We start from the raw sequence: 106901 nt of genomic DNA, 5'->3' as shown, positions 1-106901 counted from the left end.
GTGTGTGTTTGAGAGAGAGAGAGAGAGAGTTTGTGTAACAGCCCAGGAGCATTCTGCTCCTAAGTTACATCCTCAGCCCTTTTTGTTATTTTGAAGCAGAGTCTTGCTAAGTTGTCTAGAATGTGAGATCCTTCTACCTCAGCCTCCTGAGTTGCTGGGATGACAGGTATGTACCACCATACCTGGCAAAGGATTTGCATTCTTATGTGCAATAACTTTTGTTCTCTTATGAGGTCTATATTTAGCACAATTATCTCCCAGATATTGCTACTGAACTCAATTAGAAAAAAAATAATCAAGGTTTTTGTTTGTTTCCTAAGACTACCTTGAGAAAGTCCCACAAACTGGATGGCTTAGAACAGAAAGATATATTCTTTCACAGTTCTGGAAACTGTAAGTCCAAAATCAAGGTGTTAGTGAGGCCATGCTCTCCCTGAGACTCTAGGTAGGATCTTCCTGTCTCTTCCTGCCTTCTGGGAGTGGCTGGCAGTTCTTGATGATCCTTGGCTGGCAGCTACATCCCTCCAATCTCTGCCCATCCTGAGATGGCATTCTTCCTGTGTGTCTGCTTTGGATTCTCACCAGGCTGTCTGCCATATTGGAGGAGGACCCATCCTCATAACCTCATCTTAACTTGATTGTATCTTTACAGACCCTGAATAAGGTGAAGGACTCCAACATGTTTAGGGGTGACAATTCAAGTCATATATCTAATGGGGGTATCTTTCAAACTCATGAGGATTGTTTACTCAAAGGCCTGAGGGCTGAGCAATGTTAAAACTGAATTTCAAGGGTTACCATGACCTTTCTAAAAAATCGTGATTTTGCATTTCTGCTCAGTTCTTCCACTCCTCTGCATGGCATGATCTGGCCAAGCCTGCCCACCCTTCCCTTCCACTTTGCCCTCTCACAGGTAGGTTAACTTATGGTGGTTTCTGGAACATGCCAAGATCTGCAACATCTGTTGACTTTGCACACTGGCTGGTCTTCCTGAAATGCACCCAACCTTTTCACCTGATAAATTAATACTCATTCTTCAGGTCCCAGCTCAAGAACTTCTCTGAGAAAACATCCTTGAGTTTCCTGGGCAGCCTTTGGAGTCCACCTGCTGGTAGATGTGGCTTGGTACAGGGACGGGTAGCTTAAAAACCACTAACCTGGGTTTGAATCCTGGCTCCACTGTTTGGCAGCTGTGACTTGGGCTAGTTACTGAACCTCTCCATCTGCTCCCTCATTCATAACACAGGGAGATAGAAATATCACTCATAGAGTTAATGTATAATTTCAGTGATTTAAAACATGTCCAGCACTCAACAGTGATGGGCATCAGTTTTCAGTCTATTGTTGATCAAGTGCAATTTCTGGCATGTTTCTGCACTAGATTTTAAGTTACTTGAAGGCAGGGACCACATTTTTCCTTGGTGGAGTCCCAGACTAGAACAGGGTGCTTGGCATTCAAATACTTCAGTCATAAAATTCAGAGGCCTCAAGCCAAAGAAAGAGTTGGGAACTTGTTCCCCTTTCTCCCACAAAACTTGTAAGCATCTAGTAGAGTTATCAGAGGGATTAAGGAAAGGAGGTGATAGAGAAACAAGAAATGCAATCACCAGGATAAATCACAAATTTCTTGTGCAGAATTGTATCCCCAGTGTCTGGACATCCAGCTCACCATTGTTTTTTGTTTTTGGTACTAGGGACTGAACCCAGGTGTGCTTAACCACCGAGCCACATCCCCAGCCCTTTTTATTTTGTATTTTGAAACAGGGTCTCACTGAGTTGCTTAGGATCTTGCTAAGTTGCTGAGGCTGGTTTTGAAATTGCCATACTCCTGCCTCAGCCTCCCAAGATGCTGGAATTATGGTTGTATGCCATCGCATCTGGCTCCCCATTGGTATTCAACAAATATGATGGAGGTTAGAAAATCAGAAATTAATAGAAATCAAAAAAATAATTTCTTTCTTTTTAACATCCAAACATAAAAGTTAAATAAGTGATATCATATGTCACTTATGAATAAAAATTACTCAAATTTAAAGTTAAACTTATCAACCAAGGAGTCCAAAAAATCTCTTCTTGATGTGACAAAAAATTCTCTGTTAAAGAGAATATCAAGAATATTAAGGTGTGCTCTTCTTAGTATCAGTCTTTTTTTTTAAAATATTTATTTATTTATTAGTTATTGGCGGACACAACATCCTTGTTTGTATGTGGTGCTGGAGGATCGAACCCGGGCCGCACGCATACCAGGCGAGCGCGCTACCGCTTGAGCCACATCCCCAGCCCTTAGTATCAGTCTTGTATCATCTGCTGCTTTTTAGAGCTAGGAGATAGTTTATTGATGGAATATACAGATATAATGCAAAGCACAAAATATCTATTTTTTGTATCTGAAACAGTTACTTAGATTTTTACCAAATTCCACATTTCTTGAACTTTTACTCTGATACCCTGTATCAGAATCCTTTCATGTTTGAAATAACTCAGAATACCAATCATGTACGTACTGAAAATGTCACTTTCTAAAACAAAAAATGATAAAAATCAGGCTTTGTGATAGCTTAGGATGCAAAGTCAATATAACATTATGGAAGATGTTCATGTCTTGTTAATTAACATGTCCACTTAAAAATATATCTAGGAAAATAAGTTCTCAGATTTGTAAAGCTTGTTCCTCATTTATTTTTTTGTTGTGATTCAGAAATACAAGATATGAAAATTAGGTTACAATTTTGCCACAAAAGCTTCTAAAGTAGCCAACACAGTTCTAAAATGTATCAAAATAGCCATGTGCTCTTTTTCAATTTAAAAACGACTATAGAGTTGTCACATCAAGCATGTGTAAAATATAAAAGCAACTATTCTCCTCTTTGAAATATCAAATCCACAGCTACCCTGAACTATAACATGAACAGTGAATCCGTCCACAACTGGAAGGTTATGGTCAGCAAGTACTTTTTAAAGCTGAGTTACTAAGAACTAAAGGAAATGAGAACGATACAAAGCATTTACATCAAAAGTATGAATATTTAAAAGCGTCCTCAAGTGAGTAATACACGTTTAAATTAGAACATGATGTAATAAAATTAAATCTGATGACATAATTCAGAAAAAATTATGTACTGACCTCTTCTAGAAAGACAAAAAAATACAATTCTTTGAATTGAAGCAACTGTTACCAAAAGGCTCCCATCATCTAAGTATTAGAAAGTCTCTTAAAGTTTCACTTGCAAGAATCAATAACATATGGCTTGAAAGATCCAGATAAATAAAACCAAATATATGTACTAATTAATGTAAAGAGACATCATAACCAAATTGAAATTTTCTTTTCACTGTGTGAATTATTATTAAATTTTTTAAAAAATATAGAAAATAACTTTTTTTTTTGTGGTGGTGGGGATCAAACTCAGAGCCCCAAGCACGCCAGGCTCTACCACTGAGTCACATCCCCAGGCCATGATTTTTATTTTTGTAAAAAGAAATGAGAATTGTTTGCTATACATTTTTTAATTATGAAGGGTCCTTGAACATATTTTAGAATTTGTATGGCTGCATGTTAATTCTTAATAAATATACTCACAAGTAAATGAAAATAAAATAGAACAACCAAACCCAGAAGAGCAGGCACTTCAGAACTGAAATTCACAGAAGTTGTTGATGGTCACACAGAGTCAACATTTCAACAGAATCATTATTGAACTTCTAACGCTGGGGGTGTAGCTCAGTGGTAGAGATGGTGCGAAGCTCTGGGTTCAATCGCCAGCACCAAAGGGAAAAAAAATTAAAACTTCTGCTGCCGTAAGGAAGATCTACCCACTTTGGGCTATAGCAGATATTGAATCAATGTGAGTTTTTCTCTTGTTTTGTTGCTGGGGATGGAATCCAGGTTCTCACATGTGCTAGGTAAACACTCTACCACTGAACTACGTCCACAGCCCCTGAATCAATATGATCTTTAAAAAGGGGAAAAAATTCATAGTTTCCCTAACAATTAGACTGAGGTTTTCTTTCCCTTTTTCGTTTTTTTCCTCTTCTTCCCCTGCGCAGAAAAGCAAGTTGTACAAGAATCAAGCCAAAACAGATTAAGAAGTAGAATTTTCTTTTTAACATTATTGTGCCTGGGATGAAGTCACAGCCCTGGGGGATGCTGCTTGAATGTCTATAGTCCCTTATCCAAAACTTTTTGGGCCAGATATGTTTCAGAATTCAAAATTTGTGGGATCTTTGAAAGGTACTGTGGGCATGTATTGTCTATTATAGAACTTCCGAAGTCTTGGCAATACCTGGAATCGTACCTATTGCTATTTTTTGGGGCAATACAAAGTGGCATAAACTACATTAATCTCCCATTAGTTCAAGTCAAATTTTGCTAACAAATATAACAGTGGGATAAAATTTAGAAAAAAGAGAAACAAACTTGGTTTCAAAGATTTTGGGATAAGGGAGTGTAGGCCTTAACCATCTCTGACAAAGGTTCATTGCATGGCTTTACAATCTCTGCAAATCTGCTCTCATGCCTAGCCTTACACTGGTTTAAGGACAATATCTCACCACAGAATATGGGCTTTTAAATGTGTTAAGGCAGCAGACTCCCTGGAGTAACAGTATTCTCTCTAAGGATAATTTGAAAAAAAAAAAAAAGTATGCTGAAATAACTACTGTTAAATAGTTAATTTTATTTAATCAGACACCACCTTGGACTCCATTTTAATACAGACCAGCAGTAGGAGGTGTCAACATTCAAGGAACATTTATATGAGAAGAATAAATTTAAGGACCATCTAGATATTAATGTAATTGTTTTCTGTGAATTAGAAAAATACAGGCATTATTCCATTTTTGCAGCTGTACAACGTGACTCAACATCGTCTGCAAACTTTGGCTATATAAGACTGAAATATCTATGAGACCGTTTTGGCATCAACCCACTCCTGTAAACTGTAATGAAGTTATTCCAAGTAACTCATATATTAAATAATAACTTCTCCTGTTTATCAGTGTTTAAAATATGCCATATGCAGATCTTGATTAAAAAAAAAAAGACATCATGGAGCCATTAAACATCTTACTGTTTAAAAAACTTAAGTCACTTTAAAGTCAAGAGCTTCAAAAAAATCAAAGAAAAAAAAAAAAAAAAGCCTGGCTACATTTCTATGGTTTTGATCATTTTTGTTTTGTTTTAACAATGAAGAAGTTTCTTCTTCAAGCTGGGTGGAGGTGCATACCTGTAATCCCAGCAACTCAGGAGGCTGAGGCAGGAGAATCGCAAGTTCAAGGCCAGCCTCAGCAACTTGGCGAGATCCTGTCTCAAAAAATAAATTAAAAAAAAAGGGGGGGGGAGGGGGACTGGAGATGTAGCTTAGTGGTAGAACACCACTGGGTTCAATTCCCAGTACCACACACACACACATCAAAAAAAAAAAAAAAAAGCGAATATAAAAAAGTTTCTTCTTCAAAAGTAGAGGTCTTTTCCCAGTGAAGTGAACTGGAATGCGCTACTGTACTTGCAAGGGGGAAGGGATGGACATAACGTCAAGAGGAAGGACACTGTCCTGAAGTCAGAGGAGCACGTACAACCAACAAGGGGCAACGGGGAACAGTGGCTGAGACTCCTCAGAGGCACTTGCTGTGGGAATCCACTCCGCAGACGAAAGATCCTACAACCCAACCCCCCATTCATGGGTGGGGAAGACTTCCAGGGCTCGGTAGCTAGAGGTTTGAGTGGGCTTCCTCAACTAAAGGTGGCCTGAAGATCCCGTTCTCGGGGTCAGTGGTGGAGACCGAGAGAACAGGTGCTCGTTTTATTTCAAAAATGAGAATCTTCAAAATTAGCCATCTTTTTTTCTGAATGAGTACGATCTAAATCAACAATCATCAGCCTTTCCTAAAAGCTACATCTATGCTACAAGGATAAGAAGGTCACACTTTTTAATTGTTTGTTTTAATGAATTCACAAATTAATTTGAAAAGTCAATAAATCTTAGCTGGTCTTTTTTTTTTTTTTTTAAGCAAAAATATTACAGTAGTATAAGCAAAACTGGAAAGGGAGAGACGGGAAGAGCAGCCACTCAAATGCACTGGGAGAGGGGAACCCGGGTCACCATGGCTATTGAAGAAACTGTGAACTTTTAAGCTTCTAAGATTTTATTCATCTTCAGAAAACATTTAAGGACGCTGTTTTCCCCATGAATAAAATATGGAAAGTTGCTAAGCATTAGGGTCTAAAGAAGATTGGAAAAGTCTGATCTCCTTACCTCTCGCTCCACTGCCCTCTCCCATCCCCCGTAGCTTCACGGGATCAGAGGGAGAGAGCGCCCACCAGCAGCAGACCCCCGAGCACGGCACAGAGGTGTCCACGACACTCAGACTCAGTAATTCAGACTCACCGGCAATGAGTAAAACTCATCTCGAGTAAAATACACCAAGTTAAAAAGGAAGCAGAAAAAAAAAAAAACAAAAAAAGCCCCAGAAATCCATAAACTGCCTTTCATGGAAAGTTTTAAAAAGCCCTCAAGACCTATTCTTATGTGCCATAAAGTACATTTCTGGACTTGATCTCTATGGGGGAAAAAAGAGAATAAATAGAAACAATTTAAGTCATCACTCGCATTCTGTTCTTTACCCTGTTTACGTGCTATCAGTTCTCACACCACCACCGTGCCACCTCAGAGGCCAGAAACCAAACGCTCCTGGTCCATGTTTGCATAGTGTAACGACATTGTCCGGAATGAACTTCTATCCTCTTGCTTCTGAAGAGCACTGGTCCAACCACATATTCGAAGACAAGACATAGTGTCTGTAGGCCAAAAGGTGGGTCCCGTGTAGCAGCAAGCTGTTCAAATCATTTTTGGAAACAGTCTTTTTCCACAAATCAGTCAGTTTTTTCTGCGATTGCAGATTTTGCTCTTTGCATCATGCAGCGGCGAATTATGCTATCGAAACTTCCCAGGTAAAACAGAGCAATTGTGCGGAAAAGGCCCATGGTGACCACCTGCAAGGTAGAGAGACCTTTCAGCTCATCCAACAGCATAACACTGCAGTTCATTTCAAGGTATTTAGGTCTCTTGTACGTAGTTTCTAGGACACATTTTTCTAATCTGCTCCAAGGATAAGTATGATGAAAATATATAAATGTCAGTAAATCCTGAGGAACAGAATATGTGGGCTCAGTACCACTGTTCAGCACTGAGACTACCAGAGATGACATTTGTTCAATTAAAAAATTTCAACCATAAAATTTAGGATTAAAATAAGTACTCTTGGGGCTGGGGATGTGGCTCAGCGGTAGCGCGCTGGCCTGGCATGCGTGCGGCCCGGGTTCGATCCTCAGCACCATATACCAACAAAGATGTTGTGTCCGCCGAGAACTAAGAAAAAATAAATGTTAAAATTCTCTCTCTCTCTCTCTCTCTCCCCCTCTCTCTCTAAAAAAAAAAAAAAAAAAAAAAAAAAAAAAAAAAAAAAAAAAAAAAAAAAAAAATAAGTACTCTTAGTAGAACAGAGCTACAATAGCAAGGGAAGTTCCACTTGGCATCCCAAACCGAGATATGTAATTAAGATTTCTTTGGTTTAAGATCTATCTTCTGAGCACAAGGGAAAGCCCCTGTGCTAGGTGCTGACAAGACTGTGATGAGCAAGATATATCCCTGCCCTCTCTGAGCTTTCCTTTTTGAGATAGGGTCTCACTATGTCTTCCAGACTGGTCTTGAACTCTTGGGCTCAAGTGATCCTCCTGCCTCAGCCTTCTGGAGCGTGCTCTGCTGGAGCTTATTTGTTAACTAGAAAGATGATCAAGTGAAAAGGTCATTTCTGTTTCAGGGTCGAGGCAGCAACTGCCTGTATCTATTGACCCTCACTCTCTCCACTAGCAGACCCTCACTACAGCCACTCTAAATGGGATCTTGAAAAGACATTAAACTACAAAGAGAAAGAGATGCTTTTGTCTATACAAGGGTTCAACATATTGGCTTTCCAGGTACCCTATTTTTCCAGAATGCTATGGCCAGAGGCAAATGAAGTGAAAGTTCAACAAAGAAAGATGCTGTCATATGATACAGGAAGAGGGGACCCAACACAAGAGGCAGAGGGAGGAGCGGGCAGCCAGGCATCAGCTCTGCACCAGGCAAGGGGCAACTGGTCTGGTCTGCAAGGTCCGGGCTAGCAGGAGGAATTCCTTCCTGATCCAATATCGGGTATTTCTAAACATCTCAAGAGAAGATGAAGATGAGGTGAGAGGAGAATGGAACAGTGAGTTAACAAGTGTTCAGAAATACATTTAAAAAGCAAAAAAACAGTTTTAGGGAAAACAAGAAGTTGTGCTTTTTTTTTTTTTAAACAAGTAATCATTAAACATGACACACACATTCAGCTGTAAAAGGCATCTAAACAGTCACCAAAATGATCTTCCCAAATAGGGATCTACCCAAGGTGACAATAAAACAAAAGGTCAGTATAAGTAATATCACAAAATGAGGGTGGGGAGAGGATGGCGTGGGGGAGAGCCAAGTGCTCGCCTTTCGTCCTGGGAGGCAATAACATGACATGAAAGAGTGGCACACAGGGGGGGCTCCCATTTCCAGGGGAACAGGAGAGCTTCTGGTGAAGGAACAGGGTGTGTGGGGGGTGCTGTGGAGGTCCTGGGTAGGAGTGCAAGGGAAGGTCCCTGATCTCCTTAGCAGCCCTTGGAAATCACTCGATTCTCTGAACTCGAGCAAGGATAACTTGCAAAAGCACAAGAACCAAAGGAAAGCTGGCAGAGGCCAAACCAGGAAAGCAGTAAAATGATCACTCGTGGACAGGGACTCTGGGGAGGATGAAAACTGCAGACCAGGGCAGTTTTAGGGCAGTTCATTATTCTGCATGAGCCTGTGTTGTTAGATAGACGACATTATGCATTTGTCAAAACCCACAGAAGTGCACATCACTGAGAATAAACCCTAGCCTCAACTGTAGACTTGAGTTGAGAATAATGTGTCAGTGTTGGCTCAAGGCACCAGGCTAATGCAAGATGTTAGGGAAACTCTGGAGAAGAGGTGGGGTGGGGTGGGGGTATATGGGAACTCTACTTTAGGCTCAAGTTTTCTATAACCCTAAAACTGTTCTAAAAAATAGTTACACTTTATACACACACACACACACACACACACACACATTATATATATGTAAATATACATATTTACACATTTTTAAATCTCAAGAAAAAGCTATTATGAGACAGTCTAACAAAGAGTTGAAGATGTGACCTGAAGGAAGATTGAACACTGGCTAGACAAAGGAAAGCCGGGGATGAGGGACATAAAGAAAGTTCCAGAAAGAGAAAGAAGGGTAGGAGAAGGAAGAGAAAGAGCCAGAAAGGTCAGCAGGTCAGAGGACTTGCTACATGTGCTAGAATTTAAGCTACATCTGGGTGGTAATGGGGAGCCACGGAAGGTTTTATACAAGATTCATCTGCCACTTAGAAAAGCAGTTGGTGCTGGGAACAGTGGCGCACACCTATAATCCCAGCAACTCAGAGGCTAAGGCAGGGTCTCATTCAACGCCAGGCTCAGCAACTCAGTGAGACTGTCTCACAATAAAAAATTTAGAAAGGGCTGTGGATGTGGCACAGTGGTAGAGCACCCCCGGGTTCATCTCTAGTACTACCAAAGAGAAAGGAAAAGAAAAGAAGACTGAATGCAGGCACCCTGAGGTTAGAGAGGCTGCCTTACATCTGATTCTCCAAAGCAAACAGCACCAGCATGCACATCAATAAGTAACTTCTGTGTGTCTTGGACAATACCATAAATGCCGTAACGGTAGGAAGTTCTTTTAACCCTCCACTCACATCTCCTTCAAAAGCTTGGATACGGGTAACCTGACTTAGCTGGAAAAGGTAACATAGTCTAATAGCTCATTATGTTGTAGGTAAGGCCACTGGTAAACTAGATAAAGAATTCCATTTTTCCAAACTCTTTGAAGCAAGACTTTTCTTAGGTGAAAACCCATATTAACACCCCAATAGTAGAGACAGTGCTTCATCTGTTTGCAGGGCTCAGCACCAAAAATTTCTTCCCAGTCTACATTCCTTAGGTTATATCCTTAACCTACTCCCTATCTACTTATTGCTAGCAGAGGAAGGGGGAAAATTCGACAGCTCAATAAAAATTTTTCACATTCCCAAATACAGTTACTAGACCACTCTTAGCCTTTTCCCATGGAGGTCTGACACAGGGCAGTTTCTGCCTTGTCCTTCTGTCCGTCTGTTTGTCTGATCAAGGCAGAGCTTACCTGTTGGAGTCCTTCAGTGATAGAAGTTACTGGAGCCATCCCACAGGTCAGGGCTGAGAGCATGTACCCATCTGAGCCGATGGAACTATTAAAATTTCCTTGCTGAAAAAGAGAAGGAAGAGGACAGAGAGAGAGGGATCCATTGTAAGCTGAAAGCAATCAATTCAACATATCAGCAGCAATGAGGTATGTTTTTCACTTTAGGTGGGATAGAATGGTAACAAGGCAAACATTAGAACTTGGACATTTGTCCTGGCTGATGGGCAGCTCTCGAAATGTGAGTCCACAGAGCCCTGGGAGCCCTAAGCTCAAGGAAAAAAATGACCGTCGTAATACTAAGGGATTCACTGCCTTGTCAAACCACAGTGACATGTGCACTAATAGGCAAGCCTACTGGGCCATTAACTCCATCAGTGTTCTCACCAAACTAGACTAAAAATCTCTGTCACTACCTTTGCCACATGCATTTGCAATAATAAATATAAGAGAAAACACAACTTTAAAAAAATCTTTAAACATTTTTTAAATGTCCATTTTACTTAAAAAGGCCCTTGGTAACGAAGAAAAGTCAATCATTTTATAAAATCACAACCCTTGAAGACATGTCTCCTCAATACAGTAGCCCCCTTTATCCCCAGCTTCAGTCAACCAAGGACTGAAAAGATTACACAGAAAATTCCAGAAATAAACAATTCATGAGTTTCAAGTTGCACACGGCTCTGAGTAGCACAATGGAATCTCATGTCGTTCCTCTCTGTACTACCCTGGCCGTGAATTATCTCTTTATCCAGCATATCTGAAACCAAATTCATAAATTACCTTATTTTATAGTTTAACTGTGTAGTTCATTGATGCAGTTTTCAATATCACATTGTAGCTAACCTTTAAGAAGTGACCATTTGTTGAGTTTGGGTTTAATTCCAAAGGAATAAAAATACATCCATAATTACCTACACAAAGACAACTTACATAAGTTTGCCTACATACATGTGGAGAAAAAAACAGTACGTAGAGGGTTTGAGATTCAGGCATCCCTGAGATCCCTCTGGATGAGGGGGGTGCTACATTACTCTGTTGACAAGTGAGAAACTGGCACCAAGTGCTTCTGCTGCACTTGAATGCAAAGCCCCTGCAACTGCTTGGAGCTGAACTTGCTGCCCTCCCAGGAACACTGTTTCCATATGAAAGCATCCAGCACCATGACAGGCAGGGAGAGTGATCTGCCTGGCTACAGCAGATGAGCAGAACGACCGTGTGAGCCTGTCACTTGGAGGAAAACAACCTGGTGTATTCGTGGGTAACGTTAAAATCTGAGCTTTCAAGGAAAAGTTCAGATATGCAAAAACTTGGTCTGCCATCTTGAGACTGTCAGCTTCTCAACACATTCTTTTATGGTAAGATCAGCAGTGATATTGAGGAATGTGATTTTTTTGATAACTCAGTGAACCCATATTTTCCAAATGACTAATTCCTGATACCAAATCATGAATGAGTAAAAGATCCATTCAAAGTGCAAAAGAGACCAACAGATTTTAATGTCACAGAGAACAAAAAGTTCATTGATGTGGTTTCCAATTTCACATTGTAGCTAACCTTTAAGGAATGACCACTTGCTCAGTTTGGATTTTAATATCAGAAGAAGAAAATGATATCCAAAATTATCTAAAAAGTCCTACAAGATACATCTTCCTCTTCAGACTACATAGCCGTATGTGGTCTGATTTTCTTCATCTGCTTCAACCAAAACAAAATACTACAATAGACCGACGACAGAAATGGACAAGAGAATCCAGCTGACCTCTATTATGCAGACCTTAAAGAGACTGGGTGAAATACAAAACAATGCCACTCTTCTTGTATTTTTGTTTTGAAAATTATTATTTTTGTAAAATATGTCACACTAAAATACAATGGATTATTTTTAATGAATTCATAACTAATTTTTTAACACTATGGCTTCAATTTCTAATATGGCAACTACTGATAAGTATAACCCAGGTAACTAAAAGTTCTCTAGGGTTGTCAATAACTATCAAGAATGTAAGGTAGTTGAGAGAAGGAAAAATTTGAAAAACCATCTCATGAAATGAATCCTGCCCAAACAGGAAGAACGCTTCAGGATTATTAAGAATTTAGGGTCTGTTTGCTTTGACTTGAGATGAGCTGCGGGAAAAAATCCCATCTGAGCCACTTGTACCCTCTCCTGTGCTTTTTAAGGCAACCTAGGCAAAGCTGCTCACCCCTGTAGATATTTTAACAGAGGTCGGTATTTCTTTCATTCCCGTCAGCTCAGCCCCGTGCAGCAGTACTGTGCTATTTTGAGGCTGCACCACACTGTGCTGACACCTTCACTCCAATGGTCCTAAAGATGTTTCAAAGCCACTGTGGGCCTGCGGATCACAGGCCGACCTCAGAAAGGTACATTTTTCTGCATGTGGGTCAATAGGAATGTTGCTAAAAGGCATGTGGCACAGGGGTTGTTGTTCCACAAAACGGCACATGATTTCCGATGATACCATTTTTGATTATCCGCAAACTCAGTAGCTGAGAAAGCACATGGGCTGGGATACCTGGAGGAGGGGTCCAGCAGGCTGGCTGCACTTTCATATGAGTTATCTTTTGGGGAAATGATATTCGGAAACAGCAAGGGAAAAGAATCAATCACCTGTCAATGAAGTCCCCAAATTAATCTAAAAACTGAAAATTCTGTGGGAAAGAAGAAGAAAGAAGAGAACAGGCTGCACGTTGGGTTTAAACCATATGGATGAGTCTCATTTGAAGAACAGAGTTCCAGACACTATTCCTAAGGTTAAGGTATTTTGAGGTATAATAACGTGTCTAGGGAAGAGAAGTAGAGTCTGATATTAGACACGATGAATCTGACCACAGAGTTAAAATAATATTTCTTTTGAAATAAGTCCTTGAGTAAATATCTTCAGAAATATAGTATAACTACAAATAGTACAGAAAACAAACGAGGATTTTACTTACTATGGCATCTTTAACAATTTGTTTGGCCACCTGTTCTGGCTTGCAAACAGATGTGGTCTCTGAAATCAGTCGAGTCTCCAAAGGCTAAAAGTGAAAAATATGTTTGTATCAATGCCACTATTGACCATTGCATTAAAAATAAGGCAGTCTTATAGCACCCCAATTTGTAAGTAATTGTGATTATGTACCTTCAAACAGAGTCCTAATTTTAGAATAAAGTCTATCTGGATTCTAACTCAGTTTCTACTTGGTCACTGTGGAACATTCAGCCCAGCTGCTAAGGTAGACAAGAAGACCATGGATTGTCCATAGGATGTATGTGGTCTCGGCTTCAATGAGGACTTCTGACTCCTCACTGCTGGCTGGATACCTGACCCTATGTCCTGGGAAAATCTGCACCCGTTTCTAACCATACTCCCAGGCCAGCAGATGACTGACACCAGGGGACAGAACTGAGGCCCTGGATAGGGACAGTCCCAACCCAGCCCCTGGTAAAGAATTGCAGGTGTTTCTTAAAGGACCTGCATTAGCAGCAAAGAGACAGGATGCTGAAAGAGGACCCATTCATGAGACAACACTCAGTGGCCCAGAGTTTGGTGAAGTGCTATTCCAAGGCTGGGGTTTCAATCCCAAATCCTGGCCTCTGGTTCTTCAAAAGGTGGCTCAAGGCCCTCTTAAATCTTATTTCAAAATGCCTTTCCTGAATCCTCAACTGGCAGTAATCTTGTCTTTGAACATTCCTGCCTTCACATATATTATACTGACTTCTGAACTTACATTTGATCTCCTAAGCAGCTTATGATAAGAAGAATCTTTTTTCCCCACATTTATCTTGGGCTCTTCTTGCGGCACTTCACACACACGTGTTAAAAATTCTTTAGAAGGGCGTTTCAAACTAAAGCCTTAATCTTTAGGAGGCTGCCTAGTTTATTTACCATGTAGACTTAGGAAAATAAAATAAACATATTTTCTTAAAATAGAAAGCAAAGCAGTTCATAAAAATCAGGATGAACCTGACAGGTTCTTGATGAACCTGAATGAAGAGAAAGGCCCCTTTGAGGGGCCACCACGCCTTCTTCCAACCACCAGATTGACACAACCAAGACAGACGCACATGAGATTTAAAGGTGCTATGTCGCCCCCTAAAGGATCCACAGATCAATGCAGAATTGGATTTACCTGAACTCAGCCCAGTATTTTATAGGAGGAAAACCCCCGACTTAACACAAAATCAAATCTTAGGGAAGTCACCACGCTGTGTCGGCTCTGACTTCAGACTAAGAGACTGTAGACCAAATGCTGAAGATCTGCTTAGCAGGTCTCTGCTTATTCCAAGGCAGGACATTTGGCTTAAATTTATTTAAAAATGCAGAGCCAAAGAGAAAAGAACAGGGGGGAAAAAAGCTTCTAAATCATAAACATCTTTTTTTAAAAAAGAGAGAGAGAGAGAGAAAATTTTTTAATATTTATTTTTCAGTTTTCGGCGGACACAACATCTTTGTTTGTATGTGGTGCTGAGCATCGAAACCCGGGCTGCACGCATGCCAGGCGAGCGTGCTACCGCTTGAGCCACATCCCCAGCCCCATAAACATCTTTTTTTGCAAATATACAGAATATGAAATATAAGTACCAATTTTTATGCTGTAGAGATTCCTATTTACTGAAAATTATTACAAAGAGGAAAACAAAAATCTAAAAAAATAAAATGAAAAAAATCTAAAGATAAGATCACCTTCGATTTGAGGGGGTAAATCCTTTCCTACCACCTTATTTATTTATTCTGGTATGGGGGATTGCCTGGCGTGCTTAACCACTGAGTCACATCCAAAGCCCTTTCTATTTTTTTATTTTGAGACAGGGTCTCACTAAGTTGCTTAGGGCTGAGGTTGGCCTTGAACTTGTGATCCTCCTGCCTCAGCCTCTGGAGTCACAGGGATTTTGGACTCAGAGAATGACTACCACATATCACCACTCAGGGAAGCTATGAGGCACCTTGCTGGAAACAAAAAATCAAGCAAAGGCTGGCACTGATGGTTTGTGCCCAGACCTCCTGCCCTGCTTGGGTCTCACAGTGCAGAGAGCTGGTTTTGTGATTCCTCACTGGGGAAACTGATCCAGCCATGGGAAAGGACAGCAATGAGGACATACAGGGATCCTCAAAAAGAGCCAGTTCCCCCTCCTGGCCCTGCAGGGAAGTGGGAAGACAGAAGCCAGAGCCCTACAGCTGGCTTAAATGTGGATGACCACGGATGGCCAGGCCTCTTGAGTCTGAGGAATGCCTAAAACAGCAGCAGCAACGATGACCAGAGAAACTTGGAGGAAACAGATAAGTGATACAGACGGCAGTTAAAATTTAAAAAAGAAGGAAAAAAAAAAACCACCTACTGGGCGCTATGGCACACCCCTGTTAATCTCAGTCAGCAGAGAGGCTGAAGCAAAGGATCACAAGTCTGAGCAACTTAGCAAGATCCTGTCTCAAAATTAACACAGAGAAGGGCTGGGGACACAGAGCACCTCAGGGCTCAATCCCCAGTACCATGCACAAACACCCACATGAAAACAAAACAGAACGCCAAACAATCACAAAAATAAAACAAGACCAAAACCCCGGAAAGAATATCCTCAGAAATAAAATATGAAATCCAGGAAGGAGGACAAGCTATACCTGCTTTTATTAGTTCATTATAGTCATACATGAGAGTGGGGTTCATTTTGACATGTAAAATATTCAAAGAAAAGAGCTGGAAAAATTTTTACATATGACAGCATAAATAAAAATTTCAACAGAAAAGTTGGAAAAGAAAAAAAAAATGAGAGAAACAAAGAAAAATAGGGGACGAGTCCAGAAAGTTCAACATCTGAGTAACAGAAGCTCCAGAAAGAACACTCAACATACTTTGGATGGAAAGAAATTATCAAAAAAGTAATATTAAGAAAATGTTCCAGAACCGAAGTGCATGAGTTATCAGAATAAAAGGGCTCATTTGAGTGTCTAGCATATAAAATGAGAACATTCTGCATCAAAATACATTAAGTGAAGATAAAAAGGGACAAAAAGCTTCCAAAAATAACCCCTATGCAAAGGGTTGGGCTATCGTGATGCCAGCCCAAAGTCAGTGGAGAAATGCCCCCCAAATCAGAAGGGGCTTCATTTCCAACCTAGAATTCTGTGCCCCACAGGACAACCTCAGGACAAACAGGGAAGAGAGAAGCATTTTCAGACACACAGGTTCTAAGCATGGGTGACAGGCGACATCTGATGTGCCCTTCCTCAGGAAATTACAGAAGCTCATCTAAATCAGGCAGGTCAACTACAGCAGCAACAAAATGGAAAGCCTGAGACCCAACAAAGGAAGGGACAGGAACCTGCAGGAAAACGGTGAGCAGAGGAGTAGAGACCTGCAGGTCTGGATCAGGCCAGAGGTGGAGACCAGGAGGAACGTCTTCGTGGAAAACAGAATGAAAAGGAACAGAAAACCCAGTTTGGGATCAAAAGGAGACTTTTAGTTTTGTCTGAGACTGTGAATCACTTCACACACACACACACACACACACACACACACACACACACACAGTCAAGAGAGGAAAAGGCCAGAAAGGAAATGTCATTTTAGAAATGCTCAGGTGTGAATGATATTTATAAAGTCACATGAATATAGACACTGATCTGATTTAACCGAATTACCCAGGGAGAACACAGGAGGGGGGAATAGACCGGGGTCTTAGATCATATCTTCCACAGCAGAAAACCCATACATAATCTCTAAATCTTAAAAATAAATAAATAAATAAGAGGATGCCGCATTGACGGGTTGAGTGAAGCCCGAGGAGAGGGCATCGGGAGTGGGCGACAGAAGGCAGAGACTCCTGTGGAGTGACGGGTGTCATAGGACGGGCCACCCTGACCCACGTTAGGAAGGAGGTGGCCGTGAGAACAAGCCAAGAGGAAGCTTGCTCTGGAGAACCCGGCAGGACCTCAGGCCCTGGATCAGCACTCTACCCCCAGGACACCCCACGGACACTGGTGGCTGACCACGAGCTGGAGCAAAAGAATACAAAATCAGAATAAAAAGGCTTATGATGCCGAAGACGGGGCCGCCACAGGCAGGCGCACTGACCTTGGTTTTGTTCTCCTCGGCGAAGCCCGGGGTGTCGGTGTCGGGTGGGTAGGCCACCGTGACGTACACGTTGTAGGGCTTCACCTGCGGCAGAGAAGCAAGGTCACACCTCGGTCAAGGGCACTCCATCTTGCATCCTGCCCCACTGACCCGCCCTGGGTGCCCCGATGTTCAGGAGGGGGTCAGAGCAACAGGGTGACTCTGTAAGGGAAGCCACCTGCCCTCTCACCTGGCCCTGGGAACCAGCAGCTCTCGGAGCAAGGGTTTGTACCATCAGAATCTCTTTGCTAGGATGCTGTTTGCTACTGGCTCACTTTCTGGTCACCTCTTGGTTTTGGAAGCAGAGGTAGCCTAGACTGCAAATCCTAAGGACAGCGAAATTGCCAACACTGCCGCCTACTGCAGACCCCAGGAGTCCGCCAGGGTCCCCCTCTTATCACGCTGCCCATTTCTCCCAGGTTCTCTCAGTGAAGCACAGTTCTGAAGTCAAACGTGGGGATCTACAAGGGTCAGGAGAAGCAGAGGTCCTTGGCCAGCCATTCCAGAATGTGCGACAGGGAAAAGATGCCTCTGTGGGTTCCGTTCCAGCGCCACCAGGAGGGCGTGAGAGAGCTCATCCTCCCAGCCCAGCTATGCTCAGAAATGGCTCTGGATGGGGGCCAGGCCACGAGGTTGATGAGCAAGCAATTTCTCTTCCACTTGTTTTTGAGACAGTGACTTAAAAAACTTGTCTCCCACGGCCTTGCCCTCTGCTGGGCATGGACCAAGGAAAAACAGCCCAAAAAAGCCAATAAGAGGAAATTAGAGAGGCCTTATAAAGACTGACCCTGGATGCTTAGGCTGGTCACTTCTGTGCATCTTTCTGCCCCTGCCCCACAATAAGTAAGGACCAGAAACTAACACAAGACAGTATTTCAAAGCAGAGTCTCAGACTCAAGGCTATGGTTGCAGTGGTTAAACAGAGCTTTTTGGAACATTTTCTCATGGGGTGGGACCATAGATTGTTGGGGTTGAGAGAAACCAAGCCAATCCCCTTTTGGGATGGTATCCTCTCTATAATTATCAAGCCAAATGACTCTCCCAGTCAAAGGCTGGATATTTCCAGGGCTAGTAACTTAACCGTTTATGCAGGCTTTATTTAATTATCTAACAAATACCTATTGAATTCCTACTCTGGTCCAATATTGTTCCTAGAATGCAGCATACAGCCTTGAACAAGCTAACTGATCCCTGTCCTTGTGGAGCTTCTGGTCTCCTGAAACTCTTGGTCACCTGATTTACTAAGAGCAGGGAGCCGAATATACCCTCCTGAACTACTGACCTCACAGCAATCAGCAAAGGCAATGAGGGTGGTCTGGGCTCACTTGTTCTTGGTTAGACAAGTCCGACCCCTGAGATCACCACTTTCTAAGAACGTAGGAGCCACTCATAAGGTCCTGCTTAGGTAGCCACTGCCTGCTTCTCCTGGTCCCTCTGTCCCGACTCCCAGGGTCCTCTTTTCTTCCTTCCACCTGGGATCAACCTCAAACAGAAAGACCAACCGACCTGATTTACCATCAAAATGATCCCACATAAGACCTGTTGTTCCTCATTCCACGACAACAAAGGCACAGGGGATGGAGAGAAGATTATTTACATGAAACTTCAGAATTCAAGCTTCAACTTACTTTCTGACAGCTGTGGGCAGAGATGGAGGGAGGAGGGACGGGGCCTGATCAGTTTTTTTTTCCCTAGGTCTCTGATGGCACAATGTTGGCTCCTACCTTAAGTCTACTTTCCAAAAAGATTAAAATTTAAAATCTTTAAGTGATATATTTGTAACCAACATATTAAGAAAAATATGTATGCTTTCAGGATTATCCAGTGTGTCTACAGCATTTCCCAGGCCCTACTTTAATCTGGGGACAAAGCCAGGGGGAAGGAAGACTTGAAAGTTTATTAAAGCAAAAGGATTACTGCAAGTATTCCATCTGAGCAGTTATATTGGTTTCATTCACAGGAACTGACTGAGTTATCCAGATTTCAAAAACAGCTCTCGGTTTTGTAGGGAAACAATTGGTTTGGTGGAAGTTCTACTATGAACAAACTAGATTTTGAAGACAGGATTTATTTCTTCCCAAATAAGAGGCTATTTTTCAGGGTACATGTTTTTTTTGTTGTTGTTGTTGTTTAAGTAAGGATATTTTCAATGGAGTCCAAATACGGATGGAAGTCAAGCCAACTTGGGAACCCAGGATCTGCCATGTGCAAAACACACTTGTCACCGAGGCTGAGGGAACTCTGTACTGGCAACTAGCTCTCTTTTCTCTCTTCTGAATTAGCATCTCTGTCCTACCAGAAGTGAAACCAGACCACCCAGATTACACACCTTGCCCTCAACTAGTGATCTAGACTTGTCTCGGCAAGACCAGATTCAGAGGAAACACCCCAGTGAGCCACGTTTTTATCTCCAAACACCCGCCGCACCCACATGGACTCTACAACCACAGTGAAGGGCTGGAGACAAGCAGCCAGGTGAATGAGAGCACTTCTGACCTGAAACCCAGACACATCCTCCACTGTGGAAGACCCAGACACGTGGAGGTGGACACTCAGGCCTTCTTATTATTTCTCTCACCAAGTAACTCTAGGACTTTGAGAAACTCACTGAAATCACAGAAAATTCAGTTTTCTTTCCATAAGGTGGTTTAGCAACATCTGCCTCATGTATTTAAAAAAATTTTGACAAAAAAATAAAATAAAATGGTTATTCACAAAGGGAGTTTTCTAAGTAAAAACTGCAAAACAAAAAACAAGATTCTTATCTGAAATTTCACAGTCGTGCGTCCCCTATTGGTTAAGTGTAATATAATGATCTATTCTGATGAAGATATTAATCTTAATCAGATTAGATCTATTTCTGGTAACAAGGAAACGTGTGGCCGGTTCCTTTGGTAGGAAAACAACACAGTTTATCAGTCTCTAAGTGGCCCATCAGGACTCAGTCACTAGCCCAATAACTTGTCCAATATTTAGGCCATGTGCTTCTCTGTCACACACCATCCAGGTTTCTTCTGGTACATTCTCAACATGGGTTAACAACTATAGCCTGTGTGTACTTTTATAAATAAAGTTTTATTGGACCCAGTCACACCTGTTCATTTATGTGGCTGCTTTCCTGCTACCACAGCTGACATCAGCAGGTGTGACAAGCACTATCTGGCCCTCAAAAGCCTATAATTTACTATCTGGTCCTTCACAGGAAAAAAAAAATCACTCACCACTGATCTAAACGATTAACCAGTACTTCCAAAAGCACACTTATTACAAGGGAGCTGGCCATGCGAGGTCTCTTCTGGGCTTTTAACGTCGTGAGGTAGTGTTACATTCCAGTGTAGACTGTGGGCAAAAGAAATTCTGCCTTATGTGGTCCTGGATAGACCCCAAGTGACACTCTCTGAGCCTCCCTGTGTGACCATAATTTATGAGTCCACCCACACCTGAGAGGTACACGCACCAAGACACTTTCTTACTCTCTTTGACATTTTTGTAAGATGTGAAAAACATAAGTATTAGGAGAGCCAAACTGATTTTTTTTATTCTACCCCTCCCATTTTATAGATGAAGAAACTGACACCAAGTTAAATGTCTTGCCTAAAAGCCAAGAGTCACTGCCTGATTCCAGGGCTTCCCCTCAAGGTTTGCTAATTCTGTTACTCATCAGGATAGATCTTTTTGTTAAAGGAAGATCTCTATGGAAAAAAAATATCTGGTTAACCTTACATATACACAGTACTAGGCCAAAAACACCATGACAATATCACTAGCACTTTGTGTATTCAGTAGGCAAAAAACATAACCATTTTTGCTTCTGTATAATCTCTATGCAAAGAGAAAGGTGAACTGCAAAACTCAGGGTGGAGTCAATTTTCTTTCATTAATGTCAAATCTACAAATCTCAAATTTAATGCCCTCTCTAATTAAATTTAATGTCGCATCTACGAATCTCAGATTTAATGTCACATCTGTGAATCTCAGTGCTGAACTGAGAGGAATAAATTCAGAATTTAACTTTTACCTCCATCTGCAGAGCTTCCGCCAATCCCCTTATGGCAAACTTGGAGGAAGAGTAGGCCGTGAAACCAAACAATCCCAACTGTCCCGCCTGAGAAGACACAAACACGATCCTGCCCACCCGGCGCTCCTTCATGGTGGTGATCACTGCTCGGCTGGGATACACGCTGCCCAGGTAATTGACGCTCATTAATTTCTGTAGGGAACAGAGAAGCCACATGAGGAGAGAACAAGGTAAAGAGTCCTTCAGTGGGAGTCCATAAATGAATGAACATCTACAGGAGGCTGCAAAGGAGATGCTCAGCACCTTCCGTTTGAGGCCCACTTCAATCCTGTCTTGCCTTCTCACAATGACAACAATTAGATCTTCGCTGAAAATTGGTCAAAATTAGTTTTCCTCTTATGAAGTATACGACACGTTGCAGGTAATCCTTTTTGAAAGATAGTTTTAGGAAACAGCCTCCAAATGTTTCTAGTCCTACTGGGTCTGTGCTACAGAAGGACCATAAACAGAGCAGGACAGTGGTTACCAGTTCAGATTTGGGGGTTCAATCTTTGGCTCTACCATTTGGTACCGATTTGACAATGAATCAGAAAGTCAGATGCTCAGCTCATTTTCTCAGCTGAAAAGAAGGTTAATCTTGGAATTACCACAGGGATTAAAAGAGAAAATACAAGTTAAATGCTAGTGCAGTTCCTGGCCCACGGCAAGCCAATACGCATTGGCTCTTACACTGCCATGGGCAAGGGCTTAAGTGGGCACTTAGAGTTCGTTACCCTCTTCCTAAAACTCTCGAAACCTCAAACTTTAACTCGACAATCTAAGAATGCTTGCATTTAAATGTTTCTCTATTAAGAGTCTTATAGAAATATTAGCTTTACCATAATGTAAAGCTAATCAATCTTAATATGTTTAAGATGGCCCCAAACAGCAGGAGTGACATGGAGAAACACTTAAGCCATTGGTTTTTAAGAAACAGAGGTCAGGTGTCTTTAGACCAGGGCTATAACTATTTTAAATAATGAATAAAAGAATACATGTACAAGCATAGAATCACGGAAATACATTAAATCATAAGTGATCATGGCAGGATGGTGGTCTTCCCATTTCCCCCAAAAATATGTTTTAGTATCATTATATTGTTTTGATAATAAAAATATCCTTAAAAAAAAATCTGAAAAAAGGCGGTCCACAGTGTTCACTTTGGCACCTTTAGAGATCCCACTTCCTGGACAAACACATAAGAAAAAGAAAATAGACATGGGAATAACAGCAAGAGCATTTTGCAAGTTGAAGAACAGGAGGACCAGTGAGGAGTAACTTAGCAGAACGTGGACAACTTAATTCTTAGCAGGAGTGGAGAAACTAAGAATAGACTGGGGCTGGGGACATGGCTCAGTTGATAGAGTGCTTGCCCCATGCCCAAGGCCCTGGGTTCGATCCCCAGTACCACAAAACAAAACAGGACTGGACCCTAAAAATGGCTCAAGAAGCACTGAGCACCTGTGGGATGGGGAGGGCTAGATGGGTGCAGGGCTGAGAGACAGGAGGTCAGGTACAGGCAGTTGGGTAGAAACAGCCCAGATGTCCATCAACGACAACTGGATAAACATAAAGCACACCTCATTCGGTGGAGTGTACCAGCCCATGCAAAGGAGGAGGTAATTTAATACATGCTACAAGAAACCATGCTGAATGAAAGGAGCCAGACACAAGGGCACTGATCACAAGGCTCCACTCATAAAAAACATCCAAAGCCAGGTGTGGTGGCACATGCCTGTCATTCCAGCAGCTCAGGGAGGTTGAGCCAGGATGATCACGACTTCAAAGCCAGCCTCAGCAAAAGCGAGGTGCTAAACAACTCAGTGAGATGCTGTCTCTAAATAAAATACAGAATATGGCGGGGGATGTGGCTCAGTGGTTGAACGCCTCTGAGTTCAATCCCTGGTACCCATAGGGGGTTCCCTTTTGTGGTGATGAAAATGTCTTGCAATTAGAGGTGGCAGTCACACAATACTGTGAAAGTTTGAATGCAGTAAATGCCTCTAACTGTTCACTTTAAAGAGGCTTATTTTATATGAATCTCACCTTACTTTTAAAAAATTGATGTAGGACAAGGACAAAAGCAAAAAAAAAAAGACAGTCCGATCTTAGAGACCTCCCTCTCCCCAGAGCAGATATGGCCCCTCTTCCAGCATGGCCAGGACAGAGGTGTAGCTCCTAGTGAGGATGAGTCCAGGTTTAATATAGTCTGCTGAACATGGAGACCGCCACTCTCCACCACGGTTGCCCTCAGGACACTGCAGATAGGTGCATGTCTCCCAGGCAGGAGGCCAGGATTCTTTGTTACAGCTTCTGTTCAACCCAATAAATAAGACCTATGGAACCTGGTCCCACCCAAGATCTGGCCCTATCACAGAGGGCCAGATGAGACAGCTCTACCCAGAGCACAGGACTCCCCTTTAGCCCTTTCGAGTCCTGATCTCAATGTACACACATGGCCAGGCATCAGCAGCCACCCCAGCAAAGCCCCTAACACAAGACAGACACCCTGGTGCCTTAGAAGAAATAAACAAGGAAGCAGACAGAATGGAAGGACAAAAAGGAAACTGACGAAGACTTCTCAGTATCCAGGGCTCAGGATGAGGAAGACACAGCATGGAGAAACCATGGAAAAGGGAAATCAAGAGACGTGTACTGCCTGGGGCTCCCCAGGACCTCGCCAGGCTGGGTGACTCCCTAGAAAGCCTCACAATCCTCAGCTTATAGTCACTGTCACAATGAAGATTTATTACAGGGAAAAGATACAAACAAAATCAGTGGAAGAAAAGACACTGGGAACAAAGTCCAAAAGAAACCAGGTGCAGGTTTCCCACAGTCCCCTCCTGGGGGGGTCACATGAGACCTGCTCGATTCTTACACAATGAGTTGAAACAACACAAGCTTCACCTCTTCTGCTTGTCACTGATACCTGCACACTTTCACCTGGCGTGAGCGCTTAGTTTCCTGTTCACAGTCACACCCCCTATGCACCAGCCACTGAGTGCCTTTGTTCCACCACCAGACACACACAGGTCAACAATGCCTACTCCTGCTGTCCAGGCGCACACCACCCCTTCTTGGGGCCCCAGCGATGCGTTTATCACAACCATGCAACTACATATGCCTCCATCCACCCTTTGTCCCCATGTTTAGTCAAACTGAGTCTGTGGGTTCTCACCCCATCTCACACACACACACACACACACTCACTCACTCACTCACACGCCGACTCCTTTTCTGGCTACCCCCCAAATCCTTTGTCTCATCACTTCATGCCTAGACTATTAAGAACTGTTTTTCCCAAATTAATTCTTTACACAGCTGCTGATATAATCTTCAAATCTCCCTTCCATTCCTTCCACATGAAGGTATACAAGTCTAGACAACTCTTTTAACGCCAAACTGATAAAGGAGCCCGAAGACACATCCCACCACTGTGCTTCTATCTACACCCTGACTCTCCTGCTTGCTGTAAGTAAATCCAGAGTTGGTGGTGCTTTCCCACGGCCGCCAGAAGCAAGACAGTTACAAAATTGCCTCAGCAGTCTCCTTCTCTATAAAAGTTTAACTTCAGAGTCAAGCAAAATTCAAAACCATCAGCACATTGAAGGCTGAGCAGAAAAACGTGGCAGATATACGCTAACTGCAAAATTCTGTGCCCTTAAAAAAGATTTCAAATCTAATGCCCATTTCTTTGATACTGAAAGAAATTATTAAAAGGGTTCCTTGGAAAACCTGCTTAATACAATATAAATAGGATGCATCACTTTCTGATCTTGAGTTGAGAACTCCAGTGAGACTGTTGTTCAACTTTTTTGGTCTCTGATTGTTCATAATACAGGTACTTGACATGAAGACCCAACATCTTATGTGATCGCAGCAAACGCTGCAGTAATCTATCACAGGAAATGTTGCATTTTTCATTTTAGAGCTGAGAAAAACTGAGGTTCAGAGACCAGTCCATGTTCTTAAGAATCAGCGGTCACAGCCCTGGGACCAAGACCTTGTCAGCCCTCTTCAGTCTTCTCAAGCATCTATGAACGCCTGAATACACTCATCTACTTTATTCTTAAAGCCCTTACCCAAGCCTTGTTCTGCTTTTTTGTAGCTGGGCTGCCCAAGGAAGCAAACATTTGTACTTACTTCAAAAGTGCTAACTTCGAGATCTTCGAATTTTCCTGACAGTGATAGTCCTGCGCAGTTCACAAGCATGTCCACTGGGCCCAGTTTCTCCTGAGCCTAAAAAAAAAAAAAAAAAAAATGTAACAAAGCGAAAGTAAGAGAGAGAAGAAAAGAATCACTTAGCAGCAAATCAAGGCCAGTAAATGAAACCTACAAAACTGTTAAACATACAGGGAAGATTTACCAATTCCAAGTCACAGAGCAAAATGGTAAGAACCAATCAAAAGTCAAGCGTTCTAATTCCAGTCAACCCCACCTCTTACTTGTTTTATGACATTCTCTACTTGGTTGTAGTCTTGAGATACATCAACTGAGATACAGAGCACCACCTGTTAAGGAAAATAAATAAATGTCAGAGATATGCAAGTGCTGAAACCAATTTTAAAGTTATTTTTAATTAAAAGTAATCCTTTATGATAAAGGTGGATGATTCTGAATGTACAGATCAGTGACTGAAACCGGTTAGTGATGCAGTTAAGACAGTTGTACCTAGGAATTATGGAATGGGGAAGAACATTGGCACCCATCTGGAATGCCTGGTGCTCCACTTTGGCTGAGTGTCCCCACAAAGGCTGATGTGTTGAAGGCTTGATCCCCAGCCTGTGGTGCCACTAGAAAGTAGAAAACCTTTAGAAGAGGGAGCCTGGTGGGAGGAAGACAGGCCACCAGGAGCAGGCCCTTGAAGAGGACACTGGGACCCAGCCTCTTCCCCTGTCTTCACTTCCTGAGTGCCAGGAGGTGAGGGCTGTGTGCTGGTGTGTGTCTGCAGTCTCAGCTACTTGGGAGGCTAAGGCAGAAGGATCTCTTGAGCCCAGAATTTCAGGGCCAGCCTGGGCAATATAACAAGACTCCCTGTCAAATAAACAACAACAAAAAAAAGAGACCCATTTTCTTTAGGATTTGACACAGCAGGGTGGAAATTTTTATTTAATGGAAGAAGGAACTGGAGCCAAAAGATTTAAATTCCTAAGAAAAGGAAACAGTCCCGATCATAAACACAACCTGGAATATTCTAGACAAGAGGGCTTTGCCCTTGGTTGTAATACACCCCAAGTAGATTTTATTTCCAAGTCATCATATAGAAAACATTTTTTAAAAAGAGGATAGGCATCATAGGATTAATTTTAAAATGTGTCTTTTAATACATTTCACAAAGTATCAGACCATCTGTGGCATAAAACCTATGCTACAGACAAGTGAAATTTCAAAGAAAAATATTAACGAATTACCAGGACAAAAACACCCCCCTGCAGGGCCTCCTCACTGGGAAAAACAAGCCAGTCCAGGCAGAAGGATCAAGCTCTCACCCGCCCAGCCCTGATGACTCCCCCTCCACAGGATGGAGACAAGTTATCTTCCACCTGACCTAAAGCCCAGAGCGGAGATGGTGCTGGCAGCAGGCAGCACGGCCTTCAGCTACCACCTTCCAGCTTACACCACACTCCTGTCCATCACGAGTCCCGTGAACACAGGGGAAGCGGAGGGGGCTACATCCACCTTCTGATGTCTCAGAGAATGGGGTACAGTCAGGGGCCACAGGCCTCGAGAAAAACTCTGTGGACAAGGAATTTTATCTGTAGCTTAGGCTGCAGCACTGACCCCCCAAACACACACCAAAAAAAAAAAAAAAAAAGAAAGAAAGTGGAAACAGCTCAACAATAGGGAACTGATTAAACAAACTCTGGGGTCCCCCATATTGTGTGCCATAGCAGTCTGAAAACATGAGGGAGATTTATTTTTACTGAGATGGAAAGATCTGTATTAAATTCATGAATGGGGGAAAAGCAATTAAAACCACAGTGAAATACTACTTAAAACCCATCTGAAAGGCAAAGCTTAAAAGTCTGCTAATACCAAGTGTCGACAAGGATTCGGAACATCCTAAACCACACTGACTGCTGGGAGTAAAACCAATTTGGAGAGGGTGAAGACACATGGCTCCGCGTACATGGCTCAGCAATTCCATTTCTAAGTATGTACCATTGCTGCCCACGTGTACAACGAGACAGTGCTCTTACAATAGCAAAAACCAAAACAAACTACCACAAAAAAACTAGGAACAACCTAAAAATCTACCCAACAATAGAACCAGTGAACAAAAGGTAGTTTATAATTGAACACCATATAGGAGTAGAAAAATTAAGTGAACTCCTATGTAATGCAACAATATAAAAAGCTTTTTAAAAATAAAATTGAGATCTGGGGATTGTGGCTTAGTGGTGGAGCGCTTGCCTAGCATGTGTGATGCACGGGGTTTGATTCTCAGCATCGCATATAAACAAATAAATAAAATAAAGGTCCAGCAACAACTAAAATAAATATATTTTAAAAAACTAAAAAAAATAATATTGAATGAAGAAAGAAAGTTGTGCAAAAATGCATAAAGAATGATGACATGTCAATCTATGGAGACCGAAAGTACATTAGTGATTGCCCAGGACGGAGAGTGGGTGGAGCGGGAGAGTTGAGATTGCCAGCGGGTATGGAGATTCTTTATGGGGTAAAGGGAGTGTTCTAGAATTGACTGTGGTGGTGGTTGCTCAACTGTGATTTATATTCAAAAGCAAAGATTGCACACTTCAAATGGGGCGATTTTGTGTGGTGTGCGAATATATCTCAAGAAAGCAGTTTAAAAAAAAAAAAGAAGATGCCAGAGAGTTAAAAAAAAAGAAACAGAACTTTAAAAAAACCAAAACCAAAACAAAACAAAACAAACAAAAAAAAAACGTTATCAGATCATACATATTTTACTAAAAAAAAGCAAAGAAGAATCAACACAAAACTCAGGTGGGGGTGTCCTCCAGGGATGAGAGGCTGGTGTGGGGGATACTCTGTTAAACTCCATTTCTTTAACTTGAGTGACAGGTGTCTAGTAACTAATTTGTCATTATGCTTCATCCTCAAATATATATCAGTTGCCCCATTTTATTCTCCAAAAAAGTCCACAACCAAAAGTGTTTCAAATACTCTATCCTCTTAAGCATTTGTATGAATTTTATTTAAATGAATGAGTCGGCAATGACTCATTCATTTAAATAAAGGCCTATAATTCCAGTGACTCGGGCTGAAGCAGGGGAATCTCAAGTTCAGGGCCAGCCTGGAGAACTTGGCTAGACCGTGCCTCAAAATTAAAAAAAAATATGAGGCTGGGGGTGTAGGTCAGTGATAAAGCACAGATGGATTCAATCTTTAGCACCAAAAAAAATTATATATATATATATATATATATATATATATATATATATATATATATAAAATAACTGAAAAATATATATATTTATATATATATATAAAATAATTAAAATGACCATCTGTCAGGTGTGCAAGAGAGAGTCTATAATTTTTTTTTTTTTTGGTAATAACCTGAGTTCCTAGCCAATTGAAACAATTTCACCTTTTCAAAAACAGTCTGATTTAGTGTAGCTGAGCCAGGAAAATCATAGTTGCTTTCAGTGATCCAGCTGAAGTAAGCCTGGTTTTCCTTTCTCCAACTGTGTTGATGCTATAGAAAATGTCTCCTGAAGACGGTGCTTTACCTGTTTGTCATTAATAGAGTGCTTTTCGATTTCCTTCTTGGCCTGCAGCAGCCTGTCCTGAAAGCAACACAGAACAATTAGAGCTGGTGACTACATGCCTGACTGCTGGTTTGCTGAAAAGGATAGGAAAAGCAATTGTTTGTATAAATATTTCTTAAATTCTATAAACTACACAGGACAGCACCTTCATTAAGTAGCTAGCTACAGGCCCCAGTCCATGAGAGAAAGAATTAAAATATTTCAAGCTATGAATACATTTTCAAATTTATTGCAGAGAAATAGAAAAATAAATAAATTCAAATCGTGAATATGCGGCATGGATTGCTGATGGTGGCTCTAACAAATGTTTTGATCTGGAAACATTTAGTAGTGCTGGAAAACGCGAGCGGCTTCACACAGCTGCAGGTGTGCGGGTGCTGGTAAGCCATCATCCAAAGGCCCCAACGAGAGAAGGGAAAGCTATGCCCAGCCCATTTCAAAAAACCACTCCTCGATAAGCCAATGAGTAATTTTCCCAAGGTTTCAATTTTGTTTGTTTTGCTTATTTTTGAGAAAAAAAAAGATATAGTTTACAGAATCTTAATCTGCCACAGAAGTAACTTAAATATATCCTGAGAAAATAGAAAAGAACAAAAAGGGAGTGGGGTGATTCCCCAGGACACGCAAGGTTTCCAATCATGCGTGTGTCTATAATAAAACGACACTGTTCTTTTCATAAAGATACACACAGGACAGCCAAGATCAGTATGAAAAATTACATTAGAAGATAAAGAATTTCTCAAAGCCCAGAAGGCTCCCACGGGCATTCAGTTCCAGCAAGGAGAGGACCCCTGCAGCACGGGCCTCCCCTACTACTCTTTCATTCATCTTGCCACGAGGACCAGCCTTGTGAAAAAGCTCGCAAAATGCATCTTATTGAATCTGTGCTTCCATTCATGTAAGGTGACTTCCCGGCCAAAGCAAATTAATTATTGATTATCAGAGAGTCAAAGTATAAATAAAAGGTAGCTAATTCTGCCTTTCCCAGTTTTTGAAAAACAAAAAGTTATGGATGACAAGCCTGATTCTGGGTCATAATTTGAACACTGTCCCCCGAGGTCCACCCTGGCCTGCCTTTCCCAGGGGCCCTGTTCAGCCGACCACCCCTACTGAAGCGGTTCATCCCAAAGCCAGGAGGCCACGCTTGCACTACCATCCTCTCTGTCCTTCCCTCATTTCTTCATTCAACAAATTTGTCTTGAGTGCCTGCTGAGCACCAAGCATTACGCCCTATGCTCTGTGCCCAAGGGCAGTGGACACAGTCACAGCCACTTCCTCGGCCCCACGTGAGGTCAAGAGGACAGTGTGACTGCTCTGTCCTCTAAAACAACTCTGGTGAGACTAACAGACCCTGAGAAAAAGAGAAAACAGACCCTGCATCAACCTAAAGTAGAAAATACGTTTGGCCCTAAGTGTCAGGAGGGAGGAGAGTCCCGTGGTGCGTGGATTTCACTAGAGATGTATATACATCACATCGTCAGCAGTCATAGACAAACACTCCACACCTTTGGGCTTCAGCTTCAGAATGTGAAACACCTTCACACCTTTGGGTATCAGCTTCAGAATCACTGCTGCCAGTACTTTCGGCCTCCTATGCCCAGTGCGCTGCTTAACCACACCTCAGCCTATCTCCAGATCCACAATGTCTACAATAATGATGTCTGATATGCTACTGCCACTAACTAAATACTTGGTGAGCTGATCTGACTTCAACAGAGAAGTCCTAGGCCTAAACACAGAAAAGAACCAGTAGTTTAAGTATCACAGTCACATCAGGGAGGGGAGCACTTCCCAGCACAGCTGTGAGTACTAGAACTCTTGGCACAGCCTCGCTGCTTAATTTAAAGCACAATAAGTAAGTCAGCAATAATGAACCAAGAACACCTACCTCATTTCGTGCAACCAGAGTTATAAATGCTCCTTGTTTATAGCACTCAATTGCAATGCACTTTCCAATGCCACTGGAACCTCCTGTAACCTATGAACAAAATAATGACATCTTAGCACTTCCAAACTTTCCTCCATAGGAAGTTCATTAAAATCATTAGGATGGGATGGGGGGGGGGTGTAACTCAGTGGTAGAACACTTGCCTACACACATGAAGCCCAGGGCTCTACCCGCAGCAGAACAGAGCAGAATAGAATAGAACAGAGTAATTATTAGGGGTTCTACAAGAACTGCCCAGCTCTTGCGGCTTCTTCCCACCAGGCTGAGTGTGTGGAGTTAGTGCAAGCATGAAGAACTATACTGTCAGCAGAGCCAACTGCTTCGTTTTCAGTGCTGAACTGTAAAGCACACACCTATAATTTTCTGAGTTCACTAGAGGGAAAGCTAATAAATAATGTATTAGTCTGCCTTGAATTCAAAATCCACATGAATTTTCCTGCCTCACTGCACATCTATATAATACTACATCTACAACAGATTGAAAGAGCGGTCACCTGTGTATATCTTGTATTTTAAATGAGTCCTTATTATATAATATATGATCAGAATATCCTGAAATACCATACTTTTCTTCCTACAGTGTTCTATTCCTCAGTTCCATTTACCCTTCCATCACAGGGCCTTTGCACGTTCTATTTTTCTTGCTACCAATGCTTTCCTCCTGCTCTTTTTATGTGGCTGCAAATCTCAGCTCAAACACTACTTCCTCAGGTAAGCATTCACTGTATCCTGATATACCCCCCAGCCCACTTTTTAGAAGTGCATTCTTTTTTCTTTACTTTATGGGACTCACACAACCCAACAGTCATACATCTGTGTGACTGTTTGATTCACAATCATTTCTCCCATCACCATCCCACAAACTCCACAGAAATCCCAATGCTATTCCATTCTCCACTATATTCCTAGCACTTGGCACAGGGGAGACTCTATACATATTTCACTTAATCAGACAAATGCAGAGCTGTCTTTCTGGTCATTGTCCTGTTATGCCAGGTAACTATTAATGCGTACAGAGGTGGGGCTTTCCCTGGGAGAAGCATTTCTTACATGATATGGTGTCTCGGGGTAAAATGGAGTCTGTTTGGTCATTGCCCATATAGCCTGCCCCATAACAGTTCCTATGTCAATTATATATCTCAAGATACTACATCCTGCTTTTTAAAAGATTATGTACAGGGCTGGGCTTAGAGGTACATGTGTGAGATGCTAGATTCCATCCCCAGGTCTGGCAAAAAAAAAAAAAAATTCATAAAGTCTATGACAAAATTAAAGACTTTATAATATTACGTTAAAGAGCAGTTTCAAAATATAGCTATTTCCCTACAGTCAGCCCTTCAGGTTATTTTGAATATTTTACTGTTAGATATAAATCATGCTTTAGGGAACGTCTCCCATCCCGTGACTTCAACACCGTGAAACCCCTCCCACACCAAGGCTTATCTCCTTGGGACTTGCAGGCACCCTTCATTTCTCCTAACCTCAACTGGCCGCCAGTGGAGAGATTTCTCTGGTGGATAATTAACCAAGTATCTATAGAAGGTCATTATAAAAATGAGCCCCTGGCCTGGGCTGAAAGCAGGCTCTGGGGAAGTCTTTACTATCTGGATGTTTCACGGTTGTTTTGGTTTATTAGATTTCACCAGATAGCAACTAGAAGGGGCCCTAAAAATGTCCCTGTTTTAAGATTCTGTCCTTGCTGCTAAACTGTCCCTCCACCCTATGTCACCACATACCTCTACCTCCAAACCCTTCTGATCCTGCAGAGCTCAGTTCAAATGTCCCCTCCTTCATGAAGCTTCTCCTGACTCTGTCACAAAGTCCTGCCCTTACCTGTTGATGTCTGCCTGTGAAGTGACTTTACTAACATCCTGGCTCCCTCCAGACTCCACTCAGTTCCTTAAGGACAAATGCCAAGTGCACTTGATCTCTCTCATTCCTAGCACAGAGCCTTGCAACAAGCAGTCACTAAATAAACATTTGCCTACATTATTTTGCAAAATGGAATGTGATGCCATTTCCCGAGAAAACAGGATGCTGAAAGAACTTGTAAACTTATTATTATAAAGTCAATTAATGCAAGAGGAAGTTATGAGTTATTGAGAAAATTTATATGTTGTGTGGATATTAGCTATAGTTATGGCTGTCCTTTTTCTAGGCTGTATGTAGGGAAGTTAGCTATGTAAATTTGCTGTAGGGCAAAAAACAAGGCTTAAGCCCTGTAATTTTTAAGATTTTTGTATAACAGGAGTAGGACTTCCACTTCCAGGTCAAGGCTCTTGGGAAACTACCTTCTAGTCAAGCCAGCTAATTCTTAGAAGGTATCCCAAAACACACTAAGGCCAACTCTGGGCTGTGTTACTCTGAATGTTGCAAGTTCATATAGGGGACTTTCACAATGGCTGTAAAAAAAAAAAAAAAAAAGGCAAATGTATATTGTCTGACAAGTAGTAACCCAAGTGGGGGACACTAAAGTCACCAGTTTAATTTCCTTTCTGAATCACTCCTCTTACTGCCCATTGCAAATACTGTTTCAATGTTACTCTCTCTTTAATTACACCTTATAATCCTTACTGGGAGCAACAGGAGCTGGCTTACTGCCACCAAAGCTGCTCCCCATCATCCAAAAAAAGGGAGGACTGAAACACGCACCAGTGTGTGACATGTGCTGCCTGGGGTCACTATCCACGGACAGATAGCACCAGCACAGAGGAATCGTCCTGTAATCGGGAAATAGCTCCAAATCCTTCATGAAGATTAGCTCCTGTGCTGCTCTATGCCTAACAAATCTCAAGTAAATTACACTTTACTCTTTTGAGGACATTAAAAAAGACAGATGGTGAGATCATGTGAATTATTCATGTCAAGCTCACATCCTCTTTAGTGGTTGTATATGTACGTTATTTTTAGTATTAAAGTGGGACAAGAAATTCCTTGTCTGTCCCAACAGACAGGACACTTGTTATTTTACCTGTGACCTGGAACTTGATGGGAAAGAAGGTCTAGCATCAAGGTTGAATAAACTTTCTTATAAAAACTGAATTAAAATTTTCATTCCAATTTTGGTTTTGCATTTTCCCCCTAAGTTCTTCTCTGCAAGCACACGTTCTGAAAGAATCCAACTTTTAAAGCCAGGTTTTGAGGCACAAGTTCTCTTGTGGATGTGAACCATTCAGAACCTGGTGTGATTATTAGATTTTACTCCCTCTCTCTAGTCAATCTACATCCAACTCCTCATCTTCCACATCAGGAACAGCAGGAGCTGAAAATAATCTCATAGTTTTCAAAAAGAAAAGAAAAGAAACAGAAAGAAAATACATTTTATCATTCACAAACCCTAGTTCAGACTTAAAGCACACGAAAATAAATAACCACCCTATTTTGACTTTGTAACAGTCCAGTGGAGAGGTGAGATGGCAGCAACAGGTATATGTCACCTCAGGCACTAAGATGATGTACACTGCCAACTTAGTGACTAGCTCTCCTTATTCATAACCCCAGGCCTCAGTGAGCCTCAGGCTGTGGGGTCCAAACAAGAAAACTAGCGAGAAAGCCAGTGCTGACTGACAGTGCAGCCCTGGGCACAGGGGACAGGCATCCTCTGGGTTTGAAAGGCGCCACACTTGCAGAATAGGGACAAGGGAGCTTCCGGTGAGAAACCAAACTATTCACATCTCCTTCAGTCCCGAAGCCCTAGCCACGTCATTTGGCTCATTCTTTCGACTCTGAAAGTGGCAAAGAATCTCACTGAAGCAGCAATCCCGGACACCGAGCTGCGCTCACAGAAGGCAGTGCAGACCCGACAGAGCCGCCCTAGCCCGCCAGACCACTGGGTTCCGCGAGCAGTTTCCCCCAGGTGAGTCACTTCCTGCACTCCTTTGGCAACTGTCCTTTCTGTCCCTGGCACGGGCCATCCTCCAGTCCCGAGCCTCCTCGGCGGGTCCTGATGGCTCGTGACCCCCTTCCCTGCGGTCCACCCTCTCGACCCCGCAGGCCGTGGCTGCTCTCCCCTGGGTCGGCGCGGCACCAAGCGCGCCGCCGACCGCTGCGTCCTTGGCAAAGTTTCTCAGCCACTCTGTTGACTCATCGGGAAAGCCGAGGACCAAAACATCCACATCCCAGGGATGCTCTGGGCACCAAGGAGCAGCTACAGAGGCCCTGGAGCCCGACAACCCCGTAGGCTGCAGTTGATCCGGTCCATCGCAATCTGGCCCCGGGGAGAGCCAGATGCCACGGAGGGCGGGTCCTCGAGGCCGGGCGCCCGGCCCGGAGGGGCAGTGCCAGGGTGGACGGCGGCAGGTGACTCCCCTTTGGCCGTCCATTCCCGGGGACCACGGCCTGGAGGAAGGCTCGTCGGCCTCGGTCGCGGGTGGGCGGAACGGACCGGGAGGTCTGGGCGCAGCAACAGGAGGCCACTCACCACTACGTGCGCCCCTGGCAGGGCGAGAGGCTTGGGGCTGATGAGCGGAGACACCATGTAGAGCAGCAGCACGAAGGCCACGAGGAAGGCGGCGGCCAGCAGCAGCATCGCTCGGCCGAACGGCGGGCCGCGGCGGGCGGAGCGGCACAGGCTCGGGCGCCCAGGCGCGCGGCAGCAGCGGCAGCACTGGCGGCGGCGGAGGCTGAGGCTCGGGGATCACGCGCGGCCGGCGCAGCAGGAGCCGAAGTGTTTGGGTTTGCGGACGAGGGCGGGACGCAGGCCGAGGGGAAGAGGAGGAGCCGGAGAGGGGCGCACCGGGGCGGGGCGGCGCGGCGCGGCGCGGCGCAGCCAGGCGCGGCCCAGGGTGGGGAGGCCGTGAGACTCGCAGCCAGGGGTCTGGAGGTCTCCACCCCGTCAGGTGGGGACCCTGCCACCTCTCCTCGCAGGTGGGGCCTCCCCGCGCTAGGCGAGCGAGCGACCCCGGGCAGCGCCGCCTCGGAGCGCTGCTGGGAAGGGCCCGGGTGACTTGCTCCAGGAGTGCGCTGAGGTTGCGTCTTAGGACCCCGCAGAGTCGGTTTCCAGCCCTTCCTTCGCCCGGCGCGAGGCCGGGGGCCGCCACCGCTCCATCCTGGGAGTTCCGCCGCCTCCCGACCCGGCCCGCCCGGCCTAGGGGGTGCCCGAGAGCATTCTAAACAGTGGCTGTAGGATCTCGGATCGTGCTCGGTGTGCAGGCCACAGATCAAACGCTGAATCCTAGGTTCCAGTTCATGTTTCCTGGCGTACTTAGAAAATGGTCACAGCCCACTTTCGTTTTTTCAGAGGACCGGGAAAGCCTTCGCCAGGAGTTTTGAAAAATCACCAAGATGATTTGGTTTCGTTGAGCTCAGAGTTCAACTTTCCAAGGCAGGTTCAAAACTAAACAAGTCAGCTTTATGGGGATCTAATTCACGTACCATAAACATGCAGTTCACCAATTTAATGTGCATGATAACTGGCATTTAATAGTCACAGTTGTGCAACTGTCATCACAATTTCATACCATTTTGTTACACCCCCAAACGAGTGTAATCATTAGCACTCACTCCCCATTTTCTCCCAAACCCTGCCCAGCCCTACGCAATCACTAATCAGTCTACAGATTTGTCTATTCTGGATATTTCATATAAATGGAAACATAATAATATGTAACCCTGTGTCTGGATTCTTAGCACGTTTTCAAGGTTCATTCGTGGTAGACAATGTGAAATATTACTTTTTCATTGCCAAATAATATTCTATTTTATGGCAATATTGTGTTTTATTTTTCCATTCATTCACTGTCATTGAGGTGCTTTCCACTTTTTGGAATGTGGGATGTAGCTTGGGGTTAATGTGCTTGCTTTTGTCTAGCGTATTTGAAACCCTGGGATCAATCTCCAGTGTATCCTGCCCGGCTCACTACACCTGTGATACTATGAGCATTTATGTACACGTTATTGTGTGGACATACCTTTTAAATTCTCTTGGGTGTAGATCTAGGAGTGGAATTAACCAGATCTCTTGGGAACTCTGCTTAACCAATTGAGGGATTACAGACTTTGCCAAAGTAACTGTACCATTTTACACTCCCACCAATACTTTATGTGAGTTCTCTTTTCTCTACATTCTCACTAATGCTGGTTATCTGTGGTCATACTGTGGTTTTGATGTGCATAAGGCATATATTTTTGTTTGCTTACTTAAAAAAAAGGAAATGCTGTTATAGTACAAATACCAAAGAGCTAAAGAGTAAAAGGAATTGAGTTTTCTTCTTTCCTGACTTACTGTCCAGAATTAAACTGTGAGATTCGAGGGTATAGTCCTCAAGACTTCTAAACCTGTTGGAAGTTTGGGGAGGGGTCTCCAAACCACCTTCTGTGTGATAGTTTGTTGGAGGAATTCATAGAAGTCTCTGAAAGCTATTACACTCATTATTATAGTTTATTACAGGGAAAGGGCACAGATCAAAATCAGCCTAGGAAAGAAGTACATAGGACAAAGTCTAGAGGGTTCTAAATATAGACCTTCTGTTGTCATCTCCCATGGGATTAGGCTGTTTCCTTCCCAGTATTGATGCTTGAAGTACTGCCAACCAGGGAAGCTCACCTGAGCCTCTTGTGTGAAGAGTTTTTACTGGGGCCTCCCAGAAACCAAGGACAGAGACCAGACCCTCTCTCAAGACAATGCTGAATTCTTAACTACACAAGCCTGGCCAAAGTTCTCTTACAGCAAAACAAACACATGCCTAACACCTAGAAGAACCAGTTTGTAATCAGAGGCTTTTAACTCAATTTCCCAATACATTTGACCATCAGGGTATTATAATGTCACACAGGATGCCAGTGTGACACTGTATCACCATATAGTAGTAAACGTAACCTCAAATATAAGAGTCAAAAAGTAGTGGTTCAATAGAGTTCTGAGCATCCAGCAATAGTTGGTCCAGCTCATCATCATAGCATATAACCAAAGTGTCTCCCAGAACAATGCCACTCAGGCTGGCAAGTTTCCATTTGACCCTTTTGGGGCTCAGAGAATTATACCTCAAAGAATATGGCACTTTGGAGCACAGTAATAAGAGTTTGTCCAAAAGGAAAAGCTTATCTTGCTTCTGCCCACACAAGCTTAGGAAGAGACTCCCTGGAATACCCTTATCTGTATTCAGAGCAGACTGCAAAAAAACACAGCTGCCTTCCACCCCCACCCCAATCCCATCATCTATCTCAGGAAAGAAGACAGAAATGTAACCACACCTGGACCGACTCTCATATGACATCTCTCAGGCTCATTCAGATCCCAAAAAGAATATTTTTTACAAGCTATTTACTGTTTTATTATCCCCTAATAATCATCCATAACTCCTCAAAATTGTCTGCATTCTTCATTTCCCCTTCCCCTACAGAAAAAAAGGGGTATATATGGTTCTGAGTGATGCTTAGCTAGTGGGTAACTACCTCCTGTGATAAGCCCTATGCTCTGTTTCCCTTTTGCACATGAATAAAATGTTTTTGATTTCTCTCCTATTTAATATTTGTTTGTTTGTTCCAGTGAAACTTCAGAGGAAAGAGGACATTTCCCTGGCCCCTGCAATTCTATAAGTTTCCCCAAACAGGATAGGTTCCTCATCCTTCAGGAATCTGGTATAATTGAGCTAAGGAATAATATTGTATTTGATTCCTGAGTATGTTAAGGTGCTGGATCTCAGATCAGGTCCTGGAACAGAAAAAGGACATGCGAGGACAAGTTGTTGAAACTACAAGTTGTAGTTTGGCTATTGTTGTCATACTAAGGAAAATTTCTTGGTGTGAATCAGTGCATCAGCCTTATATGTTTCCTTTAGAGGATGTTCTTGGGCTACATAGGAACTCTCCATCTGTGATTACTTCTGCCCATTCAGGTGCTGATCTGTAATAAATATCCTCCTCTAAACTCCAGCTCTGGCTGTTTCTGGGGAACCAACCTGTGGACATACACCATACAAACCTTAACCAGACAACCTCCCTTCTGAGGTATTATGAAATCCAGATGTGAATTGCTTTTTTCAAATTTTTACATTTGAATTATATGAAAGGTAAAAGGAACCTGGTTAGAGTCTAGGATTCTAGATCCAACTGCAATAAAAAAGAAAAAAAGTGTACTTTTGGTATTATTCTAGAATAATTCATGAAACCCCAAGTGTTTGCTGGCCCTTTGTTGTTTTATGGACATTAAATGGTCTTGTTCTGCATACCATCCGGGGCTCTTCTCTAATCAGTTGTAGTGTAAAATACTATTAATTTGATAGGTTTAGCAAAGAAAAGCCCAAAGCGCAAGCCAACCAAATTTGATCTTATTCCAGGTTACCCAGTTGTGCTTCCAGGTCATCAGCAACTACAGGACCAGGCCAGGGTGAGGTGAATGAGGCACTCAGTCCACTCTGGCACAAAATCAAGGAGATGCAAACAAACATGCAGTAATCAAGATCAGTAATATTTTAAGACAATAGCCTTTATAAAAACAAAATTAATGAAAAAAATTTACAATGAAAAATATCAAAATTTTTAATAAAAAATTTTTAAACATGACTGAATGAAAAACAACTTTGTAATGGGTTTACTTACATTCTTACTGCCATCATCTCCTTCATGGTCCATATTAATTATTGATTACAGTGTTTTTCCTGATTTAGAAAATAATAAATGTACTCATTAGAATGGCTATTATAAAAGAAAGCCAAACTCCAGTGGACAAGGACAAGTGTTGACAAGGATGTAGCAACTGCATTGTTGGTAGGAATATAGAATGGCGTAGCCACTGTGGAAAAGTTTGATGGGTCCTCAGAAAGTTAAACATAGAATGACCATGTGACCCAGCAGTTCCATTGCTAGTTGTGTACCTAAAAGAATGGAAACCAGGAACTCCAATGGCTACTTGCATAACAATGTTAATAGCAATAGTATTCACAATAGCTAAAGGTGGAAAAACCCAAATGTGCACCTGCAGATAGATTCATAAACATAATATGGTACGTTCACACAATGGAATAGTATTCAGTCTTAAGAGGGAGTAAAATTCTGCCCCAAACTACAACATGACTGAAACATGAAGACATGATAGCAGTGAAACAAGCCAGACACTAAAGGCTGAATGTATAAGAGAAATCTTAGAATATTCAGCCTGCTGTGTCTGACTTACTTCACTTAGCACAATGTAGAAATAGAAAAATTCATAGAGTCAGAAAGTAGACTAGAGATTACCAAGGGCTGGAGAAGTGGGAAAGCAGGAGTCGGGGGGATATTGTTTAATAGGTACAGAGCTTCTGTTTGGGATGATGAGAAAGTTCTTGAAATGGTTAGTGCCGTTGGTTGAACAATGCTGTGAATGTACTTAATGCCACTAAACTGTACACTTAAAAACGGTTACAATGGTAAATTTTATGTTATGTATACATAATAAAAAAAACCCAAATGCCTAATTCATAACATTTAGAAAATAAAGAAAAAACTTAAATCCCTCTTAATTCAGTGTCAGAGAGGAGGGGTTGGGGGTAGAAGGCCATTTGCATTTGGCTCTGGACTTGCCTCAGGATACTTCTCCAGGTGACCTCATAATTCTTGGAAGGGTTTATTTAGATAATCATTTTTCCTCTGTATGTGAAAGTAGACAGGAATTTTTGTGCTCCCTTATAGCAGAATCACCTAAAAAAATACTTCCCTTTCTCATAGCTCTCCCTACCAACAAATCCTTGTCCCAAGTCACTGAAGAGATTAATGCTTTTGAGAGCAACAAGAGAGAAGGACATTCGAATGCAGGGAGGGGGACACAGGCCTCAACTCACCAGGGTGTTGATGATGGTCTAGGTCGAACCTATCAGTCCCCCTACCCTGGGGGCAGCAAGCTGGGCAGGTGGCTGAGCCCAGATAGGATGGCAGGCTTGGGCCTTGGCAGGCACTAAGCAGCTGCAGCCTTGACAGAGGTTCTTATGCTTCATTCCTGGTGAAAAAAGGGAATGCTGCGAGAGGCCTATGCACTTGCACAATAAAAACGTTGGTGACAGATTTGAGGGATCAGAAGTTTATCTCCCATTCTGGGGACCATAGAACACTCTTGGATTTTGGTACAATCCTTTGAGAAAGCAGAAGTCAAATAAAGATTAACAGACCTTTCCTGACAGCATGGCAGACCTGGATTTAGTGATAATGTAAAGGGATGATTTGAGGGAGCAGTCTACATCACTTTGAAGTTACTTGGGGAGTGCCCAAGACTTAAACATTCACTGTAAGCTGGAGACTCACCTAACAGTAAAACAAGAATTGTCAAAGTGTTTTATCTACTTTGTAGTCAAATCTAAAGTAGAAGGCATCTGGGAAAAGTAATGTTCTGTGTAAAAGAGGGGTGTGTGTGTATGTGTACTTTTTTTTTTTTTTTAAAGAGAGAGTGAGAGGAGGGAGAGAGAGAGAGAGAATTTTTTTTTAATATTTATTTTTTAGTTCTCGGCGGACACAACATCTTTGTTGGTATGTGGTGCTGAGGATTGAACCCGGGTCGCACGCATGCAAGGCGAGCGCGCTACCGCTTGAGCCACATCCCCAGCCCTGTATGTGTACTTTTAATAAGCTTCTAGAAATATTGCCCTGGAAAGAAATAGCTATTGACAGCTGTACCCACACTATACCTGTTAACCACTTGTAGCATCACCCTTCCCATTCCCATGTAGCTACTCTTCCATTTTAATATTTTCATTTAATAATCTCAAGCTTTTTTGCATGTCAATACTTTTTCATGTAATCACATTTTGTTTAATATGGTGTTTCAAAAGTTTTGTGATCTGAATTACAAAGTATGACATCTTAATTTTTTTTTTTTTTAGTTGTAGATGAACACAATGTCTTCTTTATTTATTTTTGTGGTGCTGAGGATTAAACTCTAGGCCTCATGTGCCAGACAAGCACTTTACCACTGAGCCACAACCCCAGCCCCACAAAGTATATTTTAGGCCTTTAAGAATGTGCTGATGATTTTATAAGTCTTTGGAAAACAGGACTGAAATATGCAAGTCTTACAGTTTTGGCAATCTTTCAAGACACAGCTATTCCAAAATCTAAAGTATCTACAGTGGAATATCTTATAGCCAAGAATGGTGTCTGATTGTAACAGAGGGAGCTCCATGACTTTGTTCACAGATTATTCACAGATCTGTGTTAAGTGTATGGGAAATGCAGAGATTCTATGTTTTCAAAACTGGCTCCATGCTTTGCCTCTTCCAAAATTGAAGTTCATTCTTCATTCCTTTTTTTAAATTTTTTTTTTTAGTTGTAGATGGACACAATATCTTTATTTTATCTATTTATTTTCTATGTGGTGCTGAGGATCAAACCCAGTGCCCCAGGCATACGAAGCAAGTTCACTACACTAAGCCACAACCCCAGACCATCCTTCATTCTTATTTAACCACATTTGCTTTGTGTGAGTATGTGTGTGCATACTTTTTGCTGAATAATTTCTAAGTAAGGTGAGAACAATCTTAGCATGGCAATTAATTCCTTAAGTGCATACTTCAGCATGGATCTCCTAAATTAAGGGCACAGCCCAACCAACACAATCAATGCTATTATCATGTCCAAGACAGTTCAGAACAATTCCATAATATTGTATCAGTCCATATTCATATTTTTTCACTTGCACCAAAATTCTTTTACCATTTTTTCCAAACTAGGATTTAATCAAGGTTCAAATATCCTGTTATCTTCAATTTCATTTAATCTAGGTGAGTAGAAGAGTACCTCAAGCTTTTCTTCTCCTAATGACATTGGCGTTTTCTATAAACCAGGCCAGTCATTTTCTAGAATGACCTGTTCTCTTTTGTCTGATTGCTTCCTTGTGGTGCTATAGATTTTTCTCTCCCCAGCATTTTCTGTAACTCAACAATTAGGACTACTGCTTGATTAGACACAGATTACACATTTTTGGTAAGAGAACTTCATGAAATGTATTTCATGTTGCATCTCACTGGGAAGCACATCCCTATCTTCCAACTCACATGCTCTTCCAATGTCATCTTGACATTCCTCCCAGGGTCCAGTGGGACCCTTGTCCTCTTCCCTTCAAATTGGGTGGGATTCTGTGATTATTTTAACCAACAGGCTTCAGCAGAAGTGACATTATGTGACTTTGTGAGGCTAGCTCACAGAGGGTGGTAACAGCTTGGCTTTGCTGCCTGGCACACTTGCTCCTGTACAATTGTCACAGCCACGAGACAGCAGCCTGACTGCCCTGAGGTCACCATGCTGTGTGGAAGCCCAAGCTCATCCATGGGGAGAAATCACTCCAAGAGGCCTTGAGCTGGGCTACCAGCTCCCAGAAGCTTGGCCCCTGCTATTCCAGCTCCTGCCAGTGTCTGAATGCAACTGGCAAGGGACTCCTAACTAGAACTGCCCAGCCCAGCCCTTCCTAAATCCCCAATCCACAGAAACTGACAGAAAATAATTGTTACTTTAAACCTAAAGTTTTGGGATGTCTTGTAATGCAGTGATATGAACCACAATAATTGGAGTTACCTGCATGTCTTCTTATACTCATCAGTTTTTTGCCAGACATTATTATTTCTGTTCCTTTCACCCGTCAAAAGCCTTGGTAAAGAGACTGGGTTGTGGTCTTCTCCAGGAACACTGTCACTTTGTGGGTGACTCTCCCATGATAAATCTGCTCCAGCATTTCTATTTCCTGAATATATCGAACACTTATATTGGTAGAGTGTCCACTGTCAGGTTCAGTTTCTTCAGCCAGTCAAGCCAACAATTAAAACCGCTCTTTCATTGATTGAGCCTATATTGGTATATTCAAATTTATCTGAAATTTGAAACTCAGATTCTGTGTGCCAACATAATCTGTTCTCACACATCTTCCAAAATCTCACAAACATATATTCCAGTACTAAAGTCTTGCTCTTTTCCTACTCATTTTTCCTGCTTTCACATAAAAACTTGGTAGATCTGTGAATTCAACTGATGTAATTTGGCAACCCTCAGGGCAAAATACTGTTTGGCTTTTGATGATTTTAGCACGGTGGCTGCAAGGAAGGTTTTTTAGCAGTTATATAAAATCCCTGGGGTTCCACTCCTGCACCTTGATCCCAACCAGCTGTCCTTGAAGTTCTCGTGCTTTTGCTTTGTCCTCACTGTACACTTGATTCCCTGACACTAGTGTTATTAGCTGTCTTGCAATTTACCAGATTACCACTAGCTGCTGCTGTTGGCTACAATCCTAGTTTGAATGGCTTGTCCTCTTTGTTATGTGTGCAAAATTGAAAAACCTGCGTGATAGCTCTGATATGCCAATGCTAGGTCAAGAGCCTATGCTTGCTGCCAAGTGATACAGAAAACAGGATCTCCGACTTAGGTTCCTGCAGTGCGTGGGAGGCCAGCGCATCACCAAACCAGGGAGGCAGTTTGGGTGAGCAGCACCTCTCTGAAGTATTTTCGTTTAAGAACTATCTTTGTGGTTCTGGTTTTCTGTCTTTTAAAAATATTTTGTCATTTTATAGGGTTCCAGAGGAGATTAATTCCTATGGTTAGCTGTCAATCTGTCCTTTTTTGGATCATGTTTTCTCCTATATAGAAGTTCCCCAAATAAAGATGCATACACAGAATATAGTCAATAGAGATTACATCAATTTACTTCACATAAGAACAGCGTATTTTGGGCCTATGATTTCTATTTAATATCAACAAAAACAATCTGTACAGAAAACCCAAAGGCATAATATGTAAAACCCATAGCATAATATGTAAAATGTGCAAAAATACTTTAAAACGCAAGTTACTATATAGCATTTGCAAGGTAGAATTTATAGTAACTAAGGAATCTACTTCATTCTAGCTAATTTAATAATCTTTTGCATGTATGATCAATGCAAATGTACAAGGCACAACTTAGTGTTGATGCTGAAATGTGTAACACATACCTTCAGAATATTTATTTGAAGATGATGGAAAAACATTATTATCATGTTTATATTTTATTATATGAACATCAGTTCATTTCTAAAGGTTCATAAGTGTTATACTGATAACATATATCTTTCCAGGAAAAACTGTTTCCTGAACTTAAAGGATGAAAGACAAGACCCCTGTTACTTTATATTTTTTAAAAAATTTATATATATATACATATATATGTACACACCCACATCACACACAGGAAACTTCCCATAATCCAAAGGGAGGCCACTTTCTTATTGGTAAAGATTCCCATTACAGTATTTCATGACAGTAATTTTAAAAATTCATACTTATTTGCCACCTGTTTTGGTCAATCTTGCTACAAAAAGATAATGGGATTGACAATTTTATTCTTCAAGGTAAAGACAATGCCTAATTTAGAAAGTCTTTCTCTTGAGAAAGCATAGTGAAAGGTATCATTTAGTTAAATACAAAAGCTTGCTTCCTTTAAAGAAATTACTTTAATCTATACAGAAAAAAAAATCAACCTATTAAAATCAATAAGAACACTGGCTATAACACAATTCAAAATCTTTCTAAACCAACCACAGTACTCTTTATTGTTTTATTGCCCATCCCTGAGAGTAAAGTTTCTATTATTTAAAATTTTTTAATGAAGTAAATTTTACATTGATAAGAATGTTCAACAATTTATTTTCAAAATATAAAGCCCTATTTCATTTTATTAAAAAAAAGTCAAACGTTCTTTGCTAAGTCCACCACTCATAAAAAATTCTAAATATTTGTGTCAATCAATGTTCAATATTCTTTTTAACGGGGAATTTCTAGTTTCATGCCAATTTACATTTTACTCATTTCCTTATAAATGCATTATTTTACAATTTTTGTTAGTTGGAGTATTTAATAAGTAATGGAGGAAAGTATAGTATAAAACTTAAAGGAATCTGAAGTGAGATGTATATTTCCCTGTAGTACAAGAGCTTAACTGGAAATAATCTGATGCCACCCAAGAAAGGCAAAAGTATCTATGAAAGAAAGAATACATATGGTAAACATCTTCCTTGTTGTCTTTGGTTTAGCCTTCTTGGCCGAAATCTTCTGTAAACTTCTTTAACTTCAACAAGTCATGTTCATTGACTGTAGGTTTTGTATTTGATAGCGACCGTAACATATCCGACTGTCAGGGAGAGGAATGAGAGGATGGTATTAATGACAGATCTAATAAACCAAACATCATGGAAGCATCATCATTATCGTTACCAACTTTAACCTAAGGTAAAATATGAATATACACAGTGCCATAAGCTACTGATGACAAGTTTCCCTATTCTTTCTGGAGAACATCTGAGATCATGTCATTCCTTGGTGTAGAAACTTTCAATTGCTTCCCTGGTCCTGATCTAACCCTCCAATGCTCCCAGATACCCATGAGAAGGACGACCCCATCAGCCTGGGTTTTAAGACTCTCTACACCTGGGTCAGGATGTAATTTCTGGCCTTAAGGTTTTCTTTAACAAGATATCAGTTCCCTCAGTATATACAAATTCAAAAGGAAGATAGTAGTTTACTACAGATCTCTCTTCAATCACTCTCTCTAAATATTCCTTATATCATCATATAACCTTATAAATTATTTTAAATCTTCCAATATAAACTATAGAAATGTTTTTTTGTAGTAAAATTATTACTACTTTTAAATTGCACTTACTGAATTTTACCACAAAAATACATTTCCGTAGGGCAGTCATTTGTACTTTAAGTGAAGCAGACTAATATTATTTCAAAATCAAGTAGCCAGAATTTTTAAAAATTACACTTAAGATCGAAATATAAGAAAATATGCTAATATCAGAGATACATTAAAAAACAAATTGTCTTGGCTGGGGATGTGGCTCAAGCGGTAATGCGCCTGGCATGCGCGGGGCACTGGGTTCGATCCTCAGTACCACATAAAATAAAAATAAAGATGTTGTGTCCTCCGAAAACTGAAAAATAAGTATTAAAAAAAATTCTCTCTCTCTTAAAAAAAAAAAAAAAAAAACCCCAAGCAAACAAAAAAAATTGTCTCTTATAAAACTGTGTAAGGAAAAGTGATGAAAAAGACCATTGTTAAGTTATTGTAAATTCTTCAAAGCTGTTGAACAGACTATAAAAACTTTTAATAGCAACACATCAAAGATTCAAACAAAAAAGGATTTCTGAACAACTTTGCAGATAAGCATAATTAACACATACATATATGTACACAAACATGTATGTGCATATGTCTACATTGTCTGTTATGTCTGTCTATATATCATGAAAGTTTCTTCTAAGTTACTGTTAAACCTATCATAATGCTCCTTTAGCTGAAGCAGAAAATTTTGAAAAATTCATCAATAAGAAAACAAACAATAATGAACATAACTTTTCAATAACCCTAAGTTCTCTAAAAATATACCTTATAAAAATCATTTTAATTCCTGCACCAAAAACTAAAGAAATATACTTTTTGTGGTTAAAACTGTTTAGGCAATTAAATTTTTTTAAAGAAAAAGAGTTAAAAATGTTCAGTTAAAATTTTTTTTTTTAGAATATTTATTTATTTATTTGTGTGTGAGAGAGAGAGAGAGAGAGAGGAGAAAGAATTTTAATATTTATTTTTTAGTTTTCGGCAGACACAACATCTTTGTTTGTATGTGGTGCTGAGGATCGAACCCGGGTGGCACGCATGCCAGGCGAGCGCGCTACCGCTTGAGCCACATCCCCAGCCCCCAGTTAAAATTTTTAAAATCTCTATTATTTATACTTCTCATGGAGCCTTGAGAAGTAAAACAGAAAAATACCCATTATAAATACTATAATTAACATTTCTGGTTATTTTGAAAAATGTGAGTCTTAAAAATAATTTATATACTATATATGAGCTTTTTGGGGGATGATCCAGCTTTAAGACCTATAAAATCAGAGAACTGTAGTTTTAAAAGTAGGCTTTTTGCCCACAGCATAACCCAAGTGACTATGATCCTAGAGACTAAGCAGGCTGAGGCAAGAGAATCTCAAGTTAGAGGCCTGCATGGGCATCTCAGCGAGACTCCCTTTCAAATTAAAAAACCAAAAGAGCTGGGGGCATTTAGCTCAGTGGTAAAGCATTCCTGAATTCAATCCTCAGTACCAAAACAAAACAAACAAAAAGCAGCTTTTTCAAAAAAAAAAAAAAAACAAAAAAAAAAAGCAGCTTTTTCACTTAAAGTTCATGTCCCAAGAAAATATTTTAAAGATAATCATTTTTATATTTTAAGTTTGATTAAGGTCGATTATTGCCGATCGTGGTGGCACAGGCCTGTAATCCGAGCAGCTCGGGAGGCTGAGGCAGGAGGATTTGAGTTCAAAGCCAGCCTCGGCAACTTAGCAAGGCCTGAGCAACTCAGTCAGACCCTATCTCAAAATAAAATATTTTTTAAAAAAGGGCTGGGGATGTGGCTCAGTGGTTAAGTGCCTCTGAGTTCAATATCCAGTACCAAAAAAACAAAACCAAAAAACGTAAATTATCTTTATAATTTTTATAATAGTATTAAGTAAACGAGCTTAAACATACTAACATTTCTAGCAAATTTTATACAATATAATGTTTTAAAATATTTCTTAAGAACAAATAAAATTTCAAACCATGGAAACAACTGGTTCCAGAAGTTTATCTCCAGGGACATCCATCCATGTCATTTCAATGGCACCGGGATCGCCTGGAGAGCACGGTGTCAGCAGATCATCTACAATGCTGTTAGGATCAGCTTGGGAAGGTCCACGAACCTGTAAGAAACCACCAATTGAAACATTTACTTGAACAAATTAAATAAAAATCAAGACTTAGGTCACTAACAGGAAAACTAAAAGTGTATTAATATTTTTTTATGTTGCATTAAAATTTTTACTTTAGGACAGATTTTGGCTGATTTAAATTTTTTTCTTGACTTCTTCAGTCTGAAATTACTGAATCTTTTGTCTCTTTTAACAAAACCTTTTCCAAATATAAGTACAAAATCAAATGCTAACAATTTCTGATACATAACTTGTTAAAATAAAATTTTAACAATATCCAGAAAATGAACCATTGTGACATAGAGTCACATGAAACTATTCAGATAGCAATAGATTTGCATCAAATTGGGGTTGCTTTCATGTATGTCTTATCATGATCAACTTTTAAGTATTATTTTAGGATTGGTGCAGGTGCGGAGAAATACGCATTCTCAGTTTACTTATGTATATTCGACTGTCTATCTTTCCTTTTCCAAATTTCAGCTGCATGAAGTCAGAAGTATTTTTCCTTTTCAGCTGCTGTACCTTCTTCTAACTCTGAGCCCAGATTTACACTTTAGACATATGATTAAGTAAATTAATAAAAGGGCAAACCAATTCTTGCTAATTGAAATAGTTAGCCTTAAAAACAGAGAAAATGATGGCCAAGAAATATATGAAAAAATCTTTAGCATCAGTAGCAGTTAGGTAAATGCAAATCAAAACTACACTGATCTCACTTCAGTCTGACTAGCAATTATCAAGAATACAAATAATAACAAGTGTTAGTGAGGATGTGGGGGAAAAAGTATACTCATATATTGTTGGTGGGACTGCAAATTAGTGCAACCACTCTGGAAAGCTTGTGGAAGATTCCTCAAAAAAGTAGGACTGGAACCACCATATGACCCAGCTGTCCTACTCCTTGATATATATATCCAAAAGATCTAAAGTCAGCATACTTCAGGGATACAGCCACATTAATGTTTATAGCAGCAAAATTTATAATAGCCAAGCTATGGAACTAACCTAGATGCCCTTCAACAGATGATTAGATAAAGAAAATGTGGTACATATACATATTGGAATATTACTCAGCTATAAAGAATAATGAAATTATGGAATTTGTTGGTAAATAAATAGAACTGGAGACTGTCATGCTAAGTAAAATAAGCCAGACCCAAAAAGTCAAAGGTTGAATGTTTTCTCTGCCACGTAGAAACTAGTTTAAAATAAGGTAGCGGTGGGGGGTGGGGAGAGGTTTGGGGGAGTTAAAAAAAAAATCAGTGGACTAGATTGCAGGCGGGCAGGGACCAAGTAAGTGGAATGAATCTAAATTAACTTTCTTATGTACATATATAAATATACCACAGTGAATCTCACCATCATGTATGTCCATAAGACACTAACTAAAAATACACAAACAATAAAAAAAAAAAAACCCCAACAACCCTTTAAGTACATAGCACAAAGATCAGTAGAGCAAAGGAAAGAGAACTAGGCAGTGGAGGGTGGGGGAGGCAAGGGAAAGGGGGAGTACTGGGGACTGAATTAGAGCAATTTATATTCCATGCCTTTATAATAATGTTAAAATGAATCCGAATGTTAAAAAAAGAACCAAGTGGGGGGAACCCAGTGGAAAATATGGAGCCACAGAGATATCTACTGTAGTTGGTGATCCAAAGCCCCAGTGTTAAAACCAATCTGGGTGCTTCACTTTTATGCTACCAACAAGGACCTTTCTTCATGGTTATATGTCCTGACCCTGGTAGTTAAGACATAAAATGGAGTGATAAATTCTGGATAAAAATTTATTGTTTCCAAATGTCAAAGAGAATTTAAAAGAAATATAATGGCTGTGGCATCAACTTAATCCTGAGCTTACTATATTTCTTGGTAAAGAAATGGCTGAAGAAGATAAATAGGTAGCACAAACAGTGTTTTATGAATATTATTTCATTTTATTCTCACAACAGCACTTCAATGTTTATCTCCATTTTAGATAAATGAGACTTAAATAGGTAAACCATGATTCCTGGCTTTAAGTTAAAATTTTAATTCAAGCTCTAACTTTAAAAAGAAAAACTTTAGTATGGTATATTGATCTTATATACTGTGTGATTACTTTTCTAATAGTTTATTTATACACACACACACACACACACACATACATATATAAACTGTCACATATACTACTATGAGTAACACTAGATATTACTACCCTCAAGCCTCAAGATGGCTGGACTGAGTTACCTAGTCCACTGTTACTTAAGTCAGGATCTCAAGACCAGGTCTTTTTACAACACTGTTTTCTTAGCCATCTATGCTCCAACTTCCTCAAGCAGGTAGAAAAGTGCATGGCAGGACAGCAAAATGGTTGTGATTTCAGTACACTTTATACTTAGAAACAGATCACACCTCTGCCCCATTTTGGTTGTAATACATTAGACAAACTGTGTTAGATCCAAGTAACAGATGAATGGCTATGTGCACCTCTTTGTTTTTGTGAGGACCAAATGAAATAATAAGAATAGAGTGCAGTGCCAGACAATGGGAATATCTAATAGACATGAGCTTGTATTATTGTTCTTCAGGTATAAATGTACCAATTCTGCTCAAGGTTTTTCTAGCTACATCAGCAGCAGCCTTACAACTATATAAATTTGTACACCTATGTCTAAATTATATGGAGAAATTTCAAGTTATTACTTAGAAAATCTTAAGTCACTTTAGGACTATCCATGGTTATTTTTTTTTAAATTTTAATATTTATTTTTTAGTTATCGGCGGACACAACATCTTTGTTTGTATGTGGTGCTGAGGATCGAACCTGGGCCACATGCATGCCAGGCGAGCGCGCTACCGCTTGAGCCACATCCCCAGCCCTATCCATGGTTATTAATAAACTTTATTGGAGAACTTATTTTCAACACAACAAAAAAAGTCTATTCTATAAACCCAATTATTATATTATTATACAACACTGAACTCTAACTCCTCTGAAGACAAACTAATGATGGTCTTGAAACTTCACTTATAAAATACATGAAAAGTTATTTACCTTTTTGAAATGCGTAGCTGACTGCACTTTTCTAACAGGTTGCATAAGTGCATCACGTACAATGACGCTTATATCTGCTCCTGAGTAGCCTTCGGTTTTCTTCCCAAGATCTCGGAAGTCAGCTTCCGAAAGGCTATTTTGAGTGGTGCCCAAGTGTAGTTTAAACATTGCTGCTCGGGCATGGGCTTCCGGCAAAGGAATATAAATTCGTTTCTCAAATCTTAAAAAAAATAATATCAAGGATATTAAAACATATACTAATTTTAACTGAAAATTAGGGTTTTTTCAAGAAGAAACAGATATTTAACATTCTCAGTTATACTAACTGGAACAATGTGCCAGACTTAAACATGCATTTAGGTTAAATAAAGGACACATTTAAAAAAACAAAGTAAAAGTAAAATAGCTAGGAAACCAGTTTGGAATCTTTCTCATACAATTTTTGGGTAATTTTGGCCATAATGTTTACATGCCTGGAATTCACTGATTTTGTATACTGGGGATTGAACACAGGGGCTCTTTACCACTGAAGTATATTGCCAGTACTTTTTATTTTTGGGACAGGCTAAGTTTCTGAGGCTGGCGTTTAACTTGCAATCCTCCTGACTCAGCCTCTGGAACTGCTGGGATTACAGGTGTGTGCCACTGCACCAGGCTTATTATATGCCTGGAATTCATGACCTAAAAAGATATATCCTACAGAATAATATTTCTAAAAAAATTGTTATTTGATCTCTTGATCAAAGAATTAATGCATAATAAAACAGAGATAACAATTTTCTAAATTTAAAATAGTAAAATTAGTCAAACTCTTACAGAATAAACATTATATAACATGTCTGCTTTATTATAATGAGTATATTCAAAAATCTTATATCATAAATAACAAATACTATGCTTTTATTAATAGTCATTTTGCATACTTAGAATTTCAGTATTTGGAGATAGGGAGAAAGTGATGAAGGACAACTTAATTGGTCTTTGTAGACTTTTCTCCTTTAGGTAACTCTCCATGGCTATGAGATTTTAAAAGTTACTTTTAAAAGTTACTTTTAGAGATGGGTTTGGAATCAGGCTATTTTTCAAAAGTACCTAACATATTTCCTTTCTTGGTACTGACTGGTAATCTAGCATATTGGCAAATCAAACCATGAATGGGATAAATGTGGCAAGGACTGAAGTGCTCTTTTTTTTTTTTACCATGCACAATTAAATTCAAGGGAGTTATGAAGCAGTGAAAAGTGAAGTCTTCCTACCTTCCCTATAACTGAATTTTCATATTCAACTTAACAATTACTGACTTAATTTTTCTTTTACTAAAAAATCTACTTATGTTATTTGTACTTGTATAATAATCATTATATAAAGATTTTATATGAAGGATTTTCACTGAATGTCATACCTTCGTCGAATGGCAGAATCCAGAACCCAGGGTATATTTGTAGCTCCCAGAACCAAAATTCCATCATTGTCCACACCAACCCCTGTATTAAAATAGGTAATATTTTAACTAATTGGGTCATTATGGTGTTTTTAAAAAACTGTCTGTATGTTCTGTTAAGAAATGTAGTGATTCAGCATTGAAGTGCCACATCTTGAGTCTCTCTGAAAAACCATCTATGCTCAATCAAATGTCATATTAGTATAATATAATGCAAATATTCCCAAAAATCAAACCTCCTAGATTACAGATGAATACTTTTCCTTTTTTGTTTTGTTAATTTCTCCCACTTTTTAAAAATTTATGTATGACAGCGAATGCATTAAAATTCTTTTTTTTTTTTTTAAATATTTATTGTTTAGTTCTCGGCGGACACAACATCTTTGTTGGTATGTGGTGCTGAGGATCGAACCCGGGCCGCACACATACCAGGCGAGCGCGCTACCGCTTGAGCCACATCCCCAGCCCACATTAAAATTCTTATTACACATATACAGCACAATTTTTCATATCTCTGGTTGTATACAAAATATATTCAAACCAAATCGTGTCTTCAATCATGTAATTTGAATAATAATGATCATCACATTCCATCATCATTTATAATCCCGTGCCCCCTCCCTTCCCCTCCAACCCCTCTGCCCTATCTAGAGTTCATCTATTCCTCCCATGATCCCTCTCCCTATCCCACTATGAATCAGCCTCCTTATATCAAGGAAAACATTCGGCCTTTGGTTTTTTGGGATTGGCTAACTTCACTTAGCATTATCTTCTCTAACTCCATCCACCTACCTGCAAATGCCATGATTTTATTCTCTTTTATTGCTGAGTAATATTCCATTGTGTATATATGCCACATTTTTTTTTATCCATTCCTCTATTGAAGGGCCTCTAGGTTGGTTCCACAGTTTAGCTATTGTGAACTGTGCTGCTATAAACATTGATGTGGCTGTGTCCCTGTAGTTTGCTGTTTTTATGTGCTTTGGGTATAGACTGAGGAGAGGGATATCTGGGTCAAATGGTGGTTCCATTCCCAATTTTCCAAGAAATCTCCATACTGCTTTCCATATTGGTTGCACCAATTTGCAGTCCCTCCAGCAGTGTGTGAGTGTACCTTTTCCCCCATATCCTTGCCAATACTTATTGTTGTCTATATTCATAATAGCTGCCATTCTAACTGGAGTGACATGAAATCTTAGAGTGGTTTTGATTTGCATTTCTCTAAACGCTAGTGATGATGAACATTTTTTCATATATTTGTTGACTGATTGTATATCATCTTCTGAGAAGTGTCTGTTCAGGTCTTTGGCCCATTTATTGTTGGGTTATTCATTTTTTGGTGTTTAACTTTTTGAGTTCTTTATATACCCTAGAGATTAGTTCTCTATCTGATGTGTGAGGGGTAAAGATTTGCTCCCAAGATACAGGCTCTCTATTCACCTCACAGATTCTTCTTTTTTTTTTTTTAAAGAGAGAGACACACACACAGAGAGGGGGGGGAGGGAGGGAGGGGGAGGATGAGAATTTTTTAAAAATATTTATTTTTAGTTTTTGGCAGACACAACATCTTTGTTTCTATGTGGTGCTGAGAATCGAACCCGGGCTGCACGCATGCCAGGCGAGCACACTACCACTTGAGCCACATCCCCAGCCCCAGATTGTTTCTTCTGCTGAGAAGAAACTTTTTAGTTTGAGTCCATCTCATTTACTGATTCTTGATTTTAATTCTTATGCCAAAGGAGTCTTATTAGGAAGTTGGGCCTAATCCCACATGATGGAGATTAGGGCCTACTTTTTCTTCTATTAGATACAGGGTCTCTGCCAGATCTTATACTATACTATAGAGTAATAGTAACAAAAACAGCATGATATTGGCACCAAAACAGACTGGTAGACCAATGGTACTGAATAGAAGATAGAGAGACTAACCCACAAAATTACAATTATCTTATATTAGACAAAGATGCCAAAAACATGCATTGGAGAAAAGATAGCCTCTTCAACAAATGGTGCTGGGAAAACTGGAAATCCATATATAACAAAATAAAATTAAACCCCTATCTCTCACCATGCACAAAACTCAAGGGCTGGGATTGTGGCTCAGTGGTAGAGCACTTGCCTAGCACATGCGAGGCCCTGGGTTCAATCCTCAGCACCACATAAATGGAACAAAGACTTAGGCATTTATATTCTTTCCAAAATATTTCCTTGACTGATATTGTTCCTGGTATAAGTGTATACATTATTATCTGCTATTTCAATTAATTGAGTCCTATAAGATAATTACAACTGGTTAAAAATTATGTATGCATATGAAAACAATCAGAATGAAAAATGGCATAATGAAAGAATGTTAGAAAGAAGAAATTCTACTTAAATTTATTGCCCACTGTTGTTCTAATAATGGTTATATAATAGACAGAAGCTATTTTGAAAATCAGCATTACTACCTTGCATTTGAACCAGGAACTCAGTCTTAATTCTTCGTGCAGCTTCACTTTCATTTTCACTTCTTGAACCGCAGAGAGAGTCAATTTCATCAATGAAAATAATAGAAGGCTTGTTCTCTCTGGCAAGCTGGAATAAGTTCTTAACTAGTCTAAAAACAAAAATTTTCAGAATCTAAAAAACTAATATGAGACTAAAGCAAAGCAATATACCAAAGCTACAAGAATGCAATAGCTAGATAATTCATTTTACAATTTTTACTAATCACTTTTTCTGATAATTCTTAATTATGGAATGATGCATTATGAGACTAACTCTTTTTCTGTTGGAGGGGGCACTGGGGATCGAACTCAGGGATATTCAACCATTAAGCCACATCCCCAACCCTATTTTGTATTTTATTTAGAGATGGGGTCTCACTGAGTTGCTTAGTGCCTCGTTTTTGCTGTGGCTGACACTGAACTTGCAATCCTCCTGACTCAGCCTCCCCAGTGGCTGGGATTACAGGCATGTGCCACCGTGCCCAGCTGACCACTACATTATGTTGCTTCTCTGAATATCTACTAATGATATAATTTTACAGATTGATATAGTAACTAAGAGGCAAAGAAAAAACTAAAAAAACTTGATTTACTACTTACTTTTCACTTTCACCTAGCCACTTAGAAACAAGGTCAGAGGAAGATATTGAAAAAAATGTTGAGTTGTTTGCTTCTGTTGCTACAGCTTTGGCTAAATAGGATTTTCCTGTTCCAGGTGGGCCAAATAATAGGATTCCTCTCCAAGGGGTCCTTTTGCCTAAAATTTGATTAGAAAAATAATGTGAGAATTCCAAGACCGTTACTCAGTTACTATAGACAATACTTATACTGAAGATGATGTGAAAAGGTTTTCACTCTAAACTTGTAAGCATAAAAAGGTATTTTAAAATAAATCAATCTGACGTAAGTGTGTCCTAAATGCATTTGCTTTTTCTAGAGACTACTTTGTCAAAAGTGTATTTACACTAATATAAACCTAGTAAGAATGTCATTTGATTGCTCATTCATTTGACCAATATGTACTGAAAATCAGCATGTGCAAGACAGAAGGATCTCTACCTATGCAGGCTTCAAGTCTAGTGGGGAAGAGAGTCCGGCTAGAGGTCATTTTCTGACTATCTGCTGTGTGCACTGCTCAGCACCTAGATATTGCAGGAAACTGCATCCATAAAGGAAGGGCAGCTGGAAAGAATTTTTTAAAAATATGTATGACCTTTGGAGTAATGAACCTAACAGTTTAGATGATTTCAAAGTTTTGCTGAATTTTTGAATCCATAGGGAAGGTAAGATAGGTATTATAACTGGTGGTTGGAGAATGATATGGGAGCTCTAATTTTAAACCTAGTTTCGTTACAATGTAACAAGGGAACAAATCAATCTTTGTGCTTCAATTTTGCTAATACGAAATTACAATGCTGCCTAAAGTAAACCAAGCTGTTATAGCTGGCAATAAAATATCAAATACACATTAAAATACTACTAGGTATACAAACGTGGATGGACACACAGTGTCTACCAGAATGATGTGTAGATCACTAACAAAATGTAAACATTATTTGGGAGGATGAGGTGGAAGAATAACAAGTTCAAGACCAGCCTTGACAACTTAGTGACACCCTTTCTCTAAATAAAAAAAAAAAACCAATAGGACTAGGGATATAGCACAGCAGTAAGATACCCCTGGGCTCAATCTCAGCATTAAAAACAAAACCCCCTAAATATTATTATCTTTGTTATAAAAAACTTAGTTTTTACTTGAATTCTATTTTCCTTTTTTTTTTTTTTTTTTTGGTGGTTCTGGGAATAAACCCAGGGGTGCTTTATCATTGAGCTACATCCTCAGCCCTTTTTATTTATTTTGAGACAGGGTCTCACTAAATTATGGAGGCTGGTCTCAAACTTGTGATCTTCCTGCCTCAGACTCCTGAGTTGCTGGAGTTATAGACATGCGCCACCATGCCAGGTTTCCTCTTTTCAATATACGAAAATTAGTCAAGTGTTCCCTGACCAGAGCACAAATACCACTGATATCAGATGAAATACTGCACAGTGGTATACAAATACTTTTTAAATATAATTATCTTTTTAATGTGTTAGATACTTTTTTTCATTTATAGTAGACAGAAACGTCTTTAATGTCACTCAGCAAAAGTAAGTAAGGTGATTTAAAGTTCAAATACAGACAAAGTAGTCTATACTATTAAAAGTCAAGAGAGACTGCTGACCTCTGGAGAGGACAGAAGCAGAGGGCAAACACTGAGCTACTGACAATATAACATTTCTCATGCTGGGAATGAGTACATAGGCATACTAACTTTGTGATAATTAAAGAAGCTGAACACTTACGGGTTCCTTCATGTCTCTCTGTATTTATGTCATACTTTAATAAAAAGCTTGTTCTAAAAAGTGAGCAATTTAAAAAAAATATTTTTAAAATAATAATGATACACATACATGGAAAAATTCATGAAGATGATACACAAATGACTCACGTTTGGGCAACACTGGCAAAGTAACATAACAGAAAATGACTTCAACCACAATTTTGTACCTTTATAGCACTATGTTGCCAACTTATACTGTGTGTCTCGTGTTCCTGAAGTTAGGCTGTAAGGTGCACCCCGAAGCTAGGTGGACAACGCGAGGCCCACAGGTGCTTTGCTTTCTTCATCACTGCTCTATGCGACTTCACTGTCTGGACCTGTTCAGTTTGAGGCCAACATCACAGATTTGCTTTCTATATAAACCAGCTTGTTTTCAAAAGGAAACACCTCTGCTAGACGTTGGACTGTGGGTGTAGCCATATCATAGACACAGGTCATCAGTCACAAAAGGGATGATCTGAAGGCAAGGTTAGCACAGACAGGACACTGACTACCTGAGCCAGAGCTTGAGTTTTCTCCAGATGGTGGCTAAGCAACACTCTGATAATGAACTGTCCCTTTGTCCCTAGAGGATATGTACTTCACCTGAAGCTGTGAAGTTAATTCTTCACTTTTTAAGAAATGGAAATACTCTTTAAAAACTAAAGCATGACTATTGCAAAAAATTCAGATGAAAGACAAAACAAAATGTAAAAATCATCTATAATTTTACCTCATTAGCAAACATAAAGTCAACCACTTCTTAGCATACCCATTTATTTAATAAACAAGGAACCATACTATATGCATTTTATAACTTGTTTTTTGATCTTATAGATGTAGACATCCTTCAATTAATTATAGTACAGATTTAAATTTATTAACAGATATACACTATATTTTAGTGAATTGTATTCCACTGAATGTTAGTAATTTGCCTTTTGCCCTATTGATTGATATATAGATTGTTCTCCTTAAGCATAGTTACATATAAGAAATAAAACATCTTTGTGTATACATGTATCACTGCCGTATAACTATCAGAATTTAAGATAAAAATTCATGATATGGTGACAAGAATTCACAATGTTTTTTATACCTTAGTCACTAATGCCTTCTTTTAAAAAAAAATCGCCAGATAAAATTTAATTAAAAGTCATCTCACCTGTAAAAAGATGAGGAAATTTAATCGGCAATATCACAGCCTCTTTAAGTGCTTCTTTTGCTCCTTCAAGACCAGCAACATCACTCCAGTTCACATTTGGTCGCTCTATAACAATGGCACCTACAAAATTATGTCATCTTTAAATTAATCTTATCAAAGCTGGAAAATAGCATGAAATAATGTTAAAAGAAATGCATTATATATCTGTCTGAAAAAGTTCTGTGTACTAAAAACTATAAAATCATATACTCAATGTCATAAACTAAAAAGAAAAAGATTTAAAATATTATTTCAGGAAAAAAGAAGAAAAAAGATTCAAAAAAATATTATACTATGAAATTTATCAGCAAACCATTAAATTAAAAGATGGGAAAAAACCTTCATCTATGAAAGAATGTCATGACTCTTTAAAAATGGAATGAAAAAGTAGTAACTGTTGGGAGTAGTCAGCAGGAGTAAGAAACCTGGGTAAGTGGCTAGATAACCTAGGGTAGGACACTTATCTACTTCTGCTTCCTTATTTGTTGAAATAATACTACCTGCCCAACTTAGGTTAGTGTAACCTAAAATTCTTAGGTTAGTGTAAGAATCAAGTGACAATGAATATTAAGAGTGTTTGGAAAAGCACCAAACACCACATAAAGTGGTTATAATATTTGACTACATTATTTCTGGAGCATCAAGTGTACTTGGTTCAATGGGGGTTGATTTACTATTTCTCATGAACCAAAAGAGAAGTGATCTAATGTTCTCTTCAACCACAGAGAGAAAAATACACTTAATAACTTTAACTGAAGACTAACAGAAGGGAGAAGGAAAGGAGGACAGAAAGGGATGGAATGGAAGCAGAAGTGGATGATGGAAAAGAGAATGTGTATCTTAATAGATCCACAGTACTTTTCTGAGATTTCACATGTGGCTTCTAAATAGACCTAGTTATAATTTTTGTAAATTAACAAAGTTACTTGAATAATTTTATTTGCTGAATGCAATATATTCAAAAGCCATAGCAACTGTTGCAGGAAGACTCCAAGAAGACCTTTTAATACAGTTTACTGGCAAAATTTTCTAGTTATCTTTCATCAAAAGCTTTTCCAATTTTCTAGTTTATAGAAATTGCTCAACTCTACACTTTTTACTAAGCAGCCTGTTCTAAGATGACATTTAGTTGTTTTAAGTATAAGAAAACACTATCACTTACACAATTTACTGGTTAGGGAATTAGTTTCATAAGTCATTTCTGCTTGTTAGAAAATATTAACTATTATTCTAAGACCATTTGGCAACTTTCCTAATTATGAAAATCTTTGTCAGACTAAAATTAAATGAAATCATAAACACTTCTGCATATAAAGCTTCACTTTTTCTTTCATGCTCCACTAAGATTAGTAATTCCACAGAAGAAAATACCTACATCATATAATAAGATTTTATGTTATACAAAAGCAAATTTACTTTATATATGTGAATCATCTAGCTAACTAAGATTTTGTGCAATTTTAAAAATACGAAAAACTTACTTTCACATTTAATTAATACCTTTGTCCTCAAAATTTAAAGGTGACTTTAGAATGTTTACTGATGAAAACATATATATCAAGAGTTAATGGTTTGTAAAACTAAAAAGGGGGGGGACTGGGGTTGTAGCTCAGCGGTAGAGTGCTTGCCTTGCATGTGTGAGACTCTGGATTCAATCCTCAGTACCACATAAAAATAAATAAGCAAAATAAAGGTATTGTGTCCATCTGCAACTAAAAAAAAAAAAAAAAAAAAAACCTAAAAAGGGGAGGTGGGATTAATTGAAGAATATAAATAATTGAATATACCTTATTACATAAATTTATCCAATCTTTGATTATATTATGCATACATCAAAACATTATTCAACCTCAAAAGTCACTAAAGTTAGGTAACAAAAATCATAAGCCTGTTTTTAATTCTGACAACCATATATTACACATAATGTCATAATTTAAAGCAGAAATACAAGATTTATTTCAGGAAAAAGATGATTTAGAAAAAGGATATTATACTATAAAATCCCTTACCAAATCATTAAATTAAAATGTGGCAAAAACTTTATACATTATAAATGAAAGGCTGAGGCTCCTTTCTTATTTTATTTCATCCTGACATTCCAAATAAATCTCCTCATTCACATGTTTTAACCATTTGTATTTTTTTTCACATCTCTCATGCTTATAACTGTCAGAGAATTTACAGAAATATCTATTAAAAAGTGGTTACATCTTTTTAAGTATTTTTTTAGTTGTAGATGGACACAATATCTTTATTTATTTTTTCGTAGTGCTGAGGATCAAACCCAGTGCCTCACATGTGTGAGGCAGGCGCTCTACCACTGAGCTACAGCCCCAGCCAAAGGTTACATCTTTTTTAGATTTTCTCTTGTGAGGAGCAGGGGGCCAGGGAGTAGAGGGGAAACTAAACCAAAACCAATAAAGCAGACAGAAAAAACTGTCTTGCTTTACAACTGAAATAAGGTCACATGTCACAGAACACTGGACAACCTAATAAATGCTAACATGCAGTGTACACAGCACAGCTTCAGGCAGTGGGATGCACAGTGGATTCTCTCTCCATAAAGCTGTCCTCATCAACTGTTCTGCTTTCAAGGTACTATCCTAAGTGTTCTCCAACACATCTTGCTGGAATGTGTAAGACAGAAACATGGGCCAAATGGAGATTAGTGCAGCAAGGCTAAAAGTCTGGTTAAGCTAGGTATATTCACTATTCAATAACCAAGGCTGAGCCGGCATCATGAAAGTTATTCCCTGTCATTTATTCTATTTCAAAAGATTCAAACAAACAAATACATACTACCAACAATTGGGCTTAAAATTAAATTTGAAAAAAACATTAACTAACATATCAAAGAACAATCACATTTTAGCAGTTTAGAAGGCCAACAATTAAATAGATGCCTTTTTACATACACAGTGCTACCATTTATCAAGTCCCTGAATTTTGTCATATAAAATATTATGATGTATTTACGGTCATTTATTTTCCTTCCATGAAAAGAAAATATTATAAATTTCCATTTTAGAGATGGGGACCCTGACTCAGAGGTTAAGAAACTTTCCCACAATTAGAGAGCTTTTAAGTGATCAAGTTTGAGGTGGAATTCAGATCTGAACCCAATCTCTTTCCATTATGCCACTGTACTTCACTACAGAATGGAATGAAATGGGCTTATGTAGGTGTGGCATGTAAAACAGTTAAAAGAGAAATATACAGAGATACATGTAAATAGGATCAATGAAAAGCAGATGAGGAAGAGCAAGTAGGAAACACAAAATAAACCATCTTCAAATCAAAGAAATGGCAATAAAAACCAATTGTAATTCCTAATTCTTTCTTTTTCTCAGACAATAGCAAAATTTTAATGCCTTCAAATTTTGCAGTGTGCTAATATTATAAATACTATCTTCTCTACAAGGGGGCAAATGAAAAAGAATAAATTGATTGATAGCCTTTTAAAGGCAGATATAAAACAAGCAATATTTTTACTCCATGGGGGGAAAAAAAAAACTATATCAAACCACTGAGGGCAAACCATATAAAAAACACTTTAAACAAAGCCAACATGTGATAACTGGGAACACCGTTATCACATGTTAAAGACAGTTATTCAATTCTTTATACCTCATAAATGACAGTTTAACCTCATTTAAATATAGAGGGAAAGGAAAAAAAAACAATTCAAATGCACAATTCACCATGAGTCTTTTCAAGAAGACAGTAAGTTTAATAATAAAATCTAAAGCAACCTTGAAGTTGATTCTGTAGTTTCTTTTTTTCAGGATCATCAGATTCTCCTTCCCCATCACTGTCATTCCTAATAAAAAGAATTTAATACATTCAAATGACCACTCACTTCCATCAAATAATGCAAAAATGAAGGAATAATAACCTGAAATATTTGCAACTTAAATGGCAAAATAAGACATTCACATTTAAAGTTATGTTTACTTTATTACTCTTAATATTATATTAAATAAGAGGCAGGTATATTATCAATTAAGAGGGAGGCATAAACAGGGAAGGAACAAAAGACTACAATGAAGTCAAGAACTATCTCCAAATTTCCATGATATACTTATATATGTATGAATTATAAATGCATGCTCCACACATTATTCCACAAAGAATTTAAGATATATTACAGAGAAGGAGTTGCAAATAACAATAAAACATCAGGACCAGGCAAAATATGACTTGGAACAAGAATTAGTTCTAGGGAGAAAAAACCCAGAATACTAATTATCTAAGGTACAAGATCTATGACCCTTAGTCTAAGAATTACAAAGAATGAGTGAGGTTTCTTGATGAAAATTAACTGAACCCAAAGAACAATGGGCAACTCAGCAGTTCACATATAGGAATTTAAAATGACTTTTTATCTTATTTTTTTGTACTGGGGATTGAACCCAGGGGTATTTAACTGCAGAACCACATCCCCAGCCCTTTTTATTTTTTTTTATTTTGAGACAGTGCCTTGCTAATTTGCTAAGGCTGGCTTTGAACCTGTGACCCTCCTGTCAGCCTCCCGAGCTCCTGGGATTACAGGTGTGCTCCACACCTGGTCTGGCAACTTAAATTATAGCAATTAGTATATGATAGAACACATTGCAACCTTTAAAAATGATGTTGAAGAAATAGCTTATAAGAAAGATATTCCTGATACAATGTTGAGTGAAAAAGTCACAAAACAAAACAGGGCATTATATATATATATATTTTTCAATACTGGGGATTGAACCCAGGGGAATCTACCACTGCACTACATTCCCAACCCTTTTTATTATTTTATTTTAAGACAGGATCTTGCTCTGTTTCCCAGGTTGGTCTCAAACTTGCAATCCTCCTGCCTCGGCCTCCCAAGTAGTTGGTATTATAGGCATGTGCCACCACACTCATCTGGCATTATCACATTTTAAAAAATATAAAGGAAATGAAAATTCTGACAGGTTTTATGCCAAAATGGGATTGCCTTGGTTAGGTAGGGTTATGGGTGAGATAGGAATGATTCACGCAACTCTCACTTCAACCACCCTCATCATGCTTTCTACTGTAAAGTTGTACTTATTTAAAAAACTGCCCTTTGTAGGCTCCCTTACAGGTAGGGTTCCACATGAGACCCAAGTTCCTCTAAGAAGGTGGAAGTTGCTTCCATGGAGACCAAATCTTCAGACGGAAGCACTGGTTTTACTGAGGAAGTGTGGCAGAGGTCTTACTGTGTGCTTCCAAGCCTTGGCAGCACTTGGCAGGGAACCGGCAGCAGTGGGATCTGAACATGACGTATCTACATACACATGAATTCATAACTACATGTCCTCACATGGCATAATGGGTACCTCTCCTAGTGATATGGCATCTATGCTTTATTCTCAGACTCTCAGATTTCTATAAGGCAATAGCCAGCAACAAATCTCTTTTTGTTTAAATTAGCCAAAGTGAGTCCTACTGTTTATTATAGGATAAAAACTGGCACCCCTCAATAACCAGTACAAGAGAGATGATTACAGGGTCTTCAAACAAGACTGGAAGAGCCTCAATAGACAGAGGAAGACAAAATATTTCTGTAGGCAAGAGAGTCTCAGTGAGAGTTGGAGGCTCTGGGCACTGAATTTTTCCCAGTATTTTAATTTCAAGTTGGAGTTCCTGCCTTACATTAATGCTCATTCATGTAAGAAACACCAAGTAAAAATTCAATAATTCCCAAAATGAAATCATGATCTGAGTTTTGTTCTGTTAATACTGTGGATGCAGAAGATAAAATATTCTCCGGTGTCACAGAAAATTCCTGCCCTGGTTCCCTAACCATGTCAACGGAGAATATAAAACTTTAAACCTCCAATTTCCTGCTATGGAGTTTGAAACAGCCAATCAGGTTTAGTTCTTATATCCTCATGTTCTTCAAAATGGTCTACATTAGAAGCCACAAAGTCTCTAAAGCACTGTTACTTTCATTCCTTGTAACTGCAGGGATTATCTAGGGACCTGTGCCACTACGAACATCAACTGTATGATATCCTCTAAAGCTCACCAAAATCTTGCTGCTTTCACCCCAACCAGTCCCAATCATCCCAGCAAAGAGCATTCTTCTCCTAAGAGTGTGTCACCTAGAACCACTTCTGGCACCAATCAGCAAAATAGTCAAAGAGGATCTGGTTAGAAGATGTTCCACCTGCTTAGCACAGAGCTAGGCATTCATATATTACACGTCAAATAAATAAATTCTGTCTCTATAAGTGATGTATTTCCTATCTAGGAAGATATTCCAAAAATGGGTTTCAAAGTTTATAAATTATATAATTTATACATGGATTTTAATTTATAATTTTGCAATTTATAAAATGGGTTATAACTTATAATTAGTTTCAATTTTATAAATTATGTTATTGTTTGTTTTCACAATGACAAATTTAATAGAAATTTAAGCAAATACAATGCAAATTCACATCAAAAAACTTTGCCTAAGATATCCAAACAATTATTTATATTACTGAAGTTATCTTTCTTTTTGTCCACATGGTCAAAGATTTAACTCACACATCACTCCTATAACTTTAACGCTCAATATTTACATGATGGTCAGAGGGTATTCCAGGTCATTCCACGCCATTTTTACAAATGTCTTCCCCTATCACTAGCAAGTGGTCATGGAGGGTCACCTTAGGTGATGTATCATCCCTTAAACCAGGGGTCAGGAAACATTTGTCTCTGAAGGACCAAACAGTAAATATTCCAGGTTTTGCAGCCACAGTCTCTATTGCAAAAACTCGACTCTGTTTTTACAGTATCAGAGCAGCCTTGGAAGACAACATGTAAAGCAATGGGCAAGGCTGTGTCCCAACAAAACTTTTACTGATAGAAACAGGCAACAAAAGAAATGTATTTCATAGAGGAAAAGTTAAAAGACACAGTACACAGTGGAATCCAACACTCTGAAATACATACCCCTTCTCATCAGCTGGACTTGGCTGTCCCTCTTTTACTGGCTTCTGTGGTTTTTTCTCCTTCTTCTTCAGATATTCCTTCAGTTTCTCTGCTCTATCAAGATATTCTGTACACTTTGCCCTAATACTCTGCTTGGCTTTATCACCCTGTGCTTCATCTGTTGAAAGGAATGAGATTTTCATTAGTATTCTGTACAGAAATATTTTAAAACTCTTAAGACATATTCCTTTAAACAAAGGAATTCTACATTGGGGGAGAGGGAAAAGATCATCTCTAACTCACTGTTAATCAATGATTATCAATTCTTTTCTATTTTTCCCCCCAAAGGGTTGGAGACAAACAATGAATTTGATACAAAAAAGAACTGAGCAAGACAACAGGGATTTTAAGTTAAAAAATAAGAAATTATTTGATATTATATAGGTTACATTTTGAAAATAGTTAAAGCTGCTTGTCTCACACAAAACCAATTGTAAGAAAAACAATGTGGGGGCTGGGGATGTGGCTCAAGAGGTAGCGCGCTCGCCTGGCATGCGAGGTTCCAGCCTCAGCACCACATACCAACAAAGATGTTGTGTCCACCGAGAACTAAAAAATAAATATTAAAAAAAAAAAAAAAAACAATGTGAATGTAGAACAGCAGTTAGAGGTTGGGGGTATGTGGATAAAGGGGAGTTAAATTTGATCAGTGCATACTGTTATGTGTGTATTAAAGTATCACAATGAACCCCATTAGAGATGTAATTTATTCATGTTGGGTTAGGGATACAGCTCATTAGGTAGAGTGCTTGCCTCACATGCACAAGGCACTGGGTTCAATCCCTAGCACCACATACAAAAAAAAAAATTTCATTCATGTTAATAAAAAATAAAAGATAAACAGAAGTGAAGCAGTATTAGCCATTTCCATTAATGTCTATGTAAGTTTTATTTCAAAGAGTATACAAAGTGATGGAAATTTCATATATTATATGTACCAACAATAGTAATTTTACTACATATCAGAATGTCAGGGCTAGTTTCAAAAGTCTACTTCAGCAATACATGTGATAGAAGGAATTGCCCCCATACAGCTTGTGTACTATATTCTTAGTTTCACTTTAATTGGGCATCAGCCCTCTTGATTAAATAGGGAAGCTCAAAAGACAACCTTGATGTATACAACTGCATTAGGTGTAAGATCCATAAGAGCAGTGGTTTTCTTTTTTTTAAAGATCTTTTTTGATATGGACACAATACTTTATTTATTTTCATGTGGTACTGAGGATCAAATCCAGTGCCTCACATGTGCAAGGCAAGCGCTCTGCCGCTGAGCTACAACCCCAGCCCCTGAGCAGTGGTTTTTATCCACTTTTCTCTCATCATTGTATCTCTTGTGCCCAGAAGAGTGCTTGGCACATGATCAACGTGCAATACGAGGTTGTTAAAAAAATGAATAAAATGTTTCCCAACCTTTTTTAAAAACAATTATTTCCAAGCATATGCTTACAGAGTAAGTTCAAATTATATATAATTTGGGCATACTATAATTAAAATAAAAAGCTGTTTCCATTGAATATGGACATTTTAAGACGTTTGCGTAAACAAAGTAAAAACTATGATAGCTGTTACTTTTGATAGTTAAGTCTGAGTGCTTAATAGTTACTAGAAAGAAAATGGAACTTGTTTGGGGGGGCAAATGCATGGTTCAAAATTTTCTAGTTTGTATTTCAATTTTTATAAATGAAATAGAGTAATTTTTTCCTTTGCATGTTTTTAAATAAAAAAATAACTTTTAGCTTACATTTAATTACATGGAGAAAATACTGTACAGCATGTTGATAAAGTTGAAGGGCTTCCTCATAATTCCCAGCTTTGTCTTCTTGTGCTGCTTTATTAGCAAGATCTATTGCTTTCTGTTTGAGATGAAAAATAATAACATCAAACATAAATAAAAGTTTGAAGTTAATAATTTTGAAATATTATTATTATTTTTGGTGGTGCCAAAATATCAGGGCCTTTCATATGCTAGGCAAGCAATCTACTACTTAGTTACATCTCTGCCTAATTTTTAAAATTTATTAATTAATTTATTTATTTGTTGTTTTTAGATAATCATGACAGTAGAGTTATTTTGACATTTATACATATATGGGGTACAACACATTACAGTTTTGATCCCATTGTGGTTGAATATGATATAGAGTTACACTGGATGTATATTCATATATGAGTATAGGAAAGTTATGTCCGATTCATTCTGTCTTTCCTATTCCTGTCCCCTCTCCCTTCCTTTCATGTCCTTGTTATGGGTTAGCATCCACATGAGAACATTTGATCTTTGTTTTTTTGGGATTTACTTATTTCGCTTAGCATGACATTCTTTAGTTGTATCCACTTACTGGTAAATGCCATAATTTCATTCTTCTTTGAGTAATATTTCATTGTGTATATGTGCCACATTTTCTTTATCCATTCATCTGCTGAAGGGCACCTATGTTGGTTCACGGTTCACAGTTTGGCTATTGTGAACTGAATTACTATAAACATTGATGTGGCTGCCTCACTACAGTATGCTGATTTGGGTATATGCTGGGGAGTGGAATAACTGCAGCACACGGTGGTTCCATTCCAAGTTTTCTGAGGAATCGCCATACTGCTTTCCAAAGTGGTGGCACCTATTTGCAGTCCCACCAGCAATGTATGCATGAACCTTTTTCCCTACACCTTTGCCAACATTTATTGTTGCTTGTATTCTTGATAATTGCCATTCTGACTGGAGTGAAATGGAATCTCCGTATAGTTTTAATTTGCATTTCTCTAATGTTGAACATTTTTTCAGATATTTTTTGACCATTTGTATTTCTTCTTCTGTGAAGTGTCTGTTCAGTTTCTTATCCCATTTACTGAATACATTATTTGTTTTTTTGGTGTTAAAGTTTTTTGAGTTCTTTATATATCCTAGAGACGAGTGCTCTATCTGAGGTGCAAGTGGTAAAGATTTTCTCCCATTCTATAGGCTCTCTGTACAAAAAAAAAAAGAATTTTTTTTTTAATCTTATTTTTTAGTTGTAGTTGGACACAATACCTTTATTCATTTATTTTTATGTGGTGTTGAGGATTGAACCCAGGGTCTTGCACGTGTGAGGTGATCGCTCTACTGCTGAGCCACAACACCAGCCCTCTCTGTACATATTCTTGATTGTTTCCTTTGCTTTTCAGTTTGATGCCATTCCATTTACTGATTCTTGATTTTAATTCTTGCACTTTAGGAGTCTTATTGAGGAAGTCTGTTCCTGAGCCGATATGATAGAGTTGGGCCTACTTTTTCTTTTAGAAGGTGATTCACTTTGAGTTTTGTGCAGGGTGAGTTCCAGGGCTTTAATTTCAATCTACTATATATGGATTTCCAGTATTCCTAGCATTGTTTGTTGAAAAGGCTATCTTTTCTCCAATGTATGTTTATAGTGCCTTTGTCTAGTTATGAGATAACTGTATTTATATGGGTAGCCTGTGTGTCTTCTATTCTGTTCTATATTTTTGTGCCAATATCATGCCGTTTTTGTTACTATAGCTCTGCAGTATAATTTAAGGTCTGGTATTATGATGCCTTCTGCATTACTTTTCTTGTTAAGGATTGCTTTGGCAATTCTGGGCCTCTTATTTTTCCAAATAAACTCCATGACTGCTTTTTCTATTTCTAAAAAATCTCTTTAAGGAAATTCTTAAAAATTAAGTGCCACCATTTAGAGCATACAGAAACAGGAGAAATTTAATTGGCTAAAACTCCTTCAGAAGTAACTGTGCAATGAAATACCAAGAATCTAAAAAAAAAACCCAAAGCTTTTAACCCAGTACTGAACCTAAACATTTACCGGGCAAAGACATTAAACATAAGAATTCTTTAAAAAAAAATGTGAAAACTTAAATTTTTAACAGCAAAAAGATGCTACACAGCAATTTAATGAAGCCCTAAGTAACATACACAGAATACTAAAGGATTATTAAGAGCATTAAATGAAGAAACATCTGTAATATCATGGCAAGTGTTTCTGATGGGTGTTTTAAAAAGCGGGACAGAAACTTTTTATATGCAGTAAAAGTTCAATTATGTGGAACAGCAGCAAAAAATAAAATGACAAAGAAAAAAGATGGGAAAAATTTAACAGAGCTTATTTTTGATGAGTAAGACTTTATGGATTTTTCATTTTCTACTTTTCCACATCTTCTAAAATATCCATTATGAACATGAACTACCTTTATAATATTAAATTTTTTAAAAACTCTATGAGAAATAATCTGTATAAATGTATCCAAGTGAATCTTGAAAATGATACAAAAGTCAATGACAGAATGACAGGCTTTTAGTTTCTCTCATTGGGGACCAAACCCAGGGGCTGCCACAGCTAGGCAAATGTTCTACTATCAGCACAGGCTTTTAAAGAAATGGTGATGGAGCAAATGGACACCCATAAGGGGTGGAGAGAAGCTTTGACTTCAACCTATCACTTTCTACAAAAATTAACTTTAAAGACATCATAGACTTAGATATAAAATATGAAATCATAAAACTTTTAGAAAAACACAGACAGCCATCAGGGTCTAGGGTTAGGTGAGTGCTTCTTGGATTTGATATCAAAAGTACAATGTACAGAAGGAAAAAAATAATAAACGGGACCTTGTCAAACAAACACTTTTGTTTTCTAATCGACCCTGCTAAAAGGATGAAAAGATAAGCTACAGACTGAGAGAAACATTTGCAAAACATCTGATAAGGGACTAGTATATAGACTACCTTAAGGTCTCTGAAAAAACAACAGTTAAGAAAGAATCCAATCAGAAAATGGGCAAAAGACACGAACAGACATTTCACCAAAGAGAGTATTATGGCAAATAACTACATGAAAATATGCTTAACATTATTAACAAGTTCAGAAATGCAGGTTCAAGCCTTAATGAAACATAATTATACATGTTAGAATAACTAAAATAAAGCCAGGCACTATGGCGCATGTCTATAATCCCAGTAGCTTGGGAGGCTGATGCAGGAGGACTGTGAGTTCAAACCCAGCCTCAGCAATTTAGTGAGGCCCTAAGTAACTCAGTTAGACCCTGTCTCTAAATAAATACAAAAAATAGCTGGAAATGTGGCTCAGTGGTTAAGTGGCCCTGATTTCAATCCCTGGTACCAAAAAAAAAAAAAAAGAAAGAAAGAAAAGTAGCTAAGATAAAAAATAGTAACAACATCAAACACTGGTGAAGATGCAGATAACTGGATCACCACTCATACTTTGCTGGGGGATATAAAGTGGTACAGCCATTCTAGGAAATTGGTTGTTTCTATTTGGTCTACACAACTAAAAATGTGGGCAGCTGAGAAAAGTGAAACAATTTCCAAAGTGCCCCTGGGCAATCAGGTACCTCTAGGGTTTCTGCTCAAAGGAATTTTTACTTTTACTCCCTAGAGCCTGAGAGGGTGTGGTCCTGCCAATTCCTAGGATGCCCATAAACCACGTTTCTTATTGTCTCTGCTTAAAGTATTTAGCATTTCTTTAGTGTCTGTATTGTTCACTTTTACTCATACTTTTCTGGCCAAACTGCAAGTTTTTCAAGTCTTTCTGCTCTGCTTTCCACTCCTGATTATCACAGTAAACTTGGCTAAAACCCACCAGCAAAATCTGTGCCACTGCCTGAATGGTGTGCTGAGTAGAAATTTTTTTCTGCCTAATTTATTAGTCCATCACCTTTGAATTCAGCCTCATGGAAAGTCTCAGAACAAGGGAAAAATCTAGACAATTTCTTTGCTACAATGTAACAAACAAACAAACAAACAAAAAACCACTAAAAATGCAATTACCATATGAAAAAGGGCTCTTGGGTCTTTATCCCAGAGAAACTGAGATTTATGTCCACAAAAAAACCTGCACATGAACATTCTAGATGTCCTCCATCGGTTTCATTCATGGTTAAACAAACCATGGTAGATCAATATCATGAAGTACTACTAGGACTACTGTTACACCCAGCTTAGATGAATCTTGAGGAAATCATGCTGACTAAAAAACACCAATCCCAAAAGATTGCATGCTATGATTCCATTTATATAAACCTCTCAAAAAATGACAAAATTAGAGACTGGGAACACGTTAATTGGTCAGGTGTTAAGGTTTAGACATGCGATGTCTCTCTAAGCTCCTGTGCTAATGCAAAATGTTCAGAGGTGAAATTATTAGATTATGAGAGCTGTGACCTCATCAGTCCATCCAAGTTTCAATGGATTAATTGGGCGGTAATAGGTAGGGTACAGCCAGAGCAGTAGATGGGTCACTGGGGGCATCCCCTGGAAAGGTTCACTGCCCCTGGATGGGAAATAGAGGGGATTAAGTGTCCCCTCTTTCTCTGCTTCCTGGCTGTCATGAACGGAGCAGCACTCCTCCACTACACCCTTCCACCATGATCTGCCTTAGCTTCGCCCAGACCCATGGACTAGGTCAACCATGGGTTAAACCTCTGGAACCATGAGCCAAAATAAACTTTTCCTTCTCTCAGTTGTTCTTGTTGGGTATTTTGATCACAGCTACAAAAACTGACTAACATCAGAGAACAGGGATGGTGGGTGGGAGAGACAGAGATGATGGTGGTCACAAAAGAACAACATGATGGATCCTTACAGATGGAACTTTTCTCTATCTCAACTGTGGTGGATACATAAACCCACACTGTAACAAAAGTGCACACAAATACATACAAATACTAGTCCAAGTAAGGAAATGTGAGTAAGAATTGCAGAATGTCTCCATGTCAATATCCTGGTAGGGATATTTTACTAGTTTGACAAGATGTAACTGGGTAAAGGGTACACTGGATCTCTGTATTGTTTTTACAACTAACTGCATGTCAATCTACAATTATCTCAAAAATTTTCATTAAAAACTATCTAACTTTTAAAAATATGCACAAACATATATGAATAACAAGCATGACTTATTAAAATATTCCAACTAAGTTAATTTAGGCAGTGAAACTGTATTATTCAACAGAGGACTCAACAAAAAAGAAAATGATCATCCAAACAATTCCCAGACAATCATGTGTAAGACTTTTACATTCTGAAGCAGCTGCTCATGGATGGGATATAGAGGGGTTTGTCAATGGGAGAACAGGTCTCCTACTGGGGCACGCTTCTTTTGTCCAGAAGTAAGAGGGAAAAAATGGTACTGTTTTAGAAATGATAAAATGTTGTAGTTGCATGTTTCATAGTCCAAATAGGTCAATTTTCAAGTTTTGTAAGTTAGACACGATGTAAGAAGTGGAGCTTGGCATGTGGTCAACTGTTGCTTTGGAGAAACTGGTCACATAAGAATGTATCCCAAAGACTCTATAGTAAAGCCACACAGCAGAAATAAATTCTTTCTTATTCTCATGATAATTTTCTTATTTTGAAAGGCTATGTCACTTACTTCCTTAGCCACTTGTTTCCCCTCATTCACAGTCAGCTCTTATTGTGGTGTCACAGTCAGATACCACATTGACAATTGTTAAAGCAAAACTCTTTCCATACATATATATTTTTTCTTTCTTTCTTTTTTTTTTTTTTTCTTGAGACAGTCTTCTTGTGTTGCCCAGGCTAATCTTGGGCTTGTGCATCCAAGTGATCCTCCAGCCTCAACCTCCTGAATAACTGGGATTATAGGAATCAGTCATCACATCCAGCTTAAAGTGAAATTCTTATGGTTGGTATTTAAGCTTCAAACACTGTACAATTACTTAGTTGAAGCTATTCTTTCTCCAATGATGAAAATGTCTGTAACCGTCTGATATGGAAGCCACCAGGCACATATGGCTGAGCCCTTGTGGCTCATGTGACTAAAGAGTGAATTTTTATTTAAATAGCCACTTGTTACTATGGTACTGAATAGCATATGCTAAACTTTTAAAACTCTTTCTTCTTATAAATGCCCCCATTTCACCCTTGGTTTTGTTAGCATTCTGCATTTAAAACAAAATTAACCATGTCATTAGTATGATTAAGGAGAGCTAATGATTCTTTCAGAATATAATCCTTACCATCTCTGTTGCTATAACCCTGGTTCAATCCACAATCACATCTATCAAAACTACACCTAGCCTAGGAGGCAATCAGCCTGCCTTCACCCTTGTATTCCAAAGTACACATAGCAACCGCTGATGGCTTCCTACTGTAAATAATGAAGTTCAAATGCTGCAGCATCATCTACAGGGCCTCACAGGGCCATGGCCCCAGCTATGTTTGGATCTTAGCTGTAACCCTCTAGACCTCCCCTTCACTCAGGCAGCCTGGGCACTACAGACCTCTCCTAGAACACTCCAGTCCTAGTTCAGCTGGCAGATTCAGAGAGCCCTCCCTAATCTGCATAGCAGAGGCTGTATTCCACCCATGCTTCCAGCTTTCCCCTCATTCCTGCACTCCCTTACCCACCATCACTGTATTTACCTGTGTATTCACTCACAGGCCTTCTCCTTTACTAATTAAGCTCTGTGAGGACAGAGCCTCACTTGGAGCTTCCGAGCCTCACTTGGAGCTTCCGAGCCTCAGAACAGTGCTGGCAGAAGGTAGGTACTCAAATTGCTGAATGAGTGAAAAAAATCTCCCTCCCTTTGGTTATTCTGTCTCTTGTTATCTCTAACAATTTCTCTACACTGGATATTTCTGAAAGCACACAAATAGCCCTCCTTCAAAATGCCTCCTTCGAAACACACCCTTCAGCTTAGTTCTCTTTCTCTGCTACTTTTCAGAGCCCAAATCACATGGGGTTAGCCTCTATTCTCTTCCCCGCTGATACGATTTAGATGTGAGGTGCCCCTCTAAAGCTCACATGTGAGACAATGCAAGAAAGTTTGGAGGAATGATTGGATTATATCCCTAGCCTAACCAGTGAGTTAATTCTTGATGGGACTAACTAAAGTGGTAGGGTGTGGCTGGAGGATGTGGGAATTGGGCATGGTTTGGGGTATATATTTGTATCTGGAGAGTGAAGTTTCTCTCTCTGCTTCTTGATTACCATGATGTGAGCTGCTTCCCTCTGCCACACACCCCTCCATGATACTCAGCCTCATCCTGAACCCGAGAAATGGAGCCAGCCTTCTATGGACTAAGACTTCTGAAACTGTGGGCTCTCAACTTTCCTTCCTCTATAGTTGTTCTGGTCAGATCCTTTAGTCACAGCAAAAAAGCTGAGTAAAACACCCTCATCATATGAATAAAACTGCTCAGATCAAGGCTATGGTGTCAGACCCAAAGACAATCTCTGGCTTCATCCTGACCTGACTGTATTCCATAGTTTCTCATTTCCTTCTTGACTGTCTTCTACTGATCCCCAAGCCCCATTTTCCTGATTTTCTTCTACCTCTCCAGCAGCTTCTCTGTTGATCATCCTCCTGGCATGTGATGAAATATGTTCCTCTGTGTTTGCGATGGGACTCACTTGTTTACTCCCTCCCTAAGTAAGATGTCTCAATGATTTAACACCGATAATCTTTAGGCTGACTACCAAATTTATTCCATTTATTCCAACACAGTTGTTCACATTGCTCCTATGTTTAAAATTCATCCAAATGTTTACCTGTACGCATAAGTGGGTTTTGCTTCTGTGATTTTTTTTTTTTGGCTTGGTTATCCCCCTGGAATGTAACCTCCATAAGGACAGGAGTTACTTATGTCTGTTGTCTTCACTTCTGCATGAGTCTGGCACAGAGGGATGGCAAAAAACAGTGACTTCATTACCCCATGGTCAGTCATGGTCCAGTCAATCAATATGAAAGAATCAAGATAGGGAACATCTGGGACTGTCCTTTTCAGGTTAGGAGCCCATGGTATATTTACCTTAGAAAACCCTGGGAAATGGTAAATTCTACAATTACATGTCTCAGAAGAAAAAATGTCCCGTTCCTTGTCTGACAATACTAATGCTTTCTCTATGCTACAGAATCCATCCCCCCCTCCACTCTGACATTTACTCCATCAGTAATATGCCACTCTACAATTTTCCTTTTTTTTTTTTTTTTTGGTTAGGTCTCTCCTCTGCAGAAAAATGTTTAAATCTTACCTCAGACTAATATCTACAGAATTCAAATAACCAACTCTCTTCAGTTCCTAGATTCCTCTTTACTGACTCTCTTACCATCTCTTCACCTCCACTGCAAAATCCCAAAGAGTACCCCAGGTTCATCTGGGTTTCTTGATATCCTGTTCCTCCCACAGCAATGTGTTCTGCCTGCTGATTCCCAAGGTTCGTGCGGAACACCAGAACAAACACCTAACAGTGTCTTCTGACTGACCATCACACCATTCACCCTGGTCTAGAGTCTTTCAGGCTCCCTTTGCTCTTTCCTTAAACCTCAACAACCCAGAGTTTCTGCCTTACTCCTTGTTTTTTCTTATTCTGTAAGCTCTCCAAGATGGGATTCCCTATGTCCACAACCTCTGCTACCATCTTTATGCTAATAACTCCCCAATGCTCACTGGGCATTTTTCTTGGATAGTCCCCACAAGCACTTCAAATTCTGCAAGTTCAGAACTAAATTTATTTTTGCATCTCCCTAAACATACCCCTCTTTTTGTATTCCCAGAACCAACTCTACCCTTTCAAGATATCTAATCCAGAAAGCTGGGAGAAATCCCATATTCCTCCTCCCTCCTCACTTTTTTACTATAGATATAAGATTATTCTCCTTTGATCAAGCCTTTCTTCTTTATTCGAATAAGTACAACACTAATCTGGTCAGTTACTATGTCCCATCACACAGGCCTCTGCCTTCTAACTGGTTTCCTTGTACCAGGCTTGCTTCCAGTCACGTTTACTCCACCCCCACATACAAATGATAGTTTAATTCTAAATCAAAAGTATGAGCATGCTACTCCATGGTTTGAAACTGTTCTATGACTCCCCATGGATGAGGACCAACCATTTATGTGTGGCACAAAAGGCTCCTCATGATATGGCATACCTCCTCAGGCCTGTGCCTCTGACCTTGCACACTGAATTCCCATCATACTAACTACTGGCACAACCCCAATGGACTTCGGTGGCATGCCTCTGTATGCATACAGTATACTCTATACTCTCCCTTGTGACATTCCAGCTTCTTGAGAACTTGTCCTCCTGCTGCAAAGCCTTCCCAATATCCTTAAGATGGCTCAGCCTACATTACTTAATAGATTCCCACTGTCTCCTGTACATTTTTCCAAAGATCACACTGTATCTTAAGCCACTTAATATGTCTGTTTTCACATAAGCCATGTAAGGTCACCAATGATAGATATGTTTTACAATTTCCCAGGACTTAGTACAATGCATGGCAGAGTAGACATAATAAATATTTAGGGACTGAGTCAACTTGGGAGTTTTATTTCATATTGTATTACCTGCAGTTTCCTCCAACCTCTGCAAAGTTTACTACACTACTGAGTGCATAAGTTGTTTTTTATCTCCTTGGGAAAACATCCAAGGAGGCAGAATTTTGTAGTGAAATAGCCAGGCTTGTAAGTAGACAGATCTGGATTAAAAAAGAACCTTAATACTAATTAACTAGTTACTTAACTAATTAATTAATCACATCTTTGGGCACACAAACCTTAATAAGCTAAGGTTTCTAATACTGTGAAACTGGAATAATATTCACCTGGAAGAGCTGTTTTGGGGATTACATGAGATCACATCAAACATACAGGAGATGATTACAGTTGTTTTCTATGATCACATCACCTCCTCTGTGAAGCATTCCTCATTTGATCTCAGAAGAGTAAGATATGCTCTTCCACACTACATTTCCACATTAACCTATGATTCTATTATAGTATCATGAAATTATTTCATAATTTTGATTTTTAGTTGTCTGCACTCCCTGTAGTATCTGGCTACAGGGATTTCTGTCTCATTCAGTGGGAGAGTTCTTCATTGTTTGACTCTTCTGCATCCAAATTTCCTAGGTTAGAAGGTTGAAAGGCTAACTGAGAAAGCACACCTGAACCAACACCTAATAAAACTATTCAACATCCTTCCTGTTTATCACTAGTCACTATACCTTCAGTGAATGTCAATCTCTAGCTGATTCACTAGAGAACATCCAACAAACAACCTTTATGCACTTTATTCTTTATTCTAAGAAATGAGTCATAGTTCCAATTGCAACGTTTTATGAAAAAATATAAAACATTTATTTTCATATTTTAAGGAAGATTTTCAAGAAAAGAGCTGCAAACCAGTCTCCTCTTGCTTTTATTTATTTATTTATTGGTAAAAACTTGATCTCTGTTTAAAATAGGTCTACTGTGAGTGCTCTTTGCTCAGGACCAATTATTTTGAGTAAAGGAGTTCTTTTCCATTTGACATCTGTAACAGTCAATCAATATTGCTGTCTGTTTGATAAACTAGTGTAAGTCCAAGACAGATATTCAATATAGATATTTCATGCTATTCTGTTGTCCCAAACTGACCTTTTAGGCTGGAAATCCTGGAGGCTAAGCCACATTCGAAACCCTACTGAAATCACAGATCCTTTGAAGATGGAAGGCACTCTTACAGAATTTTTTTTTCCTCAAAGAATTCCATAACGACTGAATCTACAATTTTAGTAGCCCATCATTTATGTACATAACACTGTGCTCATTACCTTGGGCCTGGAGAAGTGGAGCCACAAAAGTTTAAAAATACTTGCTGATCTTACATACTGCCATTTGGGAGCGTGCACATAAACACATATGTTCAATGAATTATGTAAGTTGGCTCTAGCCACAGCTTCCAGGGCCGTTCTCATTTTTCTACTTACGTCAAACAAACTCAAAAAGAAGGGCTTTGCTTTATAAGAAAGTAAGAGAGAGCCACAACCATCCTATTTTGAACTGGTCCAAGTAGTGCTTTGCAAAAATTATGCTTTTACTTTCTTCCTGGCAGTTATTGGAGAGACCTGCCCAGCTTGCTTCGAGGCTGTTTTGTCTCGTCTTTTAAAGCTCCAACCAACTCAGGAGTCTCCCACAGCCCGCGGCCGGGGACCCCCGGGTGGCAGAGCTTCCAGGGTCCCACCAGCGGCTCCCCGGCGCCCCGCCCCTGCCCGGCCAGGGCGCGGCCGCTTCCTCCCTCCTCCTCGCCCCAACCCCACCGCTCGCGCCGCCCCTCGGCTCCGGCTCTCGGAAAGAGGCGGGAGAGGAAAAGGGATACCTGAAGGTTGGCCCCAGCAGATGCCATGGCGGGGATCCAAAGTGGCTCTCTGAGTAACGCGGGGCGAGAAGCGCCAACAGGGGCGAAGCCCGTGTAACAGCCGCAAACTTCGAGAGGCTGGGGCTCTCGGACCCAGAACAGCCGCCTCAGTTCGGGAACGAGCAAAACAACCCTCCACACTCCTAGCCGCCGGACCCTCCTCACGATACTTCCGCAATCCCGAGCCCCCTCCGGGCTATGAACACACCTCCGACCGGAGCACGTCCGCTTTCGTCATCAGCACGCGCTCTCTCTAGTCACACTGTACGCGTCTCACTGCAGCCCCGGCCCTCGCGAGATGGGGAGAGGCAGCCCTGAAGCCGGATCGAGTCTGGCGGAAGTCAGGCGTGGCGCAGGCGCACTGCGGCTCAGGCCTTCGGGCTGGCTGGCGTCCGATAGAGCCGGAGAAGTGACCGCGCTGGCTAGGTCTTTTTCTTCTTTCCTTTTTTTTCCTTCTCCCACCCCATATTCTTAAACTTTACGATGAGTTTTTGGCTCATCTGACTCCTTTCTCGCATTGCCACTCCGTGACGTCTGTGCGAAAAAGGCATCTCCAAGACCTCTGGGGACTTTGTTCCGGAGTGTTTTCCTCGTTCCCATCGTTTCCTCGTCTGAAATGGGGCGCGCGTGGTTCGCTCCTCCGGGCGACGGGGGATGCAGAGGTGATGGGCAGCAGCTAGAGGACAGGCGACTTTGCCCCAGTTACTGGTCGACCCCACCGAGCCGGTTCAGCGTGTCGCTCGAGGAAGCCGTGGGGATAATTGGTATAAATACGGCATTTTGGCCGCTGCCCTGGAGCTTACCGCGTGGTGGGGAGGCCGGCTCTGAACCTGTCTTGCAGAATGTCACCTGTACCAGTTATATTTACAAGGAAAGTTGTGGCTTCAGAGGTTACGACCTTGCGTGAGCACCTTGATCAGAGATTAATGGCAGAACTGCAATAAAGCCGTTTCCCGGCCTTTCTATTACACAAATCCCTCCTTTCTGTTAATGGTTAGGTTTCTCAAAGGAAAGCAAAATAGTTGTTAATCACTCTTGTCATTTTGTTTCCTTCTCTTTCCTTATTTTTTTGGTAATCATCTGGCGTGTCCTAAATAAGTACTCACCTCCCCTTTTTAGTTGGTGTGATCACCAATCCTTGAAATCTCTCTTTTATAACTTCTTTATATAACTTCTCTATACCCCCTTAGTATTTCCCCGTTCTACTCCTCAATACAGAATTTTCTCTCTGCCCATAGCTTCTCTCATTACAGTCTGCCCCTCTTACCCTCTTCTTGTGTTTTATCTGTCAATCAACTAGAAATGGCTTCAATCTAAATCTGTAGGGCTACCTTATGGCCTGCTCAGCATTTAATATTGCCTTTTAGAGACGGGGAGTGGTGTTGTTTGTGTTTTTTTGTATGTGTTTTGTGGTACTGGAGATTTAACCAGGGACACTCTACCTCTGAGATACACCTTCTGCCCTCTTAATTTCCATTTTGAAATGGTCTTGCTAAGTTGCCCAGGCTGGCATTGAATTTAAGGACTTCTGAATCAGCCTCTTGAGTATCTGGGATTACAGATGTGGGCCACTGTCCCTGCCTTCTGAGCTCTGTTTTACAGGGTTTTTCTTGGAGACAAATTCTACACATTCAAAACCAAATTAATTTCTTGCATCCCAAATGTCCTCCTCTGGTTTCTCATTCTTAGAATGCTTTCACCAAATCTGCGCCATGCTGGCTCAGAACTCAAAGCTTCCTCTCAGCCCTCCATCTCAAGCCTTCCTTTACAGTAGGGACTTCAGCCCTTAATGAATGCCGGTACTTAGTAAATGTTTAATTATTATTAGGTGCTTAACTGAACTGCTTAAAATCAGATACTGTTGAGGCCTGGGGACAAAAAGACTGTCAATGTAGGTAATGAATGATTGGGTCAGAAAGACAGGGGCTGATTCAGGAGGAAATAAAATGTTACTACCTTCAGGACATTTCCCCCTTCACCTGTTGCCAAGGTGACCTACCTCCAGGGAATTGTTTCTGCAGGAGTTGTTCATGAATGGCTCCCTCCCACTCTCTTCCTGTTCCCACCCAGTATCACGCTGCCTTTTTGGCTCACCTTTGGTGGGATGTGGGGGCGGGGACCAAAGGAAATCTGAAATGTATAAAAGGGGCAGGATACCCCACTTACTCAGACACCCAGCTCTGTGGCCCCCTTCTCTGTCAAGTCTACCTCTGTTCTGTCCTTTAAATAAACTTGCTTTATATCCTTGCCTTGGAGTTTCATGGATGTTCGGTCTTCAACATCTGGGGAAATGGGACTTGGCCTTGATTGATTCACATCATTGGTATCACTGGTTCTTTAATGACTATCAAATAAACCTGATTTTGCCTGAAAGTACAACCAGACTCTTGACTTACCTTTCAATTCAAACCTCCCTCCACTCTTTTGTGTGTGTTGGGGATTGAACCGAGGGCCCCTTGCATGCTAACCATGTCTCTACCACTGAGCTAGCTTCAGGCCCTCAATCCCTAAATCTTTACCAAAACTAAACACAAGTGCCAGGCATCAGAAAATATGATGATGTATAGTCCTTGCCATTTAGGAGTTTAAAAATCAGTGAAAGACACAGACGAGTTTAAAAAAGAAGAATTCATTGAGTGTTAATGAGTACTACCATAAGCAAGCCTATTTTAGATATTGGATATGAACCAGTCAAAATCCCCTATCACCATGAAGGTCATGTTGATATGACATACCCCAACCCCATTGCAGTGAAGAGGACACATCAGTTCTGTATTGTTCTCCCCCCAAATCTATAACCTCAGTCTAATCATGAGAAAAAGGAAAAACTGCTTTGAGGGATTTGTCTACTTCTACAATTTATCTGAACTATTCTCTTAAAAAATGTCAAGTTCATGAAAGAAGGAGCAAGATAAAAAAATGTGGCATATATACACAATGGAATATTACTCAGCAATAAAAGAGAATAAAATCATGGCATTTGCAGGTAAATGGATGGTATTGAGAAGATAATGCTAAGTGAAGTTATCCAGTCCCCCCAAAAAACCAAATGCCAAATGTTTTCTCTGCTATAAGGAGGCTGATTCATAGTGGGGTAGGGAGGGGGAGCATAAGAGGAATAGAGGAACTCTAGATAGGGCAGAGGGGTAGGAGGGGAAGAGAGGAGGCAGGGGGTTAGCAAGGATGGTGAAATGTGATATCATTATCCAAAGTACATGTATGAAGACACGAATTGGTGTGAACATACTTTATATACATCCAGAGATGTGAAAAATTGTGCTGTATGTGTGAAATAAGAATTGTAATGCATTCTGCTGTCATTTATTTTTAAAAAAATCATTTTTTTTTTATTTAACAAAAAAAGGAGCAGTTGAACTGTCACAGACTAAGAAGACCAAAAAAGAAAAAAAACAAAAAAAACCAATTGAATGCTGTGTTGGATTCTGGATTAGACCCTGGAGCAGAAAAAGGATATCAGTTGAAATACTGATAAAAATGAGAATAAAATCCGTAGTTTAGCTAATATTTTACACTAATGTTAATTTCTTAGTTTTAATGTCTGCACTGTGTTATTTAAGTTGTTAGTGGTAGGGAAAGTGAAGAGTATGTGGGCATTCTTTATACACCTTTGCAACTCTTCTGTAAATATGGTATTAAAATAAAAGTTTTCTTTTTTAAAATTCCTGTTCTCTGGGGCGTTATATTCTAGTGGAATAGAAACTTTACTTTTTACATGTTTAAAATGTAAAGATGTTACAGGTATAAGAACTTTTGCATGTTACTGAATTCGATGAGGAAGGGGGTAAATGTCCCATTTTTACAAGTGAGAAAGTGGAACCTCAGAGATCAGGAGTTCCCCCCAATTAGCATGACAGAGCTGGAGTTTGAATACAGGATATCTGAATTACTTCCTTGGGAAACCTGAACTCATCACAATTTGGACCTCAAATTGCATTTGGATAATGTATGCTGAGTGCCTAACACAGTGCCTGGCACACAGCAGGTATTTAAAAAATTGTTAGCCTCGTGACAGTGATTTACCTTTCTAAATGGTAAAATCCCCAAGGTCTGAGACTTTACCTCACTTAACTTTTGTCACTGCCTCTGCTCCTACCCACCTCATATACCCCCACAGAATATATGCTTAAATAGTCAAAGTTTGTTGAGTGAAATGAAACTTTCCTGCTTTGGAAATGAGGGAGGTCAAAGGGGATCACAGTTAACGTATGTGGATTCCGCCTTTGAAAGGGTCTCACACTGGGCTTGATGGCACAAGCCTGTAATCCCAGCAACTCAGGAGGCTGAGGCAAGAGGATCAAAAGTTGGTCAGCCTCATCAACTTAGAACCTGTCTGAAAATAAAAAATAAACAAACAAACAAATAAATAAATAAAACTACAGGGTTTCTCATGCAGACCATCCAAGACTGAATCCATCTCAGTCTTCTGGGCCATTTGAAATGCAGTGTACACCAGAAGGCCCTGACGATGCCCTGCACAGCTACCCATGTGCTCTCAGGTGGTTGCATTGCCAGCTCCTCCCTGACCTGGAGTGCAACTCTCAGGAAGGCCAAGTAAGTGCTGACAGAACTGGTCCTGTAAAGAGGTGACTCACAGGCAGTTATCAGGCCGGAAACCTGTTGGGCCACCTCAGGTGGCACACCTTTCTGGAGGAGCTCAGTTGCCCCGAGGCCCCGCCCTTTCTCCCTCAATGCTCTTCAGCATTTTATTCACATGAAGCCACAGCGAGCTTGTGAGCTTGTGAAGTGAGAAGTGGACTCGGGAATTAACCCATCAACGTCAATCAGTCACGGGACAAGGGTGTGGGGATCAGGCTGCCATTCGTCATTGTCATTGTCACCTTACAGGGCAATGCCACGCCAGGCGTCCTCAGAGAAGAAAAGAGGAGATCCCTGCCCTGAGGACGTCTGCGGGCCCCATGTCATCCCCAGATGAGGGCACTGTCGCATGTCTGTCTCCCTCTCTGCTGCTTCCAGACTCTCTTCGGGGAAGGCTCAGGCCTTCTTTTAAAGGGCTCTCCTTTCTAGTGGACTCTAGGTCAACTGACTGTATCTGCAACATCCCTTCACTTCTGCCACATGCTATTAGCTTGAAGGAAGTTACAGGTCCTGTCTACACTCAAGGGGAAGGGGATGGTCCCAGGACATGACTCATTGGGGCCACCTTAGGGTGTGCCCCCCAAAGTCATGTAAAGGAGACAGGAGAAATTAATACTCTTCTCTTAACATAAGAGACACATGTGAGATTTTTGTATTCTGAATACAGTACTTACAAGCAACCGTCACATTTGTGGATCTACAGTTTGTTTTATGGAACTAAGACAATTATTGCATTAATTAAGATTCCAAAAATAGATTTAAAAATGGAGTGACTGATCACGGGTGCTTATAAGAAAGGCTTCATGACACAGTGCTGTCCCAGTATGTCATATGGAAGAGAAGCACTCAGTTTAGAAAAGGGGCTTCAGTTCTCTGTACTGATACGGTTTGGATAAGCATCCTCCAAAGGCCCCTGTGTTGAAGGCTTGGTCCCCAGTGTGGCACTTCAAGAGGTGGGGCCTGGTGGGAGGTTTTCAAGTTGCTGGGGGAGCACCCTTGAAGGGGACAGTGGGACCCCATCTCTTTCTCTTCCTCTTTTTTGTTCCCTCTCCATGGGACATGCTCCCCACCATGATGTATTTCCTTGCCACAAGCCCCAAAGCCATAGAACCAACTGACTGTGGACAGAAACTCCAAATCTGGGAAGCAAAAGAACCCGTTTATTTTTATGAGTTGGTTATCAGGTAGATGTTACAGTAACAGAAATTGGACTAACGTACTTAACTTCAGACCATATCCACCCATATGGATCCCAGTGGCAAAACTCCCCTGGATTTTGAAGCTCCTGTTGTCCACCAAGCACTCTTCTCCAGAGTGACTCATTCCAGATGTCTTTAGAACAAGCAAAACCCTCCAGGATCTCTACCACTAAGTCGACACAGAGATCTGGTGTGAGGTATTAGGGTGGAATCATTTTTAGTCTAAAACATAACCTCTCCATCTCAGGGACTAGTTTCTGGAGAAGAACCCAGGAGAATTTAAGTTCTATCTTAGGATGTCTCCCGGCACTGAATGGCACAATCTCACAGACAGCAACAGTATCATCATCAAGTGAATGACTCTCCTGATGAGCTAATTGTTATCTAAGTGAATATTTTCCCAGGAACTGTAGTGTGCAGGAGTTGTGCACTGTCCCATTTGATTGCTAAATCATGTCAATATGACAATAAGATTAAGCAGAAATAAAATGAATACTTTGTAAGAGTAGCAGTTATACACTGTGCCAGAGAGGACTCAACTCTGGTATCTGTTTAAGAGTGTCTTTCCCGTCTGCAAGCAGTGTGGTGCTCCCTTTCATCTTTCTTAGAAGCTCATTTCTAACTCCGTCAAGCAAATCTTTATCAAGACCCTGAGTTTTGCTGTCATCTATCTTTTTGAGGTGCATCAATATATGTCATTTCTTGATACTAAAAATGTTTTTAATATTTTATTTTTTAGCTGTAACTGGACACTATACCTTTATTTTATTTATTTATTTTTTATATGGTGCTAAGGATCGAAACCAGGGCCTCGCATGTGCTAGGCAAGTGCTTTATCACTGAGCCACAACCCCAGACCCTAAAAACATTTTTAAACAATGTAACTGTGCCAGGAAAATAAACTAAGTTGGTTGTGGTTGTGCACATGACACTTTGAGAAGGCTGATTTTTTAATGCGCTAAACTTTTAGTAAATGGCCCTTTGGTAAATTTTTGAGTGAGGGTAGTACTTGAGGTAGAGGGAGGTGTGGAGACAGAGCTGGCCACTCCTGAAGAAGAGATCAACTTGAATAAAACCTTAAGATTGAAAATCATCAGGTAGCTTTCTTCTTTGTGATTTATTCATTTCTCTATTTTGTATTTCAAGACAGATTTGAAAATGATTTATTTCAATGTTCTAACTAGGTATGAAATTCAGTACTCCTGTTCTACTATAGTTGTAATTGTGTTGCATTTTGGAATCAAAACATATGGAATGAATTCTTACTTACATGTGTAAGTAGATGTAAACCCTGGGGATCTAAGGAAAGATTGTAGAATTGGTGACACAGCTGTGCCTGAACCAATAATAATTTTCAATCACTTAACTGATGCTAATCGAGATTCTATCAGGTATGCCACATTTGAAATTAATGTTTAAAAAACAAAATCCCAAAGAGAAATCACATATGGTCCCTTCTTTCTGGAAATCTCTAAGACAGTTAAAAAAATAAAGCAGATACAAACAGAAATTATTGATAAAGACAATTTACATCTGAGGAGTTAAAAACAAGTGCAGAGACACATTGGCTGCAGTGATTCTAGAAAAGGTAGGGCCTGAACTGCATCTTGTGGGGAAACTAGAGACCACAAAGGAACTTACTTGTGGGTATAAAGAGAGTCAGTGCTACTGGGGAGAGCTGTCTTTTCATATTATTCAAATTGTAATTACAAAATGGAAGTCTTGAAAGGCCAAATGTTTATTCATAATCTTGGCCAAAGTCCACCTTGGAAAACTAAGGAGAAGTTAAAAACCACAGCCAATTCAATTATTTAATTTCACTGTATTAAAGTTCCAGGTTGCCAAATGATCTCATTATCAAATTATATCCTAAGGTCATCCTGGGAAAATAAGCTATGCTGTGCCAGACAAAGGATTCCCAAGGGCAATTCCTGGCCAGTGATATTTCTAAGTTGCAAAATGGCTGTTTTTCATTGGAAAATTCCATTCTCTGCCCTTGGTCCTCCTAGAGAATACTATAGCTTAACAAACCCAGCATCATGAAGCACGGGGCCAAACAGTACCACACAGAATGCTCAGTAACATGAGTGACAACTGGTAGCCATCCAAAAGGCAATTTTGTAATCGGTTTTGTGAAGAGGCAACTTGGGTCTGTGAGGACCGGGTGAGACGCGTCGGATCCCAGTGCTCATCACAAGTGATCAAGTCCTCACTGCTTCTCAAAACATCGCCGTAATGAGATGTCATGCTTGGGAGCACTGCAAATAAAGACATGGAAAGACAGAAGTGTTTGGCTTTTCCTCTCCGTGTCTTAGGGCCTATTTTTTCAATGGTGGGGCTTTGTAGAAGCAAAAGGTTCAAGTTCCCTCTGAAAAGAGAAAGTGCATTACTCCTATCAAGGCAAGGAATACCCCTAAACAATGTCGTTTTATTGTTCCAGGGACAAGTGAGAAACTGCAGAAAATGGAGATTACAAGAGCCCCCAAAGGGTAGATTCAGGTCAGAGGAAATCTATACCTTGGAGGGAGATGGAGACATTAGCTGATTTAGAAGTTGGATCTCTTCAAAGACCCTGGAGTGTAAAGTATCATGTAATTGATCCAAGTGGCCAATATGTCAATCAACAAATCTAAATTGAGGTGACTGTTTTGTGAAAGACACCTAATCCTCCATGGTCCTTCTAAATTTCCCAAATGAAAAAAAAAAAAAAAAAGCAGCATTGTACATTGATTGTCTAATTCAAGCGTATTACCACACAAATTTATTTTTCAACTGCCAACTGTGACGTTGAGATTTTATTGTGCTGCATGTGCATGTTGGGGTCTGGTGGAAAGCGCTCTCTCTGGGCTTGGAGTCTTGATGTCCTAGGTCATAATCCTGACTTGCACTCAACAGCTTTGGTGACTTAGAGAGTTAGGGGTTTGGATGGAAGACAGTGTGAGTCAATCACAAGACCCCAGCTCTGTGCTCAGCTGGAACACTGTCTTGATTTTGGGCTTTGAGAAGATGATTCAGCTTCTCTTGTCTGAGTTTGCTTGTCAGTGAAGAGGTTGAGCTACATTTCCATCAAACTGCTTGCTGCTTTAAGCCAGTTGCTTGAAGCACAGCATAATTATACCACTTGACATTCCTGTGATGCTCAGAGGCACAACTTTGCTTCTGTGCCTCTTTTTTTTTTTTAACTATTTTCTTTTTCTTTCTTAAATGTTTTTAGTTGTAGAGAAACATAATACCTTTATTTTGTTTATTTAGTTTTTTATGTGGTGCTGGGGATTGAACCCAGTGCCTCACATATGCTAGGCAAGTGCTCTACCACTGAGCCACAACCCCAACCCTATGCCTGACTCTTGAGGCACTGATATAAAAGAGATTTTGAAGTGAGACTCAAGGACAGACACTTAACTACTCTGAAACTTAATTTTCTTATCTTTGAAACTGGAATAATAATTCCTCCTTTACATGGTTGCTGCAAAGATGAGAGATAATGAACCACGGTGTCTGGCCTACAGTGGAAACTCAGTAGAAGGTGGTGCTTTTTATTTTCACCTCTATGAACTGCTTGATGCCAAGGTGTAGCATTATTCCTAAGGGAAAAGGAAATAGCCATCATAGCAATCTATCCCTTCTAGAAATCACTGTGGCAGGCACAGCAGAAAGCTACCTTTGTAATGAGACGGTCAGGTATGAAATTCTAGGAAAATTTACTAATGGACTGTAGTTGGGGTCCATTACTTTGCCAGGGTATTGGATGCTATCGTTCTAACGTCTCTACTCAGATTTTGCTGTTAATTCTGACACATAACGTCCAGGTTTTTGCAGGTGGCCAGGCCAGCCCCAACGGGCTCCAAGTCGGGGGCCCTGATGCTGATTGAATGAAGCTTCTTTTCCACTTGGCATTGTCCTCTCTCATTCTTTCAGGCTCCTACTCATCACCTTCCCCAGCACATTCTGTCTCCATTGCTCCAAGTATCTGCGTTTTTATCACATCGTGAGTGCTGTTGGACGCTCCCTCTTTCAGCAAAACAGAGCAGCGTGGGTTTCTGCCATCCTTGGCCCCTTCTCTTCATCTCGGCACATAACACTAGCAATCCCTGAAAGAAGCAAAGTTGTGAACCTTTTACATTCTACACAATCATGCTTTCTTTGGGAATCAACTTCAAATAACTGATTTATCCTCTTTCTGAGTGCCTATCATTTGCTAATCTCAGACCTGGGACTCATGGTTGGCTCTCTGTAGGCACGATCCCTGTTTTGAAGTTTCCAAATGGTTCACATCTGGAGAAATAAAGAATGTGCGCTGTGTGTGAGGAGGGTGAGCAGAGTGTTGCAGCAGCAGGAGGACCAGAGACTGCTCTGGGCTGCTCTGGGCTGGCCACTAGGAGGAACGACTACTGAGCTGTCTTTTCAGGGAAGGAGAGGAGAGGCTGGGCTCTGCAGAGGGGCAAAGGCAGGGACCAAGGTATGAGAGCAGGATCATGCCAACTGCACGGTTCACGCAGATTCTTCTCCAGAGAACTTTTAAGGGAAGATTGTTTCCCAATCAGTTCGTTAGTTAATCTCTGCTGGGAACATTCCTTTCCAGTCTAACCCAGAGAAGATAAGTGTGCATCAGGTACTGAATGCGTTTGGCTACATCATTTGTCCCCGATCACTCTGATTTTATCCATAGTTAGGATCAGGATCCTGGGTTATTTTGAGGACTGAGGTGGGGTGGGAGGGAGCAGGTTGGCGATGAAATGGGGGATGCCATCTCTCCCTCGGCTTCACAAAGACCCATACGACAGGCAGGTTGGGTGGTGTTTATATCTATAGTTTCAAGATTCATTCACAAATTAACTCACATTTATGAAAACAGATCTAAGCATAGTAGATTGGTAGATTTCCTAATTCTTTGCAACTTTTGAAATATTTCTGTGATAAATTGAAAGAATTAAAAAATAATTTTACAGATACTTGGTCAAATGACTTAGCACATAAAGGAGAAGGTTGTGGCTGGGGTTCTGGTGGGTCAGCTTCAACCCTCCACTCCCTGTTCAAGGGACCCCTGTCTTTTACTCTCCTAGGGCTGCTTTGGCCACGTAATGTAAACTAGGTGGCTTCCAACAGCAGAAATAGATTCCCTCACAGTTCTGGAGGCTGTCATCAGTGTCAGGTGGCCTCTGTAGGCTCTAGAGAAGAGTCTGTCCTTGCCTCTTCTGTTTTCTGGGGGTTGCCTGCAATTTGTAGCCGACCCATTCCAATCTCTGCCTCCATCATTGATGTGTCCTGTTCTTCCGTGTGTCTGAGTCTCTGTGGCCAAATTTCCCTCTTATAAGGGCACCAGTCAGCAAGTGAGACCTGAATAGCAGCAATGTCAACTTAAACAAATTCCTGATCCAAATATTTCCAGAAAGTTCCAAGGAGAAGCAGGACTTGGGCACAATTAACTTTAAAGAGTAACTGCCATTAAGAACATTAATTATGACAGGACATTAATATTGACTATCAAGTCACCCTTTGGTTGTCAATATTTTATACAAATGACAGAACAACACTCCTTTATAAATACAGCAATTACAGCAGGAGATTTTGGAATTTTATTCATCAATGTTTAAAAAATTGTGATTCAAATTGTTTAAGAGAAAATTTAAAAGAGGAGTTCAAATACTGTCATTTCTTTAAATGATTTTTTTGGCTATGGGAACAGTTCCCCAATATTTGGTTCGTCTGTAAATTTTGGAGACTTTCTCTCACTCAATATTAATTAATTTCTTAGTTCAATCAACTCATCTGTTAATTAACAATCTCGAGTTGGCTTAAAAGAACCTATATCCCAAACAAGGGTAGGAAGAGAGAATGTCCTAGTTTTCAGTCTTTGGTGTGGTAAGAGGTCCCCCTAGTGGTGATTCTCAGAAATTACGATTCTCTATCCTTGCTGAGGTCACAGGGATTCAGAAGGGAGCTATTTGTTTCAGCCCCATGAAAACTCTGAGAGGTGGTGGCCTTAGGGAAGGGGCCAGTTAGGGAGCCGCTGTGAAGTAAGTCTTGGCTCTCTGCTCTCTGGATGGAATTGAAGAATGCTTCTTTATAGAACAGTATTGTTCAATAGAAAAGGTGTGAGCACATATGTAATTTAAAATTTTCTAGTGACCACATAAAAAGAAAAAAAGGAAAAACGAACCAAGTGAGGGGGATGGAGGTGTAGTTCAGTGACAGAGTGCTTGCCTAGCACCACAAAAAGGAAAGAAAGAAACAAGTGAAATTAATTTCAACAGTGTGTTTTTTCCAAATATTTAGATTTATTTCCCATATATCCTGAATATTATCATTTCAGCATACAACTCATATAAAAATGAATGAGATGATTTACATTCCACAGTGTGTATTTCCCCTGTGTAGCACATCTCAATAGGGACCAGCCACATTTCAGTGCCCAGTAGCCCACGGGTCTGGGCACATCTCATTAGCTGTTCCACAATTTGCCATTCATATCTCAGGGTAACATCTCACCATTTGTCCAAAATCCACAAAGAAAGAGATCATCCAACATCAATAAATTGACTGGACCAAGAGGTTAGTGTGTCTTTGTGTCATTGCTATGGAGCACAAAGTGGGATCAAGGGTTCTGGAAGATGGCTTGACATTACATACAGAGGTTCAATTGCTCAGGCTTCCAACCACAGTTATATTTCTGGGAATAGGAGCCGTGGAATATGAGCATGATCCTGGCTTTGGATGCTGCACACCCATTTACTGGGCTGAACTGTGTCTCTCCTCCCAATTCCTGCAGGTCTCTGTGGCTCTTGGGGTGGCCGTCACTGGAAGCCGTGGCTCTCTCAACTCCAACACACAGCTGCTTCTTCTGGAGCCAGCACAGCTGGCACACCCCGAGACTGTGGCTCACACCCCTGAATTCCCTTGGGATCTGAAGTGGGCTAACAGAACTGAGATGCATTCATGAAGTTAAACTAAGAATTAACATATAACTGATTAAAATCAGTAAATAGTTAAGCTAGTTACTAATTAAATTTCTTTCACTGGGTCTCACCAGAAGGAGCCCTGGGCTAAGGGAAAGGGTGCAACTTTTCTGGGCCTTCTGCCCCAGAAGTGGAATCTACCCTAAAGAGGCGAAAAGAGACGCAGACCAAGATCTGTGGATGAAGCTGGTCGCTGTGGCCTTATTGATGTTAGGCTAAAATAGGAACTTAAATATTCAACGGTGGGAAGTTACTTAGCAATAATGCACTCCACACGATGCAGCTTTCAAAATGAGATTTTGGTGAATTGTTTTCTTCTTTAGTTTTTAGTGTTGGGTTTTATCGGGGACCCAAGAGTGTCACACAGCTTCCTTCTTTCCACTTCTCCCCTGCTCAGACGCCACCGTCTTCATCACATTCAAACTAATCATTTTAGAATTTACTTCCAATTCTCCAAGAAACCTACACACATTTCTTTCTACCTGTGGACTGTCCAGCTGTGGTCATTATCTTTTGGCTCTTGACTGTGGAAGGGGGGTTTAGCTCCTTCTCCTCTGCTCCCTCCCAGGAAAGCCCACCCCTTCCATTTCCTAATCCTTCCCCCTGCTGCAGTCCCAGCTTCCCTCAGCCCTGCTGCTCTCATTCTGGCCCACCCATGGCTCTGTTCTACCATCTGTCCCACATCAGACTGTGGTCACCTGCTCTGCTGGACTGTGGGTTTCTGAGGACCAGGATCCATGCCTTTCCGCTCTGTGCCCCGAGTGTTTGACACATCCCAGGCTCTCAGCGCTTGAGGAACACATAAAAATGGTATGCAGGCTCTGGGCTGCTGTTCCCAGCAGGGCTTAGAATGTCAGCACCAGGAACGCTGTAGGCAAGGGAATCTTGTGTCAGTCTCCGCCATTCCATGCTTGTTAGGATGTCTTAGCATTTCTCCGCCCTCCTAAGACTTGGCGTCTATCTTGAGGTTCTTCTTGTTTACCCGCTCTCTGCACTGGGCAACTTTGTCCCCAGGTCTGCTCATAACTGGGAGAGCAAAAGTCAATCAAGTTCAAGACCATTTAAAATGAATGGTCTCATCGAATCATTCCCTGTAGAACTGACTTCTCCCCTGAAATAAGATATAGAATGTGAACCCTTTTAGGTTGGGTTTTGAAGATCGAGAAAGATACCAAGAAGTGGAGATGGTTCTTCTGGGAAGAAAGGTGTTCCAACAGTCATCCTTTGAGTCAGAGAGGAGAGGGCCATATACCAAAACAAACAAACAAACAAACAAACAAAACCAAAACCCACCTGTTTGCCTCAGCTACGAGTTAACTATAATCAAATAACTATACTGATGATCAGGCTGTAACCTTGTTGGTGATTAGATGTGACGCACTCCTGACTTCCAGATGTGCTTGTATGTAATAACAGAAAGTTTTTGAGTTGAAAGTTTCTAAGTAGAGAATCTGCTAGATTCCACTGCATGCCGGTTACAGGACAGGCACTGGATTTGATCTTGGGGAACAGAAGCAGTCAAAACGACATGGACCTCAGTCCAGGAGCTGAGAAAACCACAAGCTATTTTAAGCAAAATAAATGTTATGATGAGAAAGTTCTGTTAACGTGTTTAGATTCAGAGGGAAGAGAGAAGTTAGGGAATGCTTCTCTTGAGGGACAACTGCATGAAACTCACCTTTCATCAGAGGATGCTGTAGGGGACCAGGGATGTGGTGTAAGAGGGCCAAAGTCACTTACATATCACATAGTCCGTGCTGGGGCCTGGCCGTGGCTCCTCAGATGCCCTCCCATGCCCAGGCACACTCTGTGTTACCCTTCCTTCTAAGATTGCCACAACCCATAACTCCAGGGACGACTTGTCTGAGGAGTTTGCTGGGTCCCTGGGCCTCTCCCTGCATTTGAGCCTCAGGATTCTGACATCTTAAAAGGGGGCTTCTCCTTCCACCCACTTGACTACCCCAGGGACAGGCCAACTGTGAGGCTTTCACACTGAATCTCGTCTCTCACCTTCTTTCCAAATCTTCTTTTTCTTTCATTCTTAAATCAGAGGGTCTTTTACTGGAGTAGAGGTGGGGCCTAGGAGACCTGGGTCATCTCTATCATCCTCCTTTCAAACGTTTCCTGTTTTACATCTTTGATGCTAATTTTGGCTGAGTGTGGGGTTAGTGAGAGGGCTTGAGAGCGGAAGTGAAAAATTCACAGGGAGTGTGGAAGCCGTGTCCAGTAACACACACACCAACACAAACACCTCACTCTGTTCATGAGGGGACAGGATTCTAAAGTGGTTCAGAGTGGTGGAAGGAGACATGGGCCATGTGGCAAGGGGAGAGCTAGTGCTATTCAGGAAGAAAGTCAGGGTCAGAGTTTGCTCTGAGAGTACTGGGGTGGCAGGTACCTGAACTGCGGGAGGTGTCAAGGTGAGGGTCCTGGGAATTCAGAGTACATAGGCTTAATCTTGTGTTCTATGAACCATTTGTACCATGGCTCTGAAAAATTCACCTTTCATTCATTTTTAAAGTTATTCAATTAAGAGTGTTGTGGTTGGAAACAGGTTACCTATTTTATTTCTTAGGTAGTAGAACTTTCTTTGAACTTTGAGTAAGTGCCAACATTTGACAATGCAATAAATTAAAAGCATATGGTAGCTTATGAAAATATTACAACACACACACACATGCACACACACACACACTCACACACACACACAGAGTGTGTCTGACGGGTCAAGTTGAGTGTCTCTTCCAAATGTGCTGTCAGAATGGGAAAGTGATTATGTCAGTCACTGGCAAGAAGCATCACTGGGAGCCATCGCTGACAGGAAGTTAAAGAGTCCCCATCTTTCTGCTCCTACTTCTGTGACATGTAAATATGTCTCTGGAAATGCATGCATATGTATTTTATTACTTACTACCACATAAAAATGTTTCCCTAAGGTGAGGTGCATGTCATGCTGATGGATGTGAACACTCGGCACTCATTCCTCAAGGGTACAGTTCAGTAAATCCATTCCTGGGGTGCCCAAGGACCTGAAATGTGATTCTTTCATTAACTGCTAAAAAGAATTCCTTCCCAACCCTTCTCAAAGCATGAGCTCATCCTTTTGAGCAAGATTCAGGGAAGACAGGGTGTGGGGCTCCGTGTAACAGAGATGCATTCATTCCTAGAAACTGGAATCTGGAGATCCTCTTGTAGGGGCCTGTTTGGGTGATTCTCCATTGGAACAAAGCCTTCTTGGAGCTGTGCCTGGTCCCTGGGCAGAGAACCTGCCCAATCACATTTGTATCCTAGAGCCAAATATCTTGTCTTGTGAGGAAATGAATGAGCTCTTTAGAGATTTTATGGGAGCAGCAGTTGGGGAAGGTTGGACAGAGTAAGAGAGAGGAAAGAAGGAGAGAAAGAGAAGGAAACCCCTGTTGGCTTAGAATCATTGGGAAAAAATTGATTCTAGGTAAAGGAAAATTATGAATTATGGACTATTGCAAAATAAATATAATTTAATTTAAAATATATAATAAGTGGAGATACCTATGTTTACTAGTCAACTACATGAGAACACATTTTTATATGTTTATAAAATTGATGTATATCGATGTTTCATAAATATAAAAAAAGTTATTTTGGGGGCTGGGGTTGTGGCTCAAGCGGTAGCGCGCTCGCCTGGCATGCGTGTGACCCGGGTTCGATCCTCAGCACCACATACCAACAAAGATGTTGTGTCTGCTGAGAACTAAAAAATATATATTAAAAATTCTCTCTCTCTCTCTCTCTCTCTCTCTCTCTCTCTCTCTCCTCTCTCACTCTCTCTTTAAAAAAAAGTTATTTTGTACTTTAAAGCAAATACAAACCAGCACCATGCATGTATGAGAATAATAAATTTCAAATTAGTGAAGTCAAAATCAATGAAGACTTTTGACTTATTAATAGTAAAGTGATTATTGCTTGATCATCACAATGATAACTAACCTTGGGTCTTTGCAAAGGTATCTGAGGAATCCTCCTTTCTGCAATATGGAACAGTGTGAATTCAAGGAGCTGTAGGGTGCCCTTTACTGACGACAGACTCCGACAGTAGTAGTTGGTCTGCAGAAAGTGTATGACCAGAGCCAGGCCATTCAGAAAACTGTGGTCGGGTCTTTCCAACTGGGGCTGCAGGGTAAAGCTCTGTGCTCTCTGGTGACAGGATACTGTGATGCGTAGCTGGTGGATGTGAATATTCAGCATTCATTCCCCAAGCATACTGTTCAGTTAACTCCATTGCAAGGGTGACCAAGGACCTGGATGTGAGCCTTATTTTTTAACTGCTAAAAAATTTTCCTATGTTGCCTGGGAAAGCCCACCTGCAGCCATAGACGGAAGCCAACATGAGGAGGAAGGCAGAGCTGAATGAGATACAGTCCTGGTTGGGAGGAGTTCCTGGCCTATGCACTGGGTTAAAAGAACGTATACCGCTCCCTTCTCAGGTCAAGCTTGTGTTTCTGTGACTTGCAACCAAAGGATCTGCTTGACCCATAGCTCTTCAGTATTGGTTTCTTGAGTTTGCCGATAGGGAACCCGAGCACCCCAGGGCTAAGCTGTGGTCCTGCCCAGCATTGCTTCTGTAGCTTTGTGGCTTGCCCCGCTCTCTGCTTGCTTATCACCAAGGCCCTGCTGATGGAAACTGCGTGGCCTCCAGAGGCAGCGGTCAGGCAGGTCAGGCAGAGTTGCACCAGTGGAAGCTTTACTTCACTTAGCTGGAAGGTTCCCGCAGTTGTTTGTGCGAGTGCCCAGTTCTTTGTTTAGCTGGGAACTCCCTAACAGAAGGGATGGGGCCTTATTTCATATGCATCCCCAGTGCCAGCAGAATCCTGCCGGGTCACAGGGTCTGGTGGAGGTTGGATGCCCCTTTTGCAAGCTTCCAGTGCTTCTCCCCTTGTACTTTAAACTGGAGGTACTTGGTTCATGCCTTAGTCCTGTGTCCACTGCCTTAGCTTTGGCTGTAGGGTCCAGGCTTGATGATCTTTGCAGCTGCCTTAGTGCATAGTGCACTAGGGAGCGCTCAGTGAGCTGCTCCATCTGCTCTCAGAAACTTATATTTGGACTTTGTAACACCAAAAGGTCTGGTGTTAAATTATGCACCTTTAGCCTCATGATCTGGAGTAAGGAGGAATCTCCTCATTTTCACCTTCAAATATATTCTAGAACGGGCACAACTTGTACATCCCAGGCACCCTGAAAAGAAAACTGGACAAGCCACTTCTCAGAGGTGCTCCACTGTGCTTCTTTTTGATTACTAAAATTTGAAATAATTATTGATCTACAGGAAGTTGCAAAGATAGTACAGAGAGGCACTCTTCACTCAGTTTCCCCCATTGATTATATCTTAGGAAACTGTACAACTGTATCAAAACCAGGAAACTTACGATGTTTATGGTTGTGTGGTTCTAAGCCATCTGAACAGAGGCTGGTAGCTGACATCACAACCAAGATACAGGACTGTTCCATTCCCACAAAGATCTCCCCTGAGCAACCTCTGATCATCACACTAACCCACCACCATTCCCTGCCACCCCCGGCCCCAGCATCTACTAAGCTCATTTCTATTTCTCTAATTTTATCATTTTGAAAATACCATCTAAATGAAATCATTCATTGTGTGACATTTCAAGATTTTTTTCCTCCCTCCTTAGCATAATTCCCTGGAGATTCATCCAGGTTTTGGGGTGTTCTCAATAGTTTGTTCCTTTTGATTGCTGAGTCATATCCCAAACTGGCAAACCATTTTCCAGAGGGATTGGACCCTTAGCAATATACAGGGAGCTACTTTCTTTGCATCCTTACCAACATTTGGTGTACAAAACAAAATATCATCCTATGGAAAACAATCAGGTTACCTTGAAGTTCTTTCACAGTGAGAGGGGAAACTTGGCCAGTCCAGGAAAATTCCCATGATGGACATGTGTAACGTGGACCTCTGGGAAAGGTGTCATGCAGTCATTTCGACAGGGTGGCTCTTCCCTGAGATTTTTTCCCCTTTCCTCACATTATGCGGATTAATATCTGTCATATTTTTTGTTCTTTTCTATTTATTACCTTGTTCTTTGCTCCTGTTTTAGTCTTCCACACTTTTTTTCTGTCTTTTGGGATTTTAATCGAGCATTTTGCTTTCTGCTTTAAGGAAAAAAAATTCGTCTTCTTTCATTGATTTAATCATTTATTTCTGTTAATGAGGACTGGTGGATTCCTGTTTGTAAGGAGGGTTTATAATCTGTTGCTATGATTATTTGTTTTTATAATCAATTTGTCTCCAATTTGGCAAATGGGAGCACCTTTGGGCTGAATCCTGTGTCCTCTGACATATGCCATCTCTCTTTGGGAACTTTCTTACTTTCTGGCTCATTTTGTATTCTCCTTGCACTTCACCCCCAGCTATTTCTCCTCCCACCATTTCTTCAAGAGCGTTCAGTGAGGTGTGGGATACTGGTTGCTCATTGATGTCGGGGTTTCAGCTGTCACAGCTCTCTGAGTGGACAGAACTAGGAAGCATACCCATGTATACATTTATATCTGTATACACCTAGCTACTTACTGAAAATCTTGCATTTGTGCTGAGACCATCAATTCAGGTGCTACACCACACAGCTCATTCTTCCACTATTATAAAAACTGTGGCAGGCTCCTGCCACTTCCCAGGATGCAGTGGCAGAGCTTGCCCTCTAGGGACGTGCTCCTTTGTGGGTAAAAATTCTTAATAACTTCACACCAACCTCAGAGACACTGGGAGCAAGGGAGCAGAACTGCTCTGCTTGCACCTGTGGCACGGGGCTCTCCTTGCGGTCAGCCCTCTGTCCTCTCTTCCTTCACCCCTTCCACCTTCTCTCCCTTCCTTCCTACCTTAATGTTAAGAGTTTCATTTCCTCTGAAGGTTTTAAAAATAGGAGTCTTGGAGACAGGAGGGGGAGGGCCAACCAGATGCTCTGGAGGCATTGAACTTCTACGTTGAAGCTGCTTCTAGTACCAAGCTCCTCTGTGGCCCGCAGGTCTTCAGGAAGTCTGTGGCTTTAGCCCTCCGTTTGTGGTCAGTGGTGGTAGGTGCTTAAGGGAAGTGGAGTCCATGTTCCTGTTTGAACACAGGGTCTGGAGAGAACTGAGGCTGCTTGGTGACGAGGCAGCAGGGGATAATGAGAAGAAGCTGGAAAAGCAGAGGTGAGGGTCTGAGGCAAGACCCCAGGGTCATGTCTCCCCTTCCCTCTCATAGCTGTGCTGGACCCAGCCCTCTCCATGGAGGAGCTCTCTCTCCGTCTTCCTCTTTCTCCCTCTTAATTTCTCCCAACTTTAGGGGACCAAGGGGAGAGCTTTTAAAAAAAGAGCATGAACAGCTTCTGATGAGAAGGTACCAGGAGCTATGGAAACCCAGAAGAAGGCAGGCTTTCCTTGGTGTGGCTTTGGGGGAGAGATGGGAGTGGGTAATGTAGTTTTGATGGCTCAGTACGGAGTCTTGAGAGGACAGCAAGAGTACAAGCAGGAGACACAGAGGACCACACATTACTGATGCGGGACACCTCACCTGGGAATTACCCAACTCCCCTGAGATCCATCTCCTTTCATCTGCATGAATGTCATGATAATATTTAGCCTTGTAGTGACACAAATCCTCAATATATATACATAGCCAGGAAAACTCCTAGTTGCAGTGGAAGTGGTAAGGAGAGGACTGAAAAGAAAAGGTGAAAAGAAAAAAAGAATGGAAGCGACTGGACACAATGAGAGATGGCGGGTAAGGGGTGGAGAAGTCAAGGAGACAGTCAGGTTGAGTCTAGGTGTGGACCTGGGAGAAAGGATAATGGTCATGTCCTTGACACACACTGGGTTTTCAGGGACTCCACCAGTTGAGTTGGATCTTGGTTCGGAGATCTCACTGTGGATCTTGCTGATTGGCTGTCACTCTTGTAAAGCTCTTCTTAGCATTTGTAGTGTCTTCTTTGAGGAAGCATATCTGGAGCTCCCTGAGAATCCAAAGGGACTTGCTGGTTTCCTTCCCTGGTAGGACTCTCCTTCTTCCACACCATCCCCTCCCACCTCCCGGCTGCTCGCAGCCCGTCCACCTCCCTTGAGAGCGAATGCCCCTCCTGAGGCAGTGCCCTGGGGAGTCAAGGTTTGGCACTCTGACTTTTTTTTTTCATGAGAATCTTTATCTGAAAATCTGTCCTCTTGCTCCTCAAAATTGGGGAAGAAGTTCAAAAGAGGAGAGGGAAGGAGAGGCACCTCAGCATACGAACTTGACATTCCTTCCCGGTGGAACAGGCTGCTGAGTTGCCTTCACACTCTTTCTGGTTAACGCGAGAGGTAACTTGGCTTAAGAGCGTCTTCATCCTGGTTTCGGATCCTGTAATCATACAGTTAGTCTTTTGTCTTTGAAGGATGGAAGTGGTGGAAGTCTAGATAATTGGTCCCCAAATATCAGGACCAAGGGATGTTAAGATGTGAAGGGATGTGAAGAAAAAATTGTCTTTTCCCCACACTTATGAAGTTTTGGTTCACTTAGATTTTCTTCTCCCTTCCTTACTGGTCTTAAAAATCCTAATTACCTGGGGAAGCTGTTAAAAATAGAGATTTTTTTTTTTTTGGTTCCTACCAGAAATTATGAATCAGTAGGCAAAAAGTGGGGGGCCCTTCTCTGGAATCCTCATTTTATGATCAATCAGGTGATTTTGTTGAAACTGATTCTCAGATTTCAATGTGAGAACACTCTTATCCAGTTATTCTTGACCCTGGCTTCTATAGAATCGCCTAGAAGCTTTTTAAAAATACTAACACTTGGGCTCCACCCCAAATCAATGACACCAGAATTTCTCCCAGTAGGGCTTGGGAACTGTATTTGTTTATTGCTCCCAGGTAATCCCAACGTGTAGCCGGGGCAGGGAGGATCCCACTAGACAGCTGAGTGTCAAGACGATGTGGACATTCACTTGTATGCGCGGAGAGGATGGCGTTCACTCGCAATTTAAGATGTTTATTCAATCCTGATAACAATTCTGTGAGTTTGGAATAATCATTCCCATTTTATAGACAAGAAAATCGAGGTTCAGAAAAGTCATATAATCTGAGAACACTTATTTTATGAGTGCTGGAGCTGGCTTGGGATTCTGGGGCCAAATGCCTCATCTGTATATCTTACTCTCTCTTTCCACTGAGAAATGCTCTGGAGAAACTAAATTGTTGGATTCCATTTTAGAATTCAAATGAATTGGTTATCAAACTGCCTTAATAGGGCGGTGGAGCACGCCTGTAATCCCAGCGGCTTGAGAGGCTGAGACAGGAGAATCTCTAGTTCAAAGGCAGCCCCAGCAATGGTGAGGTGCTAAGAAACTCAGTGAGACCCTGTCTCTAAAAAAAATACAAAAATCGGGCTGGGAATATGGCTCAGTGGTCAAATACCCCTGAGTTCAATCCCTGGTACAAAAAAAAAAAAAAAATCTTAAAATGCCTTGATAGGAAGTTGCCCTGTTGGAATCTGTTTTGAAGTGTGGTTTAACCGTAAGCTTAGGTGGTGGTGATGAGTGATCAGGAGTGGACAGAACCTTGTCAACTAGTAAGAACAGTGTTGCTGACTTAGGGGGAATCTTGGCCATGGGGAGAGACAGGGAGGTCTAGCCTCCCCTCATCTGTCCCTGCTGTCCCCTGGCTGTGGCTGGGACTCCTTGCAGGAAAGCCATCTCTTCCTCCCAGGCGGGACCCCTAGAAACTTGCCCCCTCTTTCTCCAAGTTCAGTCGTTGTTTTGCAGCCCAGTGAGCATTAATTCATGAATAAAAACTGCAAGGGGATATTGACCCTGAATCCCTCCCTAGCGCCCTCCACTGTGGTGTTTCTCAGCGGACACATCCTCTATGGGGGGCACAGGAACGGTCCCGTCATCTTTTCTTTGCCTGTGACTTCACCGGCTGCCAGACTGCTTGGGCGAGGAGGTGGCTCTGGGCTGACTCAGGCTTGCTCACCTAGAGCACCCAGTCGCTTGGGGATGACTGGACTCTGTCATTAGCCGCCCCACCCACTGCTCCATTAACCCATCATTTCTTATTTTCTCCCAGAACTTCTGCATCTGCCCTGAGATTAGGTTAATGAGTGTCCAGCCCAGAGTGGGTTTCCTCCACCTGCAGCTGGCTCCCTACTATTGTTTATGTGACGTTTCCATAGTTTTAGAAAGATAATAGCCAAATTGAGATCTAATGTGTACACCAGGAAGCCCACCACCCTTTCAAAGTATAAAATTCAATGTTTGTTAAAAAGTCTATTCACAGAGAGTTCAACTATCAACCCGCTAGCCCAAAGAAACTCTGCCTTAGTGACTGTCACTCCGCATTTCACTACACCTACCTGCCCCACCCCCACCCAGTCCAGAGAACCACTAATCTACTTTCAGTCCCTCTAGATTTGCTGCTTCTGACATCTCACCTAAACAGGATCACATGCTCTGTGGTCTTTTGCGTCTGTCTCCTTTCACTTAGTGTAATGTTTTGAAGGGACGTCCAGGTTGTGGCATGTATCAAACTTTGTTTTATGGCTGAATCATGTCCCACTGTATGAATACAGCACATTGTCTGCATTTGTGCATCAGTTCATAGACATTTGAGTTATTTTTACTTTTAGCTATTAAGAGTAATGCTACAGAGGCTCATGTATAAATGTCTGTGGGTGTAAGTTTTCACAGGGGGCATATGTTGAGGGGTATAATTGCTGGGTCATGTGGTAACTCTGTTTAGCATTTTAAGAAATCATCAGACTGTTTTTCCAAGCTGCTTCACCATTTTATGTTCCAATCAGAAATATATGAAGGTTCTGATTTCTTCACATATTCCCTTTTGGTTAACAATTCCATCTTGAGTTCATGTTTCTTTTCCAGAATTTTACTATGAGTATTCAAGAGGAACCAAGCTGCTTCTTCAACACTTTGCTTTAGAAATCTTCTCAGCTAAACATCCAGTTTTGTTGACTATCAATTATACTTTCCACAAAATACCAGAACACAAACCTGGATCAGCCAAGATAGTTGGTATTTTATGAAGAAAATCACCTCTTCTTTAGTTTCTAATAACATGCCCTTAATTTTCATCCAAGACTTCACTGTAAGTGTTCTTCATGTTTATGTTTCTAACTTGTACCTCAAAACTCACCCGGCTTCTAACTATAACTGAGTACCCAGTTCCAAAGTTGCTTGTGCATGGTTAGGATTTATTACTGCAACACCCACTCTTGGTACCAAGACCTATACTCAACTGAGTTCTTCTGAGAAACAGAAAACCAATAGGAAACGCATATGTATATATGTATATTTATTGATCATAAGAAATGGGATTATACAATAATTATGAAAGTTTAGAAGTCCCCAGATCTGCAGCTGACAATCTAGAGACCCTAGAGAGCTGACAGTATAGCTCCAGTCCAACTTCAAAGGCTTGGGAACCTTGAAAACCAATGGTGGAATGTCCAGTCTGAGTTTGAGTCTGGAGGCAGAAGAAGACTGATGTCCTAATCCAAAGACAGGCTGGGAGGGAATAAGAGAGAATCCTTTCTCACCTGTTCTATCCAGCCCTTCAGCAGATGACGTTCACTCACAACGTGAAGGGCAATCTGCTCTTCTCATTCTACCAACTCGTGTTAATCTCACAAACATACCCAGAATAACATTCAACCAAATATGCAGTATCTGGAGTCCTTTTGGGTCTATTTTGGTTGTCACTTTTTTTTTCATCTTCATGTTGTCTTGCTTCCTAGTATGCCAGGTTAGTATTTATTCTTTTTACTGTATATGCATTTACATGTTCAGTATTGTTAGGAGATTTCAGTTGAAGGCCAGAGGGTTGTTTGCTTCCAGAGGGGGTTTACATTTGCTTCTCCTGAGCCTCTGGGACCACCACACTCCAATATCACAGATTGGGATCATTCAAAACCCATCTGCACTTCCTGTAAATGACAGTCACACCATTCAGAGTGCAGCCCTAAATAAACAAATATTTTGCAATAATAATACAAGGAATTCCCATGTGCCTTCACCTGAATTCTCCAAAAGTTATTATTTTAGCAAAATTGTCTTATTATTTTGTCCATCTCTCTCCCTGAATCACTTGAGAATGGTTGCAGATATGTTGCCTTATTACCACTGAGTATTTCCTCAAAAACAAACTTTTTTTTTATACACATCCATAGTAAAAGTACCCAAATCAGGGAATTACTATTACCATTGATATAATACTTTTGTCTAAAGTTTAGCATGGTATTTTTAGACTTGTCCGTGTTTCTGTTGTTCATTTTTTAAATTTCAGAACAGTGTTCTATTATATGAACATACTAAAATTTGTTTATCTGCTGAGAGACATTTGTTCTCTCTTTTCTTGTCATGACACATAAAGCTGTTATGGGTATTTTTTTGTGCAAGTCTTTATGTGGACACATGTTTTCATTTCTCTTGGGCAGAGTTGTTGGACCATATGTTAAGTGTATGTTTTTCTTTATAAGAAACTGCCAAATTGCTTTCCAAAGCAATTGTGGCATTCTGCACTCCCACCAGCAATGTGAGAGAGTTCCAGTTCCTCTGCATCCTTGCCCACTGGCTTTCAGTTTAGCAATTCTGAGTATATAGTGAAACCTCACTGTGGTTTTGATTTATATTTCCCTGATAATCAGTAATGTTGAGCATCAGTGGAGGAGATTTTAAAGATATGATTTTTACACACATCTCTGTTATGCGAAGTTCTGCTTGAGCACCTGACTTTATTTGCTCATTCCACCCTCCTAACAGCCCATTAGGTAGGAACTTATATCCTCTTATATCCTACCTTGCAAGAGGAAACAGAGACACAGAGAGGTAAGCATTTGGCTCAACACCACACAGCTTAGAAGTGAGAAGCCAGTAGTTAAACTTGAATCCAGAGCCTGGGCTATCAATTGCTGTCCAATACCTGAGCTACGCGAGACCAATCTACTTAGAACCGACACTTGTTATCCCCTGCTTTAAGCTGTTTCCCTTGTGGGCAGATTTTCTTCTTCCCGATCCTGATCCTTCTTTGGTTCCTTTTCATCCCACTGATGCTACAGCCCCCTGGCGTCTTTGCTTAATTGGGTAAAATGACCTGTTTTCATGCAGGATGCAGTGGCTCATGCTTGTAATCCTAGCAACTTAGGAAACTGAGGCAGGAGGGTCACAAGTTCAAGGCTAGACTCAGCAATTTAGTGAGTCACTCAGCAATTTAGCAAGACCTTATCTCAAAATAAAAAATAAAAAGGACTCAGGATGTGGCTCAATGGTAAAATGCCCCTGGGTTAGATTGCTAGTGCCCAAACCCAAACCCAAACCAAAACAAAACAACCAAAAAAACCTTCTTAAAAATAACCAATTTTGCTTAGCAGCCTTTCCCACTTCAGAGTTAAATTCATTGGTTTTTAATATTTTTTTTTACATTTTTCTTTCTTAAAAAAACTTTTATTATGGAATATTTAAAAATATTGAAAAGTCAAGAGCATACTGTAATGAACTCTCATTTTAACTGTAAAATTATTGGTGCCTATCTCTACTTGAATTGGAATACTGATATCATCATTACACCAGTTTCTTAATAATATCAATATCCAATTAGCGTTCAAATCTCCTTGGCTTTCTCCTTAATTTTTTTAAAAACAGTTTGCATGAAGCTAGATGCAAATAGTTGTGATTATTTGATATGTCTCACATGTTTACCTGGATGGATAGGTTTCCCCTGGTATCTGTTTCCCTTTTAAGTTTCATTTTGAAGAAAACAGGTTGTGTGAGTTTCCCATGGTCTGAATTTTGTTGGTTGAATCTCTATGATGTAGTTAAACTTTTCCTTTGTTCTCCATATTTCTTGAAATTTGTAGCAAGATCTAGAGGCCAAATTATATTCAGATTTGTTTTGTTTTATTTTGGTAAGACAGCTTCAAAAGTGATGTTGAAGAAGTGCACAATGTCTGTGTCTTTCTTTGTGGTGGTGTCAGCCCTGGATCATCACAGCCTTGGATGTATTAACTCATTAGGGTTTCTATTCCTATCACTTGTCCCTTATTTACCAGAATACACCTGTAAGAGAAAATGTCTCGATAACTATTTAGTTATGTAAGATTTGCACAGGAAAAAACGACAATGTTGGATTCTTTCTCTTTGTGTTAGTTTTCAAAACAATAAGCAGGTAGGAGAGTGTATATTTTAAGACAATAGAAAAATACGAATGTAAACGAGGCTGGCCTGTGCCAGGAGTCAGCCACACACACTTTCACAATGTCTCATCTTGGGTTTTCCTGAGGAACTTGCCAATGCAAATGGAAACTTCAGCATTTTGGTGCCAGAAAAAAATGAGCACCAGAGCAATGTGGCCCTTTTCATCTTCAAAGCATTTCAGGTCTAATTATTTCTCCTATCTCCCCAAGACGTAGGTGTTATTATCTTTATTCTGAAGATAAGAAAATGGAGACTTGAAGAAGATGTGAGAGCAACCTGCCCCAAGCTCCTAGGGCGTCACCATGGGAGATGAGATTAATATTTATGTATGGCTCAATTTTAATTTCATCCTCTGGAAGGGTGGTACAGGGAG

At 40.4% G+C, this 106901-nt stretch overlaps 2 protein-coding genes across 2 annotated transcripts; both read right to left on the bottom strand.

Annotated features, from left to right (window-relative positions):
• Positions 1-2474: 2474 nt before the first annotated feature.
• Positions 2475-35776, bottom strand: Kdsr (3-ketodihydrosphingosine reductase). Its single transcript, XM_026404646.2, has 10 exons — positions 35598-35776; positions 31118-31207; positions 29191-29247; positions 25918-25983; positions 25616-25711; positions 21434-21625; positions 17377-17460; positions 13258-13341; positions 10267-10368; positions 2475-6991 (listed from the first exon to the last, which is right to left on the bottom strand). Exons 1-10 carry the CDS (start codon positions 35703-35705, stop codon positions 6872-6874), a joined length of 999 nt encoding a protein of 332 aa, XP_026260431.1. The 5' UTR covers positions 35706-35776; the 3' UTR covers positions 2475-6871.
• An 8990-nt stretch (positions 35777-44766) lies between these two features.
• Positions 44767-79638, bottom strand: Vps4b (vacuolar protein sorting 4 homolog B). Its single transcript, XM_026404636.2, has 11 exons — positions 79511-79638; positions 68119-68230; positions 66336-66492; positions 63143-63210; positions 59352-59471; positions 56424-56580; positions 55785-55933; positions 53296-53377; positions 51894-52113; positions 48704-48844; positions 44767-46232 (listed from the first exon to the last, which is right to left on the bottom strand). The coding sequence occupies exons 1-11, from the start codon at positions 79535-79537 to the stop codon at positions 46131-46133; spliced, it is 1335 nt and encodes a 444-aa protein (XP_026260421.1). The 5' UTR covers positions 79538-79638; the 3' UTR covers positions 44767-46130.
• Between the last annotated feature and the right edge of the window lie 27263 nt (positions 79639-106901).

Source organism: Urocitellus parryii, chromosome 13 (assembly GCF_045843805.1).
Source record: "Urocitellus parryii isolate mUroPar1 chromosome 13, mUroPar1.hap1, whole genome shotgun sequence".
In the NCBI taxonomy this organism is placed as follows: domain Eukaryota; kingdom Metazoa; phylum Chordata; class Mammalia; order Rodentia; family Sciuridae; genus Urocitellus; species Urocitellus parryii.
Note: the sequence above shows the minus strand (reverse complement) of the source record. Positions and strands in the feature narration are given on the sequence as shown.

Bases quoted from the DNA above. Each gene is read 5' to 3' on its own strand.
- Vps4b (XM_026404636.2), bottom strand. From the start codon at position 79,537: ATGGCATCTGCTGGGGCCAACCTTCAG. The intron at 52,114-53,295 runs GTATGACATTCA...ATTTTTTTTAAG, and splicing joins GATTCTGCCATTCGACGAAG to ATTTGAGAAACGAATTTATA. The intron at 46,233-48,703 runs GTTTGAAATTTT...TCTCCCTGACAG, and splicing joins TGGAACCAGTTGTTTCCATG to TCGGATATGTTACGGTCGCT.
- Kdsr (XM_026404646.2), bottom strand. From the start codon at position 35,705: ATGCTGCTGCTGGCCGCCGCCTTCCTCGTGGCCTTCGTGCTGCTGCTC. The intron at 31,208-35,597 runs GTGAGTGGCCTC...TTTTGTTCATAG, and splicing joins TGCCAGGGGCGCACGTAGTG to GTTACAGGAGGTTCCAGTGG. The intron at 25,712-25,917 runs GTAAGAGGTGGG...TTTTTTTTTTAG, and splicing joins TAGAGAATGTCATAAAACAA to GCTCAGGAGAAACTGGGCCC.